This window comes from Apodemus sylvaticus, chromosome 15, assembly GCF_947179515.1.
Source record: "Apodemus sylvaticus chromosome 15, mApoSyl1.1, whole genome shotgun sequence".
In the NCBI taxonomy this organism is placed as follows: Eukaryota; Metazoa; Chordata; class Mammalia; order Rodentia; family Muridae; genus Apodemus; species Apodemus sylvaticus.
The window spans coordinates 22,914,397-23,058,575 of NC_067486.1; the positions used below are offsets into that span (position 1 = coordinate 22,914,397).

At 37.0% G+C, this 144,179-nt stretch overlaps 2 protein-coding genes across 2 annotated transcripts; one reads left to right on the forward strand and one right to left on the reverse strand.

Annotated features, from left to right (window-relative positions):
• Positions 1-9,607: 9,607 nt before the first annotated feature.
• Positions 9,608-18,590, reverse strand: Rbm11 (RNA binding motif protein 11). Its single transcript, XM_052158495.1, has 5 exons — positions 18,493-18,590; positions 15,008-15,170; positions 13,337-13,409; positions 12,714-12,810; positions 9,608-11,161 (listed from the first exon to the last, which is right to left on the reverse strand). Exons 1-5 carry the CDS (start codon positions 18,586-18,588, stop codon positions 10,868-10,870), a joined length of 723 nt encoding a protein of 240 aa, XP_052014455.1. The 5' UTR covers positions 18,589-18,590; the 3' UTR covers positions 9,608-10,867.
• Positions 18,591-18,609: 19 nt separating this feature from the next.
• Lipi (lipase I) lies at positions 18,610-70,089 on the forward strand. The gene is made up of 11 exons (XM_052159102.1): positions 18,610-18,730; positions 32,049-32,096; positions 34,731-35,116; positions 37,544-37,652; positions 39,871-39,972; positions 44,493-44,582; positions 45,571-45,738; positions 47,284-47,388; positions 49,333-49,444; positions 58,812-58,988; positions 70,002-70,089. Exons 1-11 carry the CDS (start codon positions 18,610-18,612, stop codon positions 70,087-70,089), a joined length of 1,506 nt encoding a protein of 501 aa, XP_052015062.1.
• The last annotated feature ends 74,090 nt before the right edge of the window (positions 70,090-144,179 follow it).

Sequence of the window (144,179 nt, forward strand, 5' to 3'; positions counted from 1 at the left end):
GATTATGGGTGACTATGACTTAAAAAAAAAAAAAACCAGGAACGTTCATAAATCATGTAGGAATGAAGCATGGGCCTGAACAGGAATGCTTTCAAAGTTCCTGGAGATTGTGGGGTGAGGAATGTGACTGCAGGTGCTTTGGTAATAACCGAAATGCTATTATAACCCCGATTTCCATAACCTCACACGAATACTGATGGACAAGCTTTTAGTATGAGTAAGGGAGGTTGGGAAGAGAACTTGCCGGGTGTCTCAACAGTGAACATATCCCTCCTGTACTGTGACTGAAAATTATATATGGCCAGATGAAGGGACATCGTGTTTATATCGCTCTCCTTTTAGAGTTAAAGTCACACATAATCTGGTCTTCTTTGGGATAAAACAAAACAAAGCAAAACAGGTATGGGTGCCAGGGACAAGCTACATTCTTCTTTAATTATCATAGAAAGTACTGATGAGTCTAATTCCATTTACATCTTCAGAGTTAGAAAGCTTGAGGAAGAGTTAGAAAGCTGGCTGAGTGGATTTTGGAGGAAATTGAAAAGGCGATCATCTCAATTCCTTGACTAACATGTGAGGAAATGAATGGTATTTCATGACCTCTCGAGGCTTGCAGGCCTTTCTGTATCTTCTGTGACCCGGGAAAGGTTAACAGAGGGTTAAAACCTTCTAGGCTGTGATCACTAAAGTGAGGCTGGGGTAAGAAGGCACAGATTATCGACTCAGCAAGAATCGGTCAAGCTCTCAACAGCAGAGAACGCATGCATGTCCTCTGAGTCTGATGTAAATTAACTTTTTAGACTGAATTTTCAATGTGACTGTTTACATACACAGCCTATGAAAAAATGGAATATTTTACATTTAAAATTAAATGAGAGGTAAGATTTTTATTTTAATTTTAAGTTTCAGATGAACTCCTATGAGTCTGATTCCATTTAGCTCTTTTATCTATTCGTCTTGTAACTGTGAGGCAAGCCAAGCATCCCTCTGGCTCTGAATACTTTAGCAAAGAGTTATGTTTCAGAAAGATTGACAGCTGGCTGGTATGTAGTAGAATACTGCATGTGGTACGATCTATTTAGAATTTTATTTTATTTATGTGTGTGGACACACGCTTCAAAAGTGTAAAGAAGACAGGGGACAACGTTGTGGAATCAGTTGCTTCTCCTCTTCTATTTTTATGTGGTTCCTGGGGCTTGAACTCCTGTTCCCAGGCTTGCAACCCAAAGGTCTTTACCCATTAAGCCACTTCTCCATCCCAGAAATGAATATTAAATGTTTTGATGTTTAGTTAATGACAAACAGTTTTTTTTTTTTTTGCCTCTTATTCACATAGAAAAGTGCACACATAAAAATCTACTTACATGAAAAGAAACCCAGAAGTTGGGCTTGTGAGAACTACAACTCATTTGATGTGATTAAAAAAAAAGAAGAAGTTGCAGTTACTACCCTCCTGTCTTGCATCTGAACCCAATTTCTGCAGAGAAGAGTCAAGTGCACAAACAGGTAGTGATGGAGTCAAAACACAACAACTATGACACAAATTGCCTGTGAGGAGGGTATAGCAGTTGTCTGGGACCTGAACGATTTCCACTGTTGTACTTCAAAGTTCCAAAGGCTGATTTGCTGAGGAGATGAGTATTGACAAAATCTATCTGATGTCCAGAAAAAATCTCAGTGTGGAAGCCAACTTACTTCCTGAAGGGAGAAAAAAAAGAGTGCCTCTGTTTTTTCATGACAAAATGATCAGAAAGCCATTCCCAGAGGTCAGCTTCTGGAATCTAGGTTCAGATCCCTTAAAATGTGATCTCCCTTACCACTTTAGATGAGGAGACATTAAGCAAAACCAATTTCTATAGTCGTTGCATCATATACTTACTTTTAGTGATAATTATTTTGGTGCATTATGGCCAATAATTTTAGGGGAAAATCCACTTTAATCCATATTATGTCAAAACTTAGTTGCAGAAATAAACATTTCCTTGAATCCCATGATTCTGCTCTGTATAGTATTGATTGAGATCATGTGGTTTCCTTCTTGAGGGCAAATTAATAAGCTCTCCAATAGCTTTATTTATGTACCTTGCTTTATATGGGACTTTTGGAAGTTTAAGTACATTTCTATGTAACCTCATAGTCTTTATATAGTATCATTAATGATAAGGTAACTGGAAATAAAACTTAAAGACTCAGGTTCCAAATACATAAAATAAAAATATGTAGAGATAATATCTTGTACTGAATGGAAGAATCACTTGTCAATAAAATACTGATTGGTCAATGAGATGAGGCAAGATTAGAAGGTGAGACTTTTTTGTAGAGAGAAAGGATTCATGGAAAAATAGTCAGTCAGAGGAGATTCTGGACCCAGACACAGTAAAAGACAGTCATATGAAACTGAGAACCAGGCAACCATCCATGTGGCATGACTTCGAATAAAATAATAAATAAAATAATCAGATAATTAAAATGTGAGCTACTCGGGAAACACAGTCAAAGATAGTGACTTAAGCATTTATTCCTATATAAGAAGTTTCAGCGTCATTATTTCTGGATGGCTTGTCTGAATAGAGTGGGCAGGTGGAAAACACATGATGTTACAGATGGCTTCTACTACACAAATACTCCTTTAAATCCTGGGATGAGTGTCATGGATAATAGGAGCAGAGAAAAAGCAGAATAAGGTTCAGTGGTACGCAGGGAGGAGACATGTTTCATTCTGCATGTGATTTGTTCCCTTAAGTCTCATGGACAGAAAGCTTGGTCCTGAGGGACAGGATCTTTTAAGAGGGCGAGTCTATTGGGAGTTCATGGGGCTGCTTCTCTTTTGAATAGATCAATGCTCTTGCAGGATTAGTCCAGCCTTGTCATGACTGGAATAGGTCCCTAGATAACGGCCTTTAGAGAGGACAACAGAATTTCTTCTGAGTCCCTTCTATCCATCCCAATGACAAGGATGACTCAAATTACGATAAAGTCCTGCCATTACAATAAAGTCTATCACATTGTCCCCACCAGAGCACTCAGGTGGATCAGGTCGCTGCTATATGGTCCTCTTGACCCTCCAGGACTCTGAGCTAATGAAAAATTCTTCCAACCCACTCAATCTCATATATTTTGTTACAGCATCAGAAAATGCCCATAGGCAAGAAATATATCCTATACCTCAAAAGAGGCATGCCAAACAATCATGGCTTTCCTTATACTACAATTACCACCTACCATGACATCCAAAATGCTTGTTACATTATTACAGCATGATCAAGATAAGGTTCCGGTGGTCATAATCTAAATCAGGTCCAGGCATGGATGAAGCCCTTTGCTTCTTCACCATGGTTCCTCTGTGTCTGAGAAATCTGTGAACTATTTGTTTACTATCACACAGTGGTGAGACAGACAGAGCAGCAATAGAAGTTTAGTGCAAAAATTAAGGTAATACAAGCACAGCAGTAAGCAGGTAATTGTACTTCTGAAATCTCCAGTACAAAATTTCTTAAGTAAAATCATTCCTTTAATGATTGTCACTGACTGATGTGCTTTTGGTTTTTCTATGCTCATTTATTGGTTCATTGTAGCTGGACTTAAAGATCTTTGTCAATTTGTGTTGTTGCCATATGTGGGAGGAATTGATTTTGGTCCTACTTCTAATTTCTGTAAAGTTATTTTGTAAAGTTATTTTGACTTTCTCCAAGCCAGCTAAGGCGGCTATAACAAACTGTCATGGTTTGATAAGACTGACCAATACATATCCTCTTTCCACAATTCTGAAGTCTGGAAAGGCTAAGATCATGGTGCTGGAAGAGCTGGGATCCAGTGAGAGCCTGCTTCCTCCTTGGTATATGAGTCTATTCCTGCATCCTCACTTGGTGAAGGGAAGGGAGGAAAAACAGCTCTGTCTCTTTTCATACAGTCACTAAAGACACTAATGATGCCTCTACTTTCATCATCTACGCACCTCAAAACACCACCATGCAAAAACGTCAGAGGATTGGACATCATCATACGAATCTGGAGGTAAACAAGCACTCAGATCATACATGTCCTAAAAATTTCTGTTGATGATGAATGCATTCATCTATAAAATGAATGGAAATGTATTCCTCCATTACACATCCCTCAGCTAATTTCTCAGTGTAAGCTCTTGTTTCTGTTGTCTATATACTGTGCCACCTAGAGCAAACAGTCAGCCTCTTTTACACAGCTCAGTAATCTCCCCTACATTTTAATATTCTATAATTTTCATGAAATATTTACTGAAGACATATTGTCATGATCAAACACATAATACCACGTAACCCTGACACTCTTCAGCAATTCTTAACTGAGAGGTCCTGTAATAGAAATTCCAGTGGAGACATCTCCTGGTTTCTGAATACCACAGGTATACAGTGCATCTCTTCAGTGTGAAGCCCTTCTCTAACGTAGGCTCCGACACTCTAGAACTATGAGGTATTTATGTTAATTTAAAGTGTTATGTGCCAACAATACTAAAATTAAAACAATGAGATTTAAAAGGAAAAGGAAAGGATAAAAACGCCACATGTAAGAGGGAACACCCAAGTCCTAGTTCCAGAGTGGGTATATCCAACACAGCACAGTAGAGAGCATGCGGTTTTCATGAGCACTGGGGTTCAAACGCTCAGTAACCATCCTTGCTTCTGCTGCAGGTCTCATTCATTGGAAAATGGTGGGAGATAAGGACGTTTAAGTGGTCTCCAGGGGGCATTTACTGAAGTCTATGTGGGCTTGCACGGAAGGAAAGAGGAGCAATGTATTAGGTCAGTCCTGACTCTGTCTTGAGAATTAGAAAAGAGAATGAAACCAGTTGGCAAAGATAGCTTCTGGCCCTTAAGATCCATGCCAATGCTTTAATAAATACTGGAGAATTTATTTAGTTATTTGCTTGTTTATTTGGGTATTTATTTATTTATTAAATGGAATAAAAAAAAACTAGATTGCAAATTAAAACAAATATGGAACAACTCTGCTTCTTCATTGTCTTTTAATAATACATCCAGACCAATTTTCATAGATATTGATTTTGTTATATGCTTTTAATCTGTAATTTAAATGAATATTATTGGCAAACATTTAAATTATACTGTCACTAGAGAGACACACTTTAAAGGTAAGTTACCTGGTCTTCTCTCCATTCTGAAGCTATAGATCTTACACTGGATGCTTGGATCTTCTCTATGCTTCCTTTCCTTTTAAATTTCATTGGTCTTATTTTAGGATTATTGGCATGCGATTCTTTAAAATGGCCGATACACCTCACAGTTCTGCAGTGGCCAAACTACATCAACGAAGTGCTTCCCCATACAGACTCACTGTAGAATGTGGGATGCAGAAACCAGGAAATATCTACCCCGTAATTTTTGTGTTTTCATGCTTGGGAAGTGAATTAAAATTAAAACTGATACTTTTAAGTTTGAAAGCTGTTTTTAAGAAAATGATAAGTGGCTATTGAATTTAAATACTTCACACCAATAAAATAAATGAAAGAAATACAGGTTAGTTTTAATATTGTGTGAAAAGTTTGTTTTATGATCTTGCCAAGGTGCAGTTTTGTGAAACTGACCATTATATTATGACTATAATTACTAAAATATTGCAGTATTATTATAAAGCAAGATCTTTCATGTGTGAGAATAAAAAGTATAGAAAACCCAAACAAGAATTTGCTATGTGGTAGATGAGTTATTTTAATTAACAATGTGGAGAATAATATGAGTTGCATCCTTTTGCTTATATCCCATAATAATATTAATTTCAAGTATTTTGCATATTTTACTGTAAGGATAAGCAAAACACCAAAAGGAAAGATGAAAAAGTCATTAAACTAGCAAACAGTGTCAGAAAGCAAAAAACCAAAAAGTGTCAAAAGAGTGTATCTGCAACAAATATAAATGCCAGTGGGTACCACTTGTTATAAATAAAAGTCTCCTGAAAATATTATCTGCAAAGGTCAACCCATGGGCACAAACGCACAGAAGGGAGGCATTTATAGGTCATCACTTTGATGAAAATTCATCTCAGGTCTGTGCTTCTGTTGGCCTGATACCAGCTCCATCTTCTACTCCTAGGGCGTCCAACCTAGACATGAGCTTCTTCCGCCTCATACCACATCAAAGGAGAACTGAGAAAATCACTTTGATCCATTGTTCTCAGGAAGTCAATGAGACTCATAAAAAAGAATTCATCCGTAAACCATAATGTACTTTTCTGAAGAACACTGATGAAGAACACTGATGGTAAATTCACTGAACTTTTTGGAGAACTTAAAGGTTATTTTTTTATATTTTACTGTTATTGTTTATTACTGTTTGGCTACATTCTCTATAATTCCAGCAGCATCTTAAACAGATAATGTGTCTATGTATGATGCAAACCAATAAACGGAATGGCTTGCAACATCAGGTAAGAGTCACAGTTCAACAGTACATGTTAAGTGGTGTCTGGCAGCTAAAAGTATTTTTAATGTTGCTTTCAAAGGCTTTAAGTGTGTGTGTGTGTGTGTGTGTGTGTGTGTGTGTGTGTGTGAGAGAGAGAGAGAGAGAGAGAGAGAGAGAGAGAGAGAGAGAGTTTATCTATATAAGTTTATGTGTGCAGATGCCCATGGAACTGGTGTTACAGGCATCTGCACACATAAACTTATATAGATAAGAGGACATAGAAGAGGGTGTCAGATCCACTAGAACTGGAATTATAAGTGGTCGTGAGTTACCACATAAGGGCTGGGAAATAGATCCTGGTGGGCAAAAAGTGTTCTTAACTAGACTCAGATTTTCACATTGTGTGTGTGTGTGTGTGTGTGTATCTGTATGTAGAGCTCTGTGTGTGTGTGCAAGTGTACCTTTGTGTGTGTGTCTGTGTGTCTGTGCATGTGTATCTGTATATAGAGCTGTGTGTGTGTGCATGTGCACCTGTGTGTCAGTGTGTTTGTGTGTGTGTCAGTATGTTTGTGTGTGTGTGTGTGTGTGTGTCTGAGTTTAACTATGGTTATTTGCATGAGTTTGGTAGGAGACTACTTACTAGATCAAAAGCAGCTTAGCTGTGAACACTGTACAAAACAATACCATCATTCCCAGCATCCATAACTGTCCATAGTCACTCGGAGATTCGTGGTCTCATTGTCCTTCCCCTTGTGTATTATGAAATGATGACAGGGCCAACCTTGTGCTTACCTTGTGCAGGTCACCATAGCTTCTCTAAGTTCCTGAGTACAATCACTGTGCCAGGGCCAAAAGCTGGCTCTCATGAGAACTCAGTCCATCCACTTTTATAAGATTCTTTCAGAAACACCAGCTATGTGTCACAGAACATGACCAAAGATGAAATCCTCACTATACTATAGAGATACCACACCTAAGGGAAAAGCTTTGCTGGAAAACTTTGAAGGGAGAGTGCCTGACTACTTTTTGACCTCTTAGAGAAGCTTGTTAACATACCACTGTATGTTAGTTCTTGTGTAATTGCCCAGGGTGAAGCTGACTTTAAAGTTAAGTGTCTAGTCATGAACTTCTTAATTTCATGAGGGATTTAACTTTATCATCTTGGAGTTAATCTATTTGGCAAGATTAACCTACCAGGGAGCTTCCAACATCTCCGTGCTCTGCGTCCCAGGGCTAGTATTACAAAGACTTCCCACCATTCCCAGCTCCGTGCCCGGGTGTTACTGACATCAACACAGACTCACGTGCTTCACAGCAGACATAGCTCCTCATTACTCCTCATTTCGACCTTGTTCAACATTCCCCATTTTCTGTGGAGAGGAGTCATCACTGTGAGAATCAGTCAGCAATGAATAAACGTCCTCTCAACACAAATTCTGATACTGAAGCTACATCACTCAAAAGGATGACTCCCAAATTTAGGGAAATACAGTCTTCAGACAAGGATGGATGGTTGGAAAATGGGTGGGGATACAAGACTGTTTGTTAGAGGTAAACAAAACATGCAATGGCGTGTGTGTGTGTGTGTGTGTGTGTGTGTTATATGTCACTGATCACATATGGACTAGAGGACAACTTGTAGGACTCTGCTCTCTCCTTCCCCTATGTGGTTCCTCGGGATCAAGGCCAGGTTTTCAGGTTTGGTGTCAAATACGTTTACCCAGTGCAGCATCTTTCCAGCCCTTCTTTATGCTTAGATTTTATTTCTTATTCAAATCCTCATTCCAGTGGGTGGGGAATGAATCCAGTCAATTATTATACTCGTCCTTTACACACATAGAAACAGACACAAATAGACAGACGTATGTTTTAAAGGTGATTGTATTACCTACCTGAAACTGTAGAAAGAGATGGCAGAACAAAGCTTATCTTTCTCGCTGAACCATTTCCATCTTGAGAATGCCTAAGCTTTGTATATTTATACTTTTTTCAGTGTGTTCACATAAAAAGGTAAGAACCTATTTTCATTCTTACAAGTGTTTGGCATAAACAATGTTTCAGTATAATAGGAGCAGGAGTCAGAATTGAAGTAAGTCTCCAAGGAAAGATTCCCTATGGAAAAATTTAAAACGTTAGTTATAACTGATGAAAGAAGAAATATTTGGGGAGAATTTAGACTAGAAAGAAAAGTATAAAGTTTGTGTTGCTAATGAAGACAGTGAATACATTTAATAGGTACAGGGAAAACAAATCTGGGTACAATGTTGGAAATCTTTTCAAGAGAGAAATCTTTAGCCATACAGTAAAGAAACCAAAGCTGTATTTGAGTGTAATATTTTTTAATCTTAAGAGTGCTGAATGATGTGCAACAATTTTCAGTATTTTATAGGCTATGGGCAATAACAAAAATCAATTGCAACAGCGCTTTTAAATAATTTTACACAAACATTGCATGTAAATTGCACTTAATGATGACATTTCATAGGTGTCTTTTATCTAAGCGTCTAAGCCACAGCATGGTGAGTCTCTTCTGCAGATGTGAGGGTTTGCCTGACACTAACTTCTTGGGGCATTTTTCCTTGTTATGACAGCAGCCTGGTATATTAGAAATTAATTAAATAAATTGAAGATGAGAACATGGAAAGGGTCTATTTTCATTTTTAGATTATTAACTTATTCTAGCATTTGAAGTAAATTCTGAGACTGGGGGATTAAAATTGGAAAAGAAAACCTTGTGAGGCAAAGAATTTTAATAATCCTTCATAGAAACCTATAGCACTTGGAAAATGGACAACTTAAAATTTGGGGGTTGGGTCAAATATTAGCATGTTTCAGGATGTCTCCTAGTCTTTAACAAAGAAGGACACCACAGTGAAAAGGACTCTCCGAACATTCTGTTTAGCTGAATGGTCGACTAGTTAAAAGTAGAAGATCCTGGGTTTGTTTTCTTTCTCTGATGGGAGAGTTAAAAGAGCATTTTCCCATTGTGACATCTAGATCATGTCCTACTTCAACCTAACGTTTTTACACACATTAATCTCAGTTGCTTAGAAGCATTCTTATACACAGATCTGTTACATGCCAGTCACATGGCTTAATTTATGGCTAAGGTAAATTTCATAGCTAGAGGAATATAGAAGATGATGTTAGTTAATGCACTTAAAGATACTACTATATCATTATGAAAGAATGAATTTTATCTTGTCCATGATTCCAAATTGTCAAAATATGAATTTAAAAGAAAAATAAATAATGTCTTCATATTTGAATATTTAAGAATATAAAGACCCAGTTAAAGTTCCCTGCAGGGCAATTTAGGTTTTCATATCGATACGCTTGCATTTGTCATAATTATCACTTATATCCTCATTACCCAAGAGCAAAACTCAGTTATTTGTTGGTTGAAGATATTTTTATTCATTAAATAAATACTATGTGTGAAAGAGTAAGCAACATGCAAAACATACACCCACGTGTGCCTTATTCCCTACTGAACTGAGTAGATAATTCCTAATGGCTTTGCATGATCCTTTCAAATAGCTTTCATAAATATATGATCCTCATCATTTTAGTTTATGGTAAGCTATCAACAAAAGCACTGGACATACACCATTCATTTGATACGCTGTACATTTGTCTTCTAAAATAAGTGAATTAGAAGTATAGACTGGGGCAGTAAGCATTAAGTATACGATGATGCAGCATCATTTTATACACTTGCCCTTTGCGGCAATTCACAGGGTCGCTGTGTCTTTTCCACCCCTGCTGGGAGAACTAGAGAGCAGATACTGACACCATCAAACAATAAATGTGTTGTATACAGATAATTATGCCAAATAAAACTCACAGGAAAAAAGGAGGATAATCACATAGTGCCTTTAAGCATATGACACTGAGCTAAGACAATTATCTTTCCTTTGGTGCCACAGCTATGGTCATATAAATTAACCCTGATAGTGATGCTCACAGATATCTTATTTAGACACAAAAGGAAAGTGTCGGTTACAACGGGGACTCAAGCCTCCCCGCTACATCGTTACTGGAGCACACTGTTTTTAATTATTCCTGGTAGTTCTGCCAGCAACCCCTCTGAGGCCAGCCCACCGGTGCTTGAAACCTTTGGTGAGACTCTAGGGGGAGCATTAAGCTCAACCCTCGAGGGCTTAGAGAGGGGCTCTAGAATTTAGTGAAATTCCACCCACAGCACTAAAATAAGACGAGGCAAAGTGTATCGACAATGGTCCACAGGCAATCTTGCAAATACAGAAGCAGTACGTTATAGTATTGTTTAAAGGCTTTTATCATTCATGAGCATGGATAGCAAACTGAATAGCAAATCACACAGCCATATTTCCCATATATTTCAGAACCAAGAACCTGGACAAGACATCGGGGTCATTTGGTGCAACAGATTCTTTTTCTTTTCGTTCTTTCTTTCTAGAGAGGTTTGAGAGCAGTGCAGACACAGTTCACTAGTGTCTTTTCTTCTTTTTACACTTGCGGCACTTTTGGTTACCCCCATTTCCTCTCTTGTCTTCTGAGCTGTCACTGCCGCTGTCACTGTCTGGCCTTTGCCTCTTTCGCTTACTCCTAGGGTACAGGTCCGGGTCGCTGGGCGGCTGCTCAGTCCACTCATAGGAGCTGCTGGGTCCAGCCTCTAGGTCTGGAGCGTGATTTAAGGAGCAAGACCCAGACGCGCTGTTGGGAAGAGGAGCTGGCATCTCGTAGAAAGGCGGCTGCAGCACTGGGCTGTGTGTGTACCACTGCTGGGAAGAGAAGATACTCATGAACACACACACACACTCTAAGTGCTGGGGCACCACACCGCACCGCACCGCACCGCACCGCACCGCACATGCGCTTTCAGGCGGCCATGGCTGAGCCGGTCTGGTTAGCACGAAGCACAAAGATTAAAGATGCCGTGTACTTAACCTTTACTACTGCATTGATTAGCAATATACAGTAGAAATATTATGTAAAACATATAGTTTGTAGACACACTATAAAAGGGAATAAACATAAAATAGAAACATAAAATAGTGTATTTATCCATATATATATGTGTGTGCAGTCTATTGTGATTTAGATATACATCATTAAGGAGATTTTTTCTCCCCCCAGAGCTGGAATATTGACCCCAGGACCTTTCTTTTGATAGGCAGGCACTCTAGAACTGAGGTGCACCTACAGATATTTTGTTTTTATTTTCAGGATGAGTCTTTTCAAATACTCCTAGTTTACCCTATACGTAAGGTAAATTGTCATTTACATAAAGTTTTATAACAGGAAAAAGTTTTCCTGTTTCATGTGCTTCAGACATACATAAAACCTTCTCAATGTGTGATGCAAGAATGGATTTTAAATTTTAATGAAAATTAGAATTTCATAGGTGCAGACAAAGCTAAGAACTCTCAAGGTTGAAAAAGGCACAGCCGTCACTCTTCAGATGGAGAACTGCTTCCCTTGTTTTACCAAAATAACTTGAAATTCTGACTGTTCTAATCAGACGACATGGGGGCCCCCGAGATAGTCTTCCAATGCAAGCTCGGCTAGAACAGAGGTTATTGCTTCTGGGGAGACTCTATTGTGTCAGGTAAGATCTCCTTACTGGTACACATCTAGCTACAACTTAGGAAAAAATTCTCCAAGAGCAAAAGCCTCATTTTACAAGAAATTCCCTGACTGCTTACTAATTGAAAATAGTTCTTTAAAACAAAACCCTAAAACTTACATATATGTTATATATTCACACACACACACACACACACACACACACACACACACACACAGCTTCTGAGTAAAAATAAAATTAAATAAGAAATGGTCTCACAACTGTCACTAACAAACTTATACTCTGGGCTTTGCTCAGCAGGACCACTGGACTTAGACTGTTTGACTAATAAGACAGAGTTGTGAAAAAATATTCTAAAATCCAGTACCAGGATTAAGATTTTAGGCTACAGAGGAATTGTGGGGAGCTCAAAAATGAACTACAAAAATATATGTGATAGATGGCCCCATATATGAATATTGTAAACTGAGTAAGTTGTCATGCCTAAGAGAATCTTTGGAAATGGTCGCTTTGATGAGAATTCAGCACTTGGATTTAACTAGGTTGCTTCCTTGATATCACCTGCCCTTTACCACTGAGCACAGAGGACTCACAGAAACCTTGTGTGACCCTGTCTGAGCACGTGCCGGGGCATATTCTGTATCAATGCCAGGTTAGGTAATGCTTTAACACTGACTGTTAAGAATGTGTTATTGTTCTTATGTTTTTGTAAACTCTGTACTGAATCAAAAGCTTTTCATACTTACCATGTTTTGAAAGAAAAAATACTCTTGAGGTAAGGCGGCACTCGTAATTGGGAAAAACGGCACTGGAAAGGAAGGCCTGCCCACCATTTCATCGTTCCTTTCAGAATGAAGAGAATGAAGGACAGCTTAAAATGCTGAGGTACAAGAGTCATTTTCTCCTTAGAAGAATTATGGACAGCTTTACGTACACAAGTGGAAGATAAGACCTCCCTGCAAGCCTTTAAGATGAACTATTTTGAACACACGTGAACAGTGAATTATTTCACTGACAATGTAATGGCATGGCATTGCATTAATTATTTAATTGTACAGTATTGATATCATAATACTTGTAATCACATTTGATTTTTTTATAAGAAATATGTCAGATCATGTTGTATTTGAGGAAAAAAAAACTCAGATATGAACATAACCCAGCAGATGACCAGGACCACTGAGAGAACACTGGTTTTCTGTAGACAGAAAAGGAGAGATGAATTTTTTTCCCTTTAGTTTTAAAGATATCTTCACAGCTTAATTAAAACGTTACGTGCTTACACTGTTGCCTTCACATACTTGTTGATGTCTAATAAAATAAGATAATGAAAGTTTGTTTTATTAAAAAAAAACATGCATTTGGTTACCTGAAGCTGTGTGAGTTAATCTTAGCACAGCTCTCAAAGCTTTGGTTAGCTGGTTCAGAAGATCGAGAACTCCCTTTAATGAGACAGAATGAAAGAAAATAAAATTGAAAAAGAAAGTTTTATGGCATAATTATTTGGGTGTTTGAAAATTTTAATCTTAAGTCATAAAGTCATCCAAAACCCCAAATTTGATGGTTTGGTCTATAGTTGAGCATTTGAGAGACTGAGGCAGGAGGATCTAGAGTTTCAAGTTAACCGGGACACAAATAGTGAGATGCTATTTCATAAAAACCTAATCAAGATAATGTAAAAATCTTACTCTTTTAGGACATAGTATTGACTCAAAATTCTGTACTAGTGCCCAAAAATTATATCTAGAGTCATATTTACATATTTTACACATGACTGAGTAAATGAAAATTGTACTTCTTCCAAAAGCCACGGACAGATACGAACATTATACAGGCAAAGACAAAGTAAGATACACAATGTTGTTTTATTCCATATTGTTGTAAACTAAAAATTTCATAGCATCGTTGTCATTTGCTCCTAGAATATAAGATACGAGTTCCCTAAACATCACAGACAAGAGCCAATTCAACTTTACATGGAAATAAAATGTCAGAATATAACACACCCAAATCTATTCTATGAATTGACAGTGAGGCTTGGCAAAGAGAAAGGTGGACGCATCTTTCCTTTTGCAAGAAAACGTGGTTTTATTATTGTTGACTTTATAAAGGCATGCCCCACCAAGGATGATGATGAGTATAAGCCGGCACCTCCCAGGATGCCTGAGCACCACTTAGATGGCCTCTATCAGTCTGCTAAGCCTGCAAACCTTCTCTGAGCCGCTTATTATAAATGCCTAGTTTATGATGTGTGCAACTGATGTCCTTTGGGATCTCTACATTTTAAATTTAGGCCCTAGCAACATGCAAAAAAAATGGTTTCCCATGAAAGACTAATTGGGAAGGACTTTCTTGAAGTAATTGAGAGCAGTGCCAACAAGGTAAACCAGCCTTGCTATATAAAGTCTAGAGTTAGTTGTTTATGATTCATGTAAATTTTCAAGTTGCTAGCAACATCTTTTTAGGTACTTCCTGGTTGATTCTGAAAAAGAATTTTAAAAGTTATATGGGTGGTGGTGGCACACTCCTTTAATCCTAGAACTTGAGAAGCAGAGGCAGGCTTCTGAGTTCGAGGCCAGCCTGGTCTACAAAGTGAGTTCCAGGATAGCCAAGACTACACAGAGAAACCCTGTCTCAAAAAAAAAAAAAGTTATAATACAGAAGAGATGTGTTTGGTTTGGTAATATGGTAGTCATTGTCAATTCATTATACATGAAATATTAGATATATACTCTGGATAAAGTAATACCCTGAAAACAAAGGCACAATTTATTGTCCTATAGCAACCTATGGTTGCACATAAGACATCCTCCATATGTGACATTTACAGTATGAAAGTAGCAAGATTACAGTTATGAAGTACCAACAAAAATAATTTTATGATGGTTTCATCAGAACATGATGAACTATATTAAAGAGTTTCATCATTGGAAAGGTTGAGAACCACTATCCTACATTTTCATAGAAAACAAAAGCTGTAAGCCCCTGAGAATAGGACCAGCACACCACACTTTGAAGATCAGTTGGTGAGAGAACTTACCAAATCGATACTGCACGTTAATTGGTCTCCCATACAAACGAATTCCATTCAGCAAAGCTATGGCATAAGACACGGATTCTGGATGCTTGAAGCAGACAAAGCCAAAGGACTTCGGTTTTCCGTCTCTATCTTTGCAAAGAGTCACTTTGGTTAGTGGCCCGGCCTGTAAGAAACTTGAATTATTTTCGTATAAATCCAAAGATTTTTTCCCCCACAAATTAAAGATTCAAGTTTGTCTAAAATTAAGAACAATCATAAATAGTTCCACAAATAATGTGTCTTCCTAGAAAAATGTCTAGCTTATCAAAAACAGTTATGGGAAAGGAACTTATGAATTATACTACCTATATTAAAAGGAAAGACTATCCTTATTTTAGGGTGTACACATCAATTTAGAGAGTATTTGAATCTCACATTAAAATACTACTATCCCTCCACAAATATTAGCAGTATTTAACTGATAAATATATTGGGATGAGAAAAAAATCATGTGCTTGAGTTATGGCCAAAGATGTTGGCCACATGACATCATGGGCTCACCCCTGTTAAGAACGTGCAAAAGGTTCTCTGAGAAACAAAATTAACAGTTATGTTAATTTTGAGACCCTTTTTATTGTCCTATAGTTTATGAAAAACAAAATGCTCCAGTTTTCTTATCAAAGAGTCACTTTGGTTCGTGACCTCTGAGCTTAAAGTGGGTAAAAGGGTAGCCAGGCAGGTGTGAGAACTTCATCAGAAGGTCAGTTGCTAGAAGCTAGAGGATGAGCTAGCCTGAGGTAAAATGTCTCGAACAAAGGGAAACGTCTCTGACCTCCAGAAGCATGTGTCAGAACTCACACATGAGAATTTGCACACATGAATGCATCTACGCACATACACGTGTAAACACCTGCACACATGCCTGTGAATGATACACGGTGTTTATAAAAGAAACTAAACCTCATAGGCATTTTGATCTAGTACCCCTGCTTCATATATATGTCGAAAGGAAATTTATTTTAATATGCTTCAGAATTGCTAGAGTGTGTAAACTACTCAAAAATTTGAACAACTAAAAAATAGTAACGGCTAGAAATATTATTCCATGGTCAATTATTCAAGCAGAATAAAGGACAGCACATTGTATGTCTTTATAATGTGTAGCAATAAAAACTTGTAATAGGTAATAAAAAAAAGCAAAGACGCAAAGCCAGATATTAAAGAACACTGTTAACCACACCTGAGGAAAAAATTCTATCAATTAATTTGTGTGACTGGCAGCTATGTTCACAGAGACTGGAAGTGACCCCTCTGGCCATATATGAGGATGATAATTTTTCATGGTGGAATTGCCTAATTTTTGTTTTTCATCCTTACGTGCTGGAGCTTGCATGGTAGATTCTCTTCTCTGAATGCTTCGCCCAGGGACTAGCTCACGGTCCCCTCAGGTTGAATAGGATGATGCAAGCAAAATGACTTCCCCCATTGCTGCCTCTTTATGAAGACAGGCTCCTGGGGCTGTGCCCTAGAGCTTGGCCCTCAATACATTTGAAACCACAACCACCATCTTCCCTTCCCATGTCTCCTGCTAATACTTCTTGGTTAAAAGGACAAAAATAGATAAAAAATTGAATATAAAAGGAATATTCAGAAAATTGAAATAAATTATTACATTAATATAGTAATGAAAGCAAAAGGACTTATTCTGCTTTCTAGGTTTTTTTTCTTCTATTAACATTAAGAGTATGCTATACAGACAAGATTTACTTATATACGTATGCCAAAGTTCTTAGTTCCTGGGTACTAGAGACTGAACCCTAAAATGTTATGAATGCAAAGCTAGTGCTGACCACCGAGTCACACTCCCTGTTTTGCCGAATCATTTTCAAAAGTCAAATTCAACAGACTTTTCTGATATCAACAGAGTGATATTATATCACTTAAGCATCTTGAAACGTCAGAATGAGACATTTTCAGGGCAGCTGTCAAGCTCTTTGGGGGTTTTGATCTTGAAGATGTTAAGTCTTTCAAATGATAATCTATGTTAGCAGATTCTCTCCTGGTAAAATGAAAACATAGGCTTACTGCTTGACCTGTTCAGTGGAGCTTCAGTTTTAATTAAGTGGGAGAAAGGAAATCATGCAAAGAAATAAAGAAACATGGTATATTGCCTGCTGAATGCGCACTAGTGATTTGGATCTAGTACTTATTGACTAGAGAGCTGAGGTCTCAGTGGGGGCTGTAATCCCACGAACCCCCTTTCCTCACTGCCCGCCCTGAGGTTCAGAAGGAATGCTTTTGGAGAGGCTAAAATTACTCCACTTCTGAATGGTGAATTTTAAATCATATTGGGTCACAAAATAGATAATGGTGTTTTTTAGAGAGGATACTCTAAAGTAGTAATGGATAAGATAAAAATCGTAGTTTTTTAAATAATATAAAGTTTATAGCTAAAGTAAGTTCTTTATAAATTAGAATAAAAATAATTTCTCTATAAGTACCCACGCTTCACTCTAGAAATGCTTCTCTTTTATTGTGTCCCCGAGAATGTCCCCTTATTTTGAAAGCGGACGCCACTCTTGATTTATTTTATTGTAGTAGCAATACTTCGCATTATTAGTAATAGCAGTAGCAGTCCTATTAGCAGCAGCAGCCAACAGCGCTGGCTGTAGCTGTTTCACAATGCGAAGTTTATTTCTGGCAATCACATTACATTTTAGAGATGATTATTCCCATTTTACATTTAAGGACGAGACGCAGATACTAGCCTCGCTGTAGACCGCTGTGTTCTCAGTTTCAACAGGTTTTAGTTTTTCCTTCCATATTATTTACCTGTCTCTTTTGCAGAATAGTATAATCCATGAGAAACAGTTTTGTTCCCCCCTTTAGAGTCCCTTATTAACACTCTTGATTTGCTCTATAATTCTGAGTCATTGACCAGACACCCCTCTCTGGCAAGTGGGACCCAGACATGTGTTCTCCAGTTCTCAAAAAAATGTCCTGAAGGTCCGAGTATGAAATACAGTGTCACGACTAGGGAATCCATTAGTTACTTATGGTGACTTGACTGCCTAGCATTTCAGAAATCACTTGTATGATTCTAGAACAAAAATGCTCTCCCCATCTGAAGGCGTGGGAGAAAAGGTGACAGCCAGGGAAAGGTTTTCAAGACAAGTCTCCTTCTCTCAGGTGCCATTTTTCCAGGTTGGACATAAGGGTGCTTACTATTCCCTGAGGACCGTGACGGGGTTGTTTTGTGTCCCCGCAGCACATCCAGGGCCCGGAGAGGCTCCGGGAGCCCTCGCCCGGGGCTGCCAGGCTGGGGCTGGGGGTGGGAGGTCGTTGCCCACCCGGGGCTGCAGAGGAAGGGGAGTACACGCCGCTCATCCCCGGCTGGCTGCACACTTGCGTGCCTAAGTGAGGGAAGGGAGACCCGAGCTCCGGTGGGGCGGGGTCCCGGGGCTCCGCAGCCGCCGCCGCCGCCCGGCCTTCCCCGCGGATGGTACCTGAAGGAACAGCTCGTAAAGAATCTCTTCCCGCACTCGGGCCTCTAAATTGCCCACAAACACGGTCCTGTCAGCCTCCTCCTGAGCCGGGAACATCCCTGCGGTCCGCAGCCAGGGATGGAGGAGGTGCCGAGGCCCCGCCCCCTCGCTCCGCTTTACGGCGCGGCCCCGCCTGGGCAGCCGAGCCTGAGGCAGGCGCGCGCCGGAGGGCGGGGCGTGAAGCCACGCCCACAGCCCCGTGGGACCCACCCACCATTCGGGGCTCCGCCCTCTCCGGCTAGAGGGGCGGTCACTTTCTGACCAGAGAGGGCTTCCGCAGTCCACTTGGCACAGTGCCTCTGCCTATTTCTGAACAAGATCAATAGTGATTCTAGTTTTTTTTTCTCCCTAAAGCAACATTTGAAATACAATGACTAGGAAGTCATTCGAAGTGCCTACGGTGATACAAAAAGAGTTAACTGGGTAGATCAGTAACAGTGTGAAGTTAAGTTATAACGTGTAAAGAAATGTCTCCATGCACGGATATTAATACAAGAAAGGACTAAAATTGAAGTTTATTTAGCCTCTAAGTAATACTGAGATAGGTTTTTGAAAATTTTCTGTGGGCTCTGAACTCAAGAAAAGACTATCTATCAATAAATCATTAAAAAAAATGTTCCGAGAGGACCCTGAAATCACCCTAGAAAGATCATTCAGTAACAAGAGCTTCATTTGGTCTTTGGTTGGTGAGTGGTAGGAATTCATTTTGAATTCAGGAGATGTACTTCTGCTTGGTTGATTGATCAGAAAATTCCCTTCTAAAAAGAAACGGAAATGGTTGAGAAATTCTTGCAGAAATGTTCAACATCCTTAGCTATGACGGCATTAAGACTTCTTTAAGGTTTCATCTTACCCCAGTCAAGATTTTATCTTACCCCAGGGCCAAGATAAATAAGACAAGTTACAAAACATGGTCACAAAGCTGTGGGTAAAGGAGAACACTTATCCACTGCTTGTGGGAGTGAAAACTAGTCCAGCCACTATGGAAATCAGTGTGGTGGTTCCTTACTTAGAAAGATCTACCTCAAGATCCAGCTATGTGACTATTCAACATATACCCAAAGGATTCTACATCCTCTTACAGAGTCATCCATGTTTGTTGTTGCTCTATTCATGACAAACAGAAATTGGAAACAGTCTAGATGTTCACGAATGAATGAACAGATAATGAAAAGTGACACACTTACACAGTGGAATATTATTCAGTTGTGAAAAAGGAAACTAGGCAAATTTCAGGTAAATAAATGTAACTAGAGGCAATCATCATGAGTGAGGTAAACCATACACAGAAGACAAATTATATACTGTGTAATGTGAATGTTAGCTTTCAAGCTATCCATATGTATGTTACAACCCGAACAATCAGAGTCAAGTACCTAGTAAGGAAACAGTAGAGAAGAAAGGATTTTATAAGGAAGGGGGAAATGTAGTGTTATCAAGAGATAAAGAAAAAGCCAGAATAGGGAAAGGAGAGTTAATGGGAGGGGTAGCTCAGCAAAGACCATTTCAAAAACTATATAACAATCTACTACTGTAGAATCTTACTAACCTTACTATTTCACATATATGAAATAAATTTAAATTGTCACCAAGTAATAGGTGAGATAATACTTCACCTAAACATCTTATGTCACCAAGTAAAACCCCCAGGTGCAGGGATGGATTGTAAATTTTGGGGTCATTGAGCAAAGGGGTCTCCACATTTTCCCCCACATCACAGACTTTTGCCAAGTGTGTTGATTTCTCAACAACTTGATGATAAGATCCTATTGCTGAAAATATTTACATCACCAGATGTGAAGTTCAGCTGCTGCCCAGCTATGAGCTTCACCCCTTCTGAGTAGCATTCAAAGTACTAGAAGTTACTCTCTAGACTACCAGGGGAAAAAAAAAAGTAATTTCACTCAGCTACAAACCCTATGGCCTACAATAATGAACTGCCCACAAGATACACGGATACAATCATGGTATAAATGTTATTGGAGTAACTAGCCTCCTTTTGATTGGATTTAAGGACCACCTCACGAGATGAGACTCATATCTGACACTGTTAAAGTAGCCAAGAATCCGAGACTGTATAGCCCATGAACCCAGGCAAAGATATATTACTTTTAGTTTGCTAAAGAAACACAGCAGTAAAATGACTCCAAATGACACGCTGCTGCACCCATCCACCAGTGCCTCCTTCAAGCCTCATCGGAGAAGACCTTTCTTTGTAGGAGATGGGAATTAACCCAGAGATCCACAACTGGGCGATGAGAAGAGGGTAAGAGACTTGATAGCACTCAGTTCTAAAGCGATGTCTTCAAAACCCATCCAGGCTCATTCAAAGCCCCTTGAGGGATTGATCATTGAGGGAGAGGAAGAAGGAAGAATTGTAAGAGTCAAGGATGGTGTATGGCTTCAAGGAAGCAGCAGCATCCACATAGCATAGGATTTACACACGTATGAAATCACAGAAACTGCAGCAGCATGCAAAGGACTTGCACAGGCCCAGTACTGAGAGGGGAGGTTGATAGGGTCCCACACCTAAACAAGAAAGTATTCACACATAACTGCTAGCAAAGAGAAATTCATTTTTATCCAGAGTTTGGTAATGGACATTTTCTATAACTAAAAATAATGATATGTATGCATTATTAATCTTCACAGTATACACAATTAGAGAAATTCTGTACTGTTAGACATTTCTATTTTCCGTTTGAGGCCACGGTAACAATGTTGAGATGAATTCTTTTGTTCTCATTTTTATTTTTATTTTTTATTTTTTGCATTTGTGATTTTATTGTGGCGCAGAAGGAGCTTGCTGTTCTGGAACAATGTTCTTTGGAGGCCTAATTGCTGACTCAGAGGTGAACATTTTTGAAATCTTGTCCCTGTCTGGCCATAAACTTTCAATGTAGCCACGGTTGATCTTGAAAGTCTTCTGTTCTCATCTTCTTCTCCTGATGGCAAGGTTTACAACTCACTTATGTGGTATTTGAAATCTAATCTAGCGTCTGGAGCATCCTACGTACACACTAACAGAGCTGCAATCCTTAGACATTATTAAATATTTTTTGCCAGAATTAATATAAATTAATTAAAAGTTCATCTGAAAATACATTCTGGCAATTGACCTACCAAGTAAATATTGCTTGGCTCTTATAATTAGTGTTCAAGTGCTCAGAAACAGGATTGATGAACAGAACTCCATGAACCCTACAGTATTTGTAATTCATCACCAACATAATCTCCTTTGTGACATTGTTTACTTTGTACATGTATCTATATGATACTTATTCTCATATTGTATTTCTGAGTAAGAATAAAGTAAACACAGAGAATACTAAAACCATTAGTATATTTTACATTATATTATCTTCCACTGATAGTCTACTAGGCATTAATAACCAAATGTTCTCATGATGAAAGCAAGTAAAATATATGATAATGAGGGAATGCCACTTTATGTTTGAAACTCTGCTAAATACTCTATTGGCTGAAACCACACATCCACACGAGCAGGTCAAAATAATGACTATAAAAATATCATAAAACCAAAAAAAAAAAACTAGAGAAAAATAAATTACTTCTTTTGGAAAGTTTTTCTCTTAGTCTATTAAGTATCATCTCATTAAAACCACATTTTATATGTTTTACACTGTGTTTCTCCCTTCAAATAATGTGGCTACTTCATTTTTGAGATTTACATCACAGCTGAGTGTAGTGGAGGTGTCGGCATTCATTTAAATTCTTAAAAACACAGCCTCAGTAGAACTTGAACACTTCAAGTTAATGAGCGTTTACAAGCAGTTATGTGTCCTGATTCCAAAATAAGTATCTCATGACTGGGGGTTTCTAAATCATCTCTCCAGACTTCAGATTAGAGTCTGCTGATCTATGTTGCAAATAAAACATTCCAGAAAACACAATTCACTGTATTATTGAAATATTTCCAAGATACATATCGTCTAAAAACAAGTTTCATTTTGAACTTGGGCTCTGTGTATGAACAGTTATTGATTTTTCTTGCCTTTTCAACATTCTTGCTTGGAAAGAAAATAGAAGAAAAACTAAATAAGCATTAAAGAAAAAACTAGTAATGCTTTAAATGCTTTTCATATTAAAACCAAAAATATTTTCTCTTTTCAAAGTTTAACTTCAAGAGACAAGCTAGAACATAACTTTTAAAAAATTATCTTTAATCTTTCTTTAGAGTCCAGACGTTATATACCCTTCCGTCTGCCCTCTGAAGACACTTTCTCAACCCATTCCTCCTACCCTGTCTCCAAGAGGATGTCCTCACCTACCCCCCCCCCCCCCACAGCCTCCCCCTCTCTGGGGCCTCAAGTCTCTGGAGGGTTAGGTGCATCTCCTCCCACTGAGGCCAGAGCAGGCCCTCCTCTGCTGTGTATGTGTTGGGGGCCTTGTACCAGCTGGTGTATGCCACCTAGCTGGCGGCTCAGTTTCTGGAGATCTAAAATAGCCACTGTGTTTTGGATGCATAAAGACACATGCCTAAAAACCAAGGCAGCTTCATGGGTGTGGATTTTGTTATTGATTTTAGGTCTGTGAAGATCACAGTTTATAATCAAAAATGATCATAAAATACAACTTACCCTGACTCTTTCCATTTCTGGGATTTCTAGCAACATATTATTTTTTCCTATGCTTTCCTAAACATATCCGCCCATGCCACTTCTAAAATTCTGAGGTTAAGGAATGAAGACATCTACAATTAGGTTTCCCATTCCCTTAAATCTTATTTGTGTAGCCAAACATTTGTGAGTTATTACAGAGTCTTTGGCTTAGACATGCTCTCTTAGCACATGCCAGTGGGAGATGACAGACTCCCTCACCTTTTCCAACCAGGGGAGGAGCAAGAGTCATTTTTACAGAAAAGCTTGCCGGACGGAGACAATCCTATCACACAAGAACCTTAATGAATTACAGAACTTCCTGGTGAATCCCAGTGTTTCTTTTACAGTTTCTGATTCCAAATGAGAATATACGTTGTTCTGTGTTTGATATGCTGGGCAAGATTTGGTAAGATGCTTATTAATAACTTATCATTAAAACGCCTGTAAAATAATTAATATGGTTTGTATTATCTTATGCAATGACAGTATGAAAAACTTACTACGATTATGGTATTTATATCAGACAAGATTGCTATTATGAAGGCATGCGTGTGCTCATATGTACATGTGTGTATAGGTGTGTTTGCTAAATAGAAGCTTTATGATGTATTTATTTGCCAGAAGATTAATAGCTAGAGAACAAATATGCAAACAGGGAATAAGTAGAAACATTCAAGAAAAAATGTAATTAAGGAGCAAGGCTCCTTAATTCAGTGTTTGAAAATTATGTCTTACTATATAACTTGCTTCCATTTCATTTGTCTGAAAAATCTGACATTGGAAGAAAATTATTGAGTAGATAATTTATCAGTTGCAAATCAAGCCAAATAACAATGCAGGGGGACTTCTCTGTCTGTCTGTCTGTCTGTCTGTCTCTCTCTCTCTCTCTCTCTCTCTCTCTCTGTTTCCCATAATAAAAGTCCGAAAGTGTCTAATGGTAGTAAGCAAGAACTTTAATTCCTTCTGCTTCATAATGGCAATAAAGTTTACTAATGTTAGTAATGTGACTTCCTCCTTTATGGGCGAACTTCTTGTTCTAGCGTGAAGGAGAATGAGTTGTTGGTTATGGTTGAACAAGCCATTTGAATTTATGTAAATGAAAACAGTAGCAAATTCACAAGTCAAGATGAATAGCTCTCTTGTGGAATTTTGTGAATGATTATTTTTATGTCTTATATGTCTTTAATAAATTTGTGACTATGCATTCGAAAAACCATAATATGCCAAGTAGAAATTGATAGTTTTGGTTTTATTTTCTGTTGGCTATTTGAAATACTCCTATGTTATAGAGGTATTTGATCTTCATATTTAAATAGATAATCTAGGGAATAGTTCATAGTTTATATTGTACATTTTACACACTGAGATTTCATTTTTTTAAAAAAAGATATTTTAAGTTTGTGATATGTTGTACTAGCATCTTGACTAAAAAGCTAGAGAATCTTGAACTCTACACTATCAGACTCCTCTGATATGACAGTCCATAGTTATTTTGATAGCAAAGTTTGCACACTTCTGGTCCAGGCTTTCAGAGATTTTGATTAGGATTTTCACAAGAATTAGCCAGTTTTCTAAGTTTTCAACAGGAAAAATGGAGTTATGGTTAGTAAATATATTTTGTTTCTGTTGAAAATTTAGCTTGCTTATGATGATGACTAGAAAAAATAACAAAATTAAAATAAAATTAATAAAATGTTTAAAAAGTATTTACAGAATATCAGGCAAGCAGAAAGATAGCTAAACAGATTGTATAAAGATATTTATTGACATGTTTACTCAAATTATATGCATATATATTCTTAATGCAGTTGCTAGTTACTAAATTTTCAGTTTTGTTGTTGCTATTATTCTTGTAGCAAAAAGTGGAAATATTTCTGGGAAGAGCTAGATAATAAATAGTTGAAATTTTGTGAATCAATGGTGTGTGTTTTTAGCTCTACTATATGACAGTGAATGCAGTTTTAGATTCAGTAAAGACAGAGCATTGCAGAGTGTTCACAAAGCTTTATTCAAGAATACTATTGGATTGGTTTTGATTTTCAAATTCACACAATGTTGACATTTCTATTTTTTCACTTATTTACAAATATGAAAGTTATTCTTAGGCTATTGATCATATTTGACTTTCATGAACTGGTTTGTCAATTCCTACGTTCTACTCCTCTGATATTAAGACAGGTTAATTCAGCTCTCCTTTTTCATGACAGAGGTGAGAAAATCGAAATAAAGAAAAATAAAATCATTTTTTTTCTAAAATTGTAGATCGTGCCTTAACCTGTATAGTTCAGATGGAAATTTGGTTAAAATGAAAATAATTTTTTTCTTGCAGACTATTTAGAACAAGTTGAGTTTGAGGCGCTATCAGAGGAAAACAGCTTGGTTATTTCTAGAATGTGTACATTGTTCATTTGCCTTCCTTGACAGCTATGAGCATCCTTCATTTTTAGCTTCTACATCTCTGAATGGCACAAGGCAGATGATCTGTTCTCAGTGCTTTCCAAGTCCAAGGATAAGTTTGACGTCAAAGAATCTACTAGTAGTGGTAGAGACCATTTCTATTATATCCTTCAATTAAGTGGTGAGAGAAATATCCAGTTAAGTAAAATACAGGAGCAAAATTTGTCTTGAAGAGGATTAAAATAGAGAGATGGTTACACGAAGCATCAAGGGATAAGGGATGAGGGTGGAGGGGGTTCTTCCAAAAATCCAACAGCACAGTAAAATAGGAAGGATGAACTGTCTTATCTACTGCATATTATGCTGCTATTACCTATTAAAAATGCACTGTGCATGACCAGATAACAATAAAGACATACTAGGTTATCATCACCAATGGATACCACAAGTAGCAAATGAGAGGATGTATATATGATTTCCCCTTTGATCTTTACATAACATGGATGTATTGAATCATCATACTCCATTACTTCTTTTCCTGTGTCATTGGTGTTCATGGGTTTGATGTTGTTATGTGTAATGCAAACATTATCTTAAAAAGTCCTCACTGTGTACACTTTAACATTCTTTTGTCTTTTGCATAAATTTTTCCTCTGCATAGCTCTAAAACCATAACTTAGAATTGATCTATACATATGAATGAATTGTAGTAGAATTAATTCTATACACACTTGCACCAACGTGTATTTTTCCTATTCTTACGTAGAGGACTTTTGTCTTTCAGTATTTATTTTATGTGAATATACATTTCTATCTTTTCTTTTCTCCCCAGTCTTTCTATAATTCTTCCTCTGTGTCTTTCTTCTCCTATTCAGCCTTCTTCTATTTTTAAAAGAGCCAATGGACTTTAGTCACCAACACCCCCTTTAAACTTGCTTAAATTAATTTATGATCTCCTCTTACTGAATCCAAGTACTTCAAAAGTTTTTACCAGATACATTCCTTTTAACTTGAGCTCCTGAAAGAATAAAGCTACTTAACCTGTTCTTATTCCTGACGTATCTGCTTGGGTCACAAGTTCTACATGAGGTCCCTTGCTAGGCATAGGGAAATTGAACCCTCATAGTGTCCTGGGATAAAGAACCTTCATGATTATCTAATCAAAAAAACAAAACACCACCAAAAGCAACAAACAAAAAAAGTCCTTCCTCTATGATATTCAAAACCAAAATCCCAAAAATTAGTTAGTGTAGAAAAAAGCTTCCAAAAGAAAATAATAGAGAACTGAAAAATATAAATGTAATTTATGGAAATATTAATTGAGAAATTTATTTGCTTCTGGATATTTAAACATTCTTGTTCATAATTTCCATTGCTTATACAATGCAAACCATTTACTTTTTATGCCAGTTATCCAAAATATACTTAATTTTTCAGTTTCTGTCCCCATATTTTTAAACTAAAACTAAATGTCACACACTATAAAAAAATAATGACTCATACTCATGACTGTTAAAAACAATTCATACTGTGACAGATGACTTTATTCTTTCTTATATTCATCATTTTAATAACCATACTTCTATTTTCATATGTGAGATAATATGACCAAGGCAACTCTTATAAGGATGACATTTAATTGGGGCTGGTTTACAGGTTCAGCGGTTCAGTTCATTATCATCAAGGTGGGAGCATGGCAGCATCCAGGCAGGAACAGGAAGAGCTCAGAGTTCCATATCTTCATCTGAAGGCTGCTTGCAGAATACTTGCTTCCAAGCAGCAAGGATGAGGGTCTTAAAGTCCATGCCCACAGTGACAAACCTACTCCAACAAGGCCACACTTACTCTAAAAGAGCCATACCTTCTAATATTGCCACTCCCTGGGCCAAGAATATACAAAGCATGTATTTTGGGCTTGTAGTATGGTATTTTTTGTAATCAGATTATCTAACAATTTTGATTTTTGGTTGTTGGCTGTGTAATGAATGATCTACATTTTATGTAGCACATGTGTGTACAAGCTGGTTTATGTTTGATATTAGGGTTAGCTATTAGAGTTTTAAGTTGACTTGAAGCAATCATAGTGTTACATACCTGTAAATCCAGTATTTAGGAGGTTGGGATTGAATAATCCCTGAGACTAGGAGACCATGACCATCCTAGGGAAATAACTGATTCTCTTGTCTAAAATAAACAAACAAACAAACAAACAAACATGCATACATACAGTTTTATGTTTATATTCTTTGCAAATTCTTAGACCATCACTATCCTGTATCCTTTGAAAATTTACTTTAGAAAAGTATAACCAAATGTAGCAAAATGTCCAGATTTAACTGAACCCATTGACACATGGCAAAAAGTATGTGTACCATATTTTACAAGATACACAAAATCATATCAATTAGTATGTAAAAGATTCCCTATAACCCAAGTTGTCTTGTATCCTTTGTGATGATTTTCTCCTCTACTTCTGATTCCGTGTAATCCAGGCCTGTTTTCTGATATTCTAGATTAAATATCCTTTTTCTAAAATTTCATGTAAATGGTTGTTTCTCATTCTTCTAAACTTTTCTGTATCTTCTACTTGATATATTCTTACAATTGACTAAGGTCAATAATAATAATAGTTTGTTATTATTATTATTTATTGCTAGGGCAGTAATAAATCATACAAACTGTAAGAACTCAACTGTTCACATGTTGGAACACGTGTCCACGTGTTGGAATCTACATGCCTGGTTGGCATGTAGATTCCATTAAGAGTAAGATATTTTTAGAAATCATGAGTATGAACTTGTACATGCTTTTATAAGGATATGTTCTTAGTTGTCAATAGTTAACATCTAGATATAAACTGTTATGGTTTAATAAGGTATCTATTTTCACTATAAGAATTATCAACCTGTTTCCAAGGTCTCATATTATTTTCCAGTTTCTTCCACAGTAGCTTTATGTCCTCAATAATACTTTCCCTGCTAGGCTTACAGATTGTAATACTTTCCTTTCTGGTCTTACAGATTTTTAGTATTTTAGTGTGTGTATAATGGCATATTGTTTTGGTATTAATTAACATATTTTGGATAGCCAGTAATATTGGGTATCATTCTTGGGATTCTTGGCCATTATACCAGACTTTAAATGTCTTAATTTTTTGCCATTTATATGCATAATCTTTATGTGCTCACACATTCATACATAGTTTTTAAATATGTGGTTTTCAGGTGTACATGGTGCTGTGTATTAATATTCTTGCTAATGCTATTTAAGAAACAATCCTATGTCATTAGATAAAGTGCAGGTCATTTATTTTTCTTTGATTCTATGTTTGTAGCTATCTCAGAGAGCCTGGTGAGATCCATAGTGTTATATACAAGTGAAGACTGTGCCTGCCACTATCCAGGCATCATTCAGTAGGAACTGGTATGAGCCACTCACCCATGATTGACTGTCAGTGGGCCCAGTCTCGTAGAGGCTCAGTGCAGGCTGAATCATCTGTGGTGATACCATAATTATATTGAATATGGCATGCCCCGACGGCAATATTTCACAGGTCTTCTCCCTGTCTTTTGGCCTTACATTTTTCCATCCCCTTTCCCTTTATATTTCCTGAATATTAAGGAGATGATATAAATGTCCTGCTTAGGACCAAGCATCACTTTTCTAAGTACTCTGAAAAAAACGTGCATCCCCATATTTGTTTCCACTTACTGTAAAGAGAAGCCTTTTTTGATTGAGGTTGGAAGTAGCATTAGCTTATAGATATAAATGCACACATTTAGAAGGGAGCTAGTGAATTTAGCCAAAAAGTTATAGTAAGATTCCCCTCTTGGACATACAGTTTCCTTGCTCATGGAGATTTGTATGGGTTTATATTACCAGGCATGAGTTCCTTATTTTGGACAGAACTTCAAAACCATTCAGAAAGAGCAGAGATGGCTCCACATAGGGACCCATGCCAGCTGCAGACACCAAACCCAGACACTGTTGCTGATGCCAGGAAATGCATGATGTCAGGAGCCTAGTATAGCTGTCCCCTGAGAGTCTCTGCTAAAACATGACCAATACAGATTCAGATATACAGAGCCAAACATTGAACGAGTGTGGGGACCCCAGTGGAGAAGTTAGGGGAAGGACTAAAGGAGCTAAAGGGGGTTTGCGCTCCCATAGGATGAACAACAGTATCAACCAACCAGACACCCTGAGCTCCCAGGGACTAAACCACCAACCAAAAGGTCCACATGGGGCTACCCATGGCTCCAGCTGCATATGTAGCAGAGGATGACCTTGTCAGACATCCGTGGGAGGGGAGTCCATTGGGTCCAGTGGAGGCTTGTCCCCTCAAGATAGGGGAATGCTAGAGCACTGAAGCAGAGTGGGTTGGCAAATGACAGAGCTCCCTCATAGAGGCAGGAGGAGTGGGGGGCATAAGAGGTTTGTAGAGTGGAAGCTGGGAAGGGGGATAACATTTGAAATGTCAATAAATAACCAATAAAAATGAAAGAAAATAAATGCACACATTCAGAACACAGCTTGTCAATTTAGCAAAACAGTGGTAGTAATATCCCCTCTAGGGCCTAAGGTCTCCTCCCTCATGGAGTTTTGGACAGGTTTATATTATAAGGCATGAGTTCCTTTATTTGGACCAGACTTTCAGTCCAATCGGAGAAAGAAGGGATTTACCACCATAACAGCCGTGCCACTCATGCACAAAGTGAGTGAGTGCGGTTTTCCTGTTGAATTGCTATTGGTGTCCAGAGGGTTCACAGTGGAGCAAAGAGTGCTGATGCCTCTTCTTCCCAAGCAGCTGCATAGCACTTCCTGCATAGCACTGCTTGACCCTATGAAAGAGAACCAGCAGAGAGGAAATTTCCACAGAAATAGCTTATTTTCTTTATTTCTTCCACTCACCGGCTATATTGTCTTTTACAATATCCTCTTATCGACAAGATCTGTTAGCAAACCAAGAGCAGTGACACCACCTTGTGTTATTCTGGGTTTCTTTGGGGCCTCCTTAGGCAATAGCTTACAAGGAACTATGGCATATCTGCCATTGAGATTTGGGGAACTACATTGCCTAGTCTCACGTGATAACTCTTTTCTTCCCCTAACTCCATTCCTCCAGTGATTTGAAGTATTTGTATTCGTGGAGATAAGAATAGGAATCTTGCAATACCTTCAGTTGAGGATGTGTCTAATTTTCTATACTCCTCATCTACATTCTTTTTATTAGTAAAAGTTTAATGTGCACAGTATATGGACAAATTGTGTGCTTAACTTCCTCTATTATTCAGCTTTTTAACATTTAAAGTTAAATCAGTACCTGTTTTCAAATTCACTCTCAGTATGTCAAATGAATTTCTATGAATAATATCTCTATGAATCTAACATTTTTACTTAAGAATATTATCAGACTTCACTTGGAAAGCAAGGGGACCTGAGTTAGAATCCCCAGTACTCATGAGAAAAAGGTGGGCATAGCTGTGAGTGACTATAACTCCAGATAAGGGCCAGAGACAAGCGGGCCTTTAGGGATCCCTTGACTGTCAATTTAGTGAAAAGAGAGGCCCTCGGTTGCTGAGACATTCCTGCCCCAACTTGGTCCCCAACACAGAGCATCTCCCTTACAATTTCCACCCCAGACTCCTAAAATAACAGGAGATTTCTAGGAAGCCTTAACTACTGTACTGGTTGTTTTTGTGTCAACTTGACCCAAGCTGGAGTTATCACAGAGAAAGGAGCCTCCCTTGAGGAAATGCTTCCATGAGAGCCAGCTGTGGGGCATTTTCTCAATTAGTGATGGGGGGTGGGGGGGAAGGGCCCCTTGTGGGTGGCGCCACCCCTGGGCTGTTAGTCTTGGCTTCTATTAGAGAGCAAGCTGAGCAAACCAGGGGAAGCAAGCCAGTAAGAAACATCCCTCCATGGCCTCTGCATCAGCTCCTGCTTCCTGACCTGCTTGAGTTCCAGTCCTGACTTCTTTTTAGAGATGAGCAGCAATGTGGAAGTGTAAGCAGAATAAACCCTTTCCTCCCCAACTTGCTTCCTGGTCATGATGTTTGTGCAAGAATAGAAACCCTCACTAAGACACCTACTCTCTTGAATACCATCAATAAAGTTTGCTGCACCTCCTCCCAACATATATATATAATCAGTAGCTTTTGGGTTAGTGAAGTATCCTGGCTCAAGGCAGTCAAGGTGAGAGTGACAGAAGCAGACATCTGCTGTTTCTATATGGCTGTCTCATACATACACATCGATGTGTATCACAGGTGTGCAGGTGCATGAACATACACATACCATAGCAATAAGTGCAACATAATCATTTGAGAGTCGTATCTTTTAGAAATGGTAAAAGATAATTTTTTTCAAGTTTCAAATGTTTCCACTTAAAGTCTCATCTTTGTATCTTAGTCTCTTTGATGAATGTTCCAAAAGGAGAAAACTTGAAGTTACCACTACTCTGTTTGTAATCTGAATATTCTGTCTTCACATTTTTAGGGTATTTAAATTTTTCATCAAAAAATAATGGAGCTTCTAAAAATCCTGGTGAGTCCAATTGAGTGGTTTTCTCCGCATTGTGGTGAGTTTGCCAACACTGCTATCCAAAGATATCCTTAGCTGATGAAGTAGCCCTCTTTTTCCAACAAGTGAAACCCCTTACAGAACAGCTACAAGTTTTAATGTTTACCATTTGTAAACATTACCTCCACTCTCTTCATAGTGTTAACTCTGCCTTCTTCCATGCATTCCTTCAGGGAGAGATTTCATATTTTATATGATTTTATAACTTGAATGTTTATTATGCATGTGTATATTTTCCCTAATCAGAGTTTTAATTGTGCCTCTCTTGATCTGGTACTGTGTTTTATAACTTTTAAATTTTGCTTCAGTAGCTTCTTTCCCTTGCTTTTCGAAATCACATTGTTTTCTTCTATTCTGAATGACAACACCATAGGAAATCAGCAGTTAATGCTATGACTGGTTATAGAACATATTTCTGGTGACTCTTTGGATGGAGGTGTTTCTGTGTTACATGTGTCATATGCATCTTGCTATGTATTACTCCTTCTGAGACCTGGCAAAGTCTGTCAAGTCTTCTAACAAAGCTGTTTGGATTATCTAACCATATGTCACACTTGTCCAGACATGACGATGTATGAGGTGGATGTGTATGACTCATAAAATTTGCTCAGCATAGCATGTTGCGAGCCACCGTGGAGCTATCTGTTCCTAATACCCTCTCCTTTCTCTGATACTTATTACATATGCAGGATCAAAGCTCTTTTAATTACATCCCCATTGGTAACCCAGGAATATTATGTAGGAGTTATATCTCCATAACTAATTTATTTCCTCTTAGTAAGTGTAGCAACAATGCATCTGTTCTTTCAAAATCAGAATTATCTCCTAAGTCTTGTATATTATAGACAATATTAAAATATTTGTTATTCTTCTCTTTTATTTTCCTTTGATCAATTTTTAAAATTTAAAATTGAGATACTTACTAATGCTTTTATAAATATTTGACAAGTACTGAAAATTTTGTTTCCTAAATAATATTATCAAATTGATGCTCTAGAAGTAACTCAAAGCAGTGTGCTGATAAAAATATTTTATCCTCGTGCTTATTCAATAATTCACAATTCTGGAAAACTACAGAAATCTAAATATAAAGCAGCCATTATTTTATGGCCTACAATGACCACTGCTATTGGGTAATTTTAGTTATTTCATTTTCTGGCCTTTATCCTTCTAGGATGGGTAAATGAATAGATGAATAGATAGGTAGATGATAGACAGATGAAGGTATTTTATACTTTGTGCCTTTATATAAAAACTGTGATTAATATCTGCAACATTAATATAATTGCTTACTTTAATTCAAATATTATAAAATCACTTTAATAATTACATCTAATATATACACACAACACATATACACATAAAACTTCCAAACTGCTTTACTGCTTCTGCTTTTGCCCCTGCGGGGCATCCTGTCACCATTGCATACCTGCTCAGATGAAGAGACAAACCTTACCTGTGGAGCAAGGTGGTCGATCCCTGGGATCTCGGCTCAGTGTGAGCAGAAAAAAACCTTCTCAGAGACATTTTCAATGGAACAACTTTCTTTTATTGGGGGTTCAAAGGGATATATAAACCTTAGGGAGTGGGTACGTGGATTTGGGGGTGAGCATACATGGCTGGCTTGTACAAAGGTGCTGGGAATGCTTCATTTGCCTGAAAATAAATTCCAGGTACTTGCTGGACATGGCCTTGTAGGCAGGTAGAGGGGACTTTGTAGCTGTAATTTGGGCACCAGGCTGCATGACTACCCCAAGGTTGGCAGAGTTGGGGGTCATAGAGGCCGTTTGCACCAGATCATGCAGACCCAGAGCAAGGAGGGAACAGTTCTAACTCCTGCCATCTTAGAACAAGACTATCAGGATTTGGATACATGTCAAACTTACAATTGCTCCAGCCTGGCTCCCTGAGCCGCAAGGCTTTCAGGCCCCATGTTTTATAAGTCTGTTCTCAGAATTTGCTTATATCTGTTTTAGGTAGCTACTCCCACCGGTCTTATTGGAACGATGTCTTGCCTCTTTCCCTGTCTCCTTTTTCTCTTCTCCTTTCCTTTGTCTTCTCGTGGTGGTCTTGCTAGTTTGTCAAGGCTAACCTTGAACTAGAGTTATTTCTACTTCACACTTTCAAGTGCTTACAATAAGTGCCATAGAAGGAATTTTATACTACTTTATGAGCAAACTGATACTGCATTATTTTTATGTTAATATGGGTAATGGTGAGATACCATTTTAATATGTAAATACATTTCTGTAAAGCTTTTGTGAAAATTCACAATCAATGTATCTATCTTTTCTGCCATCCTTCCCACTTGATTATTAATAACAGCAATTTATGTCAGAGACATTTTATTTTATTTTAAAAGAATGTGTATGACTTTGAACCTATCACATTTGTTCATATTTATCATTATTATTTTTATCACTTCTAGTTCAGGAAGTCTTTTTTTGCCTAAATCATGTACAGCTTTAGCATTAGAGTTGTTCAGTAAATCATGCTAACTTGCAAATGAAACAGAATTCTTCTATTCAGTTGTATAATCTTATACCAACAAAACTGCACTGTTATCCTAATGTTCAGATTGACTTTTTATCTTTTCAGAGAATAATAGAACATGTCTTGAATTCTCAAAGTTAAATGCAATGACTTCCTTAAAAGATTTATTTTGTCCCAAAATAAAGATAAATCTGCTGATGTACTCAAGGGGCAATGCCAAGTGCGCTGAACCACTCTTTGAGTCTAATAACTCACTCAACACCCGCTTCAACCCATCGAAGAAAACCGTCTGGGTTATTCATGGGTACAGGCCGCTTGGTTCCACCCCCGCGTGGCTGCATGCATTTACTAAGGCCTTTTTGAAAGAGGAAGATGTGAATCTCATTGTTGTAGACTGGAACCAGGGAGCTACAACCTTTATTTACAGTAGAGCGGTTAGAAATACCAGAAGAGTTGCAGAGATTTTGAGAGAGTCTATTGAAATTCTTTTGGTAAGTTGGAAAAATGTAAGATAGACCCCGTGATATGCAATATATACTTTGTTATGTGATAGCATGAAGTTAATACTTTTTACATAAGCAGTTGGAACTTTAGCTTAGACAGAATAATTTTAAGCCCTATTAAAGTCTACTCTAAATAATAATCCATATTTCATTTTCATATTTTTTAATATGAGAAAGCTTTTTTAAACTATTAAAATTTAAATCTCTTTCAAACTCTGAATTTAGATTGAATTAGTGGTTTTATATGGGGAAAGGACATTAATGTAATATCTGTACTTTTTTTAGTTATCTTTTCTTAGATCTAATATATTTGTTGCTTATAAATATGAGAGGAAAAGAGACTAAGATGTAGTTTACTCTGACATTCCTAAATATAGATCTCAGTTTTCCTCAGGTCTCCTCAGGGTTGGCATGGATCTACTAAATTCAAGGCTTCATATTATAGGTCTTTTATGTTTGAATAATTATTGTTTTCCATACCAATCTTTAGGGCATAGTAAACACTTTATGGTAGTTCATGTCTTTTCTCAGACTTGGTGGTGACAGTATTTCCAGAGAAAGACAGGTCATAATCAATTTCTTGGGGTCTTCTTGGTTTTAAAGTCTGAATTTTAGTTGAGATCAACTTATGCTAAATTGAACAGGCATAACATCAAAGCCTCCACACCAGGATTCAGACTGGAGGGGATCAAAGCTCAAGTCTCTTGCCTCTCATCTTGTCACTGTGAACAGCCACTTCACATCTCGCCAGATTTCTTTGTTTATACATTAAAAATAAAGAAATATTATTGTATGTTGCATGAATATTAAATTTATATAGAAACATGTTACTATATATGTGCAAGTGTGTATATGCTTAATCAACACATGACATATACTAACAAGTGAATAAAACAATTTATTATGTTTTTTTTAATCTCCAATTTTAAAAACATTGTGACCCAGGGCAGAAGTTGAGATAATGGGCACCTCATACTGTGGAAAGTGTGAGTTGAGAAATTTAGGAAAAAAATCATAGCATTTTGCTTGCAGAGGATTTATAGGAGCTGGGAGAAAAGTAGCCATAGCTTTGTGGTTTGGAGAACTACTTACTCCTTTTTTGAGACATTGCTTTGAGGTATTTGAAGAACAGAATTGCTTTTCTGCTGGGAAAGTCCCTGCCATCCTCTGCAATAGTGATAAAATATGACCATCATTTTATGAGCTTCAAACATCACTATGTAATCTAGATCATCACTTTTAGCTCCCTGGTAGTCTTCCGGAAAGTATACACCCAGAGAGCTCTTAAAGCTGCTGACTTGAGGTAAACCAGATGTCCATACTTTGTCCTTCGATTGTTTTACTGTATTACCTAATCTATGGTCATGAAACCCACCTTAAAGCTATATACTTCATCTTAACATTTCAAAAGTAAGAGTGACTTTTATACTTTTACCAGTTCTGCTAGGGGGCATGTTATATCTTGAAAGGAAGACAGAAGGCTAGCATATATTTCATAATCAAACATCTCCAGCCTTGGGTCTTAGTCCATTTGAGCCACTGTATAACAAACTCTTTAAACTGACCTTATGTACAAACACATTCATGTCTCATGGTTCTACAAGGATGGGTGGAATCTGGCTCTGGTGAGAACTAGTCCTGGATCATGAGTTGAATCTTTTCTCATTGTTGTCACATCATGGAAGATCCAAATGAGCTCCTTTATATCTCATCTGTCAGGACATTAGCCCCATTCTTGAATGCTCCAAATTTGTGATACCATCACATTCTCTGTGCTCTGCTTCCTGCAGAGGTCATAAACATTAAGGTTTAGAATTTCAGAGGCGCAAATATTCAGATTTCAGTGACTTAGAATACATCTTTATATGTAGCTTTATATATGTCTTTAACTTGTTTTCTTAATAAATGGATATTAAAGAGAATACTATTTAGTTAATATTTAATTTTAGCATAGGGTTAGTTTTAAATAATAAGATGGATATGAATATCATATGGCAAACATGAATATTAAATATAAAGCATAAAGTACATATTAAGGTATTTGGCACAAAATAAGCACATAATCATGCCCATTATTACTATTTGATCATTGTATGTCTCAGTAATTAAATGTTATTTTTACATATCTCAATCTATATTATGGGTAATTAAAAGTTTAAATTGGTGTTATATTTAAATTTACTTTAAAATTTCAAGTAAAGTTTAATAGTGTTATTGGAAATGAATAGAGAAAGATCAGATATTTTGTGATGCAAGCAGAACAAACTAGCATCTTTTCACAGTTATAAGTTCCCTTCCTTATGTTCCAGAAATGCATGAAACCAAAATCAATAATGTATTTCAGAATATCAGAATACTAGGAATTATGTGTGATTACCCAAATTAAAGTTATTACATTGCATTTTTCATTTACAGACCCACGGGGCATCACTTGACAATTTCCATTTCATTGGCATGAGCTTAGGGGCTCATATTAGCGGCTTTGTAGGAAAGATATTTCATGGTCAACTTGGAAGAATTACAGGTAAAACAATCTTTTTCTTTTGTAAAATTATCTTTTATCTGGATGAAATGAACAATTTTCTAGACACATGCCAGTTACCAAAGTTAAATCAGCAAATAAATCATCTAAACAGTCCTATAACCCCAAAAGAAATAGAAGCAGCCATTAAGATTCCCAACCGAAACAAAGCTAAGGACCAAATAGGTTGAGTGAAGAATTCTACTAGATCTTCAAAGAAGACCTAATATGAATACACTTCAAATTATTCCACAAAATAGAAACAGAAGGAACACTACCCAATTCATTTTTTTTGTAGCCACAGTTACACTGCATATTCTCCCTTGGAGATGAAGCAGTTTCTGTGTAATCAGGAATTTGTCACAATTTCCTTTGATAGAGGACTTCATAAGAGGTGTTTTCTACTTCTATCATTCTTAATGTTCCTTTTGAAAACTGGAAAAAATTATCTTTTTAGCACATTTTCCATTAGAATTTGTTCTATTTAAACTGAACGGAATAATGTCTCACACCAGATAAACGATTGGTTGCTTCTAAGTCAGAGGAGATATTCCTCTTGAGATATTTGGCAATACTTCAGACATTATTGGCAATCTGTATGGGAAGATGCTACCCGATTTAACATGTACTTCTACTCATCCCACTAGCTGAGGGTTGCCTCAATGACAAGGAATTATCTAGGCCCAAAGGTTAGTGTAGTGTAAGACACACCAAAGGAGCAATTAGTAATTAGAAGCTGTCAGTAACAACAGACAATAAGAACTATGGGAGATGATAAAAGAGAATGTAAAAAGATTGAACAAGAAAGAAAAATGATCAAAGATGGAGGAATGCTTATAGCAGGCCCAACTACTAACTGTATTTGAATACTACTTTGCAACTGTGGATTATGAATATTTTCTCACTGATTATTGTGGTCATGAAACACAAGTATTAAGTTTTCTAGCTTTATCTAAATGTCAAAGATTACATGGCAAAGTCCATTCCACTCAGTTAAAAATTAGCTAAAAATTATAGGTCTGCAGTTCATATCCATAAGCACTATGGTATTTTCCTATTTTTAAGCATTCATTTGAGTACTAAAGAAATCCAGAGTTACTATTCAAGCTTGAAATTTATTCTCATGTTCTCTCAGATTCACAAGGTAATCTTAACTATACTTAAAGGCAGCAGGCCCATTGTGCTCACATAAATTTTCATCATTTGTCTATATCAGGATTATTAAGCAATTATTCATATCTATATCAATAGGATAATTGTGGTAACTCCAATGATTTATAAAGAACAATATTGTCATAATAAAGTTCCATAAAAAAGGGAAAGGGGAGTTGAAATCACTCATAGACGCACGCACTTGCTTATCTGTTTCTCTATTGACACAGATTCTTAAATCAGAAAAATTTAGATAAGGAGATAGGTGGGCCACTCAGTCAAACAGGCTAAATAAAATGGGACAACAGAAGAGTGTGAGGTGAACAATAATTAAAATAACACTTATTTATATACTGATTTGGATTAAAGGACAACTTACTGGAGTCAGCTTTTTCTTTTTTGTTGAGGTTGTTCTGCCACATGGGTCTGGGAAAATGGTGTCTTTCTCAATGAACTGAATTTTATTCCCATGCCCTTGCTATGCTTCAGAAAGTCATGATCTTGAGATTTTATTTTACAATTTATTCTACAGCATAGCATTCATATTTCTTGGATTTGCAACGTATTTCCTTAAGGATGTATAAGAACCTCTTCGGAGATGTGAATGTTAAGAAAATAGAAATTTTGTTACCTGAATAGTATTGACATCTAAGGAGCCTTTTTTACCTGTAGAAAAATATAGGATGAGGCTGGTATGGTGAGGAATTGAGGAGAGGTCAAGAAGACATTTATTAGGGCTTTTCCTCCAATGCAAGAGGTCATGGTTACTATTAATATAAAGTTACACAGCTTACTTCGTCTACTCCTTAGATAAATTTGCTAAAATATCTTATCAATATTTTTTTGAAACATCTTTCCTGTGTTTGGAATGTCTTTGAAGGGTGCCGATAAATATTCAAATAATAAAAGTACTTGCTATTTGTCATATTTAATTTCACTCTAAATATGTTGGGACAAGTTTAAACTAAAATTGCAAGTGCTTATATTTATAATTGAAAATCAGGCAAGTGGAAAATAGAGCAAGTTAGTAAAATATAACTCAATTGATAGTTTATGTTTTGCACTTCAGGTCTTGATCCAGCTGGACCAAGATTTTCTGGAAAGCCATCAAATAGCAGATTAGATTACACAGATGCAAAGTTTGTAGATGTCATCCATTCTGATTCCAAAGGTAAAATAATATGTATCTATAAGGTTTGTGTTTAAAAGCAAAATGTGAAATGTACATCCCAGGGAAGAGGGTGTATGATAAGGAAGAGTTGCAGATAAAATGTTTGGGGTTTAATTCTTCATTCTGTTGGCAGTCACAGATTTTATAATACTTGTTTGCCAAGTTCAATGATGCTATTTAGGTTTCTTTTCCACCTGTAATGCATACCAAGTAGAACTGAGCACAGCACTAAAACCACAATTAAGGAATATTTTCTATAATTGGGGATTAGTTCTCCATTGAGTTTTAATTGTCTTTATAAAGCTCTCTAATGGGAGTTTGGGTGGCATTGGTTATAAAATGTTGGACAAATGCATTAGAAGAGTTATTGAGACAGTCCTGAGGCCCTTTTGATTGATTGAATGAGATGAATCAGTTGGAGAAAGACAGAGAGAGACACAGAGAGAAACACAAAGAGACAGAGAGAGAAAGTGAGTCATAGAGAGACAGAGAGAGTGAGGGAGACAGAGAGAGTGAGAGACAGAGAGAGACATAGTGAGACAGAGAGACAGAAAGAGAAAGGGGGAATGGGGGAGAGGGAGGGAGAAGGGTCCAGCAAGGAAGAAAAGAGAGAAGAAGAGGAATGAGGGAGAGAGAGAGGAAGATGGGGAGGGGGAGGAAGAAAGCGAGGGAGGGAGGGAGAGAGAGAGAGAGTGAGTTAGAGTTTAATGATTTTCTGGATTTGATCTGGTGACTCTAACATTGACTAAACTCTTCATATCAGGGAGTCTTTTGACTACTTACCAAACTCACTTCAATATTTTTCTTTATGTATGGTATATAACCATGTTTATAGCCATGCTACTTAACAACAGTAAGGACACAGAAGCAGTCTAGATGCCCATGAATAGATAAACATATAGAGATTTATATGGCTATAAAGAAAGATGAAATCACTCCATTTTCAGAAAAATGAGTGAAACTTGGAATTACTATGTGAAGCAAGACAAATCAAATGTAGACAAATCTCCCCTTTCTTCTTGTTTTCACAATCTAGATTTAAAATTATGTAAGCAGGGTGCTGCTGAGAGGGCTCTGTGGTTCAGATAATGCACTGCCCTTGAGGAGATTCAGAGTTTATCACTGATAACAGGTGGCTCACAACTACCTACAACTACAGAGAGTATAAAATAGTTCTTACCTCCACAGACACCTGTAGTTATGTGCACATGCCCTGCAAGACAAACCCATAGGAATCATTAAACAATAAAAATATATAAAGATATGTTTTTATGTATATGCATATGTATATATGCACATATGACAAGCCTGCCTCAAGGACCATTTGTGAGCTCACGATAAACACCTGTTGTTTCTTCCTGATTGCTGAGTAGTTCTTTTGTTTTTATTTTTTTTTTCTTTTTTTTTTCATTCTTTTTTTTTATTCGATATAATTTATTTACATTTCAAATGATTTCCCCTTTTCTAGCCCCCCCCCCACTCCCCGAAAGTCCCGTAAGCCCCCTTCTCTTCCCCTGTCCTCCCTCCCACCCCTTCCCAGTTCCCCGTTCTGGTTTTGCCAAATACTGTTTCACTGAGTCTTTCCAGAACCAGGGACCACTCCTGCTTTCTTCTTGTATCTCATTTGATGTGTGGATTATGTTTTGGGTATTCCAGTTTTCTAGGTTAATAACCACTTATTAGTGAGTGCATACCATGATTCACCTTTTGAGTCTGGGTTACCTCACTTAGTATGATGTTCTCTAGCTCCATCCATTTGCCTAAGAATTTCATGAATTCATTGTTTCTAATGGCTGAATAGTACTCCATTGTGTAGATATACCACATTTTTTGTATCCACTCTTCTGTTGAGGGATACCTGGGTTCTTTCCAGCATCTGGCAATTATAAATAGGGCTGCTATGAACATAGTAGAGCATGTATCCTTATTACATGGTGGGGAATCCTCTGGGTATATGCCTAGGAGTGGTATAGCAGGATCTTCTGGAAGTGAGGTGCCCAGTTTTCGGAGGAACTGCCAGACTGCTTTCCAGAGTGGTTGTACCAATTTGCAACCCCACCAGCAGTGGAGGAGTGTTCCTCTTTCTCCGCACCCTCTCCAACACCTGCTGTCTCCTGAATTTTTAATCTTAGCCATTCTGACTGGTGTAAGATGAAATCTTAGGGTTGTTTTGATTTGCATTTCCCTAATGACTAATGAAGTTGAGCATTTTTTAAGATGCTTCTCCGCCATCCGAAGTTCTTCAGGTGAGAATTCTTTGCTTAACTCTGTACCCCATTTTTTAATAGGGTTGTTCGGTTTTCTGGAGTCTAACTTCTTGAGTTCTTTATATATATTGGATATTAGCCCTCTATCTGATGTAGGATTGGTGAAGATCTTTTCCCAATTTGTTGGTTGCCGATCTGTCCTCTTGATGGTGTCCTTTGCCTTACAGAAACTCTGTAACCTTATGAGGTCCCATTTGTCAATTCTTGCTCTTAGAGCATACGCTATTGGTGTTCTGTTCAGAAACTTTCTCCCTGTACCGATGTCCTCAAGGGTCTTCCCCAGTTTCTTTTCTATTAGCTTCAGAGTGTCTGGCTTTATGTGGAGGTCCTTGATCCATTTGGATTTGAGCTTAGTACAAGGAGACAAGGATGGATCAATTCGCATTCTTCTGCATGCTGACCATTGGGATGTGGGAGATCTGTCTTAACCCATGCTTCTTGCTTTTTAGCTTTCATGTTGCATTGAGACAAGGCGCACTTGCTTCTATGGAGTCTGAGAACTTGTAATTTCAGAATTACTCCAAAGAGCTGACTTTCCTCTTTCCAATGCTATGGTTCTCACCTTTCCTAATGCTGTGACCCTTTAATACAGTTTCACATGTTGCAGTGACCTATAACCAAAAACTTACTTTCATTACTACCTCATAACAGCAATTTTGCCATTGTTATGAATTGCAATGTAAAGACCTGTGTTATCTGGTGGTCTTAGGTGACCCCTGTAAAGATCACTTGACCCTCGTAGGGATGGTGACCCATTGACTGAAAATCTCTATTCTAAGGCCTTATTTAAAATAATGGCCATTTTTGCTTGAATTCAACTAAGTGCATACATAATAATGCTAAAGGAGGGATTCTCCACTGCTAGGTTGAGGGCACACTTGCTTCTATGGAGTCTGAGGACTTGTAATGAAATGATTTAAACTGGCTTTCATCTTTTTCCACGGAGCACCTTTTCATCTCCTCATGCTGTGTCTGCCCAGCAGTTCCTGGCTCGTTATGATGTCATGACACATCACTGGATTCTGTTGTATCCTCTGCCCAAATCAAGCTGTTGCATCTTGATCCATACCTGGACACTAATATTTATCCCAAGAATTCAGTAGCATGAAATTGGTTGTACTGTCAGCTAAAGGATTTCAGTCTTATCTGGCTGTGAGACTTCACATATGAGTCCCAAGTTTTCTGAGATTGATAATGCCTTTCATACTCCTCTTGGTTATAGATTGAAATATTGATGATAGATTCAGAATTTGAACCTTCTCCAGAGCCCTGGAAATCTACAAGCAGATAGAAGCACATAAATCATAGCCACATGGCTCATGCCGCCCTAGCTCAAGTTGCAAGCTAGCATCAGCAAGCCCAGGGCACCATCATCCAAAGAATGAGACAAGCATCACACTGCCTCGACATCTGTATGTGACCTGTATGTCATCTTGTGCTGATCCTTGTCCACTGTCCCTTAGGCAGTTTCTTTGTTGACCCTTATCTGTTCCCACAGATCCTGTTGACTCACTGTGTTCTACTTGTCACACATCCATTTAGGTTGTCAAACTGCAGAGTGAGGAATGCTCTAGCCAAGCTACCTTTAAGAGCTTTCCAGTTTTAACTTCTACTTCAAAAAGTATTCAAGGATTAGCCCTACTGGCACGTGTTTTTGATTTTGAATTTTCTCCATTATGCTGATTGCCATCTGACAAAGAGATTTTTCAGTTTCTCTTACATTTTAAGATTTTCCTGACCCTCCTCACCTCAAAGTATTAGGATTGGCCCTCAGTAAGGAGGTGAAAAATAAATGTGCAAAATTATTATCTCGTAATTTTTATGAGAATCAATTTAAACAGGAGGTATCAGAAAACAGTTATTTTAAAAAAATAACAGCGATTTATTGTAACTCATACATATAATCTTAGAATTTAGGGAGCAAAATAAAAAGGATTGTTCTGAGTTTGGGTCCAGGCTTCAGTTGCATACTGATTTTTAGGGCATTTTGAGCTGTTGTTTATATGAATATGGGTATATGGATATATATTTCTTATGGATATATCTCTGAAAATGGAAAAAGGTGATGGGGGAAGAAGGAGGGAGTGAGAAGGAGAGATGGGAGGACGGGTTTCTGGAGACAGAAGACACTAGCAAAGATAGAACAATTTTTGAAGAACGACTTTAATGTATTTTAGCAGATTTTTTTTCATATATACAGTTGCTCAAAACATTTCAAAAATCGCTATGATTTCATGGGTGTCTTCTTCCTAGGCTTGGGCATTCTAGAGCCTTCGGGACACATTGATTTTTATCCAAATGGAGGAAGAAAACAGCCAGGTTGTCCTACATCAATTTTTTCAGGTACATTGAATGTATTTCATTCTTTTTTCTTTCATTGAAACTGGATTTTTCATACAATATAGTCTGATTACAGTTACACAGGATTCAAAATTATAGGAGAAATTAACTTAGCTTTTGACTTCTTAATCTGTGGGCAATATTTTGAAATCAGAAATGTTGCTATTGACTTAAGAGAGTTATCAGCAAGAAGTAAATGTAAATTGAGACCATTTAATATATAAGGTTACTAGCATATATAAAAACTGGTCATGGATGAAACCTGCTTTGTGTGGTTTCAACAATTTTAGTTTATGTTTGTAATCATGAAAACAATTTTAAGTCATCTAGAAAGGCACGTATAGCTAAGGTATCCTAGAATATCCTACAACTTGAGTTTGATCACAAGATTTAGCACTCATTTTTCCACATATACACTATATTTCCACATATACACACATTGGATGACTCTGGGCACTTATATGTCCCACACATGGAGTTATGCATGGCTTCTGGGTGTGGGGCCCTCTTAAGCACTATGATGGTTAAGTGCATGACCCAATGCCACTGTGACTAAAGAAGATTGAACCAATGAAAGAAAATATGAAAAATCGGGAAAGGGAGGTGACATTAGTAAGTTTTAACTCCACTTTCCTCCATAGACATATTTGACATTGCACCAGTATTTTAGGGATATAGAACTAAAAGGGAAAAATTCAGTAATAGTAAACATTGTTGTACTGTGTTAGTTATAGCCTGTTAAATTTTAACATCTATGCTTTTGATGCTTATTACTTTGTGAAATGTTTTATTAATTCCAATGAATATGTCATGCTTGACTTAAAATTTCATTGGTACATTTTTGATAAGTTGAAATATAACTGTATTTACAATGTTTTATATACATAAGAAACAGAATTTGCTGTGAGTGAATGGTCAGTTTTTCATTAGTTTACTTGACCACGATTTCATGTATTTACAGTTATTTTTGCTTGTTTTTCTCACACCTAAGGAATGAATTACATTAAATGTGACCATCAGAGAGCAGTTTACTTGTTTCTGGCAGCTTTTGAAACAAACTGCAACTTTGTTTCTTTTCCTTGTCGTTCCTACAAAGATTACATGAGTGGTTTGTGTGTGGACTGTGGGAACCTTTACAAAGACTCCTGCCCAAGACTTGGTGAGAGAAGTTGCTGTGCTTATTAAATTTCTTTTGAAGATGAGTAACACCATCAGGGTAGTATTTCAGGCTGGATGCTTAAGTGTGCTTTATATAATCTGCTAGTATATTATGGTTTGGGGAAATTTTTTCATCAGGGTAATGGACAATTCCGTGTATACATTCTCTATCAATTTTTGATTAAGAAATTTTCCTTCCTCTTTTCTTATGTTTAGAGGCAGAATGTCTGCAATTTTTTGTGTACTGGAAACTGTTTTTTCCCTTTCTTTCCTTCAATAGGAAGTCTTTAGGTACAAGTGAAGAGGTGTACCTTGTAGCTAGCTAGCTTTATATTTCCTCTCAGCAAGTAGTCAAGAATTCTGCATAATTCATACCTTCCATATCAGTAAAACTTACCAAGGGATTTTGAAAATGAAAATTAAAAAATAGAATATAAATTACCCCTTAACGATGGGATGTAGTGGGAGGAGATGAAGAAGATAATGGGGGATATAATCAAAGCGCACTGTATATGCTGCCTTAGTTGGAATTTTGTTGCAGTGAGGATACACCACGACTACAGTAACTCTTACCAAAAAACCCTGGAATAAGTGGGGCCTGCTTCCTGCTCAGAGATTTAGTGCATTATTGCCATGGGGGAAAGCATGGTGGCACACAGGCAGGCATCGTGCTGGAGAAGTGGCTGAGAGTTCTACATCTGGAGCAGGAGGCAGCAGAAGGACAGAGTAACATTAGGCCTGGGGTGAGCATTTGAAACTTCAAAGCCCATTCCCAGGAACATACTCCCCCCCAATAGGGCCACAGCTCCTAATATTTCCCCTCCCTACAACTTCTCATCCAAGCCAACAAATTCATATTATCCATGTAGATGAAATCATGAAGGGATAAATAAGTAAGCAAAAGGTGTTCAAATATAAAGAAGAAAAAAGAGGACTTAAAATAATTCCAGAGACTGTTCAGTACTTTCTGAAGAGAATTCCAGGTCTCAGCATATTATAAAGATATCAATATTGGTTAGTATCATGGAAAGATATTCCAGAAATGCTTGCAAAGAAAATAAAAATATATAATAAAAAAGAAATATATTCAATACATAAGACTTATATTATTTATGTTCATGTATATTATAGTATACATACAACATATATAAATATATGATATATACTATATAGTATATAGATAATAATTTGGGGGTTTTATTCTTAGAGCTAAATTGCATGTTAAAATGTTTTATAATTAATTTATTCTGGTAAATTTACTAAAAAGATTTGTAAATAAACTTCTGAATTTATAACATGATGTAAAAACTGATTCAAGTGGATCTTAGTCATTGAGATTATGTCAGGTTCTAATAAGTAGAGTGATTTTGTGAATCTTCCATATAAGTTACTTTGAGAATTAACAAAGTATCTTGCATATTTTTAAGGTACATTTTAATCTACATTTGATCATGTACATTGCTATCTAAGAACTTTAGTGATTTGAAGAATTTTGTGTTCTCATTGATAGAAATTCAATTTCTATGCTCTTTTTCTCAAATCTTAGGTAATCAAGCTAAACTATGGAAAGAAGAGTTGAAGAAAAAAACAGAAGGATGGCCTCTTAGGACTATTGCATTTTTGGATACTAGTAGCCAGAATCCATTTTGTAGTAAGTTGTATGCATTTTTTATTAAATGAGTCATTATAGCTAAGCATTTATTATCTGAGAATAATGGAGTGCATGGTTCTAAGTAATCGTTAAGCATGGCATTTTCACTGTTTTTAAACCTGCAAATTAAAGAATCCAGTTACTACTCCTAAATACAATGTTTAGACAAGCATTATAATAAGTATAGGAAGAGAGACAATGTCAATCACAGCAGACAAGGGAGAAAGACAATGGAGTCACCATCCCTACACGATGGAATCAACCACACTGCTTCCATTTGTTTTCAAGCCCTGGTTGTATATGCTTTCTGTACTCACATGTACTACTGGTGTTTACATGTATTTCCTGCATTCACATGTACATCCTATACTCACATGTAGTTCCTGCACTCACATGTACATCCTGCACTCATGTATACATCCTGCACTCACATATATATAGTTCCTGAACTCACATTTACATCCTGCACTCACATGTACATCCTGCACTCACATGTACATACTGCACTCTCATGTACTTCTGCATTCACATGTCATCCTGCACTCACATGTCCATCCTGTACTCACATGTCCATCCTGTACTCACATGCACATCCTGCACTCACATGCCCATCCTGCACTCACATTTACATCCTGCACTCACATGTCCATCCTGCACTCACATGCACATCCTACATTCACATGTGCATCCTGTATTCATGTGTACATACTGCACTCACATGTACATCCTGCACTCACGTCCATCCTGCACTCACATGTACATACTGCGCTCACATCTATTTCCTGCACTCATATGTACAGCCTGCACTCACATGCACATCCTGCATTCACATGTACATCCTGCACTCTCATGTACTTCCTGCACTCATATGAACTCACATCTCCACGTTTTCAATGCTCTTTTCTTCTTCCCGTTCTCTTCTTCACCTTTTCTCTTCTTCCTAATGTTGAATATTCTCTTCTATTTCATAATTTGAGCTGTCTGCATATGTTTCTTGACTTCACCCTTCTTTTCATTGATAATTTTTATTGCTTAATTTTTTATTGTTAAATATATCCTACTGATGACATTTCAGTACTGAACCATGTTGCCCAATTATTTTTTATATTTTAATTATTTATTAGTTATCTTATAATTTAAAACACAATGCTTTATGCCTTAAAAATGTAAGTGTGTGTACATGTGCACATGCATGATATTTATTATATATTGCATATCTAGCTGAGGTATAACAGCTCCAGTGATCTTACGCTAGATATAGCTATTTAACCTCACTGCCACTCCTCAGCAGCCAAAGCCACTGCCGATTAAAGCTGTTAAGCAAATTTAGCAGGTCATTAGGAGACCTTATAATAAATACTTAAACATGTTCCTTAAAAACATAACATTGTTTAACTAGCTTATATTATGTATCTATTTGGTTTTCTGTTTGAAAACATGTTATAATTTAGCATTGATTTAGCCAAATTATCACCATACTAAAGACTGTCTGGCAGGTTCTTATTTCTCAAAACCTGATTTAGTTCTTTTTTTTATTTTCTACAAAGATGCTACCCCTAGTATGTTGACCACCCTTCAGGGCAGGTCCCACTCCCAAGTATAGTTGGGCAACATGATCTGTAGTTGATGAAGAGGAGTTTTGGAAAACTCAAAGTTCACTGGATGAGAAAGTAAGGGTGGGGATGCTGGATATAGAAATTTGGGATGAGGATAAATACGATCAGGATAAAGTCTTTGAAATTCTCAAAGAATTAAGCATAGTGATTTTTAAAGAACTTGACAAGAAACAGAATGAATTATCCATTGGTAAAATCATTTTATCTGAATTTTTTATTTGCCTATAAAATATGCATATATCATGAGTGCTCCTGTGTCTCTTTGCATCTGTAGTAAAACAATGTTTGAAAAATAGAATGAATATCATTCTGTGTTTTTATTTTGTAGCCTATTATTTTGCTCTCCATATAGTAGCTTTGAGTGAAACTATGAGAAATGGCTCAATTTCATTTGGTTTATTAAATGACCTTGGAATATTGGAATACCCAAGGCTCTATGAGTAAGTACTATTTATTATTTATTTCTTTGATAGATGAAATGTTTGCTTATTTACATATTTGTCCAGGGCTTAGTAGATAATTTATAATAAAATTTTAAATGAGGAGGCTTAAATATTAGTAATATCTTATATATCTTTTTTATTCTATGGGACAAAATTAAATATGAAATAGATAGCACATGGTTCACTGCTCATAGCCACAAACGTTAGAGGACTAGGTGGTTATTTTTTTAAATAGTTCAACAAGGAATTTTATTTTATTTTTATTAGATATATTCTTTATTTTTATTTGATATATTTTTTATTTACATTTCAAATGATTTCCCCTTTTCTCACTTCCCACTCCCCGAAAGTCCCATAAGCCCTCTTCCCTCCCCCTATTTCCCCATCCACCCCTTCCCACTTCCCTGTTCTGGTATTGCCCTATACTGCTACACTGAGTCTTTCCCTAACCAGGGGCCACTTCTCTGTTCTTCTTGGACATCATTTGATGTGTGGATTTTTTAAAATAGTTCAACAAGTAATTTTATTTTATTTTTATTAGATATATTCTTTATTGACATTTCAAATTATTTTCCCTTTCCTGGTTGCCCCTCCCCCAAAAGTCAATAAGCCCTCTCTTATTCTCCTGTTCCCCAATCAACCCCCTCCTGCTTCCCTGTCCTGGTATTCCCCTACACTGCTGCACCAAGCCTTTCCAGGATCAGGGACTTCTCCTTCCTTCTTCCTGGGAATAATTTGATATGTGAATTGTGTCTTGGGTATTCTGAACTTCTGGGCTAATATCCATTTATCAGTGAGTGCATACCATGTGTGTTCTTTTGTGATTGGGTTACCTCACTTAGGATGTTATTTTCCAGTTCCACCCATTTGCCTGACAATTCCATGAATTCATTGTTTTTAATAGCTGAGTAGTATTTCATAGTGTAAATATACCACATTTTCTGTATCCATTCCTCCATTGAGGGACATCTGGGTTCTTTTCAGCTTCTGGCTATTATAAATAAGACTGCTATGAACATAGTGGAGCAGGTGTCCTTATGACATGCTGGAGAATCCTCTGGGTATATGCCCAGGAGTGATATAATGGGGTCCTTCAGTAGTATCATGCCAAGTTTTCTGTGGAACTGCTAGACTGATCTCCAGAGTGGTTGTACCAGCTTGCAATCCCACCAACAGTGGAGGAGTGTTCCTTGTCCTCCACATCCTTGCCAGCACCTGCTATTTCCTGAGTTTTGGATCTTAGCCATTCTGACTGGTGTGAGGTGAAATCTCAGGGTTATTTTGCATTTCCCTGATAACTAAGGATGCTGAACATTTCTTTAGGTGCTTCTCAGCCATTCGATATTCCTCAGGTGAAAATTCATTGTTTAGCTCTATAGCCCATTTTCTAATAGGGTTATTTGGCTCTCTGGAGTCTAACTTCTTGAGTTCTTTATATATATATATATATATATATATATATATATATATATATATTTGCTCTCTGGAGTCTAACTTCTTGAGTTCTTTATATATATATTTTTTTGGTTGGGAGACTGTCAATAACCACTTTTATTATTTTAGGGGTTATGGGACTGTTTAGATGGTATATCTGATCCTGATTTAACTTTGGTATTTGGTACCTGTATAGGAAATTGCCCATTTCATCCAGAATTTCCAGTTTTGCTTTTGTAGTATGATCTGATGATTTTTTGAATTTCCTTAGTTTTTGTTGTTATGTTTCCCTTTTCATTTCTGATTTTGTTAATTTGGATACTGTCTCTGTGCCCTCTGCTTAGTCTGGCTAAAGGTTTATCTATCTTGTTGATTTTCTCAAAGAACCAGCTCATGGTTTGGTTGATTCTTTGTATAGTTCTTTCTGTTTCTACTTGGTTGATTTCTGCCCTGGATTTAATGATTTCCTGCCTTCTACTCCTCTTGGGTGTATTAGCTTCTTTCTGTTCTAAAGCTTTCAGGTGTGCTGTTAAGCTGCTAGTGTATTCTCTCTCCAGCTTCTTTTTGTAGGCACTCAGAGCTATGAGTTTTTCTCTTAGCACTGCTTTCATCAAGTCCCATAGATTTGGGTATGTTGTGCCTTCATTTTCATTAAATTCTAAAACGTCTTTGATTTCTTTACTTATTTCTTCCTTGATCAAGGTATCATTGAGTTGAGCATTGTTCAGCTTCCATGTGTATGTGAGCTTTCTGTTATTTTGGTGCTATTGAAGATCACCCTTACTTCATAGTGATCTGATAGGAGGCATGGGATTAGTTCGATCTTCTTATATCTGTTGAGATCTGTTTTGTGACCAATTATATGGTCGATTTTGGATAAGGTACCATGAGGTGCTGAGAAGAAGGTATATCTTCTCGATTTCGGATGCAATGTTCTATAGATGTCTATTAAATCCATTTTGTCCAATGCTTCTGTTAGTTTCACTGTCTCTGTTTAGTTTGTGTTTCCCTGATCTCTCCATTGAGAAGAGTGGGGGATTGAAGTCACCCACAATTATTTTGGGAGGTGAAATGTGTAGTTTAAGCTTAGTAAAGTTTCTTTTATGAATGAGGGTACCCTTGTATTTGGAGCATAGATGTTCAGAATTGAAAGTTCTTCTTGGTAGACTTTTCCTTTGATGAGTATAAAGTGTCCTTCTGTGTCTTTTTTGATGACTTTTGGTTGAAAGTCTATTTCATTGGATATTAGAATGGCTACTCCAGCTTGCTTCCTGGGACAATTTGCTTGGAAAACTGTTTTCCAGCCTTTTACTCTGGGGTAGTGTTTGTCTTTGACACTGAGATGCATTTCCTGTATGCAGAAAAATGTTGGGTCCTGTTTACATATCCAGTCTGTTAGTCTATGTCTTTTTATTGGGGAATTGAGTCCATTGATGTTAAAAGATATTAAGGAATAATGATTGTTACTTCCTGCTATTTTTGATATAATTTTTATGTTTGTTTGGTTTTCTTCTTTTGTGTTTGGTGAAAGAAGATTAATTAATCTTGTTTTTTTCTAGTGTGTACTTTCCCTCCTTTTGTGGTGTTTTCCATTCATTATCCTTTGAAGGACTGGATTTGTGGAAAGATACTGTGTAAATTAGTTTTGTCATGGAATATGTTGGTTTCTCCATTTATGGTAATTGAGAGATTTCCTGGATATTGGCATTTGTGTTCCCTTAGGGTCTGCATGACATCTGCCCAGCCTCTTCTGCCTTTCATAGTCTCTGGTGAGAAGACTGGTGTAATTCTGATAGGTCTACCTTTATATGTTACTTGACCTGTTTTAATTATTATGTGACTGGAGGAATTTATTTTCTGGTCAAATCTATTTGGAATTTTGTAGGCTTCTTGTATGTTCATGAGCATCTCTTTTTTTTTTAGGTTAGGGAAGTTTTCTTCTATAATTTTGTTGAAGACATTTACTGGCACTGTAAGTTGGAAATCTTCACTCTCTTCTATACCTATAATCCTTAGATTTCGTCTTTTCATTTTATCCTGGATTTCCTGGATGTTTTGGGTCAGGAGATTTTTGCATTTTGCATTTTCTTTGATTTTTGTGTCAATGCTTTCTATGGTAACTTCTGCATCTGAGATTTTCTCTTCTATCTCTTGTATTCTGTTGTTGATGCTTGGATCCATGACTCCTGACATCTTTCCTAGGTTTTCTATGTCCTGAACTTTGTGGATTGTAGTAATACACTTCTCTATCATGGGCTGGTATCACAGCTAGTGTGCAGCTTTCCTTAACAGGGATCTCATGACTCTGGAATATGATGGTTTCCCTTTGTGATTTCTTTATTGTTTCTACCTCCCTTTTTAGACCCTGGATGGTTTTGTTCAATTCTTTCACATGTTTTGTTGTGTTTTCCTGTAGTTCTTTAAGGGCTTCTCCCTGTTTACTTGTGTTCTCCTGTATTTCTTTAAGGGAGTTATTTATGTCCTTATTGAAGCCTTCTAACAGCATCATGAGCTGTGATTTTAAATCCAAATCTTGCTTTTCTTGCGTGTTGGGACATACAAGACTTGCTATTGTGGAAGAATTGGGTTTGGATGGTGCCATATTGCCTTGATTTCTGTTAATAACATTCCTATGTTTGCCTTTTGCCATCTGGTTATCTCTGGTGTTAGTTGGTCCTGCTGTCACTGCCTGGTGCTTGTCCCTCCTGTGTGCTACAAGCCTATCTCAGCATCTCTGGGTAACTGGCTTCCACCTGGCACAGAGTGCTATGGGGCTGCCTACCTCCTGGGTGAGGTGGGGCCCTGGCAGACTGAGTCCTAAGTGATCTCTGAGTTCCTGGCTATAACAATCCACTCAGTGCCAGGAGTGAAGATGCTGGCCCCACTTCTAAGCATGGGACTCCCTGCAGAGCAGATGTCCCCTAGCAAGAGAGGTACACAAATGGCTGTGGTGGCACTGCCCAGCTTCTAGTTGCAGGTGGGGCCCTGGTGGGCAGTGTCCCATGCGATCTTACACTCTGGTGTTCCCTGTGTACCTGGCTGCACTTGTCTGCTCAGTCACAGGAACAAAGATTAGGTAAAGCTCTTTTTGTGTCATGTTTTTGACTCTTAATCCCAGTGTTCCTTCTAAACATCTTGCCTGTCCACTTTCTCAAGCTTTTAAACAATATCATTTTACTGCTGTCATAAATAAAATTTTAGTGCTATCAGTCAATGATAGTGTGAGACAAATTTAACATTTCAAGATCCCTGAGTTCCAAAGCTCCCAAACACATGTTGAACACACATTTTTCCTCAATTCCAATTGACTTACTACATATGTATAATTCATTATACACATTTATAAAGTTACATAATCTTTAAGCACATTTACAGCTCAAATTTGCTAACCATCCATTTATTGCTTAGGTAGATTCTTAAAATCCAAGATAAAAATTCTCTTAAAAAAGCATGATACAAAGGTAAAGTATATATTGATATTATAGTTTCAAATGTGCTGGTTTAAACTACTAGAGAATCATTTACTAGTGAAACTTTTTAAGTGTGGTGACTGAGTAAACAATAAACTCTATTTGGCTAATAATAGGCAATAAAATTGCTTCACAACTTTGACCTGTTATTGGTGAGCAGGAGCCACAGTTGCTATCTCCAACTTTTATTGTTTTCACATCTTAGTTAATTATAATACCCTAATTTGGCCAATAGAATAAATATATTATGTCTGGTTTCTAAACATAGTATAACATATAGATAGAGCCAGTTGTCAATTAAGAGAAAGAAAAATCATCTACGACTGGATGCAGGTTTAATTGCCAAACAATGGTAGCCCTCTTACTTGAGGGCACTCAACCTGAGATAGTGTTATTCTTCAGAAGGAACCAAAATACTGGTAGAGGTAATGCCTAATTGAATATGAGTAGTGAGTTTTAGGATAGATTGCCACATAATATGGTATGAGAAGGTAGAAAAGGAGTTAACATCCTTAAAAGTAATGCAATCTTATAAGCAAACTGGGAGAATTTGCTTTCAAAGATCCAGATAAAAAAGAATAACTAAACTCATAACGAACACACAGACTACGTTATTTACACAGCTGCTTCAGTTTTTCCAATAGGTAAAGGAATTTGTTCTGATTAATTTTACAAGCAGTTAAACACTGTGAAATAGTGCTACATTTGCTCATAATAGAGTCAGTATAGAAAGGGATGCAAATCAAAACAATCTTGAGATTCCACCTCCCACCAGCCAGAATGGCTAAGATCAAAAACTCAGGTGGCAGCAGATGCTGGAAAGGATGTGGAGAAAGAACACTCCTCCATTGCACGTGGGATTGCAAACTGGTAAAACCACTCTAGAAATCAGTTTGGTAGTTTCTCAGAAAATTGGACATGGTATTACCAGAGGACCCAGCTATACCACTCCTGGGCATATACCCAGAATATGCTCCAACATGTAATAAGGACACATGCTCCACTATGTTCATAGTGGTCTTATTTATGATAGCCAGAAGCTGGAAAGAACCCAGACGTCACTCAACAGAGGAATGGATACAGAAAATGTGATATATTTTTACAAATGTACTCAGCTATTAAAAACAATGACTTCATAAAAGTCTTAGGTAAATAGATGGAACTAGAAAATATCATGCTTAGTATGGTAACCCAATCACAAAAGAACACATATGGTATACACTCCCTGATAAGAGTATATAGCACAGAAACTTGGAATACCCATATGAAGCTTAAGAAGAGAGACCAAAGTGTGGATACTTTGGTCCTTCTGATATAGGGTTCAAAATACCCATGGGAGGAGATGCAGAGACAAAGTGTGGAGCAAAGACTGAAGGAAAGACCATCCAGAGACTGCCCACCTGGGTATCCATCCCATATATACCTAGACACTATAGTGTCATTTTGGTGAATGCCAAAAAGTACTTGCTGACAGGAGCCTGATAATAACTGTTTCCTGAGAGGCTCTGCTAGTGCCCGACAAATACAGAGGGGGAAGCTCTCAGCCAACCATTGAACTGAGCACAGAGTCCCCAATGGAGGAGCTGGAGAAAGGACCCAAGGAGCTGAAGGGGTTTACAGCCCCATAGGAGGAACAACAATATGAACCACCCAGTACCCACAAACCTCCCAGGGACTAAACAACCAACCAAAGAGTATACATGGAAGGACCCATGGCTCCAACCACATGGGTAGCAGCAGAGGATGGCCTTGTCAGACATCAGTGAGAGGAGAGGCCCTTGGTCCTGTGAAGGCTGGATGCCCCAGGGTAGGGGAATGCCAGGTAAGGGAAGTATGAGTGTGTGGGTTAGTGAGCAGGGGAAAGGGGCAAAGGATAGGGGTCTTTACGAGGAGAAATGAGGAAAGGGGATAGCACTTGAAATGTAAATAAGAAAACATAATTATAATAATAAATAAATGTTTACCTAAGCTTGGTTATTGCTTTTATAGTAGAGTTACAAGGCATTTGAACTTTTGTCCAGAAAAGAGAAGAATCAAAGAATCTTAAAAGACTTCTCATTTTCCCTTCACGCACTGAAATAAGAATATCTGCTCTTTGTACAAAATATGCAATATTATACGTGGAAAATAGGATCACCTAAGACTTATTAATGATTCTTCCTCTTCTTTTCCCTGGTTCACCCCTCATTCTTATACATGATCTGCAAACACTGCATCTTATTTTTATTTTTATTTCCTTTTTTCTTTTATTTGATTTTCTTTCTGTTTTTGGAAAATTAGGGCATCACTGCAGATATACTGACTTCATACATATTGTTGTTATATGATCATTTTTTCCATATGAATAAAAGCCATTTAATTGATTGAATAGTAACACAATACATTTAATTGATGAAATGTAATGTGTATGTGTGTCTGTGTATGCACGTGCATGCATGTGCTTGTGTGTGTGTGTGTGTGTGTGTGTGTGTGTGTTGTGTATGCGGTATAAGGGAGAATATGCATGCTACAGCATGTATGTTGGGATTCAAGGACAATTCTTGGATACTGAGTCTCTGCTTCTATCATTTGGACTCCAGGAATGAAACTCAGGTTGTAAGTTATGGCAGCCTCTTATCCACTAAGATATATCACCGCACCTCACTGTAGGCTTGTAAATAGAGGATATGAGTCTTAAATATTCATAGCTGAGGAATCACTCAGATGAATGATAGTGAGATTATAGAAAACTCCAGAGTCTGAAGATGCCTTTCAGTGAGAGACAAAGGGAACTAAACAAATTCAGTGGAATAAAAACAAAGAGTGAGAGATATTTTAGAGGTTTGGAGACTTCTAAATCTATGTGTGATGTATTTTTATGATTCATTGGAAGGATGAAATTGATTAAAGTAAACCAGTCTAGAATAATATCAAAATTTGAACAGTGAACCCTGTCTATATCAAACCATCATACCAGGAGTTGAGTATCTACAGACTGTATCCAATTTAATCTTTCACTAAATGTTTTGAGTGGAAACAGGCTAAGCAGTGGAGGCTTTCTTTTTCTTTTTTAATAAATCACATCTGTCTTTAAATATTTCAGACTAGTGAGGCAGATAGTCTTTAAATTAATATTAAAACAAGCATTCCTCCAATTTTAATAATTGTTTACACTGAGGCAATCTGATATCAAGGGAGGACGAGAGGAGAGGGAGATGGAGAAAATCGGTAAGTTGTGGGTAGAGTCTGAAATGTTGAATTGGGTTTGGGGAGAGAAAAGTAACAGAGACAAGAGAAGAGAACCCCTTGATATAGAGGGGCTAAGAGTCCAGGCATTTGGAACCTCTGGAGATGATGGGAATTGGCAGTGACATTCCTAACTGTGTGTGATGCAGTAACTCAGAAATTTGCATATGCTCTTTCAAATATGTTGATGTGTTCAATGAAGTTATATCCTGGAGGGGAAAGCGAGTCACCTAATCGGGGCAAAACCAGAGGTGCACATCGGAGGGAATGGTGATATCCTTTGGAGCATCTAGTTTACTATGTAAAGAATTTAAGGGACTGTAGAGCAAGGAGAGGTCAAGGTTAGCAGGAAATGCTGGGTTCCAAGTGCTGCTCTCTGTTCTAAATGGACCTGGGCCTCTGCTCCTGCACTTTGCCCTGCAAAACAGTCACATCTCTCAGTGAAGATTTCCCTGTACTTTCTCTCCTTTCTTCCCTTTCTCCTCCTCCTGTGGTTCCTCTGGCTTACCTCTTTAATATCCTTAACCTCTGAGGGATGGCAGTAGAGTGGGCTCTGTTTTGTTTGGATTCGGCCAATACTATAATACTAGAGATTATTTTATGGTCTCATATTTCTTATACACAAAGATGAAGAACTTGAGAAGGAGCAATAAAAAGATTTATAAGTATTTTTTTTATAACACATGGTGGGTGAATTCTAGAAAGCATCTTAGTTTTGGTTTTGTTCTTTTACATTTAAAATGGCCAATCTTATAATAGTCTAGAAAGGAAGTTTCTGGCTAAATGATTTCTAAGCATATGGTTGAAGTGTGGATTCTATCCTGATATATTGAGAGTGGTCATGAAATTATGCTTATAAAATATTACTTTTTAAATTTAAAATATTTACTTTACTTTTTCATTTTAAATCTCAGTATTTTATTTTAGGAATTTTCTTTAAAGAAAATTACTCTAAAGAATGTTGGGATTGTTTTTCGTTTGAACTCCTTGTCAACTGAAGGGACTAGGATGGTTGAAGGATCTATAAAGTCAAATACAGAAAAACTAGTCTTAGACAAAAGTATACACTCATGTGTCTGTATGGGAATGTATAGATTTTTATTGTTACTCTATTCAGCTTTGTCTGACTTCTTCACTATAAAATTTTCCTCTGTGTTCTGCCTCATTACAATTATGCTGACTTAAAAATATATTTAATTTATTAATATATTGAACATATAATTTCTTCTGCCTAGGAAGAGCAAGCCATTTGCTAATCTTCAAGAAGTCAAGATTCTTGCTCAGTTCGTAAATGATATTGTGAACATTTCACGCATTAGCATGACGTATTTTCAGTCCACAAATCCTTACTGTCCCACATGCGAGTACAGAATAAAGAGTCTCCTGTTAAAATCACTCACACATCCAGAAAGGTAGGAAATTGAAATTTTAATTACAATATTCTGTCTTAATATATTAAAAGTTCTCTGTAAGTTTTGGTTAAGAATTTATGGGTACAAATGTTGGCTAATTTTATCATACACAAACCCCAGAATGTTAAAAATGTATTACAAATATTATATAATGTATTTATTTTGTCTTGAGTGATACTAAGGATAATTTAGAATCACATTGTTTATTCAAGAGAAAAAACATACACACATAATTTCACAAGTTATTACATGGGTGGAAATTCTGTACAATATAGTCCTTTAAAGGATTATCAACACTTTTATTTATTTATTTATTTATTTATTTATTTATTTATTTATTTATTTATTTATCTATTTATTCATTTTCTATATTCTTTGTTTACATTCCATATGATTTTCCCTTTCCTGGTTCCCCCTTCCACATAAATCCTATAAGCCCTCTTTCCTCTGCCTGTTCCCCAATCAACCCCCTCCCACTTCTCTGTTCTGGTACTCCCCTACAATGCTGCATCAAGCCTTTCCAGGATCAGGACTCTCTCCTTCCTTCTTCTTGGGAATCATTTGATATGTGAGTTGTGTCTTGAGTTTTCAGAGCTTCTGGGCTAATATCCACTTATCAGTGACTGCACTCCATGTGTATTCTTTTGTGAAGGAGTTACCTCACTTTGGATGATATTTTCCAGATCCAACCATTTGCCTAAGAATTTCATGAATTCATTGTTTTTAATTGCCGAGTAGTATTCCATTGTGTATATATACCACATTTTCTGTATCCATTTCTCCATTGAGGGACGTCTGGGTTATTTCCAGCTTCTGACTATTATAAATAAGGCTGCTATGAACATAGTGGAACATGTGTCCTTATTGCATGTTGAAGAATCCTCTGGGAATATGCCCAGGAGTGATATAGCTGGGTCGTCCAGAAATGTCATGCCCAGTTTTCTGAGGAACCACCAGACTGATTTCCAGAGTGGTTGTACCAACTTGCATTCCCATCAGTAGTGGAGGAATGCTCCTCTTTCTCCACACCCTTGCCAAAACCTGCTGTCTCCTGAGTTTTCAATCTTAGCCATTCTGACTGGTGTAAGGTGAAATCTCAGGGTTGTTTTGTTTTGCATTTCTTAATGATTAATGATGTTGAACATTTCCTAAGATACTTTTCAGCCATTAGAAATTCTTCAGGTGAAAATTCTTTGTTTAGCTCTGTACCCCATTTTCAATAGGGTTATTTGGTTATCTTGGGGTCTAACTTCTTGAATTCTTTGTATATTTTGGATATTAGCCCTCTGTTGGATGGCAGGTTGGTGAAGATCTTTTCCCAATTTGTTTGTTGCTGTTTTGTCCTTTTGACAGTGTCCTTTGCCTTATCAACACTTTCTTTTGTTCATTTTGCTTTGAAGTTCAAAAATAATGTTACTAGAGTTTAAGAGGAAAATAAAAGGATCAGCAAGCAATAAATGTCAGCTGCGTCAGTGGAGATTGAGACAGAGAAGTGGAAGAGGAAGAGAGAAAACATGGCTTTTGTGTTGGGGTAAATCAGTAGGGTCAGGGTAGGGTTCTTAGGCCCATGGACAGGACCAGGGATTATTCTATGCAGCTGTGATGCCAGTGCTGCAAGAAGAGACAAGGAGATCACTGAAGCATGCTCACCATCCAGGCTAGACAACACAGAAAACTCCAACTTCAGTAAGGGATCCTATCTCAAAGAAATAAGTTATAAAATGCTAGGGGGATATGTAACATTGTGTTCTGGTCTCTGCGTGTGCAGGCATAGGTAGGTGTACTACACATGCACACATGCATGCATGCATATCTCATACATATCCCACCCCATATTCTCATCACAAAAGAAATAGTTTTGGTATTGGTTGTAATATCTTTAGTTTGTTGTAATATTTCTATTTTCACCCACCTTCTATCTGTCTATCTATCTATCTATTGTACAAATTGAATTCCCAATTATCTTTTAGAAATAAAAGTGTAGTACAGTATATAAATAGTTGAAGAAAGCAAAAACAAAAACAAAATATGATAATATATATATATATATATATATACTTATATGTGGGGGGTATAGTGATATAAATGTCTTATGTGTGTATGGGTGCCTTTGGGCATGTACATGTGTGTGTACTGATATTTTACATATCATTCTTCAATTGCCATTCACACTTTGTTGAAGAAAGGGTATCTTTCTGGCCTCATAATTATGAGCCCCAGGAATCTGGCAAATTTATAAGAGTGCCTTTTTATGTGAGTGCTAGGGATTCAATTCAGGTCCCCACCTTGTGTTACTGACTGAGACATTTCCTGAGGCCGAGAACATACATTTCGATGAGTTCTATATTCACAGAGGAGTGTGGAGAAATTAATTTAAGTGCAAATCATCTTATAATTTAAGCACGATAATATACATACATTCAAAAATAGTAAAATTCTATTATAGTGATAAAAGGAAGTTTCATTGTCCCTGTGGTCAAAATGTATACAAAAAGTACCAAAATCAATAGATATACCAGCAAGAACATTTAATATCATTTCTTACAAATGTATGGTTGGAGCAGGATATCATCATACATTGAAGATCAAATTTGTAGTTTTGATCTATACCTGCTTTGGTACTTATTTTTATAATAAAAAAGCATTTCTATGAATTAACAAATAGGTATTGATTGCAAATGATTTCTAAAAATGATTCATATGTAATGTTTCAACTAAGACATCATTATTAATACTTCTTGATTTGTATCACTATTTAATTTTTTTTAAAGATATTTGCTTCATATCCTGATTGTACCTTTTTCTCCTTCTTCTCTTCTTAGTGTTCCCATCTTCCCTCCCACCACATCCCCTCCTTCCCTTCTCCTCAGAACAGGGGAAGCCTCCCAAGGATATAAATCAGCCTTGGCACATCAAGTTGCAGTAAGACTAGGCATATCTTTGTCTATTGTAGCTAGACAATACAACCCAGTTAGTGGACATGGATTCAAAGGCAGGGTATTCAGTCAGAGACAGCCCCAGATTCCACTTTAGGAGTCCTTTCAGAAGACCCAGCAGAATAACTGTTACATATATACAGAAGGCCTAGGTCAGTCCCATGCACACTCTATGGGTGACAGTTCAGTAGCTATGAGCACCTATGTGCCCAGGTTGGTTGCTTCTGTAGATTTTCTTGTGATATTTTCTGCAGACTCTTTCAATCCTTCTTCCCCCTCTCCCACAGGATTTCTCAAGCTCCACTTAAGAATGTTTGGCTGTGGGTCTTGACATCAGTTTCCATCAATTGCTGGGTGAAGCTTCTCTGAGGACAGTTATGCTAGACTCCTGTCTGCAAGAATAGCAGCCTATCATGAATGGTGTCATGACTGGGTTCCCTTTCATGGAAGGGATTTTAAGATGGACCAGTCATTGGTCAGCCCATCTCTCAAATTATCCTCCATTTTGTATCCCTGTACATCTTTTAGGTTGGACAGATTTTGGCTATAAGGTTTTGTGCCTGGTTTGGTATCACAATCGCTCCATTGGGAATTTTGCTTGGTTACAGGAGATGGCCAGTTCGGGCTCTAAATCCTGAATTGCTAGGAGTCTTAGCCTCTTAGATTCCTGGAAATTTCCATTGTCCCAGGTATCTAGCTAGTCCCAGATATTCCCTTCCCAATCCATTCTTTTTTCTCTCAGGACTCTCTCCCTCTATCTTTCCTGCAGGTGATCCCTCCTGTTCCCATTCCCACTTCTCCCCAACCCAGTAGTCTCCCTCTATTCACCACCAATGTCTAATCTATTTCCCCTTCTCAGTGAGACTCAAACACCCCCCCCCACACACACACACACTTGGGCCTTACTTGTTACTTAGCTTCTTTGTGGTTTGTAGCACAGCATTATTATCCTGTTCTTCGTGACTAATAGACACTTATAAATGAGTACAAACCACATCTGTCTTTCTTCATGCAGGGTGATCTTTTCTCATTTCATTCATTTGCCTGCAAATTTCATGATATCTTTGTTTTTAATGGCAAGTCATACTCCATTGTGTAGATGCACCACATTTCCTTTATCCTTTCTTCAGTTGAGGGACATCTAGCTTGTTTCCAGCATCTGGCTATTATGAATAAAACTATGCTTCTAGTTATCTATGAACATAGATGAGCAAGTGTCCCTGTGGTATGGTGGAGCATTTTTTTAGTATAGGAGTGCTATAGCCAGGTCATAAGGTAGATCTATTCCCAATTTTTGGAGAAAACACTAAATTGATTTCCAAATTGGTTGTATAAATTTGCACTCCCACCAGCAAAGGAATGGTGTTTGCCTTGTGACAGATAATCCTCAGCATGAGCTCTTCTTTGAGTTTTTGATCTTAGTCATTCTCAGGGGAGTGGGTTAAAATTTCAGAGTCATTTTGATTGTTTTGATTTGTATTTCCCTGATGACAAACGTTGTTGAACATTTCCTCAAGAGCTTCTTGGCCATTAGCCATTCCTCTGTAAAGCTCTCTGTACCCAATCTTTTAATTGCTTTATTTGGTTTGTCATTGTCTAATTTCCTGAGTTCTTTATGTATTTTGGATATCAACCCTCTGTCAGATCTGGAGTTAGTAACAATATTTTCCCATTCTTTAGACTGCTGTATTGTCCCTTTGAAAATGTTCTGACCTTTCAGGAAATTGTCAGTTTCATGAGGCCCAATTTATTAATTGCTGATTTTGAAAAATTGATTCATATATAATGATTTAATCAAAGCATAAATATTAATATTTTTGCTTCAGCAAAAAAAACCCCTACTTTTGCAAAACTACACAGCAATTGGAGGTAGAATTGGAGCTGTGGCCGGCTTATACTTTTCCAGATATTATAGACACAGCATGATAGGTTACTGTAAATGTGGCATTTTGCACATAGCTGCTCTCTTTAACATTGATGATTATGGATTAATAGTGTTTCATTTAAAAGTATTACATAACTTACCCAATCACCATTTAAAGGACATGAGCTGTAGTTTTGTTTCTTATTAGTAAACTTATATTTGCATATGGGTTTTTAATATGGCTATAAGGTGTAATTTTTTCTTATATAGATATCAAGAACTAGGATTATTGGGTCATATGATATATCCTAAACTTTATAAGATATTAACCCAGAAGCTTGGAATATCTAAGATACAAATCACAGACCAAATGAAATTCAAGAACAAAGACCAAAGTATGGATACTTTGGTCCTTCTTAGAAGGAGGAACAGAAAGAATACTCATGGAGGGAGATACAGAGAGAAAGTGTGGGGCAGAGAATCAGGAAAGGCCATCTAGAGACTGCTCCATCTAGGGATCCATCCCATATACTGTCACTAAACCCAGACACTAATGTTGATGCCAACAAGTGCTTGCTGACAGGAGCTTGATATAGGTGTCTCTTGAGAGGCTCTACCAGTGTCTGACAAATGCAGAGGTGGGTGCTCTCAGCCAACCATTGGACTGAGCACAAGATCTCCAATGAAGGAACTAGAGAAAGGACCCAAGGAGCTGAAGGAGCTTGCAGCCCCATAGGAGGAGCATATGAACCAACCAGTATCTCCAGAGCTCCCAGGGACTAAACTACCAACCAAAGAATACACATAGAGGGACCCATGACTCCAGCCACATATGTAGCAGAGGATGGCCTTTTTGGACATCAATGAGAGGAGAGGCCCTTGGTCCTGAGAAGGCTGGATGCCCTAACATAGTGGAATGCCAGGACAGGGAAGTGGGAGTGGGTTGATTGATGAGCACAGGGAAGCGGGGGAATGGGATAGGGTGTTTTCAAAGGGGAAACTGGGAAAGGGGATAGCATTTGAAATGTAAATAAAGAAAATATCTAATAAAAATACTTTATAAGAAATAGTCAAATAATTTTTCAAAGAAACTTTATGTTTTGCTACTTTTGAACAGCAGTATATGTTTATTGCTCTTTGACAAGTGTTCCTCTACCACTCTTTTAGTTACTTCATATTATAGTGATAAACAAATATGATTAAGGTCACTTATGCAAAATACATTTAAGTGGGACTTGTCCTGGCAAAGACATAGGAGTCTATCAGCATTTTGGCAGGGAACACAGCAGCAGGCAAGCGGGCATGGTACTAGAGCAGCATCCTGGGCATGGAGGGAGACTTCTGAGACAGGAAACCAGTTCCAGTGTCATTCCTTCCCCAAAAGACCACACCTCCTAATCCTTTCCAAACTCCCACCAGCTGGAGACCAAGTATTCAAATGCCAGAAGCTTATGGGTGACATCTCATTCAAACCACAACTAGGTTACTTTTTGCTTTTATTTTGGGATTGCTTTTTGATTGGTTGCTTGGTTTCGGTTTTTTAACAGGTATGCAAATATAGCTTGCTGTTAATTGGCATTTTTCAAATGGTAATGATGAGGTCATTTGTACTCTTGAATTTAGGCATTTATACATTTAGCTAAATAAAATTAATGACAGTGTAGGTAAATTCTTGCTGTGGCTTTTTGTTTTCTATTTGTAGTATATATGTGTGTACATATAACTTCAAATATGAATTCATGTGTTTGTTCTGGTATATGTAAAGGCATGTGTCTTGTATAGGCCAGAGATTAAAGTCAGCAATTTTCTTTACTCAACTTTGATTTCTTTTGGAACCTAGACTTCTATTGAATCTGAGCTCACTGGATTCTCTTTCATACATATAGCAGCAAGTTCTAAGGGGTTGGGATTTCTTTGTGTCTCACCCCTGAATCCTGGTTTACATGGGTGCTGGGATTTCTAATTTCTGTCCTCCTGTTTGTAAGGGAAGAATTTTACCAAATGTAGCTTCTCAGTCCCTTCCTTAGATGCTTTTGTTGATAACGGCATGTTCTCCCGTGGTTTATCTTACTTTCTAAAGTAGTTTTCACAACAGTGCTTTGTATTGTAGGTGCATTATTAAGGAAGCACAATATAAGGTCTTTGAAAAGTTCCTCATATTTTCTTCATCCTGAAACAAATATTACTTTCAGTATTTTCACAGGTTGCTATGGTGTCTGTTGCCTTGATTGTATTGAAAGGTCTATTGGCATATATTCTTTGTTTCTCAAAAATGACACATTATTTTCTTTGGATAATCAAGGTTTTTTCTTAATTGGAACAGTTAGATTATAATATGCCTGATAATTTTATTCACATATCTTTGATTGCTGTAAGGAATGGTTGATTATAATTTTGTACTATAATAAATTCAAAGCATAAATGGTAAAAAAAATCATATTTTCTTCTATGAAGGAATTTGGTAATTAACTCTTGTCTTTGAATTCCATTTTCCTTGCCCTGAAGATTTTGGTCCTTTTCTTTTCTTTTCTTTCTTTTTTTAAAAATAAGATTCCATCTAAAGTTTCAATCTCATCTTGAATTTCTTTTTGTTTCTGTATCATTTACCTGTATTCATTTGGGATTCCTATTTCCTATTCCACTGCCTCTATCCTCCAGATCCTCTTCTTCTCTGTTTCCCTTCAGAAAAGAGCAGGCCTCCCTGATATCAACTGAACACAACACAGGTAGCAATAAAACGAGTCACATATCCTCATATCAAGGCTGGATGAGGCAACACAGTTGGAAGAAGAACATCTCAAGAGCAAATTAAAGAGTCAGAGACAGTCCTTTGTGCTACTGTTAGGAGTCCCACAAGAACATCATGCTACCCAACTAGAACATATATGCAGATAATCCAGATCAGGCCCATACAGGCTCCCCAACTGTCACATTAGTCTCTGTGAGGCCCTATAAGCTATGCTCAGTTGATTCTGTGGATTGTGTTCTCTTGGTGCCCTGACTCTTTGACCCCTCCAGTCTTTCCTCCTCTTCTGCACATTTTTTCTGGCTCTGTCTACGGTTTGGTTTTGGGTCTCTATATCTTTTTTCCCCAGTTGCGAGATGAAGTCTATCTGTTGGCCTAGGTACTAATTTGTTCTGCTGCCTGGTGTGGTCTAAATTTGAGCAGTGCTGTAAATATATTTTATAAATGGAGAGTTTCTATAAATATCTTTGAGGCCGATTTTCAAGAAGCTATTAAATTCCTTTTGGACAGATGTTCTTTAGATGGCCTGATTTCATGCTATTCTAGGCAGACTTGGAGAAGTATTTAACCTAGGTTAATTTACTTCCACCTTTTAAGCACACTTAAAGCACACTTTGTCTAGCTAGTGACCTGTATGTTGTGAATTTATTATTGTCTAGAAGTTAAGACAAGCTGTATCTCTGTCTCTGTTTTAATGCTTTTTTTCTTTTTTTTATTGATATATTTATTTACATTTCAAATGATTTCCCCTTTTCTGGACCCCCACTCTCCAAAAGTCCCATCAGTCCCCTTCCCTCCCCATTTGCTTAACATATTTCTCTAAGTCATTTGCAAAGGAACATTAGGAAAAGTAAAAGCGATAAATCACGCAAAGCTCTCAGGAAGATTTTTTTTCAGAAAAGAAAAAGGGTATTTCTTAACATTTGTTTTGTTATTTATAGATTGCTGTAGAAACTAGATTGGATTTAATTTTAGTTATTATCTTAGCATTGCTTCCAATGTTATTGAAGTTTATATTTCCTCTTGTATTAATCTGTAATAAGCAAAGAATTAGAAGTGTAATATTCAATGTATATACTAAAATAAAAAATATAAAAAAATTTTTTCTCTTGGTACTTGTAACAAGGAAACATCTCCCTTGAAATAGTGCTTTCATGAGAAAGCAGAACATATCAAGTATAAAATAAAACACTTTAAAATGAGAGTCTTGACAGCGAAAATAGATGACTCTTAGTAATATAAAGACAAAGAAAAGTGAACTCTCACATACACACTGGCAAAATTTAAGGTTAGTAGGCCTGACACATCGGCTTAAACTGTTCTTATAATGTTTCACATGCCTTATGAACTGTGGGGTTATTTAATAGGACATATATTCTATGTGTTAATAACCTAAATCTGTGGTGATTAGCTTGTGATCTTCTTTATATTTTAAAAAGTGAAAGAAAACATCCTTGCTTTGTTCGTATATCTTAGACATGTAGTCTGGAAAGGCACGGAGCAGCTGAGGTAATTTTTTCATTTGTAAGTCTGTTACATGTTTAACATAAAAAGAGTGTTAAATTGTGGCACACGAAATTTAAGTATTGAAGCCATATTCATTCGAAAGTACAACAGAATAGGGCAAGAATTGGTGTAAAGTTTCAGAGGGACTAAAAATCTTCCCTTGACATTACTTTAGGTTTTTTTTTTTTTTCAGAAAATATTTTTAATTTATTTCATGCGTATGTGTATTCTGCCTATGGAGGCAACCGTGCGCTCCTTGCTTGCAGTGCCTGCATCTTCCAGAAGAGGGAATCCTGTGCCTTGGAACCTTCTATAGCTGCTTTGTGCTTACTGGATATGGACCTCCCCTCCATGGTCCTTTGGAAGAGTAGCAAGTGCCATTAACTGATGAGTCACCTTCAGTCCCCAGAAGCACACACTATCATCTCCTATAACATAATGAAAGCTGCTTCTGCTGATATCTGAAACTTTTTCTAGTATTTGAGTAGAATCATTCAACAATTCTAGCCCATGATATGAAAATGAAAGTTGGCAACCAATCTTTACTATTTCAAATGTGAAGTATCCATGTTAATTTTTAAGATGATCAGAGTTGACATTATATATGCAAACACAAAATGTATTTCTTATAAAAGTCAAGCACTTTAAACAAAATCTGCTCTTAAGTGTTTTATAACATTGATAGCTGTAGTGGTTCAAGCCTGCCATCTCTGCATATGTAGGATACAGAAGAAGGTTTAAAGTGAACTCAAGATCAACCTGAGCTATGTTACAAGACAAATAAACAATAAACAACAACAACAACACACCCAATAGTATTTCCACCAGCTAGGAGGTTGATTAAAGTAAGATAAACTGTATGGTTGTCTTGACTTCTTTTGACTTAGTTACTATTGATGATTTTGAGTCCATGCAACAGACAGTGGAGGAGGAGTGAAACTCTACATTTTAAGCATATGAAGCTGTAGAAGCCTTGGCAAAACAATTGCTGCATTTTTCAAGTCCTGAATATCATACTTGGGGTTGCTTTGCTGCACACCCGTTATAATGCTTTAGATGATTTGTATTTAGTTTCTCTTTGTATCAATGCCTCAGCCTACACATACAGAGCAATAGTATAATTTTCATAGGATTTTTCTGAGAATTGATATGATGCTGTTATAGTCTCTGACTTTGGTAAGTGCGCATTTTAGTCTTAGCAGTTTTATTTTGGAAATTTTGGGGACTTTCATTGTAAATTATCTCATCATCTGCAAATTAAGAACTAGGTGTTTGTTTCATAAAAAATTATTTCAACCATGTGTTAATTTTTCCCCTTCCATAGATTTTTTTTTTTTTACCAAACTTTTGCTAATTAATTTGATTTCTTGTGGTATTTTTTTTGATTCGTTTTTGTTTGCAAGTTTCTTTAAAGATTAACAAGAAAACAAGCCTCTGGACAAGATTCTGAATTAACCAGTTGTTTGATATATTAATCATCTCAAATACTGTATACACAATCTCATAAAATGTATAATATCTTATTTCCATAAATGGCAAAACAGGGTTGAAGAAATGCTTGTAGAAAAATATGTTTCATATGTCACTCTCTCTCCTTGGAGGTAGTCATGATGAAAAGAGGATTGTAGCTACATTAATGTTGAATTTAATAAGACACTAATTTCAGTAGCAATGTCTATTATCCTATACAATTATTCTATACAATGTGAACATCTTATATAGTAGTAGAGGTAGGAGTGGAAATGAAAATTATTTTCCTTCTCATAAGTATGATCTCTGTGATCATACACAGATAGGACAAATGAATTCAGTTGTACAGGATTGTTCCAATGCCCTTCTTTTGGAAAATTAACTAGTTACAGAATAGACTATTCTTATAATATATTACATTAATACATTAAGAGAAAATAAAATTTGCTACTTTACTAATAGTTGTTTCTCTTTTTTCTTCTCTTTCAAAGACCACCAATTTGTAAGTATAATTTTGTACTTAAAGAAAGAACAAGGACAGATCTTCAACCAGATAAATGTAACACGCAGATGGGGTGAATGCCTTCTTTCATCCAGTTTAAAATTATGGACTAACAAATTTGTCAACAGCAGCAATGTATCCAGTCACTGCTTTAGAATGCATTATTCATTCTGTAATTCAGGCATACCTGTTTTAATACATTTTGGAGAATCAAAAATTAGAAAACAAAGTATGGACATGACAAACACATTCTGAATATATTCTAAAGCTGTTTGTTTCTCCTTACCTGCTTCTAAGTGAATTTCAGCATTGAATGTTTACATCTGCTACTTAGCTTTATAATAAGTGAATATGTTAAAGGCACAGTTCCTAAAGGAAATGGGAAGGTTTGTGTTTTGCAGTGGAGCCAATTCAATATCACTGTACATATCTATTACAGAAAAATAATTTTTTTAATTTGAAAATATATTGTTTAGTGAAATATGTTGGGTTTATGTGGACCTTGTAATTATAAAGAACTTGTTATGCACTGCAAATAAGGTTGTTGTGCTATTGTGCTCAAGAAATTAATAATTTATGGACGTACATTGCTTAAGATGAAATTCTAATTTTTGATTTAATGATAGGAATTTTGAGTGGATTAATATAATTTTTCTCAGTCCTCTAAGAAATGTTTGTGAATTTTACTCAAAAAACTATGAATAGTGTCTATCCACTATGATGATAAAAATAAACATGACTTTACCTAATAGTTACAAGGATCATTATTGCTTTTGGAACATTTTAACTTATCAAATTTGATAAAACTTCATGAAACAAGTCTTGTTACATAACTGATGATGAGACTCCAGCATAAAGATGCTGACGATTCAGTGCATAGCTCAAATTAAATGGGAGCTGTCTGGATACATGTTAGTCATCTTGTGAATTTCTTTCATTGTAACTGCCCACAGTTACATCAAACTGGTTACCTGGAAGGGAAGCTGGGGATGTATGGGAAGGCAACAAGAGAAGACCAAGACCAAGACAACAGCTGCTGATCAAGGTCCCAAGGTTTAATGGAGGACTCAGAATTTAAAGTTTCAGTTGAAACCCTTCCCCCAAATTCCAAAGTTTGTTCAGGAGAACTGGACTGACCCCTCAGCGGGTGTTGGATCCACTGCTCTGGAGGCTGGGTGGGTCACCTGCTTAATTCAGGAATTTGTAGATCTGGAGAAATGATGAACTTTACCTTGGTCTGAGAGCTCCACCCTAGGTGTGTGTGTGGGGGGGATTATGGCTAACACAGGTCTGGAATTCCTACTTAAGGGCTGGGAGGGGAAGGCACATTTCATCAATTTGTGCTTGTAATGTGAGGAGTTAGAGTAATTCACACTATTATTTGAAATACAATCTATATTTACTTGACATTTTGCAACCCACCTGTTTAATCAAGGCATTTCTATGCCACAGATATTTCTTACTTCTCAACCCCTCTATAGTTTGTTATAAGTTGCCAAAGCAAAATGTCAAGTAGAGTGAATACCCATGTTCTTCACTGCTTTTTTATTATTAGTGTTTTAGTGATGATCGTCTTCTTGCTGTGTATGTCAAGCAAGACAATATGAAGAAGACAGGTTCTTCTATGTATGTGAAGGCTAACTGTCCCTTACTGTTTCCAGATTTATAAGTTTGGCAGCAAGGCTGGGGTGTGACCCACACCATGTATTTTGTTTTAATACCATCCTGTTTCTAAATGAAGTTGTATGTAATAATTTTAAAATTAAAGCTTTATATGCACGTGTGTGTTTTCCTATGTATATTGGGGGCATATGATTACATCAGCACACACAGAGTTGTGTGTGTTGAAGCCAGAGATCCAACTCAAGTGTCAGTGTCACGAGAGATGTACATCGCCTTTGAAGTAGGAATTCTCATTGCCTGGGTCTTCCCAGTTACTCTAGGCACAATTGTCCTTGCAATTGTCCTATTTTTGCCTCCCCAGGATATAAGAGCATGTCTTGCATTTTATTCAAAAGATTATTTACTCACTAAGTTTAGTTTTGTGTATGTATGCGTATCTGTGTAGGGCTGTGTACAAGTGAGTGTAGTTGTCTGCAAAGTAAGGAAAAGGGCATCAGATCACTGGGAGCTGAAGTTACAGGAAGTTTTGAGCCTTCCAGACATTGATACTATAACTGAACTCAGGTCCTCTGTAAGAACAGTACTTTTAACGGCTGAGACATCTTGTCATCTCCATTTCTGGTATTTTTAGACAGGTTTTGGGAACTAAATTCAGGAACAGGCAAGTGATTAATTTTTTGCCGAAATTATTTATCTAACTGATACATTTCTCCATGTAATATTCATCTGATTTTGTGAAGTTTTTGCTGATATATCAAAATTATCAAATAACAAATTGAGGAGAGGAGGGGGGCTAGGATTTCAATAGCTTCTTCAATACTAACCTCCATGTACCTATCTTTTTTTAAGCTCGAAGTAGTAAAGGCTTCTAAAGCCTCCCAATATGACTACCAGCTGGGAACTTCAACATATAATTCTTCATCCAGCTAACATTTAAGATGATATTATAGCACTATTAAGTCAGTCTATGCATAGAAATCTTTACTTGAAATATCTCATGTACCTTTACAAATTTTCTGTAAGCATATGCATTGAATATCCTCAGTGACTGTTTAAGAATCAAGAAATAAAAATGGAAAGGAAGTATTGGAAAGATTTTGGGGGGGTATGATGTGATTGTTCTATGAGTAGTTAGTGAGTATTTTGTAAATCTATGAATGAATAAATGGGCGAAAAGTCAAATCCTCCACATAAACATAGATCAATAGGGGAGCTTGGATCCCTAAAAGTGAGATGTGACTGGGGAATATTGAGTCAAATGACACAGAATTTGCTGAATGTGACCATCTTGTCAAGTTCACAGAAACACATGCTGTTCTTCTTGGGTGTGTTTTTAGATTTTTCAGATGAAGACATTGCTAAACATTCCTAAACAGCTCCTAGGCAAAAAATATAATTTTGTTTCTCAGGTGTCATTAAATAACATGGACAGAAAACATTGAGGGGTAATTTTGAGATGTAGCACTTTAAAACATGAAGAGAATTTTCCTTAATATTTTATTGTCTTGTAAATATAGGGTACATGAAAAATGGAAAAAGTCTGAAAGGTGAACAGCTGGTAATACAGATGGTGTTGATGAATTGAATTTGGATTTCTGTAGCATGGCTTACATTTCTGGAATGCTAGGCTCTTGGCTCAGAGAAGAATTTTGTCTCATAGGGACATGGAAATTGTTTTTGCATGCAGGCTAAAAGTGGTTTAAATGGAACACAAGATTACAGAAACTGTTTGAAGATTAAATTTAAAGCCACCATTCACTCAGACTCATTGTTCCAAATTGCATGCACTTCAAGGTTTCTTCCTTTGATCCTTATCAACAGGAAAACATTATTTGGCTCAGACTCACCCACATAACATTTTTCCACTTGGGCCCTTTCTTGGCTGTTCCCATGGTTAATTTATTTGTCCCAGGTACACCTCCCACCTTTGTCTCTGTCTCCACTGTTAACCAGAAATGTTGTCCGATATTTGTGTGATTACATAGTCCTTATTAATCTCTGTGTACTTGTCTTCCATCCTGATAATGGTATTGGAAATGTATATATCTTTATTTCAGAGTCTCAGTGATTATCTGGATTATTTCAATTGTTCAGTGACCTATGTCAAATTAAATAAAGGAAGCAGTAACATTTCCAAGTTTCTTTTCTTTTAAGTGGGGGCAAAGAGTGGGCAGCACTCATTAATATCATACTGTCTGGAACAAAATGTTACAGGTAGGTCTGCTTGAATATCAGAGCATTCTTAAAGATAATTTGGAATTCTCTAGGTTTTAAATCTTTCTAAAACAAGACTTAGGTATGACAAGATTTTGACCAGTAGAGTATATATAATAAGTTTAATTAGAAATGTATTGAAAAATACTCTCCTAACTATGAGTATTAAAACATTCATTAACATCTGAACAGATAAACTAGAGATCACTTTAATGTTGTCCATTAATAACACTTTATGAATATCAAACATTGCTGGCAAGCAAACAGTGTCCACAGCTATACAGATTCCAAAATCACTATACTTTATCAGATGAAGGCATCATTAGTTTTAAGAGTGTTTTGTTATAGACATTTAAAAATATGTATATGTTATTTACTTCACAGAACTTTTGTCAAAATTAGCACTTGATATTTGTTAGTTTAAATATATATTGAATTTTCACATGCAATAAAGAAAAGCATTAAAGAAAAATTATTTAGAAGATGTATCAGGCTTGAGATGGTGCAGTGTGTCTATGCTATCTTACCTCAACGTCTGTTTTCATCAAATAATCCAGTAGCTAGATTTTGAAGTTATATTGAAAAAATACAGGAAATTTAAACCAGCAACAAGGCTGATTTAGCAAGGGATCATAGCCAAAGATCTTCTAGGTCTATATAATCCAGCCAAAATACAGAAACACCCTGGATTATAATATGATCTGGCTGGAACACAGACATGCCTTTAGTACACAGTGAAGGTAAGGTTAGTTATTAGAGGGAAGTAGCCACGTTTGAAATTGATGTGTAATTGAGGGGCAGACAAAGGGACAAATCAGAGAATGATTTGACAGAATGAGTCAGGGATAGGATATGTCCTTTTATGCTAAAACAACATAGGAAAAATAGGAAAGGAAGATTACTGAAGAGCAGATAGGGAGGGGGAGGGGAGAGAGAGAGAGAGAGAGAGAGAGAGAGAGAGAGAGAGAGAGAGAGAGAGAGAGAGAGAGAGAGAGAGAGAGAGAATTGTGTGATGTTGTATGTATGGCAGTTTTACCAGGACAATTTTGCAGAGAAAGGTACAGAGAGAACAATCTAGACATAGGTGAAGACAGAATAAGCAAGAGAATGAGAAGGAGTCACAAAACTTTTACATATCACCAAAGTTAGCATAATACCAACCAAAACAATTTGGTCAGAAGCAGAGAGAAACCAGATTAAATCAGTCAGTATGGAAGATTAAATAGTAAGGAGGTCACGTATTTACATAGCTTGGGTACAGCTCTTATCTCTTTCCTTCATCTGAGGAAATAAAAGTAATATTACAGAAAAGCTTATCACAACATTCCAGATTCTTAGAAGAATTCTCAGAATCAAAAGCAACTCTTCCCTTATGTATTTTATACAGTAAAGGACTGCTGGGTCTGTATTTATTCAGAGATGATGCACCTAACCTTCAAGAGACTGGAGGTCCCAGGGAGTTTAAAGGTCATGTGCGTAGAGGTTGGGGACATCTACCTATAGACATGGGGAGGGAAGGAGGTATGGGATGTGAAACAGTCTGAGGTTGGACAGGGGCGATGGGATAGGAAATAAAGTATGAAGTGCATAAAAATAATTCATTAATTAAAAAAGGAATAAAATAAATAAAAAAGAAAGATACTAAGTTTTATTTTTTTCCCAAATCTTTAGACTGACTCTTCACTACAAAAATGGTGCCCATTTTCAGGGGGTCCTGTTAGTCAGTTGCTCTTAGCCCAGTTGCTGGGTGATATAGTGGGTTGGCCTGATGCAGCTTGTATTAGCCCAAAACGCTAATTTGGGCTTCCAAAACTGGTTGTCCCAGAGAGGAGAGAGTCCACACTTAAAAGCTAGCTGAGTGACCCTACCCCCTGTTAATTGTGATTGGTAAATAAAGACACCAATAGCTAATATATGGGCAGAAGAGACACCTGGACAGGTTGAGGTTTCAAGGTATTGGGGTTGAGAGGACCATGAGGAAAAAAGGAGGAAGTGGAATCTGCTATGGGATAAAAGGAGAAGGTACAGGAGGGGAGAAGGGAGAAGAGGTCAGGGGTTTAGAGAGAGGAGAGGATGGCCCTGAGGGCTGCCCACCTGGAACTAAGAGCAGCTCAGATGATACATTAAGTACTAGCTTGGGGTTATTGATAGGGAGATAGATTCTAACAACTTGGAGGCCAGACAGCTGCCCAGCTCACGTACTAAGGATTATTGTAGATATAAAGGCTGTAGGTTTGGTTGTTGTTTTTTGTTTGTCCATTTTGGTTTTTTTTTATATCCAGGAACTCAACAATCAAGGTGGGGAAGAAGACCCCAGGCCAGGAATTATTTATAGTGATTACAAGGTGAATCTCGGACAGGTTGAGAGATATGGGTCTAATTTATCTCTTCTTTACATAGCTATCCAGTTTGTCTTTTATTTGGTATGTATTTCTGGACTTTGTCAGAAATTCAGTGACTGTAGGAACTATTGTCTGCATCCTCAATACTAGTCAATTGATAACCGTGTCTATATTTATAAGAGTATCCTGCTGCTTTTGTTACTTTAGCTCAGTAATTGAAATTTCAGTGAGGAATGCCAAAGGTATATTGATGGGGATTTCCCTGAATATGTAGATTGATTTTGGTAGGATAGCTATTTTCAGAATTTCAATCCATCTAACTCATGAACCTTGGACATCTTTGTATGGTTAACATTTTGTTTCTGTCTTCAGCCTCTTGATATTTTTATTGTACATGCCTTTCACCTCCTTTACTACATTTATTCAAGAATTAGCTTTGAAGAATTTTGTGCACATGATTGTTTTCCTAGTTGATTTCTAAGTATGTTGACACCCCTAGCCATCAAATAAGTGCAAACTTAAATCACACTGAAATTTTATCTTTCTCTAGTCAGAATGACCAGGATTAAAAAAATACAACTAATGCTGACATGAATGCAGAGAAAGAGAAGGACTGATTTACTTTTAGTGAGTATTCAAACTGAGCAGCAACTATGGAAATCAGTGTAGAGATTCTTTAAAAAATCTAGAATATAGGTCTACTCTCTGATCCAATTATTTCACTCTGAGCTATTTCCAAAGGACTAAATACTCGTCTACAGAAATAAGTGCTCATTCATGTTCATTTCTGCTTTTTTTAGAATAGTGAGGAAATGCAAACAAGAATGTCTATGAATTGATAGATAGACCATGAAATGTACACAGCCACAATAAAATATTATTCTGCTATAAATAAAATAAAATTATGAAATTCATAGGAAAATAAATGGAGCATAAAATAATCATTCTAAGAGAATGACATAAACAAGGGGGCAAAGACAAATAGCACACATTGTCTATTATATTTGGATGCTAGATTTGAAGCTTCGCATATGTCTGTTTAAACTGGAGAGTCCAAAAGCATAAGTAAACTAGTTAATGGCTATAAAGGTGGATTTCAAGGGAATCTGGATATAATGTAGTTGGTATGAAGAAGGAAAGAGAAATTATGGCATAGCAGGGATTAAATGGAATAAAGAATGGAGAAGAGTAAATGTGTGGATGGATAATTAGCAATATTAACTTTTGAAATGTCTCTTTGAAATTCTATTGCTGTAGGAAGTGTCATTCTTTGTTTCTTTGTTTATTAATTTATTTATTCACTTTACACCCTGGTCCCAGCAACCCTTCCTCTCCTCCTCCCAGCACCACCATCACAAATCCTTACCCCCATTACACCTAGAATTCTCCTCAGAGAAGGGAAGCCCCCTTGGGTACCAGCTCACCCTGCAACATCAGCACCCACAGAAAGAATAAGCACATTCTCTCCCACTGAGACCCAACCAGGCAGTCCAGCTAGGGGAAAGAGATCTAATGGCAGGCAACAGAAATACTTCCCATCACATAATGATCAAAACCCCAAATGCACTAAACAAAGAATGAATATTAAAGGCAGTAAGAGAAAAAGGCCAAGTAACATATAAAGGAAGACCTATCAGAATCACACCAGACTTCTCACCAGAGACCATGAAAGCTAGAAGATCCTGGGCAGATCTCATGCAGACTCTAAGAGCACACAAATGTCAGCCAAGACTACTATACCCAGCAAAACTCTCAATCACAATAGATGGAGAAACCAAGATATTCGATGACAAAACCAAATTTACACAATATCTTTCTACAAACCCAGCTCTACAAAGAATAATAGGAGAAAAACGCCAATACATGGAGGGAAATGACACCCTGGAAAAAGCAAGATAGTTACCTTCTTTCATCAAACCCAAAAGAAGATAACCACCCAAATATAAAAATAACATCAAAAATGACAGGAAGTAATAATCACTATTCCTTAATATCTCTTAACGTCAATGGACTCAACTCCCCAATAAAAAGACATAGACTAACAGACTGGATAAGGAAAAAGGATCCTACATTTTGCTGCATAGAGGAAACACACCTCAGTGTCAAAGACAAAAACTACCTTAGAGTAAAAGGCTGGAAGATAATTTTACAAGCCAAGGGTCTCAGGAAGCTAGCCAGAGTAGCCATTCTAATATCAGATAAAATTGACTTTCAACCTAAAGTCATCAAAAGAGATACAGAAGGACATTTCTTGCTGGTCAAAGGAAAAATCGACCAAGAAGAACGTTCAATTCAATAATTGTGGGGGGACTTCAACATTCCACTCTCCTCAATGGACCGGTCAGGAAAACAGAAACTAAAAAGGGACACAATAAAACTAATTGAAGCTTTGGACCAATTGGACTTGACTGATATTTGTAGAACATTTAAACCTAAAACAAAAGAATATACCTTTTTCTCAGCACCTCATGGTACTTTCTCCAAAATTGACCATATAATTGGTCACAAGACAGACCTCAACAAATACAAGAAGATTGAACTAATCGCATGCCTCCTATCAGATCACTATGGAGTGAGTAAGAGTGGTCTTCAATAGCAGCAAAAACAACAGAAAGCCCACATACACATGGAGGCTGAGCAATACTCTACTCAGTGACACCTTGACCAAAGAAGAAATAAAGAATGAAATCAGAGACTTTTTAGAATTTAATGAAAATGAAGGCACAACATACCCAAATCTTTGGGACACAAGGAAAGCAGTGCTAAGAGGAAAACTCATAGCCCTGAGTGCCTCCAAAAAGAAAATGGAGAGTGCATACACTAGCAGCCTAATGACACACCTGAAAACCCTGGAACAAAAAGAAGCCAATTCACCCAGGAGGAGTAGAAGACAAGAAATCATCAAACTCTGGGCTGAAATCAGTCAAGTGGAAACAAAGAGAACCATACAAAGAATCAAGGATTCCAGGAGCTGTTTCTTTGAGAGAATCAACAAGATAAATAAATCCTTAGCCAGACTGACCAAAGGGCACAGAGAAAGTATCCAAATTAAAAAAAATTAGAAATGAAAAGGGGGATATAACAACAGAAACTGAGGAAATTCAAAAAATCATCAGATCCTACTACAAAAGCCTATACTCAACACAACTGGAGAATCTGGAGGAAATGGACAATTTGCTAGTCAGATACCAAATACCAAAATTAAATCAGGACCAAATAGATCATCTAAACAGTCCTGTAACCCCCTAAAGAAATAGAAGGGGGTCATAGAAAGTTTTCCAGCCAAAAAAAGCATGGACCAGATGGCTTCAGTGCAGAATTCTATCAGACCTTCAAAGAAGACCTAACACCAATACTCTTCAAACTACTCCACAAAATAGAATCAAAAGGAACACTACCCAATTCCTTCTACGAAGCCACAATTGCACTGATAATAGTCTTAGCATATTAATGGCTAGGATCTGAGGGTTTTGCTCACTGTGCCCAGCTTCTTCTCAGGAATTTCAATGAGTTCACAAAAAGTAGCTCTAACTGGGGCATAGATACTATGGCTTTTTCTCCATGTTGTCTATATGATGTCCCTGTAGATATGGAGATATGTGGTCCCAGTAGACTATTGATTTATATGGCAGGACATCCCTTGGGTGGGAGATGCACTGTCAAAGTCAGCAGACAATGCTTGTAGGAACTGGGACCGATATTTCAGTCACTAAGGACACATCTAGTAGCAGACTACAGTCCCACTGAGCATGCCCAGTACTTGAGGATTGTGGCCACCTGTCCACCTGCTACTGTCCTCTCTCTTGTCCTTTTTTGCTTCACCTATTTTAATAGAGTCTCCAATGTGAGCTTCTTCTGGTCACTTCCCTTGGTTGTCATTCATGCCTTTAGGTGTGATACGTATGTCTGTGTCATAACACACACATGGTGTTGCTTTGTTTCCATGTGTCACCTCAAACCATAGACTAAAAGCTGTTTAAGGCCAGAGGTTGTGTTCTGTCTCCTGTTTGGTGCAAAAGACTGGCTGATGCACCCACGTTTCTGTCCTGCAGAGACATTTCGATCCCCAGTAATGTAACCTATGACCTTCTATCATGTGACACTTAAATATGAAGTTATCTTTAATTTCTTTAAAGATGAAGATGAGTTGTATCTTAGGGTTTCTAGTCCTTCAAAAACATCATGAACAAGAAGCAAGTTGGGGAGGAAAGGGTTTATTCATCTTACACTTCCACACTGCTTTTCATCACCAGAGGAAGTCAGGACTAGGACTCAAGCAGATCGGGGAGCTGGAGCTGATGCAGAGGCTGTGATGGGATGGTACTTACTGGCTTGCTTCCCCTGGCTTGCTATTTCTGTAGAACCCTGGATTATCAGTGCAGGGATGGCACCACCCTCAATGGGCTCTGCCCCCTTGATCACTAATGGAGAAAACACCTTACAGCTGGATCTCGTGGAAATATTTCCTCAAGGGAGGCTCCTTTCTCTGTGATAACTCTAGCTTGTGTCAAGTTGACACACAAAGCCAGCCAGTACAAGTTGTATATTAAACCAAATCTAAACATCAAACTACCTAAATAATGAGATTTAAACATTAAGTTTCCCAAAATGTCTACTGAAAATGAACTGCTGACCAAAAATTTATCACAAAAAAGCTCCCAGGTATTTTCTTCTTTAACTCTATAACAGACTATAATTTTACCTATTAAGGTATTGTGAGTTGGATTATGAAGGAAGCACAGATATTTCCTAGTAAAATATAACCCATTGTCACAAGAGGGCAGCCTTTTAACAGAAATTTCTTCACAGCCACAGGGCTTGAGCAGGTTTCTGTTGCTCCTGCTATTTGTTATGTGTTTGAAATTTCCATGTAGTTAATCTAAAACTAAATGCTGACCTGACAATCCACAGTTGTTGAGCAAGTACTTTGCTCTCTGCAAATGTTATCTTTATATCACCCCTAATCTAAATGATTGATATGTAGGCTAAGCCCAGGATGGAAGGTCTCGACCCTCTCTTTAGTTTGTGGTTTTGAAACATCTTGGGAGAAAGTCATGCTCAGCACACTGAGCGTATCAAGGTACCCAGGTGAATGAAGCCACCTGAGAATGTATCTCTGATCTACCTCCAATTCAAATCAAGCAGATAGTACCGGGCAACCTAAGGATTGCAGTCCTGGTTTTCAGACCCTCAATCATCAGAGAAGGTGGTGCTCCGGAGATGTGATTTTAGAGTGTGAAACAGCAACTTGTCCTGGTCTTGATCTCTGAGACTTGCCAGGAACTTGGGAAGTTTCTGATCACTTCCTCACCAATGATTGTCCTTAGCCTGGCAGAGGCAGTACTACAGAGGGAAGCCACCTGCCCAGAAACAGCTTGAACTGGCACTTCCTGAATTTGGAAATTGCAAGGCTAGTACCCAGCATTCCGGTTCTTTCTGTTGCAGGGTAGTAATTGCTGGCAGAGCTCAGGCAGGGCCCAGACCCTTCTCACAGTTTCCACGTTTATCACATTGTCTAATCTGCAGCAGGGTTCACGGGGAAGCAGATATTGCTCGGGTTATTTTTAACCCAAGGCATTCAAATCACCAGTGTTTTTGTTTCATTTTGTTTTCGAACAGGATCTCACATAGTAGTACAGGGCGGTTTCATAGCAGCCATCTTGTCTCTTAGCCTTTCGCTGTTTGTGATTAGTTATGAGCTGCCACAGACAGCTAGGCAGACAGCAGGTAAGAGGTACTCCTCTCGGTCATCCCTGACAGATTTATCCTAGGTGTAACCCAGGGCTAGGCTCTTTCCTTCTAGCCCTGTGATCTATCTCTGTACAACTTTCAATTTTGAAATGACTTCAATCTTCTGGTAAGTAAGCCCCTTTTTCCAGTTATTCTTGTGGTTCTGACTTGGTGTTTTGGTAAATGGTTTAATCTTTCAGTTGTATTCACTGCAGCATTGCCTTTGATGTAGTACCTGCATCCTTCTGTTTCGGTTTCCGCTGAGTTTCAAATCATAAACCCAATATGTTTTTTCCAAGGAATTTGAGTTGTAAGGCCTACATCAAAATTAAGACATATTAGGAATCAGTATGAAGTTGTACTTTTCTTCGATTTTTCTCAGTTAAGTAGAAGAAGAAAATAAAACCATAGAGCACAAACCAAGATAACAAAGACATTGATGGTTGATGCCTGTCCTTATTTCTTAGTAAGCCCAAGGGATGCAGTGATGTTGAGAACAACAGTAATCTTTCAGGTAGGGATTTGTAAAAGGACAGCAGTTATGAAGATCAAGACCTTGGGATACGAGTATTTTCCATAACCAGGTTGTGAAGAAGAAATGATTGACTGGATGTAAGTATTCTGCCCAAAGGTAAAGGCTTTGTGGTCCCAGACTGAGAAATGATAACAATATTATCACCCCATGGCCCTGTAACTAGCAAGTTGTGCATTGTAGACCTGGCATAACTGAGGAAGCCTTGTGATTGTGGATCTAGAACAGAACTTTGTATAAACTAATACTCAAAGATAATAATGCTACCTATGTCTGTCTTGTTTATTAGTGCATGTTGTTGCATTCCACATGCTACAAATGTCTTTCTCAAAAATCTGTCTTTAGCTCCTACAATTTAGATCGATATTGGAAAAAAGTGATGGAAGAAATTAAATCGATAATTTCATTCTGCTACCCAATGCTATTGCCGAGGCCTCAAAAATCTACTGACCATGTGCATTTTATGTTATTTTTTTTCAACTTGACACAAACTTGGGTCATCTGGGAAGAAGGCATCTCAACTGAAATCTCAACTCATCAGACTGGCTTGGGGGATGAGGAGTACTTTCATCATTGATGATTGATTGGGAGGGACCAGCCTACTGTCTGTAGGCTGCACTCTGGGCAGGTGATCTTGGGAGGTATAAGATTGGCACCTAACGTGAGCCTGCAGAGCTCCCCAGGAAGGCAGGAAGCTGCGTTCCTCCAAGGCCTGTTTCAGTTCCTGCCTTCTTTTCCCTTCATGATGGCCCATGAGCTGAATGTTACCATTAAACCCTTTCCTCTGGAGGTTGCTTTTGGTCATGGTCATGGTCTTTGGACATCATTTGGTCTCTAATTACCAGCCCCTCTTGACAGTTCTCAGAGTTGAAACTAGAAGAGGAGTGTAAGCTTTCCCTTTGTCAATTTTCCTAATGATGGGAAACCCCAGAGCCGTTGAACAAGAATGTTTAACATTTATCACATTATGCTCTTTGCTGCTAAGATTATTGTCGCAGAGATATCAAATCTCCATGGAAGGTAGATTTAAATTTATTAAATTCTTAAAGATTGAAAACCGCATTTTACCTCCTGATGGTAACAATCATAGCACTGATCATTTCCGTTCTAAAATGTAAACATTTCCATGTATTCTCTGAGCTTCATTGAATTCACTTTGTGCCATGGCACGATCCATTAAATTTCTCGACACTGCAAGGTCTGAAAGCAGAAGGTTAAAACATAAATTAGTAGTAGACTCTGGAAAGTATGTCAGCATGATAGCGTAAATGGGCAATGAAAGAAATCATTTAAAACTGGTCACTGTAGGCTATTCTGAATTCAAACTAGAAAAATTGATTAAAGCTCTAAAGGATAATAATAGCTCTCTCTCTATATATATGTATATATATATGTATTATATATGATATTATATTATATACGATAATATAAAGTACGTATCTCTGGCTACCATTTCAGGAATTGAAACATTTGACCCTGTAAATCTGCTGTAAGAGAAGGCAGTGAATATGTTTGAACTTATTGGCACAGGAAAGGACTTTGTGAGTAGGACACAGACTTTAAGTCCAAGAATTAGGGGCTAGGGCAGGGGGTTGGCCCAGCAGCTAATAGCACACATTACTCTCACAGAGGACCTGTGTCTGATTCCCAGTAGCAGCATGGTGACTCTAAAATGTTAGCTGCTCCAGCCTCAGGGGAGCTGATGTTCACCCTCATAGGCATTGGCCATGCTTATATACATGCAGGCTAAACTCCAACTAACATAAAATAGCAAAGTAAATATGAAAATAAACAAAAATTAACATTAGTATATGGGACCTTGTCCCTTGTCCTAATCTGCTGGATGCCCGGAAGTTAAGTCTCACTCAACCAGAACACAGACTGCCTTTTACAGTCCAACAACAGAAGTTATTTTTTTTTAAAATTCACATCAAATACAGAAATATGTCCCTTAAGACCTCTTACCTTGTATCTTTAGAAGTTGGTAATATTTACTTTAAAACACTAATATAGACATATTGTCATGTCTTTAGATATTCCACTTCTCTCTTGCTAAAACTTGCCTCTGAGATTTTAGCTGATACAATAAAAGCTAGAAAACTAAAAGCACTCCCAAAAATGTTGGCTCACATCAGTCTGTAATAGTGTGCCTCTCCTTGCCATTAACCTAATTCATCTGACCGTAATACATCTTCAGCAGTAGAGTAAGAGGAGTGATTTAGGGGAATGCTAAACAAGAAGGAAACTCCCCCACTTAGAACTCCTCCCTTAGAGACTAATTCCAAAATATTTTCAATGTAAACACGACAGGTTTTTTAAGCTTTTAGTCCTTTATTTGTGTCTTTTACCTTGTTTCTTCTTTTTTATTCTTGTCTTTAATCTTATTTCACATTCCAGTCATTATCCTCATCCTGGTCCACTCTCCCACACTTGTTCCTCATCCCGCTGTCTACAAGAGGATGTCCCCATTCCATTTTCACCCCCACCCCACCAGACTTCCCCACTTCCTGGGGCCTCGGGACTCTTGAAAGTTAGATGCATTTTCTTTCAATGAGGCCAGACCAGGCAGTCCTCTGCTGAATATGTGTCAGGGATCTCATATCAGCTGGAGTATGCTGTTTGGCTGGTGGCTCAGTGTCTGAGAGTTCTCAGGGCTCCAGCTTCATTGAGACTGCTGGTCTTCCTATGGGGTCACTCTCCTCCTCAGTGTCTTCCAGCCTTTCCCTAATTCTATCACTGGACTCTCTGGCTTCTTTCCATTGATTGGGTGTAGGTATTTACATCTGTCTCAGCCAGCTACTTGTTGGGCCTCTCAGAGACAGGGCCATGCTAGGTTCCTATCTGTAACCACACCATTACACTGGTGATAGTGTCAGGCCTTGGAGCCTCCCCTTGAGATGTATCCTCAGTTGGGACAGTCACTGGGATCTCCTTTCCCTCATGTCCTCTTTGCTTTTGTCCCTGCAGTTCTTTTAGACAGGAACAAGTCACATGACAGTTTCTTAAACTAGCAAGTTTAAGTAGTAGTTCATGGAAATGAAATTATGTATACTGTAAGATGGAGGGTTCTGGAGACAGTTCTATAGTTTAATTTGCATATTATACCGGGTGTCAATTTATATCATATATGAGAGTATTTTGAAACATTTATTTATGTGTGTGCTTGTGAGTGTGTGCCACTGTAGAGGGTCAGAGGATGACTTATGGGGTTTGGTTCTTTTGTATCTTGTGCATCAAACTCATGTCATTGTATTTAGCAGTAAGCATCCTTCCTCAGTGTGTCAGTGTGTTTTGCTTGCCCTAAAGTAGGTTTTTAAAATGTTAGGCATGTTAATATTCCATGAAAAATTTCTAGATATTGTAAGCAGCTCAACATTAATCTTTTTTTAAAAAAGAGTATACTTTTATTGTTATCAAGTCTATGTGAAATAAAAAGTTATTTCAAATGGAGGCAATGTTGTCACAGAAGCAAATGATTTCTATGTGGATATGTGGAATCTTGTCTGCAGGTGCAGTTTAGAGACTTCACATATTTCCAGATGGAGTTTACCTTCAGCTCTTGGCTCTAATCTGAGTCACTCCTCACGTGATATGTACTCCCATTGGATTCTATTCCATTTCTCTCCATTCCTCAGACCAGCAGTTCCATGTACTCAATCTCTGCTCTAATTTCTTGAGCTTAGAAGAAGTCCTGTCTCATCTGTAGACTTCTCATGTCTACCAGAATGAAGTGTCATTGGGTACAAAGCTGCATCCAAACACTGAAACCCGTTCCAGAAGTTTCCTTCAAAGAAGTCTCTGTCATGCCTCAGACACTCTGAGTTTCTGCTTTCTAATAAGTTGCTGGTACTATTAAATGTGTTTACTACTTTTTATGAGCTTACTGTTTTTTGTGCTTGAAATAAATGAATGGTGACTACGCTGTCAATTTATGATTGAGATTCTGTTTATAAAATTTAGAGAAAAAAATCTCTCTACCTATGGATATTTTTCCAAATTCTGAATCTGTCTGCAATATCTAGGACAAAGGAATGCATTCTTAATTTTCCTCATAGCTAAGTATGAATGTGAAATGTTAGTTTAGCTACTCAGATATTCCTACACTTCTGGAAGCATGAAGGTTATCATAGGTATTGTAGGCAGATACCATTTTAGCTGATGGAAGCAGAGATATTAACCAAGTTTTGTTTGTAATTTCTGTTCCATATACTGAGTACGTAGTTAATTTTATAGTAGAAATGATTGCTTTTCCAGTTTTATCTTTTTAAAAAGCTGTGAACTACATTAATCTTTCATTGGTCTTCCTACCTATACAAGGTAAACACTGTCATACATGATTCTTTTCCTCCTTTAAAAAAATCCATCTTAAGTTGGATTTTAGTGATCAGAATTCTCACTTTTTCTATGAAAAAATGTTTGGACAAAAATGATGGCAAAGAAAAAGGCAAAGCTATGTATCTGCCATCTTGTAGCAAGCTGTATATTCATGTTTGGAACATTTAAAATTTATCTTTTCCAAAACTAGACAATTCTAATATTTCTCCTTAGATTGTACTTCTGCCTGTTTTCCAGAAGAATATACAGAAGAGCATACAACTTCATAACACAGAGGTCACTACTCAGACAATACACATAGGCTGAATGAGCTGTGTGCCATATACCATGGCATTTATAAAGTAAGTGCTGGAGTCCTGGGAACTTGTTAATTAATATGGCTTTCACAGACATTTCATTAACCTGAATGGCTTAGGTATCCTGTAGATAGACGGCATGTGTTCTCATCTTTAACCTTTCTGTAATGTTCCATAATTGCAGATTTCACTGGTTTTTAATAGCAAAAGAAGAGTAATAGTGTATAAAGCTATTTGTTTTTCACTAACAGCTAATGCAATTTTGTTTTTTTAATTTCACATTTTGAGCTCACTATGTATTCCAGGTTAACAAAAATCCAGAATCACATTACCATTGGCTTAAACTTTGTCGTGACCTCCTTCTTGTCATCTATGATTATCTACAGTGTGCTACCATGTAGCTAATAGAATCTCCAAGTACTCCTTGGGAGGTCACAGAGTATCTCCAGTAAATGGCTAAGACTAATTTGTTTATTTTTAGTTTCAACCAATGTTTTTCTTTTTTAATTTTAACCCCAGAGAAGGTCTAATGAAACCTAGGATTAAGGATGACCTGGTTGATGAAATTGCAAAGGCTCAAGGATACTATTAAGGGATTCTAATTATACTTTATCATCTGGTACTGTCATTTGACAGTGACTGAGAGGAATGCAAGCCTCAGTTTATCTGGGGGTTGATTTTTGAATAGCATTATTTTTGGCGCAGATGTCTATACTTAACAATGTATATATGAAATTATCTTCAAAGCAGTAACTAGGGTGTGAATCAAGAATATCCTTTATACTAAGATTTTTTTTTATATTTACAAAAATATTTTTTAATTTTAATTTTATTCGATATATTTTTATTTACTTTTCAAATGATTTCCCCTTTTCTGGTCCCCCACTCCCCAAAAGTCACATAAGCCCCCATCCCTCCCCCTGTTCTCCCACACATACCTTCCCACTTCCCTGTTCTGGTTTTGTCTTATACTGCTACACTGAGTCTTTCCAGAACCAGGGGCCACTCCTCCATTCTTCTTGTACCTCATTTGATGTGTGGATTATGTTTTGGGTATTCCAGTTTTCCAGGCTAATATCCACTTATTAGTGAGTGCATACTATGATTGATCTTTTGAGACTGGGTTACCTCACTTAGTATGATGTTCTCCAGCTCCATCCATTTACCTAAGAATTTCATGAATTCATTGTTTCTAATGGCTGAATAGTACTCCATTGTGTATATATACCACATTTTTTACATCCATTCTTCTGTTGAGGGATACCTGGATCCTTTCCAACTTCTGGCTATTATAAATAGGGCTGCTATGAACATAGTGGAGCATATATCCTTATTACATGCTGGAGAATCCTCTGGGTATATGCCCAGGGTATAGCAGGATCTTTCGGAAATGACATGCCCAGTTTTCTGAGGAACCACCAGACTGATTTCCAGAGTGATTGTACTAATTTGCAACCCACCAGCAGTGGAGGAGTGTTCCTCTTTCTCCACATCCTCGCCAACACCTGCTGTCTCCTGAAGTTTTTTTTTATTCAATATATTTTTTATTTACATTTCAAATGATTTCCCCTTTTCTAGCCCCCCACTCCCCGAAAGTCCCGTAAGCCCCCTTCTCTCTCCCTGTCCTCCCACCCACCCCTTCCCACTTCCCCGTTCTGGTTTTGCCAAATACTGCTTCACTGAGTCTTTCCAGAACAAGGGGCCACTCCTCCTTTCTTCTTGTACCTCATTTGATGTATGGATTATGTTTTGGGTATTTCAGTTTTCTAGGTTAATATCCACTTATTAGTGAGTGTATACCATGATTCACCTTTTGAGTCTGGGTTACCTCACTTAGTATGATGTTGTCTAGCTCCATCCATTTGCCTAAGAATTTCATGAATTCATTGTTTCTAATGGCTGAATAGTACTCCATTGTGTAGATATACCACATTTTTTGCATCCACTCTTCTGTTGAGGGATACCTGGGTTCTTTCCAGCATCTGGCAATTATAAATAGGGCTGCTATGAACATAGTAAAGCATGTATCCTTATTACATGGTGGGGAATCCTCTGGGTATATGCCCAGGAGTGTTATAGCAGGATCTTCTGGAAGTGAGGTGCCCAGTTTTTAGAGGAACTGCCAGACTGATTTCCAGAGTGGTTGTACCAATTTGCAACCCCATCAGCAGTGGAGGAGTGTTTCTCTTTCTCCACACCCTCTCCAACACCTGCTGTCTCCTGAATTTTTAATCTTAGCCATTCTGACTGGTGTAAGATGAAATCTCAGGGTTGTTTTGATTTGCACTTCCCTAATGACTAATGAAGTTGAGCATTTTTTAAGATGCTTTTCTGCCATCCGAAGTTCTTCAGGTGAGAATTCTTTGTTTAACTCTGTACCCCATTTTTTAATAGGGTTATTCGGTTTTCTGGAGTCTAACTTCTTGAGTTCTTTATATATGTTGGATATTAGCTCTCTATCTGATGTAGAATTGGTGAAGATCTTTTCCCAATTTGTTGGTTGCCGATTTGTCCTCTTGATGGTGTCCTTTGCCTTACAGAAACTTTGTAATTTTATGAGCTCCCATTTGTCAATTCTTGCTCTTAGAGCATACGCTATTGGTGTTCTGTTCAGAAACTTTCTCCCTGTACCGATGTCCTCAAGGGTCTTCCCCAGTTTCTTTTCTATTAGCTTCAGAGTGTCTGGCTTTATGTGGAGGTCCTTGATCCATTTGGATTTGAGCTTAGTACAAGGAGACAAGGATGGATCAATTCGCATTCTTCTGCATGCTGACCTCCAGTTGAACCAGCACCATTTGTTGAAAAGGCTATCTTTTTTCCATTGGATGTTTTCAGCCCCTTTGTCGAGGATCAAGTGGCCATAGGTGTGTGGGTTCATTTCTGGATCTTCAATCCTGTTCCATTGATCCTCCTGCCTGTCACTGTACCAATATACTAAGATTTTTAAGACTTTTAGTCTTATTTTGCTTATTCACAGGCATGTTCTCAGAAACAGCTTTTTGCCTATTTGGACTTTGGAGAAACAGAGTATGCATGCTGAACTCCCACGGCCTAGGTTACTACACATCACTGCCTAGCATTGCCCATTTCTCAAACATTACAAAACCTATTTAGCATCCCTTCTGAAAAAAATAGCAAGCAACTTAACAAAAATGTAAGTATTTATCTACCCAATCATATTCAAGTATAGAAATGATGCAGGAAAAGTATGTTTAAGGTGGAAATGGCATATGTTTGTAGAGTTCATATATAGAACAGAGCTTGTAGGATAAAAGGTTGCCCTAGGTGAGTCAGAGAGGGGTACAGAATGAATATAATGACTGGGGACATTATTGTCCCTGAGTTTACTTTATAAATACCATGTGCCCATGGTATTGCTAATTCTGAATATATACTTCAGAAAATTATTTTCTTAGATTACTTTACATTTATAACCAATGTTTTACTCTCAATAATATATTGAGCTTAGATTATTCTGATATCTTTATGGAAAACACTTTTTAAATAATGTGAGTTTTGTTGTTGTTGTTGTTTTAAATGTGTGAACTATAATACCAACAAATAGGAAATAAACATCAGTATAGACATTAAACCCAACTTGGGTTTAGAATGTTAGCCAGTTTGGATTTTTTACTGAAAGGAGTTAACATTTTAATTATTAAGACAACATAGGCATGTAGCTTCCTACATTATAGTTACTAAAGTTTATCCATGCTACTTAGCATTGATAATTAATGGTTTTTCTCATGACTGTTACAAATGCTTTTCTCCAGTTCCATTAATAGAAGAGTGTCTGGATGTCACGTGGATAGCTTGCTGAAGCACGTGAAATATAAGACAGCATACCCTCAGTACCTACTGTGAATTTTAATTATGAAAACCTTAGTATTTTTCCCCTCTAAGCTCCAAAAAACAGAATAACATTTTTATGTAAAGTATATCTTTGAAGCCATTTATTCTAAGAACTCAACTATAGCATATGATAATAGTACATCACATAACTTTTGACTCCAGTAATAACATTTAACCTAAGATACAAATGCTTTGTAGAATAGTAGAAAAGGTTTTCTTTATATCTTATTCTATTAGCTTTTTGTTATATGTTTTAAATGATGAAGCCATAGTGGAAAAGACTTCCTTTGTATTAAATTCTATAAGCTTTGCATTACATGTTTGAAAAGCTGAAGCCATAACAGATGTCAGGTAAGGTCCCCACACACAGAGTTACAGTCAAACCAGTAAGAGATTTTACTTTGTGTCTCCACTTTGTCCCAAGGAAAAAGTCTGTAGTGGTACAAAAGGAACAGACCCCACCTCCCACAGCAGCAATGCGTCTGCCAGATTTGCTGAGGGTGGCTGGAGGCTGTTGTCCAGTAGCTTTTAGAAAATTCATTTAATTGAAATTAGCACATTCTCAAAGAGTGGAATTTTCTCTACTAAGTATAAAGTAGGATATATAGTCATTCATTCTTGTTATCAAGAAGTAGACTCTGTTCATAATTGGGTAGACTGCATTGGTACACATGCTGATACAAAAGCCACAGCCATGTAACAATTTAACTAGATATTATGAATACTGTGATGTCATTAGATAAAAGGAAAATTTTAGCTCTTTTCCAGTCTCACAGCCTATTATCCTAGGGGGAGTCCATTATGGACTGAAGCAGAGCTGTAGGGTGCATGGTGTCTAATCAGTCCTGGATAACTGGATTATATACTATATAATGTGGAAAGTATTTATGAAAAAGTTACCTGTTCTCAAGAGCATAATTAAGTTTAAAGTACCTTTTATAGAAGATGATTTTAAATTAATTACATAGAGGACCTATAAGTGTTGTCTAGTAGTTGGGTTGATAGAAATATCTGAAGGAAAGAATCTGGCAGATACATTTTTTTCTACATGGAATATTTTCATAGTGATGGATTTCCAGGAATATGTGATGCTACAGGACATGATATATGATATCAATGCAGAAATGAGATGAGCAGAGAAGATGAAAATCACAAACAGAAGCAGCACTGTACACAGAAATGCTGTTATAAGAAAATTCTCCAATGGTAATATAAAACAACCTTGCAAGGCAGCATTTTCTGAATATTCCACACCAGTACAAATATATATATATACATATATAAATATATATATATATATATATATATATATATACATTATAACAATGAAAGAAGAAAAATTAAAATATGTGCAGAACTTGTTAGTTGAGAATTGATAAATTATTTGTATTTGTGGTAAAGCAATAAACTTGAGGTTCACAGAGTTCCTATGAAAAATATGAATATTTTTAAAATGTGAAACTGTTCAGAATGTAGCTTCAAACTGGTATTTCCAGTTATTGGCGTCTACATGTTTTCATTTTCAGCATGTTTTACATTACATTTGTTCTTAAAAAAATTGTAAAATAAGTGCATAACATGTCAAAATAAAAGGAATAGAATGAATTAAATTTCAAGAGTCAATATGCAGGCCAGAATAACTCATCTTTTTTGATGAATGATTTTTTTTTCACTTTCCTGTTCATGTCCTTATTCATAGATCCATAGTCTGGGGACCTTTATGGAGACTCTCACCTATCAATGTAGCTCTGACATACAATTAATTAGCCTACTCTCAGAGTAGATGGTGAAATTAGGAGTGATTTCCTAGTTGTATATCTTAATTAAGGCCCTTTTTAAAAAAATAAAGTATAGTTTAAAATAAAATAGATTTTAAATTTTACAAAATATGAACAATTGCACACACAGTAACCTGAAGCTCCTGATTATGAAATATGATATTGTGTAAATTCTAGAGCAAATGTGCTAAAAAAGAAGTTAAAAATGTCTCTTCTTAAACTTTCTTTAAATGCAACCTTGCAGATTAACCTCTTAACGCTCTCAGTCTGTTGTGTTTTCTTCTTGATAATGTAAAGGTCAAATTTCTTTTTTTTTTTCTGTACATAAATTTGCTACAGGTTCTACTGACAAATGTATATTGTAGCATTGCAGTTCAGATAGCTCCATAAATGATTTGAATAAATGCAAATTTGATAAATCAAGGAGAAAGTGATGTGAGATTTACTTATATGTGAAAAACAAGGGAAACGGACATGACACAGGAAAGATATGGAGAATCCTGGGGGGATGTATCTGGCAGGTAGCACAGAGATCTTATACATGCTTGAATACTAATGGGCTCTGCATGAAATTAGGGATATAGGTGGTGACAGGAACTGGTATGTAAGACAGATAAGTGCTCCCGATGGAGCTAGGAGGCTACTATGGAAACAGGAAGATGAAAGTAGAACATGTGATGATATGGAAGAATGGAAAAGTGATTGCTAGCCTAGGAAGACAGACTTAAAGAGACAAGGCTAGATGTCTCACTCTTCAGAAAAGGAGAGATTGTTTTGCAATAAGGTGTGAAGAGCTGAAGTGTGGATACTTTTGTCCTTCTTCAAAGGGGGCACAGAATATCCATGGGAGGAGATACAGAGACAAGTGTGGAGTAAAGACGGAAGGAAAGGCCATTTAGAGACTGCCCCACCTGGGGATCCATCCCATATATAGTTACCAAACCCAGATATTATTGGAAATGCCGACAAGTGCTTGCTGACAGGAGTCTGATACAGCTATCACCTGAGAGGTTCTGCCAGTGCCTGACAAATACAGAAGTGGATGCTTATAGGCAACCATTGAATTGAGCACAGGGTCCCCAATGAAGGAGCTAGAGAAAGGGCCCAAGGAGCTAAAGGAGCTTGCAGCCCCATAAGAGGAACAATAATATGAACCAACCAGTACCTCCAGAGCTCCAAGGGACCAACCAACCAACCAAAGAGTACACATGGAGGGACCCATGGCTCCAGCTGCATTTGTAGCAGAGTATGGCCTTGTGGAACATCAAAGGGAGGAGACACCCTTGGTCCTGTGTCGGCTCCATACCCCAGTGTAGGGGAATGCCAGGACAGGGAAGTGGGAATGGGTAGGTTGGTGAGCATGGGGAATGGGGATGGAATAGGGGGCTTTCAGAGGGGAAACGAAGAAAGGGGATAACACTTGAAATGTAAATAAATAAAATATCCAATAAAAAAGGTGTGCAGTGATATAAAATACAACTAAGCAGTTACATCACAAGGTGGTCTGAGAACTCAAAAAGGTCATGTGTATTAATATCAACATACTCACTATGCTCTCAGAAATCAAAGTTAGACCCCAGAAAACCAAATAACCCCATTGAAAGATGGGGTACAGAGCTAAACAAAGAATTTTCACCTGAAGAACTTCGGATGACTGAGAAGTATCTTAAAAAAAATGCTCAACATCATTAGCCATTAGGGAAATGCAAATCAAAACAACCCTGAGATTTCACCTTACACCAGTCAGAATGATGAAGATTAAAAACTCAGGAGACTGGAGGTGTTGGCAAGGATGTGAAGAAATAGGAACACTCCTCCAGTGCTGGTGGGGTTGCAAATTGGTACAACCACTCTGGAAATCAGTCTGGCGGTTCCTCAGAAAAATGGGCACCTCACTTCCAGGGGACCATGCTATACTACTTCTGGGCATATACCCAGAGGATTCCCCAGCATGTAATAAGGAGACATGCTCTACTATGTTCATAGCAGCCCTATTTTTAATAGCCAGAAGCTGGAAAGGACCCAGGTGTCCCTCAACGGAGGAATGGATGCAAAAAATATGGTATAGATACACAATGGAGTACTATTCAGCCATTAGAAACAATGAATTCATGAAATTCTTAGGCAAATGGATGGAGCTGGAGAACATCATACTAAGTGAGGTAACCCAGTCTCAAAAGATCAATCATGGTATGCACTCACTGATAAGTGGATATTAGCCTAGAAACTTGGAATACCCAAGACATAATCCACATATCAAATGATGTCCAAGAAGAACTGAGGAGTAGCCCCTGTTTCTGGAAAGGCTCAGTGTAGCAGTATAGAGCAATACCAGAGCAGGGAAGTGGGAAGGGGCGGATGGGGAAACAGGGGAAGGGAAGATGGCTTATGGGACTTTCGGGGAGTGGGAAGCCAGAAAAGGGGAAATCATTTGAAATGTAAATAAAAAATATATCAAATGAAAAAAAAAGAAATACAAGTATTTAACATCTTCAACTATACATGAACATTGTATAATTCCACTGTATGAGATGCTTAATCCTGGGGACAGGAAGTGTGGAAGTCAAGCAGAAAAAGACTGAAAATCACTGTTTAATGCATACAGTTAATTTTTTAAGACAATAGTTATTTTGGAAATGAATGACAGATATTGGTGTACAGTATTATGGACATTTAATACTATTGAACAATATACATGAATGATTGAGATGGAATATTTTATGTTTGTGTAATTAGCTGTCAATATTAAACAATTGTACCAAAATATAGCTAGGCAACATCATTCAAGAATAGCCCACGCGTTCTCAACTCTGGACATACACTTCTGATACCACCGACTGGAGTTTAATGGTTTTCACTGGCTGGGAAAATTGATCTCAATGGCCAGTTCAGATAGATGTACATCAGCCAGGCAATAATGATGCTATAGTCATCATGGTGATTTACTTATTACACACCTTGCCTTTATAACCCCCATGGACTCACTTAAAGACATTATTACTTAATACCATATTCCCTTATCACAGTTGTCTCTCTTGTCTCTGCTGACTATAGAAAATGTCTCTCCCAAAACGCTATTCAATCATCTTCACTCTGCTGTCCAAACTTTTCTTAAGTCTCAGAGTCTCCAAGATAATATTCCAGACAAGACTCATCAGCTTCCAGTTACTGATTCACCATGCCCTTAGAGACCTTCTTCCCCCTTCTCAATTTAACATAGCTTTCAAATACCTTTCCAGTAAAATGAAGCTGTTTATATGGTTTTATATTTCCTCCTGTAGCCTTGTGAGCATTTATCCATATTGACATTGATTTCCTTCTGGCCATAAACTCATCAAGATGAAGAAAATGATACATGATGCGTACTTTTGAGCAAGAGTCAGGTATTTGTTTCCTACATGTAGAAGCTAGTGGGATTGTCCCTAGGCCACTAGAGGCAAAACTGGGTCAAACTAAGACTTAAAAATGCACAAGTGAACTTTCCCAAGATCACAAAGCTTCTATATTTAAGTACATGAATTTATCTCTTCTGTTTTCATCACTGTTGCTATAATAAATCATTCTGGCAAAAAAAGACATTAGGAACGGAGAGAGCTTATTTCAACGTATGTATTGTAGTTCATTATTGAAAGGAGTCAGCTCAGCATCTTAGGTCAGGCTTCATTGGTGTTCGACACATCATTACCTACAACAAAGTAACTGATTTTACAGCTAATACCTATAAGAGAACAATAGAAGTTACTGATTCATATTAACAACTCAGAGACCCATGCTTAGCTTCCTTATACAATTAAAGTCGACCTGCCAATGGAATGTCAATTCGCACAATAGACCAGGCTCATCTATTAACAATCAAGACAATCCCCAACAGGCATGCCCATAGAACAATATGCTTTGAAAATTCATGTAGAGTCCACTTTAAGGTAGTGATTCTAGCCTGTGTTAACTTGACACTTAAAGGGAACTAGGACATTACCCAAGAGCCAATCCTTTCAAAAAATATGTTAGTGCCTCCCTATATCTAGATCATAATGACCTTGATAATGATGATTTGTAAGACTGAGAAATCTAATGTCAAATTGAATCCTATTTTGGTAATAGTGTTCCCTACTACTGTTTATATAACTCAGTTTCTTTTGCTGTACTCCAATGAAGTTTGTATATTTTATACATTTGTTTTAAGTATGATAAAATAATGCTATGAAAGCTTAACACACAACTCCTAAACTTATTATCCAAAGATTTATTAAGGTATTTATTAATAAATTATCAATGTTGTACATGGTTGATATTAAATAAATTTGATTCAAAGTGTAATAGAGTATTTGATATATTATTAATACAGCATTAATAAGTACAGCCATTTGTTATCTAATTCTCAGCTTTCTTTCGTTTTCTTTTACTTTATTTACTTTATTTGTCAGAAATACTGAAGCCTCTTCAATTATATATATATGTATAATACTTTCTTAAGTATATGTAGCTTTGTACAAGAGTTCTTACAAACATTGATAGATAGATAGATAGATAGATAGATAGATAGATAGATAGATAGACAGACAGGCAGACAGACAGATATACAGACAGACAAAATGAAGAAAGAGGACATTCATTTGAGAGAGAGCAAGGGGTGCATGGAATGGTTAGGAAAGAGGAGAGTGAAAGAAATAATGTAATCATATTATGATTACAAAAATAAAAATCCCATCGTCTATGGCATTAAATGATGGCATTTTCACAGCATAGTTAGATTAATAATCTAAATCCAAAATATGGTTGGAGCCATATCTTTAGAATGTGGTGTGGTCTTTCCAACATCATGCAAAGAACCCTGCTGGGAAATGACTGAGTAGCTACTTGGATGGATATTTATGGTATATGTTCTGAAAAGGAGGTTGCCAAGGATATGCTAAGCTCAAGTCAGAGAAATACCAAACCAAAAGCTCCTACATTCAGCAAGGTGTGATAACAGATGCCTAATATCCCATAGTAGAAGGCTGAGGTAGGAATGTGAAACTGAAGACAGACTGTGATTCTTTATTTCAAACAATGTATAGGGCTACCACGATAGCTTAGTGGACAAAAGCACTTGCTGCCAAATCTAATGTTTCAAGTTTCATTCAAGGGATGTACTTGGTAGAAGTTGAGAACCACCTTCCATACATTAAGTGAACTTTTCCATGTCTCGGTACTTCAGACAGCTTATGTATATAGGATGTGAATTTTGATGTTGATAGTCAAATTGGCAAGAATTGCCAAGCAAATAAGCTGTGGTTATGGCTGTGAGAAATTATCTTGGTATGGTTAACTGAGATAGACAGATTCACCTTAATTATTGACAACACCATTCTTTTTTTTAAAATTAGGTATATTCTTTATTTACATTTTGGGCCAAGTTCCTGGACTAAGTAGAAACATAAAATGGAGCTCAGCACTGAGTGTCTGTCTCTGCATGGTTCTTCTTGAGTGGAGTACAATTCCAATGGAACCAGATAACTCAAGCTCCTGGTACTACCATAATGTTCTGGCTAAGATGGACTGTCACCTTGAACTATGAACCAGAACAAGACTTTCTTCCCTTAAATCGCCTGTACTATGTCACAGTAATAACAAAAGTATAAGATGGTTGTGTTATTGTACTGTGAGTCTTTACTGGTGGTGCCAGAGATAATATTTGTAAGTCAGATCACAAAAACACCATAGATAAAACATTGGAGAAATGATCAAATTGCTTCCTCTATAATGTTTACATTTCTATAGTATAATGTTACCTGAACTGTGCAGATAAACTTACTTCTTTTTTTATTTATTTTTTCACATTTATTTTTTACTGGTTATTTTATTTATTTATATTACAAATGTTGCCCCTCTTCGCAGTTTCACCTCCGTAAACCCCCATCCCACCCCCCTGACCTCTGCTTCTATGAGGGTGGTTCCCTACCTACCCACCCACTCCTGCCTCACTGCCCTAGCATCCTCTGCACTGGGGCATCAAGCTTCCACAGGACCAAGGGTCTCCTGTTCCACTGATGCCAGATAAGGTGATCCTCTTCTACATATGCAGCTGGAGCCATGAGTCACTGCATGTGTATTCTTTGGTTTGTGGTTTAGTCCTTGAGAGCTCTTGGGGCCTGCAGGTCCTATTAGTCTTAGTTAAAAGTTTTTCCTATGGGGTTTCAATCTCCTTCAGCTCCTTTAGTCCTCCCCTAACTCTTTCATTGGGGTCCTGTGCTCAGTCTGAAGGTTGACTTCAAGCATCTGCATCTGTATTGGTTAGGCTCTGGCAGAGCCTCTCAGGGGATAGCTATACCAGGCTCCTTTCAGCAATAGTGTCTGGGTTTGGTGAGTGCATATGGGATGGATCCTCCGGTGGGGCAGTCTCTGGATGGCCTTTTCTTCAGTCTGTGCTCTACTCTTTGTCCCTGCATTTCCTTTAGACAGGCACTGTAAATGCTCATAGGCTAATGCTGAAATAATTATACCCTTGCCCTCCTTCATGAGTTAGGAGTCTGAGTGGGTCTCTATTGCTGTGATGAAACACTATGACCAAAGCAACTTGGAGAAGAAAGGGCCTTTTTGGCTTATTCTTCCATATCAGTGGTCATCATTGAGAGACCTCGGGACAGAAATTCAAATAGGGAAGGAACCCTGAAGCAGGAGTTGATGCAGTTTCATTGAGCAATGCTGTCTATTGGCTTGCTGTTTGTAGTTTGCTCAGCCGACTTTTTTCTACAACCCAAGACTAACAGCTCAGGGGTGACCACACCCATGATGGGCTGGACCATTCCATATCAATCACTAATTATGAAAACACAGTACAGTCTTGTCTGTAGCCAGATCTTATGATATTTTGGAAGCTGTAGTCAATGGAAAAGGAAAGGAGGGAAGGAACACCAGTTGAGAAAGGCTTCCAAAATATCATATAAATATGATATTATATGATGACATATAAATAGTCATCACATTAGGAAAGGAAAAGCCATATTCTTCATTTCAAGTTAAGACAGTGGGAAATTTTTGACAGATTGTAACCTGCCACATATTATCAAATCTGTTGGATAAGTACAAGAAGTAAAAAAGGAATTTCATCTACGTTTAGACAGAATTTAATATAAGTTGGTTTTAAGAACAAGCTACATAGAACAATTAGCTCTCTGATCTTAAGAATAAAACCCTCAAGAGTGACTTCAAATATATAATTTCAATTTAAATGTGGAGGGAAATAGTGGTAGCTCTTAAGTGTACAAGTAAGTGCATGTATCAGATTAATGGAGTTCAGTGGAAAGTCTTCTAGGAATGTTGCAGTAAGAATGCTTGTGATTTTGAGAGTTGTGGAGAGAACTAGGAATGTCAAAATCCTGAAGTTGGGTGTCCATCCCAGGTTTAATTAAGCAGTAAATGCAATATCCCCCCAAATGCACTGACAGTGAGTTTTATATTGATCCTGAACATAATGTTAGGAAGGCCTATTAAATGGGTGTTTCGAGAGCACTTATGATAAGAAATGGAAGCAGATATGCATGAAGTTATGCCAACCTTACCTCATGGACACCAACATCTGCTCTTAGAGAAATGCAGGATTCAGAGTTCAGCATTATAGACATTCTCAGATGAATACTATTGGGGAATTTCAGGTAAATGTTATTGGAGAGCTACAGATTCCCTGGCTTCTTCCACAGCCTCTTTCTCTCTTATTTATCATTCTATAATGGACCGGTTTTCTGATTTTTACTAGGTAGACTGGTCATCCCCATGGCCATCTTAGAATGGAAAATGCATTCCATTATACTTTAAAAGTTCTCAGTCTAGTAGTTTCAATTTTTTCCAAAATATAAATTTAGAGTTTCTTAACTCTGAGCCTTATAGCATGAAAAATATTTACAGACTCTCAGCTTAGAGTGTCATAAAGGAAACACTCATACTCTAAAATAGTGAAAGGGGAATGTTCTGGATAGTTCTTTTGTTGATGTGGGACAAGCTAGAGTATTTTGTAAAGCCTGAACTTCAAATACTACAGTAGACTGATCTATAAGCAAGCCTGTGGGGCATTTTCCTAACTAGTGATTGATGTTGAAGTTGGGGGATCACTCCCATTTGGGGTGGTGCCACCCCTAAACAGGTAGTTCTGGGTTGTTAGATCCAGAGAAAGCTAGCCAGACGTAGCATTCTTTATGAGCTCTCCTTCAGTTCCTATCTCAGGGTTCCTACCCTGAATCCCTTTGTTAACTTTCCTTCCTGGAGTAAGTTGAAATAAGACCTTTCCTCCACAAAGTGGTTTTGGTTTTGATATGGTATTCCAATGGCAGAAAGCAAAGCAGGACTGAGATTGGCAACAGGGTTGTGCAGTGTCTCTGAACTGAGGATGCTATTTTGGGGAGGATTGTGGAAGGAGTTTAGACTAGAAAAGCCATTTAGTGCTCAGAAGTTCATGATATGTTCTGTGGGAAAGTAGAAGGTAAAATCATATACATAGAAACCACACCAAATTTACTCAGCAAGTTGCATTTATATACATATGCGTGCATATATGTAAAGTAACAAAAAGGAAGCACGGAGCGTATACATTTGAAGGGAGCGGAGGCAGGTGTGATACAGTGTGAAAAGGACTGGGAGGAGGAGAAGCAGGAGAAATGATGTAATTATATTTTAATTACAAATAAAAATATTCCAGAAATATCTTTTAATAAAAGTTCCATTATTATTTTTTAACTGTGTAGTTTTTCTATGCATATGTTTGTGGGTGGGTACATGAAGAGACCAGAAGAAAGCATCAACTATGTAGGAGCTAGAGTTACAGGTACTTATGAGGCACCTATATGGGTTCTGTGGACTGAGCTCAGGTGGCCTGTAAGGGATGTATGACCCTTAGCTGTTCAAGCATCTTTCCAGCCCCATGCAATGTAGTTTATAATGAAATAGGACACAAATACTTGTCGCATTTAGAGTAAAATGTTATGAATAGATTTAAGCAAACTACCACAATCTGGTCAACTTTAATATTTATAGAAAATGACCTCTCATAAAAATAAATATTCTAAATGTATAATTAGTTGGAAATTAACTTGCCCTGAATATTTTTAGTATTGATTAAAAACTTCTGGGTATTTTTGATATGTTTATGAAGATAAATATGCCCAATAGAAATGAAGATAGCTTCTTCTCCTAGGTACAATCTACTTTTTCTACAACTTACACAGCAGAAACATTTTGCTTCAACCATATGCTATTGAATTTTAAGGTCATGAAACATTCAAAAAGGCCTGGGTTCAACACCACACAATTTCAACATACCATTATATTATCTTAGCAATGTAAACAGTCTATATTTATGATGTAATTTTATGTTGATGGTGATGTAAAAGACAATATCCTGTAATGCTCCTCTGGAAAGACACATTTTACCTCTTGATTTATAGTTTTAAATGTATTGGTTATCAAGTTTTGAGCTGATAATGAAATTCTCTTTCTGTCCCTAGAAGCATGCTTTGATCTCCCATATCACAATGTGTGTGAATGTTCTTTTCTATTGCCAAAATACAAAATACAAAAATGTACATAATTTGATGGTCACCACTGATGGACCCAAGGTATAGGTTCTGTACTGCTTTCAATAATTATTAGTCTTACTAACATAGGCATTTATTTTCAGCACTTCTTTCTTCATAATATTGTTAACTATCTGCCTAAAGCTTGGCATGGTTGTACACACTTATAATTTTAGGATCAGAAGTTTAAAATAACCCACACACAGGCATATGAGTAAATAATATATAAAATGATTTACCTACATATCTATCTATCTATCATCTATCTATCTATCTATCTATCTATCTATCCAAATATATATACAGATATCAATTTGTCTATCAATATGCAGAAATCTATAGATAGATAGATATTTAGATAGATATTTACATAGATAATTAGATAGATTGAAAGAGGAGAGAGAGAGAGGGAGAGAGAGAGAGAGAGAGAGAGAGAGAGAGAGAGAGAGAGAGAGAGAGAGAGAGAGAGAGAGAGAATGTATGCTGGAAAAGAACCAACCAGAGTCTAATTAACTAGTTCACCAGCTCCCATTTTCCTAAGAAGTTTTATGCAAAAGATTTTCTTTTTATTTATTTTAAGCAGTATCTTCTTTTCCTTTTCCAACATGAGCTTTTTCTCTATTTGTTTTCTATACCCTTTTAAAGAGGCACCTACAATAATGAAAAATATGTAACTATGTAACATTCAATGCAGCTGTAAGTTCTTCATTGCTTCAGAAAAAAGTTTTGCCTGTTGCAAAGAAAAAGCAAACAATGAAAGTAAGAACCAAGAAAGCACAGACGGTAGTTACCACATTTAGATGTTTATCATGGAATCATCTTTATGATCCATCTGTTGCAGTTCCCAAGAGAAAAATAAGAATAATTGGAACATTTTTCTTCCTTTATATATCTGATCTTCAAGGTACATAATACAAATTTTAGTAGGGTTTGTTGTTTGAGATTTTTATTTGTATTATGGCTTAATTTGGTTATGCTGCTTCCATGTAGGTGACTGTTTCTCATGGGACAGAGAGACAGTCTTCCTATAGTTGTGATGATGTAACACTAATAGTATTTTTTCCATTTCTGCATTATTTTAAAAGCATATTTCTTTACAAGAATTGCATTAACATATCATGGAGTTTAAAAGAGAGAAGATGTGAAGCTCTTTAAATCCAGCCTCAAACAACTGGAACAGGAGTTATCCCTGAGCTTTTGCTGTCTGTGGAATATGTTCTCCTAACTGGACTGCCTTCTCTGTCCTTGTGGGAGAGGATATGCCTAGTTCTGAACAGACTTGTTGTGGAGGGTGGGGGAATATCCAAAGATGCCTCCATGTTCTCAGAGGAGAGGGGGATGGTCATGGGGTGCTATGTGTGAAGAGGACCTGAAAGGGAGGTTGCAATAGGGATGTAAAGTGAATAAATACATAAATAAACACATAAACACATAAATAAATAAATAAATAAATAAATAAATAAATAAATAAATAAAGGAATTACTTCTACCAATCCTTAAATATTATTTTCTTCTTTAAGCATTATCCCAGCTTTATCCCAGATGTGTGACCATGGTGATACCATAATACCATACATTTTATAGAAGGAAAAATGATCTCTATTGGGCATTCCTTATATATTAGCTTCCGTAGATATCGATGCTTTGTTTTAGTAACCAGGATGCCAGTGCTTTTGGACTTGAGCATTTAGAGTTTCTGGTGTGGTCTCAGTGATGATTAAAGTTGGCTCTGATGAGCACTGAGTTTAACTGTATGTGTGGGTGCCTTGGTTTTGCCCGGAGACAGTTATGAAACATATTTAGGTGAAAAGAAAGAACATTGGCTAAAGTGTAAGCAATTGTTAACTCTGAGTTGTTTTGAACAGTGGTTTCTGAAAGTATCAGGCATTCTGATGTTGAGAGATAGTGAGCACAATGTTTAGTCTGCTCCAATTGGCGCCTAAGTTTGAGAAATGCTTGAGTAAGCAACCTCAAGGCAAGTATGGAACATGTGACTGATGACAAAGAGCATCTGTCTAGGCCAATGAGGAATAGCCAGCCTGGACCCAGGAAGCAGCAACTGGAGCCATGTAATGCTTCTTCCCCACTTGAAATCTAGGCTCTCTTGTTTCTATGCATAGAAATTGTGAATGACAAGGGGCAAGTTGGTTACATATGAGAATGGACAACGAATTCTAGCAGAACAGTAAAATGAATAGAAAGTCACAGGAGTCCTCTGTGGCTCAAGACCGAAGACTTGGGAAAGTTAAGGGAGGAGGGTCTAAGAGGCCAAAGAACCTCACTGCTTCTTTACCTTTGTGAAAGTGAAGTTGTGAGTAACACACATCAATAATTAATCAGAGGCTTTTTGGAGAGAGCAAGATTCCTAATAGATCCCTCTTCCTAGCCAGCACCCCATGCTTCAAGACTTTTCATGGCCTAGTCAGAGTTTAGTCATGCTTAATTATTCATTTATCCAACAACTTGATATTAAATTGCAAGCATAGCCCTAAATTATGCAGGGGATTACAAAGAAAGAAAATGTATTCTGCCTCCTGGATTAGGAAATGCTGCTGATGCTCAGAGACACAGGGGTACCTTTCATGTTCCTGAACTGTAGTTATAATCATCTCTGTTTTTGATAGGTCTTCTTGTTCATGTTGATGTCAGTCTGGTATTTGATCCAGTCTCTACCCATGCTGTGACTTTCTTATTTGAGTGAATATCTTGTCCCCCAATACTTGTCTAGGCTTTGATATTTGTTAAGTAGATGTATACACTGAAATAAGATGTTTTCACTATAAGACGAACTCTTAATAATAGCTGGAATTGTTTAGACTCTAAACAACTCTAAACTCTTCTGAAAATACTTTAATATTTTATGTTCTTTGAAATTTTCTATTTTATGTATCTAAACTTGAACATTTTTTCAGTTTTTCCATCAATGAATTATTAATATATCTTGCAGTAATGATCTGTTATTATATTTCACTAGTACCTACTGCATTCATTAAATTTGGTGTAATTATAAATTAATACATTATCAGGACATTATCTTAATGAGTGGTTCTTATACAGTATCCAAGACTTTGACTATAATAAAATAGTCTTGACATCTCAAAGAATATTAGCCCTGCAGAAATAGAAACATACATAACTCAGTGGTAGAGACAATTACCTAGTGTGGCAGTTACTTTTAATTGTCTACTTGATACAATCTAGAATCATGTGGGAAGAGAATTTATAAGTGTCTTGTTAATTCATATGGGAAGACCTAATCTATTTTAGGTGGCACTGTTCCCTACCCCATGTTCCAGATCCATATAAGACTGGAGAAATCAAGATCATTACAAGAAAGTGTGCATATACATATTTATTTCTCTGCTCTTCACGGTGATGGGAAATCACTAGGTCCCAAAACTATAGAGTAAACCTGGAAATGTAAGCTCATAAAGACATTTTCCCCACGAGTTACTGTCATTGATGCCAGTCTGGTCTAGAGAGAGAATTCCATGAAATCTGGGATGACATAATGAGACCCTATCTAAAAAATATTTTTAAAATATAAGTTGGATGGAAATAAGAAACAGAATGAAATGCTAAGAAAGATTGGATACTCCTTTCAAGTGTCAATAATGAACGTGCTTCTTTTTCATGTATGCATATGTGCACTTCTCCCTTCTTTCATTTTTAAATTAGGTTTTTACAAATTTTATTCATGTGTATTATGCATTCTAATTATGATCTTTTCACACTCTCTTTTATCCCCCTTTCACTTCTAACAACCATCCTTCTTTCCTCCTTGTTCCTTTCCAAGATTCATAACATTGTGCTTTGTTTTTATAATATGTTTAGTTGAATTAGGATCATTGTGATTGTTGAATTAGAATTGTCCATTGCAACCTGATGGAGTAACCACTGGGTGTACGGCTTAAGGCAATAATTCAACTTCTCCCTGAATAAGTCACTCAGAGATCATTTAGCAGCAAGGGGGAGAGCTTCTTCTCCATTCATAATCAGCTCTTGATGACAAATTTTTATGCAGAAATGTTGAATTAATTAATTAACAGCGTGATCATGATAGATGTGTATTTCCAAAAAAATAACCTGCTCCAAATCATCTGTATACTTTCTTTTCATGTTTTCTTCTACTACAGTGCTTCTGGATGTATGTACACACACACATACACACACACACACACACACACACACACATCTGCAGTATGTACCTTTCTTTTGTGATTATAAATGACCATGGCCAAAGCAACTTAAGAAAGAGTTTATTTATTTTGGCTTATGATCTAAAATGGCCAGAGTCTATTATGATGGGGAAGCCCAGGAGCATGCCCTAGGCATGGATGCAAGCAGTAGGTAAGGCAGATGATGTAGGAACGTGAGAAAAATCGTACCTCAACCACAAGCATGCGGCAGAGATGCATCTTGCAGTCAACAAAGCCAGAAATACAGACATATCTAAACCTTTTTACACCATATACAGAACTACTGGAATTAATGTTTTAATCACAATAAAGTAACTAATCAGAAGGTGGTACTCATAAGTAGGCTGCTGTTATGAGCAATTTGACTGTGTTTTATTGTTGTTCTGTTTTGTTGAATGTGGGAGATTTTGGAACTTTGAAATAGGGAATAAACATATTTAAGTGCGGCAAGCAGAGATTAAAGTGTTGTTCTAGTAGTAGACAGGAAACGGGCAGCAGTACTGAAAGCAATGCAGAATAGCTTTGCAGGGGCAGTGGAGCTCAAGAGGTTGAAGAGGAGAATATTAGCAACTATGCTAAAAGTCATTCCTGTGGTATTTTGGAAAGTATCTAGTTGTTTTCTATTCTGTCCTGTGACCTTGTCTGAGCCTAAAATTATATATATGTAATTTATTTGGCAGACAGAATTTCAAAAGTAGATTAAGTTGAGTCGTGGATTGGTTATTACTGGCCAGAAGCAAAACTGTATAGTGAAGACAAAAATAACACTGGGAAGAAAGCTTAATGTTAGAAACAAGGCATATGCTCAAAGAGAGGTTATAGCTAGTAAGATAATTAGTGCTATGACAGAGAACTCTGCTCTGCACAGGAGAAAGAATGGTACCCTCAGTGCAAGACTCTAACTAGATAAGCTTTCTATTTGTGGATGAGGGCCCAAGGCATTTTCTGTTCCTAGAAAGTCAGTGAATAAAGGCATTACTGCTAATGTAATTCAAGGGAGCCATGGGTCATTTCAACCTAGCAGCTGACCTTGGCCATGTAGCTTTAGGGGAATGCAAGGTGAAAGAGTCAGGTGGTCATGGGTTCTATGTGATTTCAGAGAGACACTGAGACCACACAAGATGTGGCAATGGAGTCCATGCACAAAGTCCCACAGAGGCTACTGCATGAAAGTGGAAAAGTGTAGCCAAGATATTAGAGATGGGGGTATTTACCTAGCAGAGCTGTGTGCAGGGAGTGGAGCCAGCGGATGAGAGAGATGCAGGTAGCAGAGCTGGAGGGCATCTACCTTTTAAGCCATTTGGTGCCAGACATGGAGTTTTGTGTTTAACCAAGGTGCTAGAAGAACAGCTAAGTCAGTATTATAATCCATAGGGTTGCAGCAGGCTAAGTGCATTGATACCTGTTCTCTCTTCTCCCTGTCTTGGTCAGCACCTCCCTTCTCTGTGAAGGCAACCAATATGTAGGAAATATTCACCATGGTGCAATCTTTTCTCTGTACCATACAAATAAAGTACAATATTATCAGTATTATGATCTTCCAGTGTTGGAGGGCAATCAAGAGGAATGGACACTCTTACTGACCTCTACCTTAAGCTCACGTCAAATACACAAAACTGGAAATTTAAAACTGTCATCCGCCCTTAAGGGAAAACACATAGTGATTTTCCTGTGCCTTCATTATATCCATATGACTTTTCCATTTTGTCCATTGCTCTGCATATTTCATAATTTTGACCTTTTTTTCCGAGATACGGTTTCTCTGTGCAGCCCTGGCTGTCCTGGAACTCATTCTGTAGACCAGGCTGGCCTCGAACTCAGAAATCTGCCTGCCTCTGCCTTCCAAGTTCTGGGATTAAAGGCGTACGCCACCACCGCCCGGCTTGACTTTCTTTATAGTTGAATTAAATGCTATTATAAACGTGATTTCCATTTTCATCATCAGTTCATCAATGATGGGCATTTAGAGTGATTGCATTTGTTAGCTGTTGTGAGTAGAACAGAAATAACACGGATGGGCAAGCATTTCTGTTGTAAGGTAGAAAACTCTTTGGACATAAGAAGAGAATAATTTGGTTATGTGGTGATTCTCTTTTGTTCTTTTCTTTTTGGTTTTTTTTTTTTTTTTTAGGTATCTCCACACTGCAAACTGCTTTGACAGTTTGCACTCATCAATTTATAAGGTTACTCGTTAAAAATATCCTAACTAGCCTTAGGTGGTATATCAAAGTATTTTAATTTCTCAAATGGCTAGCAATGTTGATTGCCTTTCTCAGTATTTATTGATCATTCATATTACATATGGGAAGAGACAGGAAAGAAGTCCAGAAGGCCAAGGGAATGAATAGAAATAAGTCTCGGGGTGGGGGAGGGGAACCTGGGGAACCACTAGAAAGTCCCAGATGCCAGGGATGTGAGAGGCTCCCAGGACCCAATGGGGATGACATTAGCCTAAATACACAACAGCGGGGAGATAGAACCTGAAGAGACCACCTCTAGTAGATAGACATTGCCTCCAGTTGAGGGATGGGACCACCCATACATCTAAACATTTTTAGCCCAGAATTATCCTCGTCTAAAGAAAATGCAGAGACAAAAATAGATGGAGCACAGACAGAAGGAAGGACCACCTAGAGACCACGCCATCTAGGGATTAATCCCAACTGCAGACACCAAACCCCAACACATTTGCTGATGCCAAGAAGTGCTTGCTAGCAGGAGCCTAGAATGGCTGTTCTCTGAGCAACTCTGCCAGTACCTAAGACAAATACAGATATAGCCAACCATATTGGACTGAGCCAGGGGAGCCCACTGGAAGAGCCAAGGGAAGGACAGAAGGAGCTGAAGGAGAAGGCAACCCCATAGTAATAAACATAGTATAGATTAACTGGATCCCTCAGAGCTTCTAGGGACTAAACCATCAACAACGAGTATACATGGGCTCCTACTACATATGTAGGAGAGGACTGCCACATCTGGTATCAGTATGAGGGGAGGACCTTGGTTCTGTGGAGGATTGATGTCCTCAGAGAAGGGGGATGCTAGAGAGTTGAGGCAGGAGTGGGTGGGTGGGTGAGGCACCCTTTTAGAGGTAAAGAGTAGGGGAATGGGGTGAGGGGTTCATAGAGGGGAGACTAGAAAGGGGGCTAACATTTGAAATGTAAACAAATAAAATGATTAATAAAAAAAGAAAAAAATATTAGTTTTGAGAATTTCAAACATTGTATTTTGATCATGTTTAATTTTCCTTCCCCATTCCACACAGATCCATCCCATGCACTCCATAGTTATCAATGCTGTATTCTCTTGATTTTTATGTCCACTGTGTCTCATTATTGTCATCTCTATTGTTTCAGGTGTGTGACCATCCACTGGAGCAAGTTATACCAACACATGCTTGTAGCTGATCTTTGCATTTTGGGGGTTCTTTTTTTCTTTTCCCAGCTTTATCCCCATATCACTAGATAGGAAAGAAAGAAGGATAAATTAGGGAGGGCCAAGGGAGGGAGACAGGAGAGAGGAGAGGAGAGGAGAGGAGGGGAGGAGCGACAGAGAGAGAGAGAGAGAGAGAGAGAGAGAGAGAGAGAGAGAGAGAGAGAGAGAGAGAGAGATCTTCTTGCTTCTTCTTTGAGAACAATTTCTTTTTTTATTATTCGATATATTTTTTATTTACATTTCAAATGATTTCCCCTTTTCTAGCCCTTCACTCCCCAAAAGTCCCGTAAGCCCCCTTCTCTCCCCCTGTCCTCCCACCCACCCCTTCCCAATTCCCCGTTTTGGTTTTGCCGAATACTGCTTCACTGAGTCTTTCTAGAACAAGGGGCTACTCCTCCTTTCTTCTTGTACCTCATTTGATGTATGGATTATGTTTGGGGTATTCCAGTTTTCTAGGTTAATATCCACTTATTAGTGAGGGCATACCATGAGTCACCATTTGAGTCTGGGTTACCTCACTTAGGATGATGTTCTCTAGCTCCATCCATTTGCCTAAGAATTTCATGAATTCATTGTTTCTAATGGCTGAATAGTACTCCATTGTGTAGATATACCACATTTTTTGCATCCACTCTTCTGTTGAGGGATACCTGGGTTCTTTCCAGCATCTGGCAATTATAAATAGGGCTGCTATGAACATAGTAGAGCATGTATCCTTATTACATGGTGGGGAATCCTCTGGGTATATGCCCAGGAGTGGTATAACACGATCTTCTGGAAGTGAGGTGCCCAGTTTTTAGAGGAACCGCCAGACTGATTTCTGGAGTGGTTGTACCAATTTGCAACCCCACCAGCAGTGGAGGAGTGTTCCTCTTTCTCCACCCGCTCTCCAACACCTGCTGTCTCCTGAATTTTTAATCTTAGCCATTCTGACTGGTGTAAGATGAAATCTCAGGGTTGTTTTGATTTGCATTCCCCTAATGACTAATGAAGTTGAGCATTTTTTAAGATGCTTCTCCACTATCCGAAGTTCTTCAGGTGAGAATTCTTTGTTTAACTCTGTACCCCATTTTTTAATAGGGTTGTTTGGTTTTCTGGAGTCTAACTTCTTAAGTTCTTTATATATATTGGATATTAGCCCTCTATCTGATGTAGGATTGGTGAAGATCTTTTCCCAATTTGTTGGTTGCCGATGTGTCCTCTTGATGGTGTCCTTTGCCTTACAGAAACTTTGTAACTTTATGAGGTCCCATTTGTCAATTCATGATCTTAGAGCATACGCTATTGGTGTTCTGTTCAGAAACTTTCTCCCTGTACTGATGTCCTCAAGGGTCTTCCCCAGTTTCTTTTCTATTAGCTTCAGAGTGTCTGGCTTTATGTGGAGGTCCTTGATCCATTTGGATTTGAGCTTAGTACAAGGAGACAAGGATGGATCAATTCGCATTCTTCTGCATGCTGACCTCCAGTTGAACCAGCACCATTTGTTGAAAAGGCTATCTTTTTTCCATTGGATGTTTTCAGCCTCTTTGTCTAGGATCAAATGGCCATAGGTGTGTGGGTTCATTTCTGGATCTTCAATCCTGTTCCATTGATCCTCCTGCCTGTCACTGTACCAATACCATGCAGTTTTTAACACTATTGCTCTGTAGTATTGCTTGAGGCCAGGGATACTGATTCCCCCAGACTTTCTTTTGTTGCTGAGAATAGTTTTAGCTATCCTGTTTTTTTTTTTTTTTTTGTTATTCTAGATGAATTTTATAATTGCTCTTTCTAACTCTGTGAAGAATTGAGTTGGGATTTTGATGGGTATTGAATTGAATCTGTATATTGCTTTTGGCAAAATGGCCATTTTAACTATATTGATTCTACCGATCCATGAGCATGGGAGGTTTTCCCATTTTTTGAGGTCTTCTTCCATTTCCATCTTCAGAGTCTTGAAGTTCTTGTCGTACAGATCTTTCACATGTTTGGTAAGAGTCACACCAAGATACTGAAAGAGAACTTCAGACCAATTTCCCTTATGAACATCGATGCAAAAATACTCAATAAAATTCCTGCCAACCGAATCCAAGAACACATCAAAACGATCATCCACCATGATCAAGTAGGCTTTATCCCGGGAATGCAGGGTTGGTTCAATATACGGAAACCCATCAATGCAATCCACTACATAAACAAACTCAACGAAAAAAACCACATGGTCATTTCATTGGTGCTGAAAAAGCATTTGACAAAATTCAGCATCCTTTCATGCTTAAAGTCTTGAAGAGAACAGGAATTCAAGGCCCATACCTAAACATAGTAAAAGCAATATACAGCAAACTGGTAGCCAGCATCAAACTAAATGGAGAGAAACTTGAAGCAATCCCACTGAAATCAAGGACTAGACAAGGCTGCCCACTTTCTCCTTATCTTTTCAATATTGTACTCGAGGTACTAGCTCAGGCAATTCGACAACATAAGGAGGTCAAAGGGATACAAATTGTAAAGGAAGAAGTCAAACTATCATTATTTGCAGAAGACATGATAGTCTACCTAAGTGACCTGAAAAACTCCACTAGAGAGCTCCTACAGCTGATAAACAACTTCAGCAAAGTGGCAGGTTATAAAATCAACTCAAGCAAATCAGTGGCCTTCCTATACTCAAAGGATAAGCAGGCTGAGAAAGAAATTAGGGAAATGACCCCCTTCACAATAGCCACAAACAGTATAAAGTATCTTGGTGTGACTCTTACCAAACATGAGAACAATTTCTAACAAACCAAAACCACCACTACTACCACCACCACCACCACCACCACTGCCACCACCCGTTCTCTTGAGCCACCAACCTTGCCTTTCGGGGCTCTAGCATTTGTCTACCCTCTGAAAAGTTCCAGGATTTCAAATCATCACACTATTGTAGAAACACCTACTGCTGGCAAACCCATGCCCCTGCTAAAGCATGAGGCAAATCATAGCCAGCTGCTACCGACAGTCCAAGGCAGTCCCACACCACTACAGATGGCAGCTATCAATTCTGAATCAGTCCTTATTGTTAGGTTATTAGAGTATTCAACACACTCATTGGAAACTTCTATTTCATTTTTTAAAAATTTTAATCTTAGAAAATTCATGTCTCAATTGACAACAATGTCACAAGATTACTAATAATTATGCCTTTGCAGATCTTCATCAATAGATTGATAATGAAACAATGAATAAATTTTAATTATCATATAACAGATCATGAAATGCCTAGTGTATATTTTTGTGTCCCTTGAAAATTCTCTCTGCTGACATGCTGCATGTGTCCCTGAGTAACTGTACATAATTTCAATGATGATTGTTATTAGCTCAAAATGTTTTGGTGGTGAACACTTATGAAGTACACTGTAAATGAAAACAAATTTCAGCAATAAAGGCTTTATTTTTTTGCAAAATATTTTCCTAATTAGAATTGCTGATTTTTCTAAGAATTGAAGGCCCCTCTATCTGCCTTTCTCTTTCACTTTTGGTTCACAGAAACATCTTATCATAAAGAGTCAAAGGCTCTTTGGTCGTTAATGAGGTCACTTTTACACTTCTAAATAGTCGCACATTACACAGATGATTTTTAATAAGATTTGAGGTGCAAATTACATACCTCCATTTAAGTCATTAGAGTAAAATATGGACACTATCAATTCACACTTCCCATAAACAACTAACTCCACTTTGTCCTTATAATGAAGACTTAATGTTTCATGTAGAAAATGAGGTGTTAATAAGCTACATATTTATTTTCACTTTTAAGTCCTTCCGTTTTAAGTCTAGTAGAATGCTACTACATTTTGTTTGGAAATGAAACCATGTCTCATGGAGGGAAAGTGTACCTCAAGGAGAGCATTATATCTTCAATCATCTTCAATAAATTTGGGCTTTTAAAGTAGCGGCAGAAATTCACAACCAGTTATTAGACTGTGTTGCCCTCTTTGAAGGTGTCCTCATAGTACATGTATGTACCTCATTGCACAGAAGTTTTTGTGCAAATATTATAACATGAAATAAAAAAATATTATAAATTTGCAATTATTAAGAACAAAACATATGTGTATAGTGTTTAAAATATAATATGCATAGTTTGTAAAAGATGTTCAATAAGCTATCACAGTGATTTTATTGGTTCTTGGATTTACCATAGAAGAAATAAGAGATTCATTATGTGAGCTTTCCAGCACCAAGTTCATTTAACATTTGTTTCATATGCTCATAACTTCTTCAAATGTTAATACCAGTAAAAAGATCAATCGGTAATAAGCTATTCTACTCTCATTTTCTTCTTTCCTTCTTGTCTGCACTCTCGGCAGTCCAGTTCTCTTCAATATTCTTTATCCCATAGACTGGAAACTCTCCAGCAGTGGAAAGAGATGGCTATTCTATAGTCTACAATAAAAGGTCCCAATGAAGCAGACTTTTCATTTATCTCTCTTTTGTTTTCTTTCTTTGGACATGGGGTGAGAACGAAATAGAACAACAGACAATAGTAGCTTAAGCTATTAAGCTTTAACTATTAAGACAAAAAGACAGTGGAACTAAGACCGGTGTCATTCCAAACTTCTGGGCTTACAATGTCCATGTTAAACAAAAAGTAGAGGAATTGGGAGTAACTCTGTTTTTCACGAAACATGAGTTATTTATGAAATTTGAGGATAAATTACATAGCAGTATTTCAAGATCAGACTTTTAAGCAGTAGTAGCATTTATAGCTTAAGCTTAAGCTTAAGTAGTAGTAGATTTGTAGCTTAAGCAAGCCTGGGACTCCCTATGTGGATCAGGCTATACTGGAGCTTACTTTGGTACTTCTGCCTATGAATATCAGATGCAGAGATTTCAGAGATGAGCTAACGTGCTTGGCTACTTTTTATTTATCTTGATAGCATTGTCTTACAGTTTCGAATTTACATCTACGCAGATTTTTAAATAATATAGAGAACCTTGTGTGTTAGCTGTGCCCATGCTAAAAATAGAGGTCACTATCATGTCTTTAACTATTAAGACAAAAACACAATGGGACCTCATAAAATTACAAAGTTTCTGTACGGCAAAGGACACCATCAAAAGGACAAATCGGCAACCAACAAATTGGGAAAAGATCTTCACCAATCCTACATCAGATAGAGGGCTAATATCCAATATATATAAAGAACTCAAGAAGTTAGACTCCAGAAAACCAAACAACCCTATTAAAAAATGGGGTACAGAGTTAAACAGGGAATTCTCACCTGAAGAACTTCGGATGGCGGAGAAGCATCTTAAAAAATGCTCAACTTCATTAGTTATAAGGGAAATGCAAATCAAAACAACCCTGAGATTTCACCTTACACCAGTCAGAATGGCTAAGATTAAAAATTCAGGAGACAGCAGGTGTTGGAGAGGGTGTGGAGAAAGAGGAACACTCCTCCACTGCTGGTGGGGTTGCAAATTGGTACAACCACTCTGGAAATCAGTCTGGCGGTTCCTCCGAAAACTGGGCACCTCACTTCCAGAAGATCCTGCTATACCACTCCTGGGCATATACCCAGAGGATTCCCCACCATGTAATAAGGATACATGCTCTACTATGTTCATAGCAGCCCTATTTATAATTGCCAGATGCTGGAAAGAACCCAGGTATCCCTCAACAGAAGAGTGGATGCAAAAAATGTGGTATATCTACACAATGGAGTACTATTCAGCCATTAGAAACAATGAATTCATGAAATTCTTAGGCAAATGGATGGAGCTAGAGAACATCATGCTAAGTGAGGTAACCCAGACTCAAAAGGTGAATCATGGTATGCACTCACTAATAAGTGGATATTAACCTAGAAAACTGGAATACCCCAAACATAATCCATACATCAAATGAGGTACAAGAAGAAAGGATGAGTGGTCCCTGGTTCTGGAAAGACTCAGTGAAGAAGTATAGGGCAAAACCAGAACGGGGAAGTGGGAAGGGGTGGGTGGGAGGACAGGGGGAGAGAAGGGGGCTTATGGGACTTTCGGGGAGTGGGGGGCTAGAAAAGGGGAAATCATTTGAAATGTAAATAAAAAATATATCGAATAAAAAAAAAAGACAAAAACACAGTGGAACTAAGACCGGTGTCATTCCAAATTTCTGGGCTTACAATGTCCATGTTAAACAAAAAGTAGAGGAATTGGGAGTAACTCTGTTTTTCATGAAACATGAGTTATTTATGAAATTTGAGGATAAATTACATAGCAGTATTTCAAGATCAGACTTTTAAGTAGTAGTAGCATAGATATAAAAGATTTATGTCTAGTAACATGGTGAAACAAAATTACTATGAAGATTTGACCAAGTCCACACTCATCATTCTCAGGTTGGATGTGCAGCTGCCTTTGATAATGATCCTATGAATCATCAATGCCAGCCTCTAAAACACAATTTTCAGAGTATGTTTAAGATTTTTAACAGGGACTGCCATTTATAAATAGCAAGAACATGATATTAAATGCAAGACTTCATTCCTCTATGCTGTCTGGTTCAGTTTGGCTAGTTCCGTGTTATAAAATATGACAGCTAACATTATATGGAAATTCTTTTAGTTTTGTGCTCAGCACATTTTTCTTTCCGCAAATTAAAAAGGGAGATTACTGATCAAAACATTTTTCCTTTTATGTCTTAATTTTTGTTTCTAGAGAGATATGGAGTGGGCATGCTTTGGGTAAAATGATGTATTTTTAATTATAAAATTTAAATTAAATATAGATATTGCAATTTCTTATAATTTTGAAGCCTCCTTTACTGAACGCATGTCACTGCTCTAGATATGGAGGGACCTGGAATAATAAAGATAATAAATGAGGAGAACTAATGTCTGATGAAATAGCCAGCTTTACTCTGAGCATCTGACAATTTATGCTTTGAGGTACAAGAAGGGTCATGTGAGTAAAGTTTCCAATCACAAGGATAAGCCACAAAAGGCAAAAGCACATTTTTCTATAGAGACATATAAACATATAAACAAATAACAATATCCAATTGTAATGAATGATATGAAATTAATTCATTCCTATTCTCAACACCTGTAAGGAGCATGAATGGTTAATATTAGGGACTTTGGATTGTTTGCTGCTGCTTTTTCAGAAACCAAAATAATAGGATTTTTTATGGCAGTGTATTCTGTAGCTAATTAAGCTTGGATTGATGTCTCTTAAACTAATTCATTTCTGATACAATCTAATTGAAGCTAACCTTAAATCTCATGAGTTAAGGCTTCTGCCTGACAAGACCATGTTCTATTACTTAGCCTCCTCTTCCTCTAACCACAGATTATAAACAACAGTTGCAGTGTCCTTTTCTCTGGGTTTCATAATATCCTAAATGAGTCTCATAGCTCGAGAAAGAAATTATTTATTTGTATTTTATTTTTGATAAAGGGTTTTGTTATTAAATGTAGATATTGAACTGTTTTCATTAAATATCACCTTGTTTGTCAACCCTTGCAAAAGTACATTATATCTCAGGTTCTTCATCTTTGGTCTCTTCAGTTATATAGATATAACCAGTTCAAAGAAGGAAAGATCTCAGAAAAAGAAATGTGTTGATGACCTACAAAATAAGCTTCAATGGTCATCAGTGTTCTTTTTTAGGTAAAAAGAGAAAATTCAATATAAGAGCAAATCATTGCACTTAAGCAATGCGATAGTCATATCTGCCAAGACATGCAATGTTTGATTTCATGTTTAAGTACTTTTGACACAGTAGCTGGTGAAGGAAAAGTTACCAAAATACCTAACATGTGTAAATGCTAAAAATATTCACTTAGACAATTTCACACATAGATAAATTTGTGATGAGGAATAATTTACATGCACCACACCCACACATGCATTGGTGTTTTGGTTTTATTTCATTCTATGACAAATCTATTTAAAGTACAGACTGTGAACTGAGTCTCAGGATAAGTATCTCAATGACATCACCGTATCTCTAACTATAACTCTAGGTATGTATTTGTCAGTCTGTGTATCTATCTATGCATCTATCTATCTATCTATCTATCTATCTATCTATCTATCTATCTATCTATCTATCCATCCTTCCTTCCTTCCTTCCATCCATCCATCCCTTTCTCTCTCTCTCTCTCTCTCTCTCTCTCTCTCTCTCTCTCTCTCTCTATCATCTATCATCATCGTCATTTAGCAATCTTAAAAATAACCTTTAATTGCTTTATGTAGTTGTCTTCTGCAGACTTCTCAGATGAATAAGCTTATGCTTTTTTTTTAGTTCTCTCTGAACTTTGCCTGGCTTGTTCAACTTAGCGGTTCTGGCTCAAATTCCTCTCCAAGTTTATTGATTCAATTTGGCTTCCCTCAGTTTCTCACTGACTTAGTCTGTTTGGACTCAATGTAGCTCTGGCAATTCATTCTAATCCTTTGGCTCCGTGTTTTCTGACTTCTACTGCCTCTGCTGACCTGCACTGAATGGCATAAACTCACAAAAGAACCCAATCCCACTGCACTGCACTCACTGCACTGACTCCCAACTGACTCACTCTGTGATGGAGCCTTTCTTCCCTAGCTGTTTTCCTGAGAGGCATATCCTATCTCTGACTCACTCTGTCAGATCTTTCTCTGATTCATCACTTTGCCTGTCCCTCAGTTAGACGACACTTCCAAACATGGCTGCTTCCTTGTAAAGATAGCCTTAAATTAGTTTTAAGTTAAAGGTGTGCTCTAAGGACATGTCTGCATTCAGATGTATCACACAGACCTAGAAGGTCTTTAGGTGTGATCCTTTGCCAGAACAGCCATGTGGCTTGATTAAAGTTCCTCTACACAATATATCCATCCTCTTTCTATTTTTATCTATCTATTTATCATCTATCTATCTATCTATCTATCTATCCATCCATCCATCCATCCATCCATCTATCTATCTATCTATCTATCTATCTATCTATCTATCTATCTATCTATCTAATGTATTTAATATGGAGCATACTCTTTGAAAATAAATGTGTTTTCTGCTTCTTGAACACATACACAGGGTCTACTTTGTTTATGCTAGAAATATATCTAGTTTAATGCTCACCAATCACAATGTCCCCTCTCTTTTTAAAGGCCCTTTTGTGTAATTGCCACAAAATATTTGATTAAAAAAGGAATGTTATTAAATTGTATATTGAACCGTACTCATTATGGTTCAATTATTCCATTGCCAGGTCTTGGAAAATACTTTACATACCCTGTCCTTTACAGGTACAAAATTCCCCTGTGATTTTATGTCGCTCACTTGGGCTGACCTGTGTCACCTTCCACTTCTGACAATTCACAACTTCATCCCCAGCATATGGCTTTTTCATAGTTGAGCTTTGCAGTTGGTCTGATTTTCCTTCACATATTCCTTGATTGCCATCCATTTATTTTGGCCTTATCATAGATTTTCACTTTATTGTTTGTTACTCCTTTTTTTCTTGATTTTTGTAATTTGCTATAGTTATATCTCCCTAAGCTTTGAGCCTTTACAGACTGTTTTAAGACTTCAAACCTTTCCTTTTTATTTTTAGCTCATGATACTTGCAAAAGTCTGTACCCTTTTGATTTCTACTCACTTCATATTCACATTCACATATTTTGTTTTTATTTTAAAATACCAGAAACTAAATGTCTCAGCCACTTGGAGAGTAGACTAGATTATTTATAATTTGAAAATAAAATCTCAATTATTTTTTCCAATAAACTTTTGTTTAAAATTTTCTATATTCTTTGCTTACATTCTGAATGCTTTCCCCTTTTTTCAGTTCTCTCCTCCCCATCGGTCTCATAAGCCCTCTTCCCTCTGCCCATTTCCCAATCACCCCCCTACCATTTCCCTGTCCTGGTACTCCCCTACAATTCTGCATCAACTCTTTTTAGAATCAGGGCCCTCTCTTTCCCTCTTCTTGGGTATCATTTTATATGCTGTGTCTTGAGAATTCAGAGCTTCTGGGCTAATTAATATCCACTTATCAGTGATTGCTTTCCATATGTATTCTTTTGCAATTGGGTTACCTCACTTAGGATGATATTAGCTACTCACAAGTTAAACGTTAATATATAAATTCCTCAAATATGTAAAACCCCTGAGGAATTGACACATATCTCTTACTCTGTGAAACTATTGTGAAACATTTAATTAGTAAAAATAATTAAAAATATTTATTATTAATGACAATAACTAATGTATTTTATTCATCATTATATCACAGTTCACTTTCATTTTAATGTGGACAGGTATAGATACTGTTAAAGTACATAATTTTCCCTTATTCATGTTAAGAGTTATTTTCTGATGAAAAATAATGATTTACCTTAGAAATACTTACACAGGGACTAAAGGAGAGAATGTGTAGAGGGTGAAAAAGTCATAATTTGTAACTCTACCCATGTATATAGTGGAAATTATTCCCTAAAAGCTAATTTTGAGAGTCTCCAAGTTTAATTGTCACCAAACAGAAGTTTTGAAAATGTGGCAATTAGCTTTCACAAGCTGGTATAAGCCATTTCAAGCCAACACCAACACAAAACTGAAAATAATTATTATTTGTTAGAGGTCTAGAAATCTTTGACTATATATTTGAATATATATATATATATATATATATATATATATATATATATGTATATATATATATATATATATATATAGAGAGAGAGAGAGAGAGTTTTATTTAAAAAAAAAACTCTCCAGACCCACTAACAGATTTCCTTCATATGTTCAATTGTAATTGCAAGAGTTCATACTAGGATTCAATTTGTCATTTAATTTCAACACTGTGACTTTTATAATTCATGAGCTGAGCTGCCAGCATTTCACTGAAGGCATAGGCATGTAGCCCAGTTGACAGAGTGCTTATCTAATAAGTCTTGAATTCTATCAGGAGACACACAATATCCAGGTGTTATTGCAAGCTATTAAAATCCTAGTGGTTAGAAGGCAGGAACAGCAGAGTCAAAAGTTTAAGCTCATCCTTGGTTATATAGAGAGCCTGAGGAAAGCTTGGGATACAAGAAACCCTGCTTCTAAAAACAAAACTGAAACTTACCCAAACCAAAAGCCTTAGCAACCAGATATTCGCTGTGGCATTGACCACAGTATCTCAGAGTGTTTATGAGGGACCCACCCTAGGAAATCTGCCTTGATGGTCAGTGTGCCTCTTCATCCCAAAATGCTCTAGTAGCCTGCTGTTTTTGTTTCAAGGATTATCTATGACTTTATGTTTAAAATTACTAGCTGTTTTCATTTGAAAGTACAGGAAGGGAATAGGACCTTTCCTCCTCACCTCAGAGGGTTCTGTGACCCCGACTAGTTGACAGGCTGACAAGAGGCACAAGACAGGAAGGAAAAGAGTCACAAGCACAGAGGAAGTGAGCAGCTTGTAGGCCTGCAGACTTACTTCCTTTATAGGCAAATGGCAACTTAGAGGAGAGTGAATGATTTGCTGCCAAGATGGGTGGACCTTTAGAAAAATACCTGATGGTGAAAAACACTGTTGGAGTCTAGACATTCCAACAATGATAAATGCTTTCAGATGGAAGGAATTTGTGTACCATAGTACCACACTTTGGGGTGACACTTCCTGGACTCCTTCAGAACTGTTTATGATCATCTTCTTTGATGTGATAATTTGAATGAAGAAAAACTTACTTTTTTCCTTATTTGGAAAAATTCAAATATTTCCTTGCATGATTTGCTATCTTTCCCAGAGCATACATACAAAAGTTAAATATATATCTGAAACTGTATGCTCTATTTTTATTAAGATATGTCCCTTCAGATTTCAGCATTTCCAAGAAGAGAAAAAACATCCTGCTCTTTCTTTAATATTCTTTTAAATGTAATGTATATAATTACAAAACAAAATGTAATACTTCAGTTTTAAATGTACCAGTTGCCTGATAATAGGCAGATTCTTCAGATCATGTAAATTTGTGTTAATAAACTTGTGATAATTACTCTAACTTTACTGCTGATAAGGCTGAGACTAAATCCCAGAATCCTGTGATGACTTTACTCACATTGTGCTGACAAGACAGTCTCTTATAACTTTGTATTCCAACTCCGTTCTAAATCTGTGGCGTATCAAAGTCTAGCCATTATGCCTTGGTGTTATAGTAGATAAATGGTATCTTCACAAAGATACATTCATTCTGCTATTGAGAATGCCTAGTTAAAATTCAGCATGAATAGTTTTATTGAAAAATATGTAGACAAGCCATTAATTATACACAGTGACTTGGAACAAATTCTTATAGGAAGCATAGCGTGCCTTCCATTAAATGTATACATTTTATACCAAGTTACTGAAAGTCTTCCTGAGGTTAAGCCATAAATCTTAAAAATGTAACTGCTATGCTCCAGAGAGGTAATTTTTTTCCCCTATGACACATACAAAAGGCTAGCATTGGTCTTAGCACATTAAAAAAAAAATGAACTAGGGAGAATTTTGAACGCATTGTGTTAAAAAATCTGGTTGCTGAGGATAAGTTGCTCAATTATCTTGCTCAATTTCATTTTACAATTATCACTTTGTTTTGTTTCTTTTCTAGAATTATAAAATATCTGAATCAGAGACAAGAGGGAGTAAATAAAGAGTTCATAAAACTCTGGACATTGTTTTATTATAGATTATAGTTTAATTTGAAGCCCAATGTTATTCAAAGCACATGAAGCAGTTCCCAGCTCATTTATTTTACTGAAGTGTAGGATTTATTTTCCTTTTGTCTGAAAGAAGACAGAGCAGATGAATGATAAGCAATTTTGTGGCTTGACCTTGATTTTCTTTAAACTGGAAAGATATTTTATTTCTATTCAAAATAGGTTCTTCTCTCATGCAATACATCCCAACCAGTTTCCTATGTTCCACTCTTTCTAGCTCCTTCATCTTCCCCTCTCCCCATACCTACTCCCCCTCCATTTCCCTTCAGAAAGGAGAGAACAGCAAAACAGGACAAAACAATATAAAATAAGACAAGTCTTAATACTGAGGCTGGGTAAGGCAACCTAACAGGAGTCTTGAGGGTAGGCTCACCCTACTGCTCAAAGACACACTCGCTGCTCCCACTTTTGAGAGTCCAACAAAGCACCAAGCTAACATCCATAGCATTTTTAAGCTTGTTACTTCCTATAAATGAATGAAGATAGTTTTCATGTAAAATTTGAAATCTTTAACTTAGTTTGTAGAATGCAAACAAAGAACAGTGTCACACCCAAGATAGATAAAAGAACTAAAATCTATAGTAAACAGGGCAATGGGACAGGATTGAAGATCCAGAAATGAACCCACACACCTATGGCCACTTGATCCTCGACAAAGGGGCTGAAAACATACAATGGAAAAAAGATAGTCTTCAACAAATGATGCTGGTTCAACTGGAGGTCAGCATGCAGAAGAATGGGAATTGATCCATCCTTGTCTCCTTGTACTAAGCTCAAATCCAAATGGATCAAGGACCTCCACATAAAGCCAGACACTCTGAAGCTAATAGAAAAGAAACTGGGGAAGACCCTTGAGGACATTGGTACAGGGGGAAAGTTCCTGAACAGAACATCAATAGCTTATGCTCTAAGATCAAGAATTGACAAATGGGACCTCATAAAATTACAAAGTTTCTGTAAGGCAAAGGACACCATCAAAGGGCAAATCAGCAACCAACAAATTGGGAAAAGATCTTCACCAACCCTACATCAGATAGAGGGCTAATATCCAATATATATAAAGAACACAAGAAGTTAGACTCCAGAAAACCAAACAACCCTATTAAAAAATGGGGTACAACATTAAACAAAGAATTCTCACTTGAAGAACTTCGGATGGTGGAGAAACATCTTAAAAAATGCTTAACTTCATTAGTCATTAGGGAAATGCAAATCAAAACAACCCTGAGATTTCACCTTACACAAGTTAGAATGGCTAAGATTAAAAATTCAGGAAACAGCAGATGTTGGCGAGGATGTGGAGAAAGAGGAACACTCCTCCACTGCTGGTGGGGTTGCAAATTGGTACAACCACTCTGGACATCAGTCTGGCGGTTCCTCAGAAAACTGGGCACCTCACTTCCAGAAGATCCTGCTATACCACTCCTGGGCATATACCCAGAAGATTCCCCAGCATATAATAAGGATACGTGTTCCACTATGTTCATAGCAGCCCTATTTATAATTGCCAGAAGCTGGAAAGAACCCAGATATCTCTCAACAGAAGAGTGGATGCAAAAAATGTGGTATATATACGGAATGGAGTACTATTCAGCCATTAGAAACAATGAATTCATGAAATTCTTAGGCAAATGGATGGAGCTGGAGAACATCATACTAAGTGAGGTAACCTAGACTCAAAAGATGTATCATGGTATGCACTCACTAATAAGTGGGTGTTAACCTAGAAAACTGGAATACCCAAAACATAATCCACACATCAAATCAGGTACAAGAAGAAAGGAGGAGTGGCCCCTTGTTCTGGAAAGACTTAGTGAAGCAGTATAAGGCAAAACCAGAACAGGGAAGTGGGAAGGGTTGGGTGGGAAAACAGGGGAGAGAAGAGAGCTGATGGGACTTTCGGGGAGTGGGGGTCCAGAAAAGGGGAAATCATTTGAAATGTAAATAAAAAATAAAAAAAAGAAAAACTATCCAAACGTATTTTTAAAATCTTTTTTTTCAAATTTAAATTTTTAAATTTAAATTTATTCTTTCACTTATTCAGCTAACATCCTGCTCACTGGCCCTTTCCTGTTCATCCCCTCCTTCAATCCTTTCCCCATCCTCCTTCCCTTTTACCTCTGAGTAGGTGGGGTCCCTCTGGCAATTTGAGTCTCTGTGAGGCTAGGCACTTCCTCTGCCATTGAGGCCAGGCAAGTCAGCCCAAGTAGAAGAACATATTCCATGTACAAGCAACAGTTTTTGGGATAGCCCCTGTTCTACTTGTTTGGCTCACACAAAGAACAAGCTGCACATGTGCTACATATGTGCCGGAGGCTTATGTCCAGCCTGTGTATGTTCTTTGGTTGGTTGTTCAGACTCTGAAAGAACCAATGGTCCAGGTTAGTCAACTGTTTTGGTCTTCCTGTAGAGTTCCTCTCCCCTTTGGGGTCTGAAATCCTTCCTCCTATGTGCAGATGCAAGGAATGGAGAAGAGACTGAGAGAAGGGCCAACCAATAACCAGCTGAGTTTGAGACCCATCCCATAGACAAGAACCAATTCCTAAACCCTACTCTTGATGATACTCTGTTAAACTTGCATCCAGGAGCATGTTGTTCTCTTAGAGGCACCACCTAGCAGTTGACACAGCCAAAGAGTAGATGGAGCTTGGGAACTCTTATGGATTTAAAGATCTTAACATTTGACCTATTTTCATTAAAAATAAGCATCTCTGGAGCAAAGTATTTGAAAAACAACCTGAAATACTACAAATATTCTACTAATTGTGATCAGATACAAAGAAAGCACAGCTTTTTAGTAAGTGCCATACATTTTTCTGAAAATACAATTGTGAATGGTAGAGCTACGTCTACAAACATTATTTTTCTTTTGAGTAGTAGCAGAGAATTGTCTTTTTCATTTATTAGTGGGTTCAAAGAAAAAAAATAAAAATGGGCTGAATTCCTTCTCAGAAGCAGCCCCCATATTTAAAAAATTATGAACTATTATCTTGATTCAAAATTTCATTAGACTTTTATCTTTATTTTATCTTCTCTATCAATAAATATCCAGATTATATTCATTTGGCAAATAAACCTTTTCCATTTAAGATATCCATTAAAATATCCATTTAAGATATCCAAGACTAAGAACATAACATTATTTTATCAGTAATAAAATTTCTTAGGACAGAGGATGAAGTTGAATTCTTAGCTATTGATAATTGTTGCCAATGGATATCAGGGGTGGGGTTGAAAAATGATTCAGCAATGCATATGCAATGGCGTACATTGGCAGATATGTAAAACAAAGAGGTCTAGAAATCTAATATACACCATGAACAATATAGCAAATAATATCGTGTTTGGCATTTTGGTATAAGAGTAGCTTTCAGATAAACGTGCCATAACAGTGGGTGGCCCTGTGTCATAATAGATGCGAATTTTCTTGACCATTTTGTGTGTTATATACACATGATTGCTATTGTTAATTGTCAACATGTCAGAATGTAGCATTTCCTGTAAGATGGTCAGTGGTGCACTGTCTTGATTGGACTGAGGTGGGGTATTTCTCTCACTGTGGATGGTGCCATTTCCCTGCTGGAACCCTGGCTTGTGTTAGTGAAAAGGGAGCTTGGTAGTGGCATGCAGTTGTAGCTGTTTATCTCATAATTATGGATGAACTTATGTGCCCAGATGCTTCAAGTTCTTACAGCTTTGCTTTCCCTGTCAAGATGGACTGTGAGCCAGAAGGAGCCCCTTTTCCAATATGCTGCTTTAATCTCAGAAACAAGAAAGAAAGAAAGAAAGAAAGAAAGAAAGAAAGAAAGAAAGAAAGAAAGAAAGAAAGAAAGAAAGAAAGAAAGAAAGAAAGTAAAAAAGAAAGAAAGTAAAAAAGAAAAGAAACTAAGACAGTTTCCTAAAGTATAAAAGGAAGATTGCATTACTTTTCATTGAACTGGCTCTGTGAATCTATTTTGCAATTTTGCTTTGTAACACATTGGTAGAAAGCCTAGAGATGTATTACAGCTCATTACATTCGAGATATTGCGACACACACTGAAAGAGTAATTATGGAAAATATCCTAGTCATTAACCTTGGTTGCTTATGATTGATCTTAGGAGCCTTGTTTTTAAACTTTCTGTCATGAAGGGGCTGGTCCCAACTGGTTCAGATATTATTCCTCCCAAGATTCTAAAAGTGAAAGCCAATGAATTTTTGGCTTAATTCTTTTTTTTCCTTTAAAAATTCACTTATGAACTCAAATTTAGTTTGTTCTGTAAGTGAGTCTATGAATTGACAACTCAGTGTTTAAATTCTGCTGTTTTTGAGTTTGTGGAGAATCACACATGCACGAGTTCATCTGCACCAGTTGATGGTGTAGATGACTCTTCTTCTGTTCACGCAGGAGCTCTGGAGCCTCTAAGGTCCTGCACATCAATCTGCCATCTCTCACGATTTTATCAACAATTATTTCCTTGAGTATGAATGATGATTCCTTCATTTGTATATAGATTTTCACCATGTCTTTTAGTCTGAGATTTACATGTGACTCTTGCCAAGGTCTCTGGTATGTCACAGTGTTGACACAGCTGAGTAGCTGTTTATTTTGAAACTCTTGATCTCCAGGTCTTCAACAACTCACCCCCTTTCCTTCCCATATTTTCCTTGTTAAGTTGTCACCTATCTGGCCACCATAACATAACACTGGAGCTTCATCTTTGCCTCTTGTCTATTCCTCCTTCCCGTTTGCACCAATAGTTAACAAGCCTCTTTGATTTTCTATCTGTAATCTACTTCCCATCTGTCTTCAAGTTCCCAGGTACAGGACAATTTGTAACTACAACTTAAAAACTATTTTCTCTTTTCCTGTCTTGATTCCTGTAACACCTATCTTTTGAGCCTTGTTATGTCTCTCAATACTGAAGCTCTTATTCTGAAACTAAGGCCCTAAATATATCAATTATCATCCTTTGTTCCTCCGAAACACTTGGGAAGCTTTGTGAAAAGCAGATGTTTCCATATCACTCTCTCCATGGCACTGACTTAATTGGTCTGATGCAGTGGCTGTGTATTAGTTTCTAGCATACTTCTGCCATTCTTGTATTGCATTGTCATCCACAAATGTGTGACTCTGCACTCATAGCTATGCTGTAATATACATTGTCCAAGGGACTCAGGCTGCCCTGCCTGCTACAGATTCAAGTATGCGGCCAAACTCAAGTGTTTCAGAGTCAATGTTTTTTTTTTTTTTTTTTTTTTTTTTTTTTTTTTTTTTTTTTTTTTGCCTTATTTATTTGCCTCCTCTCAGGTTAGTTGAAAACCTTCCCAGAGAATTACTTAGGGACCTATACACTGCCTTTCCATTTGTATAGCTCTATGATTTTACGCCTATGACAGATTAGGTACTCAATTTTGAAGCATTGTTTTGTGCGGTAAAATTCTGTACCTGACATTATTTAGATCAGGTGGTACCACTTTGATAATGTTTGTTTCTTTGTTGTTCATTTTTAAATTATACTATGATTTCAGCCCATGGACACATGTCCATATAAAATGGATTTTTAATAATTTTTAACATTCGTAGCTCTTTCTCAATGGTCTCTTTCCCCGGAGACTCTTCTCAACAAGGCTACCTTTTACATTGAAGTTCTTCTTTTCTGTGACACATTGAACTTAGTTTTTGTAGCATGATCATAAATGCTGGCTTATTTATTGGGAACCTGGGCTTCTCTGAGGCTGCTTCATTGAAGAATATGACACCCTGCACCCTGGCAACAATTAACTACCCTTAGCATCCCAGTGAGAGGCAAGGCCACACAAACTCCTTCCCCTTGTGTGGTGAAATGGTAGTTGGCTCAACCTTATTCAGATAAGTTCCTTGCACAGGTATACACTGCTGTAATGACTGCTTTAGTGCAATGGCCGGCCATATCATGTGCAGAAGATACTGTTTCACAGCTTTCCTCTCAATCTCCAGTTATTTCGTCTTCCCATCTTCTGTGATGTTCCCTGCTCCTTGGACAGAGTCACATAGATGCTCCACACAAGCATTCCTCAGATAGTTATTCTACAATTCTTGGTATACTTATGAGTCTTTGTTTACCACAACGCATTGCGGAAAGTAGATTTCTGCAGATGCTTGAGAGATGTATTAATTTCATAATATAAACATTAGTATTTAGAATGTATTTTGAAGCCAGAAAGATGCCTTGGTGTGTACAGGTGCTTATTGTTAACCTTTTCAGCCACATAACCTTGACTGATTTACAGAATGTCCTGTAAAATGGACCTCCAATCAAATAAAAAAGAATGCTACTTCTTCTATAATAATAATATCACTGTATCACTATATATGCTTCTATAATATATAGTATTGTATAAGTATACAATAATATCACTATATATGCACGTATGTACATATTTTGCAGGCACATGATTATTTTAGTTCATGGTAGTCAAAGCTGACGAGAACAACTGGTAAGTTTTCTCCCCAGCAGCCTCCAGAGTGCCTATCAGCAATATGAACTATGCTCTCTGGAAGGAAACTTCCAGCTCAGTTCCAGAACTATGTAGCTATGTCCCACAACCCATCTAGCTCAGGAAGGCAACAGAAAGCAGTGACATCAGCCTGTGTTGGTTTGAAGGCTTACAGACCTCGCTGAGGCTTTCTTACAGTGTAACTCATATTTGCCTGAATTAATGAGATAGCTAGACTGGCCCCAGCCTCCTGTTCAATGCCTATCTGAGTGTTCTGAATGCATGAATAGTGACCACACTTGTCTTATGCATGTCTTATTTTACATCCTTGTTTCAGTGGACCCTGTTTTTCATATATTCATTCACAGTCTAACCTTCCAGTGCTGCACCATCACATAGGAAGGTGATAACTTGAGACACTGCCGACTATTGGGTTTCGCCTCTTGTTCACTAAACTTCGTCCACAAAAGTCTCTGCATTTTCTTTACGCATGCTTTGGACACTATGCCACCACGACGTTCTTGTTCCTTTCCACGTGCTAGCAAGGTCTCTGTCATATCTGGGCTCTTTTGTAAGTGTGTTTTCCCCTTGAGTTTAGCAGCTAAAAAGAATGAACCAGAAGGAGCAGGTATGTCTGCAGTCCCACAATTCCTCAGTGTAATTCTGTCATACACCATTTTTTCTATAGCAGCAGCTCTTGCATTTAGCTCTCTAAGCACTTAACACTACCCAAGCCCCATTGACACTGTTTACGTTTCTGTTATTTCTGATTTGGAAGGTGGCCAGTGTTTCTTCCTGCTTCCAATTTCCCATCATCCTCCAGAAAGACTTGCTCATTCCTTGAACATTGCTCACATTTTTCTAGAAGTCTTTTTATTTAAATTTCTTAAGTTAACCCCTTTCTGTATACCAATTGCTTTGAGACAGCATGTTATTTTCCCCACCAAGCATAAGAGTACCTGAGTTCACAATCTCTTCATTGGGATATTCTTAAATAAGTGAATACTTTCTTCAGTCACACTGTATATCTCTATTCAGGGGAAACCTCCTTAGAGATGTTTGTCATTTCATTAAAAATAGTTTCTCAGCCATAATCCTTTCCATTTAATCTTTGTCTTTGTTTTTTAAATATGATATCTTACTATATTAAATTATCTTATTTTGTTTGCATTTATACTCATTTACTTAATAATGTACTCATTGGCCTCTGCTCCAGAAATCAAGTTCATTTATAGTAGTCTTGACCTCAGAGTAATTTTTAAATAGTTGTTCCAAACAATTACTTTTATTAAATAAGTATATAAATACTTTTCTCATTGAAATTTCAGGAACTGAAATCTCTGGAGATCTAATAATGTATGCTTATTGTATTAGCAAATTGTTTGTACATTTTTTTATATCATGATTGTCAGCAAATATTTGACTCTTTGTGAAGGGCTTATGTTAAAACTTTGATTTGAGGAACACAATTAATGCTCATTAGATATCAATTGTACACAGCTCTATTTATTTAATACTCCCCAGTATTAAACTGCATTTTGTAATACTCCACGGTGGTTTCAGTGCCTTTAGTTTCCACAACATGTTATTGGAAAGAGGGCAGCATCACTTTGGTTGAATAGAAAATATTAGACAGGTAAAAGTAAAATCATTTATGCCATGCATTTCATATGCCTATCTAGTCCTCTCTGTTCCTTTTTTTGTCGTGTTCAACTCTTTCGCTTCTTCTTGAACTTTATTTTTAATCACTTTTATTTTCTATACTTAAAGGTTTTTTTTTAAGATTTATTTATTTATTATCTGTGAGTACATTGTAGCTGTCTTCAGACACACCAGAAGATGGCGTCAGATCTCATTACGGATGGTTGTATGGTTGTGTGGTTGCTGGGATTTGAACTCAGGACCTCTGGAAGAGCAGTCAGTGTTTTTAACCTCTAAGCCATCTCTCCAGCCCTCTTAAAGATATTTTTATTCTAATTTTTTTATTTCCCCCCCACCTCTACACTATTCACATCTAAGAATTCATTGCAAGCTTCCTTGACTATCACAACAAAGGAAGAGAGGATGTGTACTTTGATTAACATTCCTGGGCACCATTGTAAATTCTAAGCATCTGGTATACAATTTTAAAGACCACCAACACATATTCCTTGCAACTTCTAATCATCCTCACTTGATGTAATTTAGTGGCTATTATTTGGCCTTTAAAATATATTGACTAAGGACTGGAGAAGTGGCTCAGTGGTAAAAGCACTGAAGTCTCTTGGGGAGACCTGGGTTTAATTCCCTAAATGTGTCTAGTGGTCTTAACTATCTGCAACTCCGGTTTTGGGGAATCTAATGCCCTCTTATGACTTTTTCAGGCACAGTACACATATGGTACCCAGTCATACATGCATTCAAACACACATAAACATAAAATAAAAATAAATAAATCATTAAAACCTTGAAGTAAGAATACAGACTGACTAATGTAGTAGCAAGTATAAATTCCAGTCAGAGGTTTCTACCTTGTCTTGGCTATTTAAGAACCCAGATAAAAGATACACACAACCTTGATATTTACAATAAGCCTTAATCAGCACCACAGCTGGGCAGTTACCTTGCCTCTATGCTATCATAACTCGACTTTCCTATTGATAACTCCGAGTTATTACATACTATGTTTCACCTGGGATGCTCTTAACCCCAATTGGCCAAGCCCTCTGGGCCACAATCTCTTGACTCCTAACTCATGGTGGTTCCTCCTTCCTTCTCCTGCACTTTTCTCTTTCCACCTGGTCTCTCCTCCTCCAACTAGATCACTCCAAACCTACCTACCTCTAATCCCTCCAGTAATTGACTGTAGCCAATTTTATTTAACCAATAGTTTCAAAACAAAGAACAACATTTGCATAACAAAAGCTTGTAAATGTGAGAAGTTACTCTTACAACTCATAGCAATAGACTAAACCTCAACAGACTAAATGCAGCAGAAGATGTAAGAAGCTGAAAAACTCAAGACAGGTTGGTGAGACTTTACAAGTCTGGTTACCGATATTATTAGGAGATGCACATGACTCCCAAATGCGAACATAATAAGGGTGACACCAAGAAAAATGCCAAAATATGTGGAAAAATATCTCGAGTTCTCAACCCTATGGAAGAAACCACAGTAACTGAGGAAAACTGAGATCTTTAGAGGTGATCAGGAGAGAGCACACAGGGTTTCCAGGGCCAAACACTCTGCTCTGAAAACATATATTCAAGTAACATTATATTGACTCAATAGGTTATATTTAGGAAGTATATGTATAATACATACACATACATATGTGCATTGTAATAATTAATGATAAATAGGCCATGAATTTGAAGGAGAGTGGGGAGGGATATTATAGAAGGTGTGAAGGGTGCAAAGGAAAGGGAGGAATGTTGCAATTAAATTACAATCTCAAAATCAACCAAAAGAACAGGAAAAATGAAAGGACTTGAAGTTGGGAAGGAAGTGTGTTAATAGAGTAGGGGTAGAAAGAGGTAGCAGGGGTAGTGGTGGTTATGAGCAAAATATGCTGTATATAGTTCTCAAAGAACAATAAATCCATTTTGAAAAGCTAATCCCTGAAAATGACATTTCAGGGTTCTATATATTATTATAACCTCAGTTGAGATTTAATCATCTTTTATTTCAGTTAGAATAAGTTTTCCTATACATGAACAATCCTTTTCTGCAAAGGTAGCTTAGTTCTAGATTTAAAATATCCAGTCAGACAGATGAAGCCATTGTTTAATTTCTTGCATTTATATTCTTTACAATTCAACAATGACCATGTGGTTGCTAAACTAGTTATAGCACTATCTTAGAAACACAGAATTTTGAAATTTTTATTGTTAGTTTTATTTTAACTTGTATTTCAAGTACAATGTATTTTCATATTTTTGATACCATCTTCATTGGATATTCATATATACATGCACACATATGTATGGAATATATGATATATGTATAATCATATGTATGTGTGTTTAAAGACTGCATAAGTTTATATCTAGATAACTACAGAAATTTCTAAGGAATTTGTACTATAGCCTCTGGCCAATTGTGGCATGTAAATGATATGATATGATGATATCATATATATATATATATAAATGATAATCTCTCTATTCTTCTTAGACCTATATAAAACCCATTTTCTTCCTGATTTAGTCTCCTGAGTGTTACAATTTGTGTTTTAAGGGACTAAAATTGTATAATTTACAGATTACAAAATAGTATTTTAAAATATAGAGACCTTAAGGTATGGCTGAAACACAGTTGATAGTGTGATGTTCACATACATAATTCAGTGAGGACACTTTAAATTGGCTCTATGAGCAATGGTCAAGTATATTATATGTGGTTATTGACCACAAGCTCTGTGTTGTAAAATAGACTGCTTGAAATTTTTCTTCCTGTCTTAAGGAAATTTAAATCTAACCTGGGAACCAAGCTTCACAAATATGTAGGTCTCAAATCATTATGTGGATATGCATATGATTCTTGCCTATGATTTAACCTTCCCTAAGCAGCTCTACCACAATATATTATATCGCTGTTTTATTATTATGTATTAGTTGCACATATAAATAAGGTACAGTGTTACCTTCTGAGACTTGTATGCAACATAGATTGTTCACTATCACTTCTCATTGTTTCTTTATGCCTAGAGCCTTTGAGCTCTGCCCTTCCAGATCCTTTTAAGCATATCCTATTACTACACCCAACTATATTATGTTTTCATCTCACAGCATTTACATACCACAATTGACCAGAGGCTACAGAGCAAATTCATCAGGATTTCTGTAATTATCCAGACATAAAATTATACACGCTTTTGAGTGTGGAATACGGAGGCTCCAGGATGTGCCTTGGCATTTGCTAGGACTCTCCCGTTGACCTTTCTGTAGAGATGTCTGAATAAATGATAGCAACCTGAAGGACACAAGCTTGTGAAGTAGCAAAGAAATTCATCCACAGCCTTCTTTATGAAGTAGACACCCTCAAATCCATAGTTCTCTGAGAAAGAAATTCAACTTGTAATCTCTATTCACACTTTTTATATATGTAAGGAACAATTTCTTATCCATTTTCTTGAATTAAACATGGCCTATTCTGAAATTATTCATGTATTTCATGAATTTCAAATGTATAGTTTGAAGTATATCATTGCTGTTGCCCCTTTCTTGAAGTCATAAGACTATCACAAACTAAGTGTCAGGGAACATGCCAGTAATTTAGTTACTGGGAGGTGCAGTCAGGAAAAACAGAAATTCAAGCCCAACCTCAGGTGCAGAGTAAATTCAAGGTGATGTTAGATTACAGGAGAGTTTGTCTCAAATAAACAGAACAAACAATGGGCTAGAATGATGTCTCTGTAGTTAGGAGCAGTGGCTGTTCCTACAGAGACCTGAGTTCAGAGTCAATCACCCTTGTGGCAACACATACCTTTCACTAAGTTCAGTTACAGGGGATTGAATGCCCTGTTCTGGCCTCTGGAAGCACTGCACATATATTACACACTGACATACCTGAAGGCACACTCATATAGAGAAAATAAAAAATAAATAAAATCTTTAAAATTAATAAGTAAGATAAAACTTGTGGAAGATATTCATCTCTTCAATGCCACCTATTGATACTAGGCCCTGCCTCCTGTGTCATGTTGAGATTAAAATGAGCATACACAGTCTAACCATTTAGTATTTAATCACAAACTTGGAGTGGTGGCTTCTCCTATTGCTTTGCTGAAGGTTGTGCATATTCTAAATTTTTATTAAATGAAACATAAGCTAAGAAGTTGACTAACAGACAGGAAAGTCTGGAACAGTGTTGAAATTAGGTCATGTGAAGCACAGAAACATCTCATGATTATATTTTTGTGAAGTTAGACACTGAAGAAGAGTCTATGTTCTCTAGAACTACTTCTAAATTCAGAACCATGGACACTGGGAATGACTTGAAGCTGCCTGGACAGTCAGATAACTTGTGCTCAGTCTATACCTTTGATCAGTCATCAGAAAAAGTAATTCCTTTATGAAGATTGCTATGTATGAGTGTCAGCCCTCCTGGGGGCTCTTACATTCATTCCTTTGAGTTTTGAGAAGTTCATAATGACTCTTCATCTTTCTTGAAAGTCAGCAAAAGCCCCTTTCAGTTCCTCGGGGTGTGATAGTTAGGCTTCACCCCTGTCTGTCATTGCTTTGGATACTAACCATGGCAACCTTCTTGGTCGTGGGCTCTCAGAGAAGTTCACTCCAGCGGGGAAGATCAAGTGGTGACAGTTTATTTTTACAGGCAAGTAAGTGAAACAAAGTACACCCATCAGAGTGGGAGGCATACCTGGAAAACCAGCATCAGAAAATGGCTGCCCCAAGTGCTTGGACTCAGAAATTTTGGTTTACTGTGTCTTCCCCTCCAGCCCACCTTCGGAGACCTACACTGAGGTATCCTTCTGGAAATAGAGAGTTCTTAGAAGAAGCCATTCTCACACACAATGCACTCTGTTGTAATTGGATGAATTACCAGTGGAGCCTTGTATTTGCTCTTCAGGAAGGGATTCATGGGAGTCCACCGCCTGTAGTGACTAGTTTGCTGCTTGTCCTATATTGTCACCCTTCTTCATTTTTTAGTTAGCTTGACAATGCTTTATCCAGTTTCAAGCCTTTGTATATATCTTCTCGACTGTCCCTGTCCTCAATATCTTAATGCTAATATACTATGTAACTCCAACATTTGTTTCAACTTTAACAATATTAAAAACAATATCTCAGAGAGTATGTGATTAAGTATTTCATAATTGGTCAAAAATTAATCCTCATCTATGAAGGATCAGGAATTGTGTATTTGGTTGTTTGCTTGCTTGTCTTTCCCTTTTGCTATCAATACTTAAATTCAAATAGGATCACACATAATCAATCCAATAGACTAAAAGATATTTGAAGTAGTATTCTGTCACTAAGTTGCCTTTGGGGAGATGTGTAATTGGCCTGCATTACTAGACAGTCCAATACATGCAAATGTATTTAGTATTTAGCTCATGACTTTCTTCCAGAGATTACACCACTAATTCAGTGTGCCGTCACACACAGATAACTTTATATACTTTAAAGCTTTCATTGTATAATAAAAATGGCAAGAGAAATAAATGTTCACCAAGAAGTTAAAAATAACTGATGGGTCATTTAAAATGACGGCTAGCTCCAGTACTCTATTGCTTGGGGATGCATAGAAAATATTGTGAAGTTACACATTTAATATGTAACTTCTCTTTTTATCTAGAAAGGGGTGCAAAGTACTTTTTCTTCTTAAGCACCAGTTAAAATCTATTTTGCATTCTCTCTGATCTTAGGGTTTTCATGTTATGTGCAATGAACCAAAACATTGCATTACAAAAAGAAATCTTTATACAGTTGACAGCTTGTAGGTCTCTGAGGAATCTATTCAATTAGAACCATGTCTTGGCTTTTCATAGTATCTAAACTCCCACAGAATTACAGATGTCTTAGAGACTACATCTAAAAAATGAGAAAAACATTATAAAATTCTTTCCTTAAAACAGAATGTAAAACAAAAACTGGTTTTCTGTACTTCCAAAAGCAGTTGTATTTAGAACTTAGTGTTTTGCTCATACTTCGTTAAAATGTCTTATCTCGATCCATTTTATGATTACATAACTGTAATTTTAATCAGTTTTATGAAAAGCTACCTGTATGTAAGTTCAACTTTCTTATCTTACAATGGAAGCTAGATAAATACCATCTATAATGTAAGAGATGGCCTATGAGTTAGATATTAATAGTGTAATCCAGTAATGAACTTATGTAGGATGAACTATATTGCTCTTAAATACAGTAGAATTTTGTAATGAGCATGACAGGTTAGCCTCACAGAAAGTCAAGATCAGATGGGTTAGATATGTTTTAGAGAGCAATTAAAGAAAGTGTAGATAAATCAGTGAGCTTCACATCCATTGAGAAGCTCTATTTATACAACAAGGTGGAGAGTAAACAAGATTGGAGATATGGATTCCATACACCTGTGCTTTCACAACCACCTACAAACCTGAACATGAAACATATACACACAAAAATTATCAATAAAACTTGAAAAGGTTAATTCTTATAATTATCTGATTCCTGTGGAAGTACATAATCAACTCATTAACTCTTACACTCAACCAATATCTTTTGGTGATCATTCATGTATCTATATAGTTCCAAAAATTAACGCTTTTAGCCTCTGAAGGAAAGAGCTGTTTTCATTATCAAGTTTTGTCGTGAGAAAACATATCACTACGGATTTATGAAAGACCTGGTTTGAAGGGCATACGTCTTAGTTCTCATTTAAAATAGTCTATTTTTAATATGTAACTTCTGTTCTTTCATCAATATTCACTCAGAAAAAATATTATGCTAATATACTTTCTAAAAATGTCTTTTCTTATTGTAGAAAACTGGAAAATCGTTTTGATTATTAAAACTATATTCAGTATAATTTTATAATATATTACACATATTTTAGCATTTTCATTTGTGGTATATGTGTGTATATGTTCTTGTGTGTGTGTGCAGATGTGTGAGTAGGTGTTTTGAGTGAGAAAATTAAGATTGATACTGCATATCTTAGTCAGTTGCTTTCCATCCTAACACTTGAGCAATGGTATGCCACCATACCTGGAGTTCACTGTTTTTGCAAGAGTAGCTGGCCAGCCAGCTCCAGGAACCTACCCTCCACTGTGCCTGCCCAACACTGGGGTATAGATAACTGTCAACATACCTGTCCTCTGACAGCCCCCCCCCCCCCCCCGTCCCAGCACTGGAGTTACATACTGTTGCATACAACCTTGGTTAGCTTTTTAGGTGGGTGCCAGAGATTGGAAATCATGTTCTCACACTTGAGCAGCAAAATACCAAGTCCCTAAATAAATAGTTTTAACCTAAAGGAAATAAATTTGTCGTTATTTTGAATAACTATTGAATTTATACTCAATATTATGCCTGGGTTTGGCTTCAATGGGCAAACTAATGCTCACAATTGTTAAGTAGCAATCATTACTTGTGGATGGAATGTATTCAGGAAAAAATTAGTGATATTTGTTAGACTATAAATCAGACTAACACATAAGAGATTTGCTGATTTCAAAATTAACAGTCAAAACTCTGTAATGCAATTTCTAATATATTTTTGTTTTAAAATAATAAGTGGATATTAACCTAGAAAACTGGAATACCCAAAAACATAATCCACACATCAAATGAGGTACAAGAAGAAAGGAGGAGTGGCCCCTGGTTCTGGAAAGACTCAGTAAAGCAGTATTCGGCAAAACCAGGACGGGGAAGTGGGAAGGGGTGGGTGGGAGGACAGGGGAAGAGAAGGGGGCTTATGGGACTTTCGGGGAGTGGGGGGCTAGAAAAGGGGAAATCATTTGAAATGTAAATAAATTATATCGAATAAAAAAATTAAAAAAATATAATACTCACAAATATATACTACATTCATATTTTTATTCAGTTAGCTTGGGATGGTTTGATTTACATTTTTTTACAACTGTTATATACTTTGTTATGTCATATGGTGATGACTTTTCCTAATTTTAGTTCAAAAGTAAAGGTTGAATTTTATCCTTATTATTTTACATATCATTCAATATGGGCTTCTACTTTCTAAAGTACTATTAATTTCAACATACTTATTATATATTAAATTTGATTTATTACTTTAGTTGTGTTTACTAATTTTATGTGGCTATATATTTTCAAAAATATACAAAAACTTATTTCTTCAAATTTTTAGTTTTAATGAGAAAGTAATCAATTTGATTAAAATTATATAAGATATTAGGCGGTTATTGATCGAGTGTTAAGTTTAGACCTAGAAAAAATAATTTGATCTGTACTTAGTTTTTTATTGTTTCTCGCTAGAAAGGATGACACATGAAAAAATGTGAAAAAAAAGGTGAAACATTTCTATTCCATGTGTTCTGTGATAAAGCCTAAGAAAATACACTCTGAAGGGGCAGAAGCTACAGGTATTTCATTGTTATGGTGGTCTTGTGGCAATGAAACAGAAGATCTGAACCATATTATACATATTGACACATATTGTATCAATTTTTCAAACTTACTTGTTACTTAGAATTACCCATAGCCTGACTAGTTCCCCATCCTCAGTTCAAAATGAAAGTTCTAATAATGAGAAGCAATCACTTAGAAACCACAGTTGTTATTGGACCTCTTTCCCATCCCTCTTTGATTCATCTACAGGGAGCTAGGAAATGTAAAGTTTATTCTTTGGGTGGAAAAATAAAGCACAGACTATGTTCTCAGGATGGCTACAAAAGAGAAGGTGAAAAGACAGTCATGCGGAGGGAGAAAGGGGGCAAGCAGGAAGGACAGGAAGGATAATATTTCTTCAAACTTGACTTGGAGTTGAGAGCGATTGGAGTTAGCATGAAGAGCAATGGGCTTCATTTCATCACCTTCTCACTCACATGCACACACACAGGCACACACATAGAGATATACAAATAATGATACTCTGTAAATTAATGATCTGCATACGAGGAAAGAAAATTGTGTTTGTCCTGAGTGTTGTTGATTTTGTTTAATATAATGATATCTTCTTGCCTGGATTATCCTGACACTGCAATGATTTCAGTTATAGTTATAGTTTATAGTTAAAGTAAAACCTGTTTTGTCTATTCAATTGGTTTCTTTATCCAATCACCTACTGATGGATATCTGGGCCTGTCAAATTTCCTCCATTTTAAAATTGTGCATCAATAAAAATGGATATGCAGGAATCTGGCATGTTGGTTGAGAATCCTTCTGATACAAGAGCTGACTCTTATTATAGCTCTGTATAATTTTTTAATGAAGCCTCCATATTTGCTTTTCTACCAAGCCTAATTACATCCTTAACAGCATTTATTATCAATTGTTCTCTTGATAGTAACTGTTTTGGTTAAAGTGAGGGAGAAATGCAAGGTACTTTTTCAACCAATCTTTAAAAATTGTTGGACATATTAAAAGTAGTTGGCTATTTATAATTTTAATTTGAGCTGTCTATTTCATTAACCCATTTACTGATCATATGACTTAGGGATTATTGATGTTTGTAGTTATTAATATATTATATTTAGGAACACCCTTGGTGTAGCTGACAATGGTGCATTTCCATTCTATATTCCGACTCTATCGTAGTGACATTTTTCTTTGTTATGCAGAGTGTTAAATTTATACACAGAAAAAGAATGTTATGAGTTAAAAATCAAGAAATTAAACATACTATTTCCAAGACAGATATTAATATAAATCATTGTATTAGATAACCATTGTGATATCATGATAGTATAAAGCTGTATGAATCAGAGATCATACCATTTTGACTTATGATACATGAAAAAGTCAAAATACTATGTAAACTAAGCATGTAAAAGGGGCAAAGCTGAGTCTTCACAGTCTGATTATACTGTATATTTTCTTAATCTCTGTACTGGAAATCCAGGATCAAATAAATGACCTTTGCCAGTCCATACTTTGGCCACTTTAGAAACATTATTAGCAAACATTTATGGTATAATTTAAGCCATGGAATCAGGAAATGGCTGCTCTTAAGGAAAATTGATTGTCTGATGCCTGTCACAGGCCAACTCTTATTCAGCAACTAAACGTTGTCCATGATGCCAAAGACTACACTGAGTGCATGCAAGCGAGTGACCTATTTATAGTACTAAGATAAGGCCTTTACATGAATATTTTATCATCTATTGCAGAGCATTTCTAGGTAATAAGATATTTTTCCTGAAGGTGTTCATTAGCTGTAGGAGTTCTTTGGTAGAATTTTGGGAGCACTTATGTGTACTTTCTTATAATCCTTAAATAACAATACCTTGATGTCTTCCTTTCCAACTTGTATGCCTTTCATTTCCTCTCATTGTTTTATTGCTCTGGCTACAACTTCAAATATTATATTGAATAGATAGGGAGAGAGTAGGCAGACTTCTCACTGATTTTACTTGAAATGTTTTAAGTTTCTCTCCATTTAGCTTGACAATGGTTATTGGCTTGCCATATATTGCTTTAATTATGTTTAGGTATTTGTATCCCTGATTTCACTAATACCTTAACCATGCAGGGATGTTGGAGTTTATCAAAGGCTTTTCTAATCTCTCTCATATCTAATGAGTTAATTATGTGGTGGATTATGTTGATGGAGTTGATATATTGAATCATCCCTGCATCGCTAGAAAGAAGTCTACCTGATCTTGATGGATGATATCTTTGATACATTCCTGGATTCAGTTTGCAAGTATTTTATTTAGCATTTTTCATCAGTGTTCATGAGAAAAATTAGCCTAAAGTTCACTTTCTTTGTTGAGACACCACAACCAAGGCAACTCTTATAAAAACAATATTTAATCAAGTCTGTCTTACATATCATCAAGACAGGAACACGGCACAATACAGGCAGACATGGTACTGGAGTAGCTGACAGTTCTACATCTTCATCTGAAGTCTCCTAGAAGAATTCTGACTTCCAGGCAGCTAGGACTAGGGTATTAAATCACATAGCCACAGTGACACACCTACTTCAACAAAGCCACACCTCCTAATACTGCTAATCCTTGATCCAAGCATATTCAAACCGTCACATATTGTGTGGAGTAGCCTGATGAGTATTGGTTATTAGCTTTTCCTTGAAGATCTTGAGAGCCATCTCATGGGTAAGCATCAATCCTTAACACTATTAATGATACTCTGCTATCCAACAGTGGATGGTTCTTGGGGACTCTTATGGAAGAACAGGATAGTGGCCACTGCAGTAGAGTCTATCCTAAAAGCTGTTAGGATATTTGGGATATGTTTTTTTTCTAGCCTTCTCTGACCTTGCCTGGCCTCAGTAGAAGAGAAAGAGCCTTGTAGAAATTTGAAGTGTCAGGGTGACCCAAACTGGCTCAGAGATGAAGGTGAGGAAGGGATGCAAGAAGGATTTGGGAGGGGGTGACCACGAGGAGGGCAGTGAACAGGATGGAAGTGAAGAAATAAAAACAATAATTTATTAAACTAAGAAAAAAGATATTTTTTGTCTTCAAGATCAAAAGTAACGAAAACCACTTATATGTTTGGCTAGTCTTGAAAATGTATACTACAGTAATGCAGGTAGTTTGTGAGTGAAAACAGAAATCATTTGAATTGAAACAGAATGATTGGAGACAATCAGTATCAATATTATCAATGGTATCATGAATGCTCCTTGCAGTTGTCACAAATTTTTGATACTGACATGGCCATTATCTATGTTGCTATTAAGCATTGCCTCTGTCTGAAATGTGAATGATTGTGGGAAAAATGTTTTAATGTCTCTACAAGTAAACAAGTAAAAATAACTTCCATATTCTTTAATTAGCATAAAATAACTCAGCATCTAATGTTGGTGATATTTACCTGAAATAGGCATATAAACTCTTTTTTCATTATGATACCCATTAGGACATATGTATTTGGTACTTGATGACTTGCATGATGGATTCATCTGTATAAATGTTTCTGCTGTTGAATATCTAATTTGTTGTGGGTAGCCAGATGTGTGTAGTCTGCTGACATTATGATGGTATAACAAGAAGAGAGCTGGTAAAACTCAGCCTGTGTATTTCAGTCTATTTAGTGATTAAAAAAAAAAAAAAACTACTGCAGTGCCAGTGAAAATCTCAAGGAGCCTTAACACACTCCACAATTTGCTGCGTTTCCAGAAGCAAGGACATTTCACTTCCCTGTCAGAGTGTGTCACCACCAGCTATGTTTTCACCACACCAGAAGCTGGTGAACGCTTCCTCCTGTGAGTCAACCCAGCAGTTGTCTCTGCAGCCAGCTATTTTCATGGATGATATTTGGTTGGTTGATAAAAACCACTCAGCTGATGTTAAAACAGATTCTCTTCCGTATCCTGTTAAATAAGTTAATATGTGAAAAGCTTTTCAGCAAGTGCCTGAAAGATGGTGACATAGAATGTGCTGTTATCCATTCTTTTTCTGGAACTAAAGCTTGATTTTTCTTGGCAAATTTTAAGATGACTCAATGAAGTTGTCTCCCTAGATTTAAAATATCTACTCTCTAGCACACATTATTTAATCTTTATCTATGAAGGCAATTACCAGGAATTTACTACAGATTTTGATATTTAGCTTGCTAGATTATGAAATGTTGCATCTTGCAGAATATAATTGAATTTAAATAAATTCTTCATATTCTATTATGTTGTATAAACATCACTGAGTATGACTGTGTATGTTAAGTATAGCCACCTGTAGGTTACACACATGCTGCACTTTGTCAGGGAGATTGCCTTGTAAACCAGATGCCTACTTTTAAAAACAAAAAAATTCAGTAATATTTCTTTACTCACAACAACCTATTTACCCAACCTAGATTTGGCTGCATGTGTACAGGTGTTTATTTGTGTGTATATATGTATGAATACTCATTATTTTGGAACTATGTGCAATATTGTAAATATAGAGAGGTTTATAGGGAACCATAAAGGATTGTGAATAGTGTCAAGTTTAAGAAATTCTGTATTGTGCTAGCCAATGGTGCCAATGAAAAAGCAACTTAGTGGAAAGATTAACTAGTGTAACTAACCATAAATTATATGCATAGGTGAAAATCACTATTAAACTTGATGTCCGAAGTCACCTTTTATCACCTCTTTTTTTCTAAAATAGTCTATAGTGATCAAAACACAACTTAGTTAAAAGTCTTTTAAAAGACCAATTACTAAGATTTATTAGCAATAAGTTACATACAAAGATGACCCTGACATAACATTGTGACCTTTATAGTTATGATTTACAGAAGTTTTTCTCCAGTCACAGATCCCTAGCACAGTCAGGTCAGGATGCTTGTGTTCAGTGCATATCTAGGTTGTAGTTCTTTATATTTATTTGCATCCAGTTTTCACGACTCATTTCCCTTTGAGATCACTCTGAGGCCAACAGGGGTTCAATAATCAATACTAGCAGAGACATTACAGTCCAATTTACCCTTATTGTTTTAACTACATACCATGGTGTGTGAACTCTTGAGGTTACCATTCAAGGTACTGTATCAAAGACTTATATCCAGAATATATATCCAGAC

What these genes read in the sequence shown, in the direction of transcription:
- Lipi (XM_052159102.1), top strand. Translation starts at nt 18,610, where the DNA reads ATGGAGGAGGTGCCGAGGCCCCGCCCCCTCGCTCCGCTTTACGGCGCG. An exon ending in TAGCCAGAATCCATTTTGTA is followed by an intron (nt 47,389 to 49,332) that starts GTAAGTTGTATG and finishes TTTATTTTGTAG; the next exon opens with CCTATTATTTTGCTCTCCAT. An exon ending in GAATACCCAAGGCTCTATGA is followed by an intron (nt 49,445 to 58,811) that starts GTAAGTACTATT and finishes TCTTCTGCCTAG; the next exon opens with GAAGAGCAAGCCATTTGCTA.
- Rbm11 (XM_052158495.1), bottom strand. Translation starts at nt 18,588, where the DNA reads ATGTTCCCGGCTCAGGAGGAGGCTGACAGGACCGTGTTTGTGGGCAAT. An exon ending in TAACGTGCAGTATCGATTTG is followed by an intron (nt 13,410 to 15,007) that starts GTAAGTTCTCTC and finishes GTCTCATTAAAG; the next exon opens with GGAGTTCTCGATCTTCTGAA. An exon ending in ATTAACTCACACAGCTTCAG is followed by an intron (nt 12,811 to 13,336) that starts GTAACCAAATGC and finishes TCATTCTGAAAG; the next exon opens with GAACGATGAAATGGTGGGCA.